Raw genomic sequence first — 144179 nt, 5'->3', positions numbered from 1 at the left:
GCCTGGGTGCTGTCCCTCAGCTCTTCAGCTCAAGACTAGCAACTCTACCACTTGAGCCACACAACCACTTCCTGCTTTTTCTGCTTATGTGGTGTTGAGGAATGGAACCCAGGGCCTCAGGCATGCAAGGCAAACACTCTACCACTGAGCCACCTTCTAGCCCCTGAAGCTACCTCTTAAGCAGATTCAAGTGAGATTCTTATCCCCAATTAATCAGTAAAAAGCCAGAAGTGGAGGTATGGATAAAAGTGGTAGAGCACTAGCCTTGAATGAAAAAGCCACGTAAGAATGTGAGGCCCCAAGTTCAAGTCCAGTACCAGCACAAAGAAAGACAAAGAAAGAAATCTGATAGCAACACACTCAGAATACAGAAAACTTTGGTTCCAGGAGGCCTGGGTTTGCCTAACTTGTTCAGGAGGCCGTTCTGGATATCCACACTGTCCACTGCTAGAAACCTATATGGACTAGCTGAGCCTGTGTCCTATGGAAATATGTTCCCCTTCACACATGGAAATGTCAAATAGAGTCATAAAAATGATCTGACCTACGGCTAGAAATATATTTTAAGTTTTTTCTTCTTACTTCCAGTTTATTTCACAAAAGCCTAGAACCAAGCAAATTAGAACTTCTCAGCTCTTGACCCAAACAAAGATTTGGGCTGTTTCTAGGGGAAACAATTTGTGTAGAACAAACTCTTTTGTGTAGAACAAACTCTTTCTCCTCCTCTACCCTCAGAGCACTTTCTGCTATTCATTCTTTGCTGGTCCATGCCTAGGGACTTCTATCCAATCAGAAAGGACCAGTCCTCCACATCATCATGTGTCACTGGTCCCTGCACATTTTCACACACATTCCAGCCCAAACTGACTTTCTAACTTCACAACCCCAGAGAGAGTTCATACCCACCTGGTCTCATTAAGACAGCACATACTTGTACAGCTGCTCACTGTGGGACCAATTAACCACTTCCACATCAAGCACCAATATAACCTTCCCATATATACCCATTTTATTTTTGTTAAGTATTTAAAATCAATCTTGTCGCAAACACTTGAAACTAGAGCTGTCGTCTTACTATGGGCAGTGATTTGGAGCAACAGAACCATTCCTCCACCCACTGTCTCTATCCTTTATCTGTAGTTTGAACACCAGCATTTAAACCACTTACATATAGCTAGCTCTCTACTTGATCATTTTATGTTTTTAAGTGACAGTCCTGGGGCTTGAACTCAGAACCTGGGTGCTGTTCCTAAGCTTCTTTTTGCTCAAGGCTAGAACTCTAACACAAAAGCCACAGCTCCACTTCTATTTTTTGCTTGTTTTCTTGGTTTTGGTAGTTTATTGGAGAGAAGAGTCTCACAGACTTTCCTGCCTGGGCTGGCTTTGAACCACGATCATCAGATCTCAGTCTCCTGGGTAGCTAGAATTATAGGTAATTGCCTGTAATCTTGGCAAATGAAATTTGGAAAGTTATCTAGTCAAAGGTGGCTCAGTGGTAGAGTGCTTGCCTTGTATGCATGAGGCCCTGGATTTAATTCCTCCACACCACATAAGCAGAAAAAGCCGGAAGTGGCGCTGTGGCTCAAGAGGTAGCCTTTAGCTGAAGAGCTGAGGGAGTGCCCAGGCCCAGAGTTCAGGTCTGATGACCAACAAAAAAAATGTGATCTAGTCAAATATGCTGGAGCACATATTGGCATCTGAAAGAAAGTATTCCCAATTTAAAGGGCAACATATTGGTAGCTCACAGCTAGCTTCTTACATCCCAACACAAATTCCTTTCCCCAACCTGCCATCACCACCACCACAAGGAAGACAATACCAACTGCCCCTAATTCCAACCAGTAATGACAACTAAAAAAAATCACAGAAATCTAGTCCTACCATGAATTCTTTACTGACCAATACACTCAATGCCTCATGCAAGTTTTGAGTTATTTTCTTTAGAATAAGCAGCATGTCTTCATAGATCACTATTGAATAAAGACTTGACAACACCAATTTCCCAACAATGAGGACATCAGATTCTAAAGAACTAGACAGGAGCAGGTTGAGTCCCTTTTGTGGAAGACTATAATGAAATAGAAAAAGTGCTTATAGGCCTATAGTATCGCAGACATGGTTAAGCTCAAAGGAATATGTTTTTGTTGTTGTTGTTGTTTGTTTTTGTTTTTCCCCCCACCAATCCAGGAGCTTGAACTTCTTTTACTCAAGGCTAATACTCTACCACTTGAGCCACAGAGCCACTTTTGGCTTTTTCTGTGTATGTGTTACGAAGAATCAAACCCAGGGCTTCAAGCATGCTAGGCAAGCACTCTATCACTAAGCCACATTGCCAGCCCCCAAAGGAATGGTTTTGAGTTATACAAATTCCAAATCCTGTCTCCAAAACCAGGAGCATGAATCCTGGAGTTGGCTTTCATCTTGTACTTTTCTTTTCTCTTAGCTTCTTCCTTTCCTGCCTTTCTACCAAGAAAAGACTGCCTGTTAAAATAGGATTCAAACCCTTAGGCCACCCTAGGCCAGCCTGACATCTACAATCCAAAGTCAGCCTTGGAGAAGCCACCCTGAGAACACATCAGGCTGTGGAGGGAGAGAAGGGCCTGGTGCTATGTGTGAGGGAAACATACAAAGCTGACTTCAGCCCTGGTTTTCTCATCAGAGCAGGGAAACATACAAAGCTGACTTCAGCCCTGGTTTTCTCATCAGAGCTGGGATGTCCCAACATGACCTGTGGACAAGGAGAAAAGAAAATCTTTCCTTTGACCCAAAAGGATCCATAAGATCTACAAGCTGAGAACTATGGGCCCCCATTAACTATTATTATACCTAAACTTGCTCTGTAGACAAAAGGAGAGTAATGACCAAGTCCTTATTGGAAAAGAGGTTTGAATGAGGATGAGGTTTGAACACAGGGCCTGGGCCCTGTCCCTTAGCTTTTTCACTCCAGGCTGGTGCTCCACCACATGATCTATAGTACATCTCAACTTCTAGCTTTTTGTTTGTCACTTGAAATTATGAGTTTCATGGACTTTTCTGCCTGGGCTAGTTTCAAACCTCCATACTCAGATCTCAGCCTCTTGAGTAGCTAGAATTACAGGTGTGAATCACCAGTATCAGGTTCTTACTGCTTTTTTTGTTTAGTGCCATTTTCCTCAGCTGGATTTAGGCCCCACCACAATAATTCTCTGCTTCGTCCAGCTCAGCATATGTCCCCAAGTTTAGTACCAGTCTTTATGAATGGCTATATATATATTTGGGTCCAGTGGGCCTGAAGTCTGGACCTGAGCGCTGTCCCTCAGCTCTTCAGCTCAAGGCTAGCGCTCTACCACTTGAGCCACAGCGCCACTTCCGGATTTTTTTTTCTGCTTTTGTGATGCTGAGGAATCGAACCTAGGGCCTCATGCATGCAAGGCAAGTGCTCTACCACTGAGCCACCTTCCCAGCCCTGGCTATATACTTTTAAGGACAACTTTTTTTTATTTATTAATAAGGTTGTTTTATTGTGAAAATACCATACAGAAGGGTTACAATTACATGAGCAAGGTAATGAGTACATTTCTTTTTTTTTTTTTTGTGGCGGGGTGGGGGTGGGGGAGGGGGGTCCAGTCATGGGGCCTGAACTCTGGGCCTGGGCTCTGTCCCTCAGCTCTTCAGCTCAAGGCTAGCGCTCTACCACTTGAGACACAGCGCCACTTCCGGCTTTTTTTCTTTTTTGCTTATGTGATGCTGAGGAATCGAACCCAGGGCCTCATGCATGCAAGGCAAGCGCTCTACCACTGAGCCACCTTCCCAGCCCCCATTGAGCCACCTTCCAAGCCCTGAGTACATTTCTTATCAAGCATTGTTGCCTACTCCTTTGTTTTTTCCCTACCATCCCTGCCCTCCCATCTCCATGACTACACTCCCCCATCCTCCCTGCCAAAGTTGTAACGTTTGTTTTTTGACCTAGCATCTCGTACATTTCATTGTTGCAATGGGTCCACCTGTAGCCCTATTTAAACAATTTGTTTTCTTCCCCTCTCCAAATTATACCAACATCAAATACGGTTATGAGGGGGAGGGAAGAGGGACATACAAAGCAACAAAAAGTCACCTTATGAATATGTTAGCAGCAATAGCAAGAAAGAAAAAACCTAAGTCCTTATCTTGGGGTTTATCAACTTATCTGACCTTTTCTGTTTGTCTCAGACATACACTAGTTATTGCAAATAAGGGAAACCATGGGACCTATGTATCTTTGGGCCTGGCATACTTCACTTAATATAATTTTCCAAGTTTTTTCATTTCCTAACAAGTGTGTCAATGTCATTCTTTCTGATAGAGGCATAGAATTCCATTGTGTATATATACCACATTTTCTTGATCCATTCATCTTCTGAGGAGCATCTGGGTTAGTTCCATATCTTAGCTATGGTAAATAATGCTGCAATAAACATAGTTGTGCTGGTAGCTTTAGTATGGTCTTGTCTGTGATCATTTGGGTAAATGCCCAAAAGTGGGATTGCTGGGTTATAGGGGAGCTCTATGTGGAGTCTTTTGAGGAGCCTCCATACTGCTTTCCAAAGTGGTTGAACAAGTTTACACTCCCACCAACAATGCAGTAAGGTTCCCTTCTGGCACATCCCCTCCAGCATCTATTGTTAGTAGAGTTCTTGCTTATAGCCATTCTAACTGGAGTAAGGTGGTATCACAGTGTTGTTTTGATTTACATTTCTTCTATGGCTAGAGAGGTTGAGCATTTCTTCATGTGTCGATTGGCCATCCTTCTTTCCTCGTCAGAGAAGTTTCTCTGTAAGTCTTTAGCCCACTTATTTATTGGGCAGTTGTTTCTTTGAGGATTTATTGTTGGGGAATTTGATTTTTTCAGTTCCAGATATGTTTTAGATATGAGACCCTTGTCTGTTGTATGGCTAGTGAAGATCCTCTCCCAATCCATGGGTTTTCTATTGATCTTGCTAACTATGTCTTAAGGACAACTTTCAATGAATTGTGCTTCTATTTTGAAGGAATGAGGGCTTTTGTTATGTAAGATCAGCCCAAGGGGGGGGGGGGGGAAGGAGCAAAAGCTCTTGCTATCAAATATTTATCTCCCAAAGTGGAGTCACTATCACTGCCTTTCAAAGCACAGGGCTGAACTGCTTGTCACTGGCATAGGCAGGAATGTTCTCATGATAGCTTCTGTAGTTGCTTCTGTGTTGTGTGCTCTCTTCAGAAAGCACGATCTTTCTCACAAGGTTTATCCTGGCTGCAGGAGTATGCCTGTAGCCTCGGATACCCACCACGGTGAAACAAAGTTCCAGTTATCTGATCAACAAGTGCTGGTGGCTCATGTCTGTAATCCTAGCTACTCAAGAGGCTGAGATCTGAGGATCACAGTTTGAACCTAGCCTGGGCAGAAAATTCCATGAGACTATTACCACTAAAATGTCAAAAGTGGTATTATGGCTCAAGTGGCAGAACCCAAGCCTTGAGCACAAAAGGCTTAGAGACAGTGCTCAGTCCCAGAGGTCAAGCTCCAGGACCGACAGTCTAAATAAATAAATAGGCAGCTGCCCAGACAAGAAATGCACACTTGCTTCCCACCTACTCCCCCACCAACAAAACTTTCAGTGGGGTATGCCTGACTTGGTAGGAAAGGAACAGAGGTCATTACCCTGCATTCTCTGTCTGTAAAATCATACAGACAGGAGGTAGAGGGTAACAAACTCTCTGCAAGCCAGGCCAGGGAAGCCTACAGGGAGTGTCTGAGAATATGCTCCCCAGCTTCAGGGTGTCATGGGGACTTCTGAGCTCAATGCTGAGTGAAGAGTGAAGGCTGCCTCTGGGTGATAAATTCCTTCCTGCCCTAAAGTAGCAGGAAGACCAAGAGGCAGAAGGAGTTTTATCTTTGAGCTGTGGAAGGAGCCCTCCTGGTTGTGAGAAGCTGATTGATTCTAGAATGTAAGAGGGTTGCTTGCTTCTGATCTCCATTTGACCCACCTAAAGCAGGAATGTTCTTGGTTCTATCAGAGGACCCACCAACAGCTCCCTTGCCCAATGGGAAGCCCTGATCCTTGCTCCTCTCTTGCAAAGGGTATTGACTGACATGCAGGAGTCCAGCAGTGCTAATACTGGAAGAGTCCAATAACTTCTGAAGGGTGATTGCACCCATCACTGCTGGCTTAGGCTGATACACTGAGAAGTGGGGGGGGGAGTCTGGGGGGGCGTGCACATGGTGAGACATGCTGCTGCTCGGAGATGCCGGGCACTCCTCTGCTTCGACAGATATTATCTGCGTAAAATACAGTAAATGAAATTCTAAACCTCTTGGGGATGTCCCAAATGGTTCTCCAGCCCCAGTTCCGTTCAAATCTCAATCGAAATCTCTGCATGTGACAAGCAGAGAGGGAGGGCCTGCAGGAAGGCGAGGGAAACACCCTCCCCAGAACTGAAACCAAGATTTGCTCAGTGCAACAATGAGAACCTGCTGGGGGCCAGGCTAGCTGCACCAACGAATGCAGGCTTTGCTGTGAGGATTGCCAGTGTGTCTGGAAGACACTGAACAGTGGAGCCTGGAGTCCTGAGCTTTGGCAAACCCAGGGGTTTTGAGGTGGAAAGCTAGAAAAGGGAAACTGAAGAAAGAGAAAGTGATTGATTCAAAGGCAGACCAAACATTGGAAGCTGCTTTTTCAACCTCAGAAATACTTTCTCCTCATTGGGTGATCTTCTTGGTCATTGGACCACACTAGAAAATGCCACAATAATAATGCAATTAAAATCTGGTAGAGCTGACAAAAAAAAAAAAAGAAATGTTAAAAATTGGCAGCATTCCAGAGAACCTACCAGGCTGCAAACTGCCCAGGACTCAAAATTGCTAATTCCAAAGAAAGTTAATTAGCATCTTATTAATAAAGGAGCAGTTTTGAAAGCTTGCGGAATGGCTTTTGTGACTCATTCATTAAAATTTAGAATAGCTTGCCAGATATCCTGGTGGCTCTGTGACTTTATATTTGCACCAAATCATTGGATTTTTTTTCTCCCAGGGGTTGTTTTCAGTCCCCCTAGCCTTCTTCTCACCTGTCTGTCTTTGCAAGCAACAAACACATAAAGGGGGAGGGGGTAAATCTCAAATTAGGCTTTGGAGAGATGGCAGGATTAAGAAATAAGATACCCAAAGAAGTATGCTTTAAAAGTGCTCTTAGAAATGTGCAAGTAGCATGAAGCTTTGTGTGCTAACTCTAAAGGGGACAGCTTTCCCAAATGGCATCTTTGAAACATTACGCCAGACTTTACAGTCCTTGGTGATTAAACTGGAAGAGGTCTTTCCTTGTCTTTCCAGCCCTATCCACAAATACAATAAGTGAGGCAGGTGGAAGAATGAAGCAGGAGATGCTTAGAATTCTAATACCCCAACCAGACCAGACGATGTGTGGAATGCCTGGAGGGAGAGCAGAGCTCCACTACCTGGTGCCACTCTAGTCCCTTGTGAAGCAGAGGATTCCAGGAGCACTAACTTAGGGAAGGAAAACAAATGTCCCAAGGAGCTGTAACAAAGCAACCCCAAGAGCAAGCACTGAGCATAGATAGTTATCTCCTCTGCCCAGACCAAATGTGCTCAAGCACAATTCACAGGGATGCACGGATGTGTGTGTGTGTGTGTGTGTGTGTGTGTGAGTGTCCCTGCAAAATTGTAAACAGATCTGCAGAACAACTCTATAATTTTAAAAAAACAACAACAAAAATCAAGCCAAAAACCCTCTAGATGTGAACTTTGCATGTAAAGATTATTCCTCTCTGAATATTCCTTCTTGTCTTGCCTGGACCTTGTTAAAGTTAAGTGTTGGAAAGCCAACATTTGAGTTTTAAATTAAACTAAGTAAGTAAACAAAAAACAAATGTCAATATATTATGAAAAGTTTAAAACAATCTGATCATGAGTTGCCCATCATTTAGACTTTTAAAAAAAATTTAAACTTCTGTCTCCGTGCATGAATTCTTTTCAGAAGAGAACGTTAATGAACATTTTGAAAGCCACTATTAGTGTTGGGATTTTCACGATGATAGTTTGGGGGTGGGGTGTCCTGGGTGGATTTGGCTTGATGGCCGGAAGCTGATCCACTACAACTGTGGGACCCGCTTACCCACCCAGAACCAGAAAGTGAAAGTGTGGCTGGTTTCACTTGCTGAAAACACACCACGCCAGACAGGCAGACAGACCTGCTAGGAAGCCAAACTCATTCCTCTGTTGGTTTCTTCCTACTACCTACTGCTCATTGACTCCTTCCTTTCTTTTTTCTTTTGAAGTAAAGGAAACGTGATTTAGGTGGCCTCGGGGCAACAGTTGAACATTTTAAGCATAAAAGAACTGGGCTCTTGTGGGACCTGTATTTTCTTTTCTAATTGCACAAGTCAGCCTGACTGATGTATGTATTTATCAAACCATCGCAGAGTTCCTCCTCATGCGTGATTTGAGGAGCTAAAGGAAACATTCTTGTTTAAAAAAACTATGTCCCGAATATGTTTAAAAACTTTACGTTAGTCTCTGAACAATGTCCCTGAATAAAAGACCGACTTAAATTTTGACAATACTCAGGACTGTTTTTCTAGGTAATCATCACCCAGCTGCTGTTATTCAAATATTCCTTGGTGTTTTCAAAGGATTTTTAATAAAACCACACACACACAAAAAGTGTTCCACACAATACTACACCTTCTAGATAATTTACTTTATCGTGCTATGAATTCCTTTATTCTTATTTCTATATTTCATGCTTTATTCTAGATTTTTTTTGTTATTTTTTATAGTCTGAGAAAAAAAGCAGCTAGGTCCTTCACTCTTCAAAATTTGTTCCTCAAAACACAAAGGTGTAATGCCTCCGTGCATCTAATCATACAAAAAAATAGTTATTGAAACGAGCTCCAGGAAATGGAAACAAGAGGGTTTTTCTGTGTTGCTGTTTTTGTTTTCTTTCCTTTTGTCTTGTTTGTTCATTTATCTGTCTTTGAGCGTGTAAGGGAAAGCACAGAAATGGAGGGACTAAGGGTGAACAATGTGATATTCGCTAGACACTATGTTGAAAATGTACTATTCAACTTGTGGGTAGGGATGAGAGGATAAAACTAGGAGAGAGGGAAGGAAGGAGTGATTGTCCAAAAAGAAATGTATTCATTACCTGACTTATGTAACTGTAACCCCTTTGTACATCACTTTTATAATAACAATAATTTTTTATTTTGTTCCTCAAATAGAAAAGAATGAAAAAACAGAGCCCACAACAACCATCTCAGATTGCACAGTGAGATCAGCTAACAAGCCTCATTCCCCAAAAGCCACTGATCAACGACTGTCACAGAAACAACACGACAAGCCACCTCTCATGTACTGTCACAGAGAGTGGAACAAACTTTGCCTTTAGCTCATCAAGGAGGGGTAAAAGGACTTACTGCTGCAGCCTACGTGCCCTCACCAACCTGTCCTGACCCAGCAACAAGGGATCTAGAGATACTTCAAGCTTCAGAAGAGCATGCAGGAACTAGTTCAGATCACACGGTGCACTATCTAGGAAGAGGTGACTTTGAATTTGAACTTGGCAAAACTGCTCCAGATACTCCATAGCCACAGTGTTCCATTCACCTCCCCGCAAAACTAATGAATACCAATAACTACAATAGTATCCTTATCTAGAACAGATGAATTAGGAGAAAACCAATACAAATACATATGAACTATAACATCTAGAGTATTCAAAATTCAACTTAAGAAACAACACTGACATTCATAACGCACTTATTTTAGTAATCAAATTTTAAGTAAATATTTTATCCCAGATAAATAATATTTTTAAATTAAAAAAAAAAACAAAGCAGAAGGTGGTAAGTGAAAGTAGCTAGTTATCTAACCTAATATTTGGATTTTTTAAAAGCTCTTTTTACATATTTTTAACATATTATCTTCTTTTTACAGGTTTTTAAAGAATAGTAAGTGTGTATATATGCAAAATGGATAAGCTGTACTGTTCAATACTATATCTCCCTTTCAGATCTAGCTAAGAAATCAAAGATTGCATTTTTCATTAGAGGAACTGAAGTTTCCCTGCTGGGTTCAGGGGTTTTAGTACAGGAGACTCATACATTGCCAGGGCGGTAGGCATGCAACCCAGAAAAACTAAAGCAGGTAATCTGACAGCCAGAAGAGAAGTACCCATGTCACACACACCCTCCAGCTGTGCATCTCCCTTACCTACAGCTCGTTCATACAGCCCTGATCAGGGTGTTGACCAGACCAGGAGAGGGTTGAAGACAGATGACTTTCAGCACATGTGAGCCGAGTATTGCAAAAGCTATCTTCCACCCTTGTGCTAGTAGCTCACAGTTAGTCTCCGGCAGCCCTGCTCTCTGGCTGAAAACATCTCATTAGACTAATGCATTCAGCACAGGCAGAACACTCGATTTACCATAGCTACAGCAATGAATTTCCATTACGATGACAGCCTCAACCACATCATGTCCGGAAAACCAGCCAACCACTGGCTTTTAAAGAACACACACATTTCACATGCAGAAAACGAGGCCTCTGTGTGTGTGTGTGTGTGTGTGTGTGTGTTTTTTGTGTGTGTGTGTGTGTGTGTGTGTGTGTTGTTTCCTTCCTCTTAGCTGACCGACTAAGAGAAATGTGCAGTGTAGCTTTTTGTCGACATGAGCTGCAAGGTAATGACACTTGTGCTCTTTTGGTAGTTAGTCCTTGTAATAACCTGAATTATGTCACAATTGTCAGAATGGGTGTTTCCAACATTTCAGTTTGCATTACTCCTCCTCTGTTGCCATAGAAACCAGACTGTAACATCATCTCTTTGTCCCAGTCCTGCAGCAGTGAGGGCCAACACCAGACTTAGAAGACAGTGGTGATCTGACAAAGCAAATCATTCACTCTGGACAAAAAAAGGAAAAAGAAAGAGAGAAAGAGGCAGAGAGAGTTGGGGCGGGGGGGGGACAATGTTCCTGCAGCATCTTTGTTCAGGTTGCTGTTTATTGACCAAAGGACTGTGCCTATGTAAACAAGCATGCATAGTTGTACCTATTACTGCAACTACCGACACCCACAGGTAGGGCCATGAACACTGCTCCCTGCCTTTGGTTCAGGTCTGTGTGTGTTTCTACCCATCCAAATGCATTTGAGACCTGTGGGGGCTGGGATGGTCCTTAGGCAGGAAAATGGCAACTATCTGCTCTTTATGGCAAATTAGTTCCCACTGGTAAGGGACCTTTCACTCCTTCTTTCCTGTAAAGTAGAGCAAGGCTCCCCAGTGCCCGTTTCATTGACTCCATGATATTGGAGTGTTCCTTTTTATTCCAGGCAGGCTCCGGGATGGGCAGCACGCATCTTTGGACAGAACCAAGCATCAACTAGGGCAAATAAAGACCTGGACCACAACTTGGCCAGCTACTGAGAATAAAAAAAGCTAGCCAGCTATTTGACTTCACATTTGGATTTTTAAAAAAAAACTGTTTTAATTTGGTCATTCAAAAATTGATTTCATTGCAGTAGAGAGAGGAGGAGGGAAGGAGGAGAAAAGATATACTTGAAACCACAAGCATTTTCCTTCTCACATGTACACACAGTTCTGAAGGCTGGAAGGACATGGTCAAGGTGGTTGCTAAATTTTTCAGGTTACAAAATAATATATAGAATAAGATCTTATTTTAAAAAAAACAATGATTTGCAAACTATGGGAGCTATGTTAATAGCAACAATTCTTGGCAGGTAGAATTAGAGTATTTTTCCTTGTTATCAACAACAAAAATTGTTGATTCTACTTATAAACCTGAAGTCTCTGAAAGGAAAATAAAATATCTGTCTAGTGGGGGTAGCTTATATCCTAATTGTGTTAGACAGACTTCTGATTTGAAGACGGTCTGCCACACATTTGTGTCACCCATGATCCTCCACTTTGTGCTCCACCATCAGGATTATTTTGGGGTCTATGCAGGGTACAGAACAGTGATCACATACTCAGGGGTGGGCTTCCTGTCCTTCCCCACCCAGACACCCCCAGGAGAATAGGGTTAACAACTCAGGGATAACTCCAGTTTTATATAGGGAGTTGGTGAGGGAATAAAATGAAAGTCACTCCCATCAAAGAAAAGATGACTTGTCCAAATGCTCCTGGCCCCAAAGTACCATCTCTTCCAGACAGGATCTTTATGGCTGTGGATCTGTGAGCCTGGCTGATAGTTAGGGATCACTTTCCTAGAGATGTTTGTCTCAAGGGAAGGCAGTTTTGGTGGCAGGTCAGCTCACTCCAGGGGGAGTGACTGGTAGCCAAGCAGTATAAGGAAAAGATGGCAATTCCAGCCCTTGCCCTATAAACTCCAAGACCAAACAGATTTTTGTTCTTCAGTGTATCTCCAGGAGGTAGTGCAGTGACTCTTCTGTGGTAGAGTCAATGAATAATTTATTACCAAATACAGTTTGAAAAGCAAAAACAGAGTTTATAGTGGGTTTTTCTGTTTTGTTTTGTTTTGTGGTTTCTTTTTCTTTTTTCGTCAGTTGTAAGACTTGAACACTGGGCCTGGAATCTGTCCTTGAGCTTTTCTGTTCAAAGCTAGCACTCTACCACTGAGCCACAGCTCCACTTCCAGTTTTCTGGTAGTAAACTGGAGATAATAATTTTATGGCATTTCTTGCCTGGGCTGGCTTTGAACCACAATTCTTAGATCTCAACCTCCTGAGCAGCTAGGATTATAGGTATGAGCCACCAGTGCCCAGCTGGGTATGCTGATCTTAACCAATGTCAGCCAAGACTTTTAGATTTGATATCACACACACAAAGAAAGAAAAAAATTAGACATTGAAAGTTAGACATCTATCAAGAAAAAAGAAAAAGAAAATCTTTTGTGAGTTCGTTTTTTGAAATAAAGGCTTGCTGCTATGTAACCCAAGCAGACCTTGAACTTGTATCTTCCTGCCTCAGCCTCTCTAATACTGTGATTAGAGGTGTGTACCACCACACCCAGACACTACCATTATTCGTTACATTCTCTTTACTATTGTTCTCTTTTCCTGCTAAAACATTACAAACATTCCCAGGATCCCTTCTGCTTTGTTTCTCCACTGTGTGTGTGTTCTTTCTTCTGCTTTGTGTTTCTCTAAAGATTCGTATAGATGATCTCCAAGCACTTTGGGTTATTTGCTAGGTTTCCCTCTAAGATGTTTCCCCATATTAGATATGAGAAACAAACCTTGAAGTGCTAAGACACTTCTAGAACTGAAAAATGCTAAGATTCAGCCTAACTCCTATGAGTGCTCTCAGGAGCCAAAAACAAAGATATCAAATAAAATAACAAGTGAATGCAATTTCAGAGGATTATATATATGGATATATACGTATATGAGTATATGTATATAATATATACATATTTACATATATACATATACATACATAATATATACATATGTATACATACATATATACATATGTAAATATATGTATGTTACATATATATGTGTGTGTGTATATATATATATATATATACTGTGCAGGTGCTGGTGGCTCACGCCTGTAATCCTAGCTACTCAGGAGGCTGAGATCTCAGAATCATGGTTTAAAAGCCAGCCCAGGCCTGAAAGACTGTGAGACTCATACCTCCAATTAACCACCAGGAAACCACAAGTGTCATTATGGCTCAAAGTGGTAAAGTGCTAGCTTTGAGCAAAAGAGTTTGGGGACATAGCCGGGAGCTGGTGGCTCATGCCTGTAATCCTAGCTACTCAGGAGGCTGAAATCTGAGGATCATGGTTCAAAGCCAGCCTGGCAGGAAAGTCCATGAGACTCTTATCTCCAATAAGCCACTAGAAAATCCGAAGTGGCGCTGTGACTCAAGTGGTAGGGTGCTAGCCTTGAGCTGAAGAGCTGAGGGACAGCACCCAGGCCCAGAGTTCAAGCCCCATGACCAACAACAACAACAAAAAAGAGTTTGGGGACAGTGCCCAGGCCCTGAATTCAGACCCCACAACCAACAACTACAACAAAAATACTGCTTCTGGGCTGCTATGGAAAGCTCTGTGTGTGTGTGTGTGTGTGTGTGTGTGTGTGTGTGTGTGTGTGTGTGTGTGTAATAGAAAGAGAAAGAGACAGACACAAAGGGAGGGAAGGAGGGAAGGAGGGAGGAAGGGAGGGAGAGAGAGATGGAGGAGGAGAGGAAGGAGAAAAAGAGGAAGGAGGGAGAAACAATAGACGTTAAAAGAGACTACATTCTTTAAAATCTCATTTTAAAAAATAGCTTTTTGAGAGGTGCTACCATTTCTAGAATAAATCCATTGAACACCTGAGGCTCCATTTCCCTTTGTTTGAGGAAACATTCCCAAGACCACATCCCTTAGTTATCAAAGCAAGCCTACCACCCTTATCCTTGGAGCAAAACCTGAATCTGAATGCAGATGGTGCAGTCTGAAAATTTTTGTTCTGTTTAATAAAACACAGCTGTGAGGTGAATGAAAAGCAACTGGTTCATAAATTCTTCTCACACACAACCAACTTAAATGTGGGCCATGTCTTTAATAAGCCCCTGGGTGGTATCTGACCCCAGAGATGAGGTCTTGGGGAAAAAGATAAAAGGAAAGAAACAATAAAAAACATCTAACTTGTCTTAAAAGTAAGCAGCATTCACTGTTCTAGAGAGAGTCTAGAGAGTATTAGGCAATGCTGATGCTGCCAAAGATCTGATCTAAAAGCCTGGTTTCCCTCATGGTTACAGTATGGCTACCAGCTGTTCCCCTATTCCCATCCAGACAAGGGATGTGTAGAAGCTTCTTTGCACAGCCTCCAAAGAGTATCAAGGAACTCTTGTTCCTAGACCACCAGCTGACATCTCTTTTCTCTCATTGGTTGGAATTGGGCCACGCCCCATCCTTGAACCAACGACTGCCATCCAGGTTATGCTGATTGGCTTCAGTACGTTTTTTTTTAATCTGGAGAGAGTGCTTGCGCCCTCTGCTTCCCGAAGCAATGGAGCTGCCTGGGAGGGAGGCACACTGGAGAAAGCATCTTGGTGCTCCTACTAGGAAGAGGAAGAGTTTAGAGTGTCAAGGAGCCAAAACCAGCCAGAGATAACTAAAAGAAGATGGGGCTGCATAGGCCTGGAAGAAAAGAGCATGAACAAGAGTTGGGGCTGGATGCTCCCACCCTGGCCACTCTCTCGGACATAAACTTTCAGGAAAGACCACAGAAATTATGAAATGCTTAGTGTGATTGAATGTCTTGCAGAATCTGGTGAAGAGATTCAGTTTTGTATCCTGCATGGATGCAGGTGAATCCCAGAGAGAGAGAACACACAAAAGCAGGCAAAAGACTTGGGAAACTGGGTCTTGGGAAGTAGGCTGCATAGCTGGGAGAGTGCTGGGCTTCCCCGGGAAGGGAAAGCCAAGATTCTAGGCAGAAAGGCGATCCTGTAGGCAGGGAATGAGGCCCTGCATTGGCAAGATGTCTAGCAGAACCTCAGCTTGGACAGCAAGATGGTATTCGGGAAGGAAGGCATGGCTTTTGGTGCTCTCAGGGTAACTTGGCTGCGTTGACTGGCTGACACTTGCCAAAATGTGTTTGATCCTGGGATTGCCTGGTCTGGCAGTGCCTGGCACTGTTCAGGTTGGTGTGTGTTGGAGGACCTGAACTGTAAATACCAGGCCTCATCTGAAAAGAATCCATGCAAGTTCTGTCACTTGAACCTGGTGGAAGCACAGATACATCTTGAGAAAATTTGTGAGAATGTTGAAAGGGGCAACATTGATCAAGAAACATTGTATTCATAAACTGCATTGTTGAATGGCCAGTCCTTTATACAATTACTTAAGGACAATTTTTTTTAATGACAGAAAATGGCAAGGGAGGAGCTGATGGAGTCGATGAGGGGCTCCTTCCAGTTTGGGGGCTCAGAGGAGTCCATGGGCTACAGCTGGATTGTTTGTTTTGAGCAGTTTGATCATGGCAGTATCTGAGAGTAGAGGACCAACAATAACCCAGAACTTTGCGGGGAACAAATCCTCTCAAATTCTCACAAATTCTAATTTATAAAAAAGGATTCAATCTACACTTACACTCCTCTGAACACTGAAAAATGTGAATATCAAAACCTGAAAAGTAAAAGAATTTAACCAGAAATGTACACATCTTATGGGACAGTGATCCTCCTATCTCTCCCTCCTGCATAGCTGGGATTACAGAAATTTTAAACCGCACAAATAAGAAGGCAGGAAGAAGGAGGAAAATGGATAAAAGCAAAGCAGATGGGCAAAAGGTGAGCCTGAGAAATGTGGCCTTTGATTCTGAAGGGGAGTGGGGTTGCAGGAAGCTGACAGGGAGGCCAGACAGGCTTTGAAAGCAGGGGGTCTCAGCATCCAAAAGTGAAGGTGAGAGGCCAGAACTAAGTAGGATATCCTTCTGGCTCTGTGCAGCTTGCCTGTGTGATGGCTCCTCAGCCCCATGGAGCTGGCTTACTCTGTCTCCAGGATCATGCACAGCCAAAGAAGAAGGTGCTAGACTGAAAATGGGATTCAGAGAAACTTTATACCCTTCGCAGAAGTCCCACAACACCCACCCTTCTAAGCTGCCAGCCTGCTTGCAGGAGGGACTCTAGAGGATTCTTTTGGGGACCCATGACCAGTCATGAGAAGTACCTACACTGACAGTTGGGACACATATGACAGGTAAGAGACACAGTGAGATGGTTCAGTGGCCACTAATGACCATGTCAGAGAGCTTCTAGTCACAACCTCAGTGCTTCACCACAGCGGAGCCTCTGGCCTGAAATCAACAGAGAAAAAGAATCTGGAGAATTACAGACAAACATGAGAGAGGGAACATTCTGAAAAGTTATGACAAATATCCTGGGATTCATAATATTATATGCTACATTAATAGCGTGAGAAATGGGTTGCTACATTTAAAGGGACATTGAAATATAAACCAGAATTTTTGGAACTGAAAAATAAGAGAACAGAAGTGTAAAATTTAGTAGAAGGATCAGAAGATCGTGATGAGGAAAAGTCCAATGGGGTGGGGGAAGTTAAAGAGAAAATAATTAGAAGACTCTAGATCAGTGCAGGTGGCCAAAGGCAAGGCAGAACACCCCCAAGAAGTCCACAGAGGTAAGACGCTTGCTTCTCCTGCCAAGGCATGCTTGCCTTTTGATGGCTCCTTGCAGGGAACAAGGGCTTCAAGAACCCCAGTCTGCCATTTTGCCACGTGTATGAATTGGATTGTGTTGCTGTCATCTGAAGAGCTAGAGGAGGGAGGCGCTCTGAAGACATGGACAGACTTAGGGACTAGCATGGGGATGCCATGCAGCTCAGAAAGATGCGAAATCTCCACCTTCCCACAGTGAACTTTATCTCTCACCAATACAGAAGCTATTCCTGCGCTCTTAACTGATAAAACTACACCTTAGCTACCACAACATCCAGACCTTCCATTTCATTTCCAGATACTGCATCTCTAACCACATCTCAAGACCCACGAGCTTTCCAGCCCAGGACAACCAATCCGGCAGCCAACCTCCCAGTCCTGGCTCCTCAGGTGGAGATTGGACAGCTCTCTACTGTATTTTTTTTCTTTTTAATGGTCTTATAAAGGTGATGTACAGAGGGGTTACAGTTACATAAGTCAGGTATTGAGTCCATTTCTTTTTGGACAATGTCACCCCTTCCCTCGCTCTCTCCCCATTTTTCCCTCTCGTCTCCACCCACAAATTGTATAGTTCATTGTCAACATAGTGTCTAGTGAGTATCACTGCTATATTTGTTCACTCTTTGTCCTCCATTTCTGTGTCCCCTTTACTCACTCAAAGATGGATAAACAAGAGAAAAACAGAAAAGAAAATTTAAAAAGCAACAAAGAAAAAAATCTCATTTCCTTTCCCTGGAATCCATTGCAATAAATATTATTTTATATGACCGCCTGCGCATAAGCATTGCACCTTTGTGAACTTTTTTTTCCAGTCTTATGGCTTGAACTCAGGGCCTGGGAGCTGTTCCTAAGCTTCTTTCACTCAAGGCTAGCGCTCTACCACTTGAGCCACAGCTCCACTCCTGGGTGTTTTTTTTTTTTTTTATAGTTTAGTAGAGCTAAGATTCTGACAGACTTTTCAGGCTGGCTTCAAACTGCGATCCTCAGATCTCCACCTCCTGAGTAGCTGGGATTACAGATGTGCAACATTGGCACCTGGATTCTCTACTAGTAACTTTTTTTTTTGTCCTGTCATGAGGCTTGAACTCTGGGCCTGGGTGCTGTCCCTAAACTCCTTTAGCTTAAGGAGAGTGCTTTGAGCCACAGCACCACTTTCGATTTTCTGGTAGTTAATAGGAGATAAGAGTCTCACAGACTTTCCTGCTCAGACTGGCTCGGAACCACAATCCTCAGATCTCAGCCTCTTGAGTAGCTAGGATTACAGGTGTGAGCCACCGGTGCCCACCTTTACTAGTAACTTTTGACTTCCCACACAGATGTGGGTACTTCTCCAACAGATGAAGACATCCATCAATCCATACTTTAATTTCCTTAAAACATAATAAAATTTAATCATGAATTCAAATAAAAAATAAGCACATTTTAAAATATTTAAACCTAACTTCACTGTTGTTTTTACTCCTAATTAAAAAAATTTCCATGACATTGCATATTTGTTATAAAAACAATTTTTTTTAGTTTCTTTTTTTTAATTGTGAAAATACTGTACAGAGGGGTTACAATTACATGGGCAAGATAATGAGTACATTTCTTATCAAGCATTGTTGCCTCCTCCTTTGTTTCCCCTTTCCATCCCTTCCCATGCTCCCCCTGTTCCCCCACCCAATCCTCCTCCCCACCCCACCAAAGTTGTAAAGTTCTTTTTTCCACATAATGACTTGTACATCTCATTGTTGCAATGGATCCACCTGTATCCCTATTTAAATGATTTGTTTTTTCCCTTCCCCTCCACAAATTATACCAACCTCAAATACAGTGAAAGCAGGGGTTATAAAATAATTCTTCTTTAGCTGGATATTGGACTTTTTTTCTTGACCTAATGAATAGTGTAGTATCGATCAGTACCTGTTATATACAAGGTGCTCAATAAATGTTTGTGACATGAGAAACAAATGAAAAACACTAATTCATTAAAATACTTGGAGGCGGGGCTGGGAAGGTGGCTCAGTGGTAGAGTGCTTGCCTTGCATGCCTGAGGCCCTGGGTTCAATTCCCAGCACCACATAAGCAAAAAAGAAAAAAGCCAGAAGTGGCGCTGTGGCTCAAGTGGTAGAGCACTAGCCTTGAGCTGAAAAGCTGAGGGACAGCGCCCAGGCCCAGAGTTCAGGCCCCATGACCAGACCCCCCCCCAAAAAAATAAAATACTTGTAGGCATCCAATATTCTAGATTCAGAATGTTCTAACTCCATAGGTGAGAGTTCCTTGAAGTTATTACTGGGTTCTGATCTGAGATTTAAAAAAAAAAAATGACCAGGGGAACAGCAGTTACACACAGATTCCATGATAACGAAAGCCCTTTTTAGCCATCTGGCATACTTGATGCTCACTGATCCTGAGAACCAGACATGCATTTTACCTATGCTGGCAAAAACTGCACATCTTTATCAGCTATTTACTCAACTAACAGGCAATGAATGCCCCATGAGAGCCAGCCACTGGCTTAGGCTTGGCTTACCAAACAGACCAACCATCACAGAGCTTTCTTTCTACTGCAGAAAGACAGAAAGTAAGAAAGGTAAATCAATGAAATGGGTATATGGTGATGAGTGCCAAGGAGGAAAAGTCAATAGGGAAGAGGGGCGGAGAGTGAAGGAGTGTGGTTGGGCTGCGATGTAGCTCAGTGGAAAAGTGCTTGCCTAGCAAGTGCAACATCCTGGGTTCAATCCTTAGTACCAAAAAAAAAAAGACAAAAAATAAATAAACATACAACAGCGGGACCCACCAGCTGCACTGATCATTGATCAAAACGAACTAAGCAACTCAGTGGCAGGGATGGGAGGGAGGGAATGAGTGGGAAAGAGGAAACAGCTGACACTAAGCAAAGGGAAAGAAATGTACATATCACCCGATGTGGAAGAAATAACTGTATTGTCAAAGCTCATAGAACTCATAAACTTTCTAGAACACGATAAAGACAATTTGCCCCATGAAAGGTAGAAAGTGTTTGTGACTTTAACTATCACTATCCCACAATACTGTGAAATTTGTGAAATTTATGTAATCAATCACAATAAAAATTGCTATAAAAATGGAGATTTGATGAAGAAGAATGATTCATTGAAGTCAATGAAGTGAATTATATTATTGTATTATCACCATGAAATTCCCCTGTGCAACTGAAATATATTAATAAAAATACTTGTTTTCAAAAAAAAAAAGAAAAGACAAAAAAGAAAGTTAAAACTAGTGTGGTTAAGCAAGGATGTTGCATACCTGTAATCCAACACCCAGGAGGAGAATCATGAGTTCAAGGCCACCTGAGGCTATATGTCAAGTTCTAAGCCAGCTTGGACTACATATGTGGTTGTCTCAAAAAACTAAATAAATAAAATGAAGAGCTAGTGTATGGCTCAAGTTATAGAATGCCTGCCCAGCAAGCACAATACCCTGAGTCAAAGCCCAGTCCTGGAAAAGAAACCCAATTTTTTAAAGTACATTAGTTGTACAAGTTAAATAAATGAATATATTTGAAATGCTTAGACAAGACCTGACGTGCCAGAAGCACCCAATAAATGTCCACTTAAAAAATGATACAGCCAGTTACTGGTGGTTCACACCTGTAGTCCTAGCTATTCAAGAGGCTGAGATCTGAGTCTTGAGGTAAGAAGCTAGCATAGGCAGGAAAGTATACGAGACTCTTTTCTTTTTTGTTGGTTGTGGGGCTTGAACTTAGGGTCTGGTGCTTCCCTGAGTCTCTTTGTGCTCAAGGCTAACATTCTACTACTTGAGCCACAGCACCACTCCTGGTTTTTGAGTGGTTAATTGGAGACAAGAATCTCACAGGGATTTTTCTTCCCTAGCTGTCTTTGAATCACAATCCTGAGTAGCTAGGATTACAGGTGTGAGCCACCAGTGCCAGGATATATGAGATTGTTATTTCAAATTAACTACCATAGAAAAGCTGAAGTGGGGCCGGGCGCTGGTGGCTCACACCTGTAATCCTAGCTACTCAGGAGGCTGAGATCTGAGGATTGCAGTTCAAAGCCAGCCCGGGCAGGAGAGACCGTGAGACTCCTATCTCCAATAAACCACCAGAAAACCGGAAGTGGCACTGTAGCCTAAGTGGTAGAGCGCTCGCCTTGAGCTGAAGAGCTGAGGGACAGCACCCAGGCCCAGAGTTCAAGCCCCACAGCCAAACAAAAAAAAAAAAAGAAAAGAAAAGCTGAAGTGGGGTTGTAACTCAAGTGGTAGAACACTAGCCTTGAGCAAAAACAGCTAAGAGACAGTGCTCTGGCCAAGTTCAAGCCCTAGGACCAGCACACACACACAAAAAGAAAAGAAGAGAAGAGAAAAGAAAAGAAGAAAAAAGAAAAGAAAAGAAGAAAAGAAAAGAATGATAACCTTTAAGGAACTCCAGGAACTTCACACTCAGTCAGACTAAAGGAGGATACCCATAGGGGAAGAACATAAAGGTGTAACTTCTCTGAACATTTAAAAAACTATTTATGGAAACACACTTCAGGAAATGGAAACATGTTTTTTGGTGGTGGTGGTGGTGGTGGTGGTGGTGGTGGTGGTGGTGGTGGTAGTGGTGTTTGTTTTTGCTTTTTTTTCCCCCTGCCCTCTGGGGCAGTAAAGGGGAGGGTACAGAAAGCAGGGAAGGAAGGGCAAACAAGTGCAATCATGCTATTCAGTAAACACTATGTGGGAAATGACCTGTCCAACTTGTGGGCAGGGATGGGAGGAGGAACCCAGGGGAAGTAAAGATGGGTGACATTATCCTCCTCAAAAAAAATACATATATTCATTACCTGACTTATAAAATGGTAGCCCCTCTGTACAACACCTTACTTATAACAATATTATCTTCAAATGATATAAACAGTGTATGACATTCTTAAAACATGTATGTCATAGCATCTAGTTTTCACAGAGTTTAACAAGTATGTGTCTACCTTTTTAAAAAAGCTAAATGTGGGCTGGGAAGGTGGCTCATTGGTACAGTGCTTGCCTCGCATGTATGAGGCCCTGGGTTCAATTCCTCAGCACCACATAAAGCAGAAAAAAAGCCAAAAGTGGTGCTGTGGCTCAAGTGGTAGCCTTAAGCTGAAGAGAGGGACAGCGCCCAGGCCCAGAGTTCAGCCCCCAGGACTGACAAAAAAAAAAAAAGCTAAATGTAAGATAGTAAATAGAAAATAAATAGTAATAAATAAGATAGCAATAAATAGTGATAGAAAGATAAATAGTAATAAATAGAAAAGCATTTAAAATGAAACGTAAACCACAATAGAAATAAATGAAATGATGGGAAACAGACATGAATGAATGTAAAGGAGAGGAAAAGAAACAGACCAACAGAAAGGAAGTGGGATAGAAAGAAGGGATGTATGACTTAGAGGGAGAAGTCTCAGGAAGGAAGGAAGGAAGGAAGGAAAGAAGGAAGGAAGGAAAGGAGGGAGGGAGGGAGGGAGGGAGGGACAGGCACTCACTTTCACTCCTATGTGAGGCAGTGATAAAAACAATCTATCCCAAACTCTTTTACCTTAAACACAAAGAGAAATTGCTAATGTGCTCCCAGCTGATCAAGGAGCTGGTGGTGACCATGTAGCTTGCAAAGATTATTAACAGCCAGGGCCTTAAAGCACAGGGAAAGGATTCCTCAGCTGCTCCTCTGACCCCTGGCTGGATTAAGGCTTCCTCACCTGGCCAAGTGACTTTAGTCTGAAGGGCGGATTCAATTCCTTTCCTAAACATTCACCTCTGGAGCCCCAAGTTGCGGTTACATGGGTGTGTGTGGTGTCTCTTACTGCAGTCACTTCTCCATCTCATTTGTCCATGTGGCAACTTTTATAGTTCTCATTACATATTGTAAGGAGACTGAAAAATTGTATTACCAACATAAGGTCACAAAGGATCTCCCTATGGCAAAATAAAGAGGGTCGTGTGAAGTTAAACTTAGAGTTCCGAAGGTCTGTCCTGATGCGACAACACTAGGTTGGAGATGCTCCAGGGACTGGCAGTGGGAGGAGATGGCTTGTTCTGCCCTGGCCATGGTCCTGGCCACTATGGAAAGGTGGTGGTTCACTGGAGATTACAGAGCGATTGACAGGGTTCCTTAGTCTCTGTGAAACTAATGGAGAAACTGGGGTTCTCTTGCTTATTTGCATAATGCTCTGCTACTAGCAGAATATTAAAATACATGGCTGATGAGGTGAATTTTAATGTCCTTAATAGAAATAAACCAGTGTATTCTTTGAGTCCTCAGTTTTCACTTGTGTGTGACAGACATAGTGACAGACAAAGCATTACAGCTTTATCATCTGAGAAAATAATACAAAGTGAGAAGACAGTTTTGCGAGTCCCACACTATTATATACACATCAGCCACTGGTTATGAAATCCTCCAAATGTCTGACTCTGTGTATCTTTTCTGGGCCAGTGCCTGGCTTCCCATTCATATGTGTTGGGTGAATCTGGGGAGAATGTCCTATTGAATGTCATACTGAATGTCTTCTCCAGTAGGAGAAGACAAGTGGGCTTCTGCTTTGGGGACCTTCTCTTCAGGACAGGAAGGCCCAATATGGAGGGAAAAGCCCTCTCCTGCCCCATCTCATTAGGCCTTAGTGCTCATTCCCTAAATTCAAGCCCCAGGACTGGGCGAGAGGGAGGAAAGAGAAAGCAGCAGCAGAAAGAGGCTAGTCATACCTCCTAAAGCAAGATAACGCAGCTGAGTTGCCCTCGACATCTGGTCGCCCAGTAGTTCTGGAGGCAAAATGGAGCCTGAGGCTGGATGTCCTGAAGGGGGATCCTGACCACCTAGTAGAGCACCTTTGCTCACTGGCTCCTATGGGTAACCAGCATTAGATAGCTTAGTCCTAGCCCCTTTGTGATGTGGAAAGTTCATCTTTTCAAATATAAAATTTGTTAAGAAAGATGTATGCAAATTGCTGCACTAAAGCAAACCTCTTCCTCATTCCAGGAAATTAGCGTTCTTGGGCTTTGCTTGCTAAGGTGAGATGCAAGTGCTGGGTTTGTGCATCATTCCCGTGGCGATTTCCCCTCAGCCTCCTGCGCTTCCCCACGGTACAGGCAGATGTTCTCAAGACAACCCAGAGGGGGGCGCTCTGAGTGCAAACCAAAGGCAAGAGTTGGTCTAATCCTCCACCAGCCCCTGCTTACTCCTCCACCCTAGGTATGTTAGGGCAGAGATCATCCACGTCAGCTTTGTGTTCACAGTGGCTGATTTGTCAACTTAGCTAAGCTAAGGTCTCTAGATTGTTGGTCAAATACTGATCAAAATGTTACTGAAAGGGAATAAACAGAATAGACACTGAATAATGCACATCCTCCTCCATAATGGGTCTCCTCCAATCAAGAGGATCTGTAGGTCTCCTCCAATCTGGTGAAGACCTTGAATGGAAAAAGATTGACCTCTCCTGAGGACGAGAGAATCCTGCCTCCTGAGGCCTGAGACTGAAGGTCACTTCTTCCCTGGGCTCCAGCATGCCAGTTTTCCCTGGAGACTCCAGGCTGGCCACTAGTCCACAGTCTGGTAAGCCAGTGTCTTGGAATACCCCCCATGCATGCACAGATATACAGAGATAGGTAGATATATGGATTTTTATGGAGATATGCATGTACATATACACAGAGACACATTTTTTATAGAATGATGCATGTATTCATATACTATGTAAAAGGAGAGAGAAAAATACGTTCAGTAGGAAACATATACACATTATATATACACACATGTTCTCTTGTGTGTACTATAGATAAATGGGCAGATAGATAAAAACAGATATAAGTAAATCTTTCATTTGGTTCTTTTTCCTTTTCTTTCTTCTCTTTCTTTCTTTTTCCTTCCTTCTCTTCTTTCTTTTAAAAGTAATAGTCTCACTGTGTAGCTCAGATTAGTGTCAAATCTGTAATCCTCTACCTCCTGAGTGCTGGGATTACAGGCGTGTGGTCTAGTGGTTCTGTTTCTGGAGAGCCCTTAGTAAAGGTGTACCCGGGGCCTGGTGTCTCTCTACCTCACCACTCCAGCAATTCGCTTCTGTCTTACAAAGTTTATCTTTTCTTTCTCTTTTTTCCTCTCCAGTGAGTAATCTCCTTCTATATGAAACACATTGGTGTTTCTCTCATCCTAAATCAAAGAAACAAACACAACACAAAACACTTGATTCCATTGCTTTCCAGCTTCTACTCGAATTCTGTTCCTTTTTGCAGTACACTTCCTCTAAAGAGTTGTCTGCTCTCATTCTCTTCTTGCTTAGGTGGGAGAAGGGATCAAACTAAAAATCTATAGCTTAATGAGATGCCTCCAAAACAAATACTCTTGCTCCTAAGCAACCAGAGCAGGAAATTGCCCATTGGCCAGTCAAGAGCCTTCCCCAAGACCCCCTCCTCCCACACTCACCTCCAACTCAGACAATAACCTGGCTTTCATGGTGATCACTTCCCAGACTTTTAAATTTTACCCTCTAGTTATGCGTCCCAAGCACTGAACCTTAGATTGACCTGTTTTGTTTTTGGTTTAACTTTACCTAGTAAAACAATACAATTGTGTGGTTTCTTGCACAAGTGTTGTTGGTTGACAGTTATAGCCTCATTGCATTTACTATCCTTATTTATGGAGTTCCCTGCAACAATGATCATCTATTGCTATATAATAAATTACCCCCAAAACTGAGCTGTTTAAAACTAGCATTTATAAGCGGGCTGCTGGTGGCTCACATCTGTAATCCTAGCTACTTAGGAGGCTGAGATCTGAGGATTGCAGTTCAAAGCCAGCCCAGGCAGGAAAGTCTATGAGACTCTTATCTCCAATTAACCACCAGAACACTGGAAGAGGTGCTGTGCTCCAAGTAGGAAAGCACTAGCCTTGAGCAAAAGAGCTCAGGGACAGTGTCCAGTCCCTGAATTCAAACCCCACAACTGATAAAACAAAAACCCTAGCACACCCACATGCTTTGAGTCTCGGATCTGGAGAGGCTTAGCTATACATATGGTTTTGGGTCCCTAGAGTTGTTGAGTCAAACTGTGCCCTGGGCTATGGTCTCTGAGGATCTAACTAGGGCTGGAACAGCCACTTGAAAATTCAGCCCATGGCTGGTCCCTGGAGACTTTAATTGCTTCCATGTGCCTCCCCAGGGGACTGCTTGTGACAGCCCCCCCCTTCCCCAACAAGACCAGAGTCAGCCTATGGGAGAGTGACGCTCAAAGGTGGATAGTGGCAGTGTCACTTACAGCCAAATCCTGGATGTAGCACCCCATTGCTGCCCATGTGCTACCTATCACCCAATTCAGAGTGCGGAGGGGAGCTGGCTGCAAGAGGATGTGAGCACCAGGACAGAGCTCACAGGTGACCAGCTCAGAGCCTGCCTGCCACAACCTTTCTGCAAACGCAAAACATGGTGTTGATCCATTCTATTTCGCTTCATGGGAGAGGAGGGTTGTTTTGAGGTTGGTTTGTTTGAGATAGGGACTTGCTATGTGGCCCAGGCTGGCCTCAAACTCTTAATCTTCATGTTACCACAAGGAAAGACACTTCCACCTGGTCCTTAATTATAGAGTTCATGGTGTTGGTGCAATTTTAGGACACATCAAGGTAAGGACCAAGAAAATGTATTAATAAAGCAAAGCAAAGCAAAGAGAGGTAGTATATAACCAGACCTGGGGGTGGGTACATCTGATAACAGGTGCAATGAGTGCTTTAACATTAGAGGTATTTATGGTGCAAAGGTAGGCTGGGGTTTGGCTCAAATTCATCTTTAGGTAAGTGTTTCCCCTTTGATCCTACACCTGGCGTGTTTAATCTTTCTTGCTGTTACCCTGTCTTATCAGTTGTGCCCAGAGATTTCAAAGTTGGTCTGCTCATTAACTTTGGGTCATTGTGACATAGTATTATGAATATCCCTTCAAACAAAGCATGGGTTCTGTGCATGCTCCTTTCAGGAAAGGTATCCATCTTGGAGATAAGGATTTTTCTTTGTCCAGAGGAGTCATTTCCCCAAAGAGTCCCCCTCTCACCCTCCAGAATAAGTGTTTTTCTTTAAGAAACTCTTGCTTAGTTCCGAAAAGCACACCAATTATAATTATTTGGCAAGCAGAAGGAAAGAGCTGTTCCATTTCCTTGTATTTTTTTGTAACTAAATGTTGCAGCTTATGAGGGAGTGTACAACTTAGAAAAATAATGCCTGTGTATGGGGCTGGCTCAGTGGTAGAGTACTTGCATGCATGAGGCCCTGGGTTCAATTCCTCAGCACCACATAAGCAGAAAAAAGCTGGAAGTGGCGCTGTAGCTCAAGTGGTAGAGCACTAGCTTTGAGCTGAAGAGCTCAGGGACAGTGCCAAGGCCCAAAGTTCAGGCCCCACAACAAACAATAATAACAAAATAGTGCCTTTGTGCTTGTAATCAAGCTAGTCATTAAAATAATGTCTGAACTCCAGGCTTCTGTTTTCCATGCATTATTTTTCCTGATCTATCTTGCTCTTCTCCTGCCTCTACCTCCAAAATGCCAGCTAGCTTACAAACATGCTCCACCACACCTGCTTTTCTTTCTATTGTTGATGGACATCAGACTTATTTCTAGTTTGCATCTGTGAACCTTCTTAGGCGTGCAGTGGGGGGCAGGGATGCTGTGTGCATACAGCATGTCTGTTGCATAACCAAGCCTATAATGACCAACACAAGCTTTACAGAGGGACCTACCTGTTTCTACTTCCACCAGGAGAGAGAGAGAGAGAGAGAGAGAGAGAGAGAGAGAGAGAGAGAGAGAGAGAGAGAGAGAGAGAGGAGAGGAGAGAGAGAGAATTTCTGCTTGCTTCAAGGCCTGGAATCTCTGTATTCCAGGTCAGTGTCTTTGAGATGGTTGTTTGGTCATAGTGACGTCTGCTTACTCTGTATTCCAGGTCAGTGTCTTTGAGATGGTTGTATGGTCATAGTGACGTCTGCTTACTCTTCCCTAAAGGATGTGAACTTGATGAGCCTTGCTGGTATCTGTTGGCCATTCACAAGCATAGGAAGGCACTCAGATCTCCCTTCAAGAAATGGGGTCGGAACAGCTGGCCGGGGGTCCCCCACAGTCTACCTCAATGCACACAACCATTTTGCCCAAGGTCATCTCTTCCTGGGGACCCAGGTTTGTCTGCATGAAAGAGGTAAAGCCACGCCCACCTGCTATGGGAATCACAGACCATATTCACTCTTGCATATCCCGTGGAGGCGCCAGGCTGGGGTCCAAGGCCTTTCTCTCCTTTCCTTCATAACAAGCATCTCTATTCATTATAAGCATCCTCACCACACATTCCTCAGGATCTACTTCTGGAGAAAACAGCCCTCAGTGTGAAGTGAGCAAGCAATCCCTCTTAAGCCCATTTAATGCCTACTGACCATTTCCTGTTGAGTATTTCTCCTCCTCCTCTTCTTCCTCATTCTACTTCTTCCTCTTCTTTCTCCTCTCCTCCCCCTCCTCCTCTTCCTGCTCTTCCTCCCTCTTCATCTCCTTCTTCTTCCTCTCCTCCTCTTCTTCTTCTATCTCTCTTCTCTCTTTCTCTTCCTTCTCCTCCTTCTCTTTCTCTTCCTCCTTCTCCTCTGTCTCTCTGTCTCTCTGTCTGTCTCTCTGTCTCTGTCTCTGTCTCTGTCTCTGTCTCTCTCTCTCTCTCTCTCTTCCTCTTCCTCTTTCTATTTTGTGCCACTTCTGGGGCTTGAACCCAGAGCTTCATACTCTGACTTGGCCTTTTGGCACCATGCTGGAGCTCTACCAACTGAGTCACACCTCTACTTGGGGCTTTTTGCTGGTTCATTAGAGATAAGAGTCTCGTGGATTTTTCTGCCCAGGCTGGCTTTGTTTAAACTGTGATCCTCAGATCTCAGCTTCTTGAGTAACTAGGATTAAAGGTGTGAGTTACCAGTGTCTGATCATCTTTTTTTTTCTTCCCAATTCGTAGGGTTTCTGTTTAATGTGCAGGCAGGTTCTTTGTCAGTTATGTGTGTGGCAATATTTTCCCACTCTGTAGCTGGCCTCATATTTCTTTTTTGTGTGTTTGAAGAACAGAAGACATTCATTTGGACATAATTCAATTTGTCATTTTTTTTCCTTTTGGGAAATGCTCTTTGCATTCCATTTTAAAATATTTTCCTTGCCTAAGGTCAAGAATATATTTTCCTATTTCGTATTCTATATTATATTCTTAAGGCTTTTATTGTTTTGCCTTCCAAATTGAAATTTAGAAGGCACCTGGAGTAAATTGTAGAAAGCATGTTAGAAGAGCCGTCTAGCCTTTTTTTCTCCAAATGGCTATACCACTATCCCTGCACTGTATTTGCTCAAGGCTAGTGCTCTACCCCAGTGCCACTTCTGGTTTTCTGGTGATTAATTGGAGCTTAGAGTCTCACAGACTTTCCTGCCTGGGCTGGCCTTAAACTTTGATCCGCAGATCTCAGCCTCCTGAGTAGCTAGGATTACAGGCCTGAGTGGGCCTGAATAGATCTCTTATTAGATACATGATGTGCAAATATTTTCATATTTTCTTCCACATTGTGGGATTTCTTTTTACTCTGTTGATAGCATCTTTTTTAAAAAATTTTTTTAGCCAAGTTCTCCGTGTATCCTAAACTAGCTTCAAGGCTATAGGAGCCTTGGCTCCCAGATGCTGGGATTATAATTATATAGATTTGTGCCACCATGCCTGGCTCAAAAGCATTTGTAGTATACAAAAGGTTGTTTATGAAGTCTGAACCTTGGATGTCTTATCCAAGAAATAACTGAAAAATCCAGTGTATGAAACTTTTACCTTATGTTTTCTTCTAACCCTTTTTGTAGTCTTATATTTTAAGTCTTTAATACTTTGGGGTTCGCATTTGTATTTCACATTAAGGAAGGGCCCAACTTCATTCTTTTGTCTGTGAATATCCAGTTTTCCTAGCACTAATTTGCTGGAAATACTTCATTAATTCTTTTCCCTCCATTGATATTCTTGATATCCTTGTTGAAAACCATTTGAGGGTGACATTACCCAAAAAAGAAATGTACTCATAACCTGACTTATGAAACAGTTAACCTTAATAATAAATTTTAAAAAATCATTTGACCATATATGCAAGGACTTATTTCTGGACTCTCCATTCTGTTTCTTTAGTCTATATATCTGTCTTTATGCTAGTATCACAGTTTTGATTACTCTTGCTTTGTAGGAAGTTTTGAAACTGGAACATGTGGAGCCTTCAGCTTTGCTCCTTTTCAAGACTGTTTTGGCTGTTAGGAGGTCCTTTGAAATTCCATGTGAATTTTAAGATTTTTTTCTTCTATTTCTGCAAAAAATAGAGATATTTTTAAAGGTTGTTAAAAAGGATAGCATTAAATCTGTAAATCACTTTGAGAAGCACTGACATGATGAACTTTATATTTCTTTTTAGTAATGCTTTGTAGTCCTCATACTGTAAGTCTTTTATCTCCTTGGTTAATTCCTATTTCCATTCTTTTCTGATGATTTTATAAATGGAATTGCTTTTGTAATTTCCTGTTACTACTATATGTAACTGCAACTCTCCGTGTGTGTGTGTGTGTGTGTGTGTGTGTGTGTGTGTGTGTGTGTGTGTGTGTGTGTACTTGAACTCGGGGCTTGCATGCTATCTTTGAGCTTATTTGCTCAGGCTGGTGCTTCACTTTCAGATTTTGATGATTAGTTGGAGATAAGAGTTAAATGAAATGAACCCCAAGATAGGGACACAACTGTTTTTTCTTGCTTGCTATTGTTTTTAACATATTTAAAATGTACTATGTGATTTTTTTTGCTTCTTTTGTATGTGCTTCCCCTATGGTATAACCCCTGTTTTCACTGTATTTGATGTCAGTGCCCTGCATCTTATATATACACTTTTCTAATTTGGGGAGGGGAAAGGAAATAACAAAATGCTGGCATAAGGAAACAGATTTACCCATTGTAACAATGAGATATACAAGACAGTATGTTGAAAGCGAACTCTACAACCTGGGGGGGGAGAGGAAGGAGTTGGGGAGGTGGGGAGGTGGGGAGGAAAGGGATGGTAGGGGATAAACAAAGGAGGAGGTAACAACGCTGGATAGGAAATGTACTCATTACCTTACTCATGTAACTGTAACCCCTCTGTACAGTATTTTTATAATAAAATTTTTTTTAAAGAGTCTCATGGATTGTTCTTGCCCTGGCTGGCTTCAAACTGTGATCCTTGGATCTCAGCCTCCCGAGTAGCTAGAATCACAAGGATGAGCCAAGGATGAGTACCTATCTATAGCTGATTGTTTAAAAATTTTTTTACTGCTATCTTTAGTTGAACAAAACAGTTTCAGTTCAACAAGATAGTTATGAGCACAGTGCATTTCGAACAATGGCGCCTCTTCCATGGTTCTCTCCATCTTTCCCCCCCTGCAACTGGTTTTTGTATGATTCTTTGTTCTGAGTTTACCTGCACCACAGGCTCTTCCATCTCTGCACCCTGCTGGCTCCCAGGGAAGGGACTCTGAGGTGCTGGGTGACTTGAACTCAGCAGGCTGGAGAGCTGCAATGAAGACGGTGGTCACATGGCTACACAGCTTTCCCGCAACAGCAAGGAACAGGCTGCCCTCCAGATCACAGGGCTGCCTTCCCCTTAGGTCCTCCGCTCCTTGTAAGCTTCTCTCTCCAGAGGTGAAATCCAGGTAGTTGTGAGGAGGTCCTTCTCCACCAGCTCTTCCCCAGTGGATGCATGTTTATTAAATGCTCAAACTGAATAGGAGAGGTTTCTTGGCAGCAAGGGGAGGAATCTAACCTTCAAATATTTATTCTGACAGTTCAGAACCCCTGCTCAAATTTCAGTTCAATAAAATGTGCCATACAGTGAGTTAGACTTCAGCTACATTCAGTCTCCTGCTGCAATTACTATGGAAGAAACTCAAATAGCTGGTGACTAGTGTTCAAGAGAGATCCAAAATGTTTGCATCTTATTCGGTGAGGATATATTGCTGAGGTACATCTTCCTAAGTGGGTGATGGCAAAATGGACCTATAAGAAGGAATTTTAGTGTGATTGAATTGAAGCCAATGATCATTTTCAAACACTACTTTTTCCACCCTCACTCAGTTCCCTCAGGTCAGCCTTGAGCCCGGATGTAGAAAGTATTCGTTAAGTGCAAAGAAGTTCACTAAGAAACAAATACTTGGCCTGGTAAGAGGGATGCTAAAGTTTAGTAACAGAACTTGGAGCAGATCCTTTAGACGAGTCTGGGTTAAGAAGTGAGAATGAGGGCTGGGATGGTGGCTCAGTGGTAGAGTGCTTGCCTTGCATGCATGAGGCCCTGGATTTAATTCCTCCATACCACATAAGCAGAAAAGTCAGAAGTGGTGCTGTGGCTCAAGTGGGTAGTGCACTAGCCTTGAGTTCAGCTGAGGAACAGCACCCAGGCCCAGAGTTCAGGCCCCATGACTGGCCAAAAAAAAAAAAAAAAGAAGTGAGAATGAAGGTTACTGGCCCTCTCGGAGAGGTCAGCCTGGGCTGTCTGTTCACCTGTCTATGCCATATCTTGGGCTGCTAAAAGCAAAGTAATCACATTCCAGACTGAGGGAGACTTTGTTTCTTCTCTCAAGATAGGTATCTACCATGGCAGTATTTGCATCTTCCCATGGGGAGCCTTCATGCGTTCGGATTCACCGAACATGGAATCTCACACATCTGGGTAAAATAGGATCTCATGCTAACACAGCATGGGAGCTCTGAGATACACTCAAGTACAAACCCAACCTGCCATCCCAGAACATAAATTCTTGGCTGTGGTAGGGTACAGTTTGCAGTGATGTTAGACTTGACCCAGTGTGTGTGTGTGTGTGTGTGTGTGTGTGTGTGTGTGTGTGTGTGTGTGTGTGTGTGTGTGTGTGTGTGTGTGTGTGTGTGTGTGTGTGTGTGTGTAATAGATGGAGGGATGCCTGGGTCCCAGCTACATCTGGCCAGCTATGACAAGTCCTTTGTTTCCATAACCTTCTCTCCCATGAATTTGTGTCCTCTGTGCTCAAAGGGAGTGCAATTGGCTCTAAAGCAGAGCTCAGAAGAAGCCCCACAGCACTCATCTCTTTTAACTCTCTCACTCTCTCTTTCTCTTTCACTAACTTCACTGCTGTGGCTCTCCATTGCACTCAGTGATTTTGTTTGCATCCCTACATTACAGCCCTGCTCCTGTTAGGTTGTAGAGATGCTTGGGAGAGGGATAGCTCAATCCGATTGTAAGTACTTTATCCCACATGCAAAGAAAACTGCAAATATCATACTAAGGTAGAAGAAGCTTTTCTAAGGTTTTATTTCCACTAAAAATTATTCCTTCTAACGCGCTGAATCATTAAAAATTCTACTCAAAACTCAGTATTGCCAAACTTAAACGGCATGTGAAGTGTGCTGCGCCGGAGGTGTCAGTGGTGACATTTAGTGAGATACCCTGTCATTAAGTAGGCAGACTTGAAAGATGTGGAGGCTCCTGGTGTATGAAAACATAATGCTGTGATCATACCACCACAGTTCATCCCCCATTCTCAAAAGCACTTTGCTGATAATCACATTAATCCGTATGATTTCCATGACAATGGACCCAGACTGGGAAGTGGGGGCAGAGAGAGGGGTGAGTAGGGGTGAGTAGGTGGGGCATGCTCTCCTGAGGATTGTGGGAAAACTAACACCAAGTTCTAAAGCAGGCTGATGTGAGCCCCTTGAAGGGGTGGCCTTGCCTCATTTCAATATGGGGGCACCTCTCTTGGCTCATTCTCTTCTTATTTTTTATTTTTGCTAGTCCTGGAGCTTGAATTCAGGGTCTGGGCACTATCCATGAGCTTCTGCTCAAAGCTAGCACTCTACCTGAGCCACTGTGCCACTTCCCGCCTTTTCTGTATATGTGGCACTGAGGAATTGAACCCAGGGCTTCATGCATGCTAGGCAAGCACTCTACCACTAAGTCACATTCCCAGCCTTTCTTCTCTGTTTAATATGTGTGGTCATGTCAAGAGGAACAATAAGCTTTTGGAGCTACAGAGCATAGCCAGTGACTGGAGAAGGATGTAATTATCAAGAAAAATGTTTTAGCAAAGGTCGGGGCACAGACTCGCACTGTGTCTCTTTGGGAATCTTCAGACTGGCTTCAAAGATCACAAATTTTATTATAGTCTCTCACTGAATTTTAGATTCATCAAATGCTTTATCATCATCTTTATATGTTTTTTTTCTCAAACTGCCTGTCAGCAAATTTGCCATTCCCATTCATCTAAATGACCTTTCTGTAGTTGAAACAAAACAAAATCTTGCCTTTTAGAATTTCAACTAGGTGCCATCTCTGAAGTTCTCCATTATTTCAACCAAAGAAGGTCTAATGGCTCCCTGAGCTTATTTGGGCAGTATATTTGGAAAAGAGGCATCACTAAAAGAATCTCAACTGTTCTGTAAGGAACCAGTTCACTGGATGGAAGCACAGGTTCAGGCACAGGTATGGGTTTTGTTTGCTGGAAATGGAGAGGTAGCAGTTGGATCAGGAAGGGCACAAGAGCAATTACCAAAATCTTGTATGGTTACAACATACACTAAACAGTACTCTTTCTTTTTAGACACTCCATTTTCTATTATACAACTGACTAGATTCAACTTGGAAAATTCTAGATTTTTTTTTTTTTGTGTATAGGTTAAGTGAGCTAAATTCAGTTGTAACATAAAATTATCTTTTGACAATAAGACGGTTTCCAGAGGCTTAAATGTGCTTTGTCATATGCAGTTTCACTGGTCCTAACTTTCACTAAGTAGAACTCACTCCTTACAAAGTAAGAGTTCAATTCCTCTTTGTAAGTAAAGATCACCTTTTATGGGTTTCTCACCTTTCTGCATGTTTGTGAGTAAAGGCTCAGGGGCTTTTGTTCCACAGTCTTCTTAGAGATGTTTATTTAGCAAACAACCTTGGCAGGCAGAGGGCGTTTGCTCACTGTGAGGATGAGGTGGGCAGGCCAGCTCACATGGCTCTAGGTTAGGTTCCTAAGCCATAAGAACCCACTGCCTGCACAGTACCTACCTAGCACCACCACCTCCACCCATATAGAACTTGGGTAACAGGATGAGCAGATGGGGACGGAAAGCTCACACAATCTGCTGTGACTCTGACCTTCTAGCCATCACCCTAGCAGGTTACCTTGCAGAGTAAAAAAATGCAGACCCTTCATAGACCTCAATCATGCAAAAAATATAAATTGTGTAAAGGAATTTATGTCTAGACTGCTCACTTCTCTCCAACAACGTATAATACCTTTGTGTGTGTGTGTGTGTGTGTACGCTAGTCCTGGGGCTTGAGCTTAGGGCCTGGGTGCTTTCCCAGCTCAAGGCTAGTGTTCTATCCTTTGAGCCACAACTCCACTTCCAGCTTTTTTTTTTTTTTTTTTTTGTAGTTAATTGGAGATAAAAGTCTCACAAACTTTCCTATTCAGGCTGGTTTTGAACCTCAATCCTCAGAACTCAGCAAGGATTACAGGTGTGAGCCACCAGCACCTGGCCTACTATTCATTCTACCATAATGGGCACACACAGAATGTCTGTAGGAGTCTGCTGCAAAGGGACTTAGTTCCCAACCAGAAGTAAATTTAGTGAATTAAAGAACACATAATACAAAAGATATAGGTTAGAGGAAAATTCAGAAGATTAAAGAGGAAGGTAATTCTAGAAGGTGCAAATAGAAAGAATAAGCATTTCTCAGCTGGGTATGGTGGTACATGGCTATTGTCCCAACTACTTAGAAGGCTGGGGCAGGAAGATGGTGAGTCCAGGAGTTTGAGCCCAGCTATACAAACCCTGTGAGACCCTAAATTTTAATTTAAAAAAAATTGGTTTAGTTCCACCACTCTTTGCTGAAGAAAATTATAGCCATATCGCCCTCTACTGGAACCAGGTTGGAAATGACAGGGCAATTACTTGGTTACTGCACACAAAGTGGTGTCCATTGCTGCCACCATCCAGGCTTTCAGCTCCTTTTTGTACCCAGGCTCAATTTCAAGCTGAACAATGCAGTGTGGAATGAGCAGACAGCCCTTCCCACACTCACCTTTTTATCAGCAGCAGTTACTAACTGCCTGGCTGTCCTGTCTACTAACAGCTATAGCCTTTGCTCAGAGATCCTAGTTTTGTCCCTTTTCACACCTAACCCACTTCCATTCCACACGCAACAGCCCCACAGATCCCTCCCATGGACTACAAGCCCCACCACCAAGCTACTCAGCTCCACAGGGAAAAAAGAAAGCAGCAGAACTAGACACAGCAACTTCATCTCTATCAGACGATGCCACTTTATGCTCTCAAATGGCTGAGCATCAGAAGGTCCAAACAATGCACCCAATCAAACCACAAAGCAGTAGTGTCCAAACGTTTTGATCATACACTCAAATCAGAATAAATATGTATATATTGCACCAGTAAATGTATCATTTATTTATAAACTGTAGAAGTGTACAATTGTACAGTAGATTATGTACATTATAAAACACACAAAAATAGAAATTTAAGAGGATGAGATTAAATACAAATAACCATTTGAACATATTCTCGATGGATTGATCACCTGCATACCCCTGGGATGTACATACCCCCATCCAAAACCACAGCCCTAAAGCCAGCCAATGATTGCTGTTACTTGGGGTTTTTAGCTCATTTACAGGAAAATGTACAAGATCACATCTGTTTTAATTTTTGCAAAATAGCCCTAGCATCAAGTTTAAATGTGTGAAGATGCTTGTTGCTTCTTGAGACATATTTGGTCTAATCACTACCCAACTGGTAAAATGTCACATTACAGTCCACTTACAGTTGTTTTTACTTTAAGGCAGACAGACTAAACAGAGGATTTCATAGATTTGGTCAGAATGGGGGGGGGAGGGGAGAGGACAGGGGGACTTTAAAGAAACATTTCATTTAAAAAACAAAGTTGAGGCTTGCCTGTCACAAAGGAAAAAGTCAACTTAGCTAGTCCTAAGAAGAAAATTCCCCTGCTCACAGTAGAAGGACAATAGGGGATGGGAAGACAGAAGAAACAGTCACTAGCCAAGGCAAATGGATTCCAATGACTGCCACACACAAACTATATCCAATCACATAATGAGGATGTAGAAACTCAGTAACATGACCATGAACAATCCCACAAAACTGCCTAAGTATAAAGTACATCTGAAATATGGATTGCTACTAAACTAAACTTGGATTGGCTGAAGCAAGTAAGTGAATAGACATTGTGGTCAAAAGTAACACAGAACCTTGTCCCATTCCTCAACACCCTGCTCCACATTTCACATTGGGTATTAGCATCCACACCCTCTTGCTTCCACACAACTCCTCCTCCACCGCTCAGTGCAAGCTGAGAGTATAGAGCAGAGCACAAGGTACTAGTCTGGGTGCACAGTCTCACTCAATGTGCTCAATTCCTTACAATATTCATAAAGATGTTAAACAGGACACAAACAGTTAACTAATTTGGAGATCTTTACCAGGCAAACATAGAGGCCTCAGTCTCATGAGAAACTGCCATCCTTTCAATGATGGTGACTAAATTTCCTATGGATGCTTGCATTATAAGGGGTTTAAAAGAAAAAAATGTTAATTTCATAAAAAGCCAATTTCACTTCATGTATACATATTTTATGTTTTCATCTAAATATTCATTTAGTCTACTGACCAACTGTCATTATTTCTGATAGGGAAATTAAATGAAAACCAAGATGAGTCAATCCCATGCCAGACAAAGAAAGAAGGGATGTGGTGTCTGGCCAGTTATTGGAGAGCCTAAGGCTCAGTTCTCACTCCTATAATTTGGAAAGAGGTTGCCTATGGTACTTATTAGAAGAACACCAATTGTTTTGGTTGGGAAAGTAAAACAGATGAATGGAATTTCCTCATGTGGAAGTGCTGATTTTCAAAGCACTGTGGCAAGTTAATAGGTTAAGTCCTTTCCACAGTTTCAAAAGCAGAGAAGTCACTTGTGTGAATCAACTTTGCACAGCCTCTCTTAGGGGAAAAGGCCACGAGTAACATTTTTCTTGAGAGGTAAGCTTTAAGAAAACTAGGAATTACGAATACTGTTGTCATGTTTGCTCCCTTTCCTTGGTCTGCTGCCACACATTTTCTGACCTCTCATTCCTTCCATTGGATGCAATCCCTTGCATAACTATCAACAAGAGCTCACAGCAAAACAAGTTTGAAAACTAAACTGACCCTCTAATAACAGAATCAACTAAAACAAATCCTCAACGTACAGATTTTTGCCATGGAAGGGATGTACCAAACTGGTGATCAATGTTCCAATTAAAAGACTACTTTTAGGGCTTCAGGTTGTGGCTCAAGTGGTAGAGGTCTTGCCTACCAAGCACCAGGCCCTGAGTTCAAATCCCAGTAATGTGAAAAGAAAACAAAAAAATCATTTGTGTTTTTGGTAATCTTCAAATTTTATTTCCAACTACTATAGTAACAAAATACCAGTAGTAATTCTGCATGAAGAGTAGCGACCTTAAATAAGCAAGGTCACGAGTTAGTAGTGCAACAGTGCTTTGGCCTATGGAGATTTTGAGGACTATTACAGTCAGTTTTTCAATATTATATCCTTGGGGTTCCTCCATATCTAGCACTAAAATATGCTTCTTATCTCAGTGATTCATCATATGAATATTTCTACTCTATATTAAAAGGACTGCTAGAAGCCAAGCGCTGGTGCTCACACCTGTAATCCTAGCTACACAGGAGGCTGAGATCTGAGGATCGTGGTTTGAAACTAGCCCTAGTAGGAAAGTCTATGAGACTCTTAGCTCCAATTAACCAGAAAAAAGCCAGAAGTGGAGCCGTGGCTCAAGTTGTAGAGCAAAAAAATCCCAGGGCCAGCACTCAGGCCCTGAGTGCAAGCCCCAGGGCCAGCACAAGGAAAAAAAAAAAAAGGACTGTTCTTCCGGTTCGATTTTCCTATAGTTTACAAAGACAGCAGCAATGACATAAAGTATTACTAAAATTTTAGTTGAATTGCCCTGTTTATGCACTTTGAGAGTAAAAAGACAAAACACAATTACAAACATAAAATGAGTCAAACTTTCGTTTTATTGACTGGAGTCTAAAATGAATACAAAAAAAATTGCCTCTTTTGCACGTTGTTTTCCTTAAAAGGCTTCTGATATAATCAGGTAGATTAAAAGCCAAGAATGTAGTTCAGCTTTTCTAGTGAACCTTTTAAAAAAGGTTTTGATTACATCAACCACCAATAGCAGAGAATGTATGGTCCCACAATTACTTTTAGATCTAGAGCTTTATCAAAAGAATTAGATCCTGCAATGATCTGCTAAGAAAGAGGCTTAAAGATTTTGTAAGCCATTAAAAACCATTCATATTGAGATAACTTGGGCAATTAAGAAAGAAAATCTCAAAATGTAGCCCTCTGCATTATGTGGAATGTGAGAGAATGCCAACTCATGATCAAATAGGTAAAAATTAACTCATGTATTGAACTGTTATAGTCTCATCACTTGCAAAATATCAATAAATGAATAACAGAGCTTATCATGAGATTGGACACTTGAACAGATGTTATTTAAATCATATTTGTGATGGTTATCATAGTGTTTACTAAAACTAAAAGTGAACAAAGAAAAGTTGTTCATTTATACATTGCTTTTCAAGTACCTTGACTTTGACTGAGACCTTAAATTGATCAGATAATACATAGCCCACACTGCTGGACAGTTAGAATAACAAAGGATTTATTATCATTTGCAGATGAAATAAATGCACCAACTCATATTCGAAAGGCTTTAAATCAGCCTTTTTCAGATTGTACCAAGGCACTGCCAACTGCCTAATTATCTGATGAACCCATTTCTAATGAAGAAGCCAACACTTCCCTCAACTTTAGTTCTGCACTGCTTCTGGTTTATTATACATGTATAAAACAGCAAAAGTTTGCACATATGTGCAAAGGCTGTGGTCCACCCATAGTACTGGTTAGTCATCATCTTCGTCCTCCTCCTCTTCTTCCTCAAAGCTATCTTCAAAGCCCTCGCTGTCTTCCTGGTCTTCATCTCCCTCTATTGCTGTATCCCATTGTGGATGATTTTCTGGCACAGGTTTAGCCTCATGAACCTCCAACTATAAAGACAAATTAAGTGTGAGCATCAGAAAATTTGAAAGGAACAATGGAATATCTGATAAAGATTTCCTATGAGCACAGTAATTATAAAGAAACAGACATCTATAGATACAACTCAAAATTCAACACTTCATTCAAAATAGGTACTTTATGCTAGAAAATTTTAAAAAGTAAATTTACTAATACATAAATGAAACTAAATTTCTAATAGTTTGATATTTTGGCTTTCTATTATAGTATTCAGGAACATATGTCTGTGCCAGTCCTGGGGCTTGAACTCAGGGCCTAGGCATCATCTCTGAGTTTTGTGCTCAAGACTAGCGCTCTACCACTTGAGCCACAACTCCACTTTAGACTTTTTGTTGGTAATTGGAGATAGAGTCTCACAGCCTTTCCTGCCTGGGCTGGCTTTGAACCACAATTTTCAATCTTAGCCTCCTGAGTGAGGTACCAGCATCTGCAAGAGTAGTAATTCTTAAGCAATGATACCTACTGGTATTTTAAACAGAATTTTTCTGCTAAAGGAAGAAAAAGCAAATATGACTTTCAAAGAGATATAGAGCAACTGGACTTGTAAAATTCTATGTATGGGGCTGGGAAGGTGGCTCAGTGGTAGAGCGCTTGCCTTGCATGCCTGAGGCCCTGGGTTTGATTCCTCAGCACCACATAAGCAAAAAGAAAAAACCCGGAAGTGGCGCTGTGGCTCAAGTGGTAGAGTGCTAGCCTTGAGCTGAAGAGCTGAAGGACAGCACCCAGGCCCAGAGTTCAGGCACCACGACCGGACCAAAAAAAAATTAAAAAAAAAAAAAAAAAAAAATTCTATGTATGGCAGATGCAAAAAATATCTAACTCTAATGGAGAAAAATTACTCACATTGGTTCCCTTTACTCTTTTTGTTTGTTTGTTTTGTTAATCATGGGGCTTGAACTCTGGGCCTGGGTGCTGTCCCTCAGCTCTTCAGCTCAAGGCTAGCGCTCTACCTCTTGAGCCACAGGGCCACTTCTGGTTTTCTAGTGGTTTTATTGTATATAAGAATCTCACAGACTTTCCTGCCCGGGCTGGCTTTGAACTGAGATCCTCAGATCTCAGCCTCCTGAGTAGCTAGGATTACAGGCATGAGCCACCGGCGCAGGACCTACTCTTTGCAGGCCCCTTTACTCTTTACAGTATAACATACTTTAAAAGCATGATCTCTAATGATATAGAATGCCTGTATAAAAACCTGAAGTGAGCCTGGTCAATTGCTCAAACCTATAATCCTAGCTAATCAAGAGATTATGATCTAAGAGCTATAGGTTCAATGCCAGCCAGGGAAGAAAGGTCCCAGAAACTTTACTTCCAATTAGCTAGCAAAAAATTTGGACTGGAGGTGTGGCTTAAGCGGTAGAACAATAGCGAGGAGCAGCAAAGGAGTTTGAGACCCTGAGTTCAAGCCCCAGTACTGGCACGCACATAAAAGCAGCTCAGGAAAGCTATACTCTATGATGACAAAACAAGTAGAAATGAATAAACTATTCCAATAAAATCTGTGGTAAAAAATGTGTTTTTTTTAAAAAATAGAAGGGTGCCTCTGCCATATCAGCTTTATAATATAAAAAAATTTTTTTAATAAAAGTTAAAAAAACCCACCACCATCTGACCCCAAGAGTTACAACTTTTACAGAATATTAAATGTATCACTATGGGCTGAGAATGTAGCTTAATAGTACAATGTTTGCCCAGCATGCATGAAGCCCTGGGTTCAATTCCTCAGTACCACATGAACAGAAAAAGCCAAAAGTGGCACTGTGGCTCAAGTGGTAAAGTGCTAGCCTTGAACAAACGAAGCTTAGGGACAGTGTCCAGGCCCTGAGTTCAAGCTCCAGGACTGGAGAAAAGAAAGAAAGAAAGAAAGAAAGAAAGAAAGAAAGAAAGGAAAGAAAGAAAGAAAGAAAGAAAGAAAGAAAGAAAGAAAGAAAGAAAGAAAGAAAGAAAGAAAGAAAGAAAGAAAGAAAGAAAGGAAAGAAAAGAAAGAAAAGAAAGAAAGAAAGAAAGAAAGAAAGAAAGAAAGAAAGAAAGAAAGAAAGAAAGAAAGAAAGAAAGAAAAGAAAGAAGGAAGGAAGGAAGGAAGGAAGGAAGGAAGGAAGGAAGGAAGGAAGGAAGGAAGGAAGGAAGGAAAGAAAGAAAGAAAGAAAGAAAGAAAGAAAGAAAGAAAGAAAGAAAAGAAAGAAAGAAAGAAAAGAAAGAAAGAAAGAAAGAAAGAAGAAAGAAAGAAATTTATAGTCAGGTCCTAAAACATTACATTCCTTATTTATTATTGAAAGAATATGAGATGGTCTCTTTTTCCTTGTGTTATTCTACATTTCAAAACTAGAACTGCTTCTCTTAGGTTTAGTTGCTCAAACAGGCTAATTCACTTCACCATTATTCTTACCTTTAATGGTTTAATCTGATCCAAACCCATATAGGAGTCAGATCTCAGAAACACTGTATACTGATAATTTCCAGGCTTGCCTGGTGCAGGAAACTTCAGTTCTACCTAAAAGATAAAACCAGCATTTAAAACCTGTATTTTAATGGATGGATATACAACAAATCAATTCAAATGAGGTAAACCAAGCTCAGAGAGACAAATGGCTCGTTTTCTTTCATATGCAGAAGCCAGATGTAAAATACTGTGACATGATTAATTATACAGGACTCTAGGCATTCACACACAGTGAGACCAAAGGAGGATATTCTTAGGGGAGGAACACAAAGGACCAATGCCCATGTGCATCTGCTCATATAAAGTAATATCTATGGAAATGAACTCCAGGAAATGGAAACAAGTTTTTTACTTTGTTGCTTTTTTTGTTTTCTTCATGTCATTTGTTCATTCATCTGTCTTTGGGAGGAAGAGGGGGGGGGGCACAGAAATGGAAGGACAAAGGATGAACAAATGCAGCAATGGTATGAACTGTACAACTGGTGGGTGGGATGGAAGGGAAAAACTGAGAGAGCAAGGGACACATTGTCCAAAAAGAAATGTACGTTTTACCTGACTTATGTAACTGTAACCACTCTGTAACATCACCTTTCTAATCACAAAAAAATTAATTTAAAAAAACTTTAGGGGCTGGGAAGGTAGCTCAGTGTTAGAGCGCTTGCCTTGCATGCATGAGGCCCTGGGTTCGATTCCTCAGCACCACATAAGCAAAAAGAAAAAAGCTGGAAGTGGCGCTGTGGCTCAAGTGGTAGAGCGCTAGCCTTGAGCTGAAGAGCTGAGGGACAGCGCCCAGGCCAAGAGTTCAGGCCCCATGACCGGACTCCCCCCCCCAAAAAAAAAATTAAAATTAAAACAAATTCTAGGATAAATGCCAATGCCTTAACAGTCCAAGAAAATATTTTATTTCTCATCAAATCATAAACCTTTGTACAAATAGGTACAAAGCCTTAGAGGTTCTAATTCCACTATGGCAAAGAAAAAATACATTGTTTAAAATGACATTTGAGTGTTCTGCTTCCAATCTCCAAAATTTCGTAGTCAAGATTATACAACAAGTTAAGCTATCAAGAATTAAAATTTAAAAAGCCAGAAGTGGAGCTGTGACTCAAGTGGTAGAACTCTAGCCTTGAGTAAAAATGCTCAGAGACAGAGCCCAGCCCTGAGTTCAAGTTCGAGGACCAGCAAAAATAAATAAATAAATAAATAAATAACTAGGCCACGTACAGTGGCTCACACATATAATCCCAGCTACTTGTAAGGAAGGGGATCACAGTCCAAGGTCAGCTCCTGCAAGGTAAAAATGCAAGATCATATCAGAAAAATAGCTAAAGCAAAAAAGGGACCAGGCGTGTGTCTCGAGTGGTTAGTGTACCTGTCTAGCATGTTTGAGACTCAAACTAGTACCAACAAGAAAAGAAAATCATGGGAGAATTTTTAACAACAAAACCTCCCAAATGTTCCTAACTAACAAAACTTACTTGGAAGGCTGAGATCTGAGGATTGCAGTTCGAAGCCAGCCAGGGCAGAAAATTATGTAAGACTTTTATCTTTAATAAACTACTCAGAAAAAGCCAGAAGTGGGGCTGTGGCTCAATTGGTAGAGCACTACCCTTGAGCACAAAGAGACATAGGGATAGCTTCCAGGCCCCAAGCTCAAGCCCCCAGGATGAGGGGTTGTCCACAACAACAACAAAAAATAACTAAGAAAATGGGTAAATTTATACTTCTTATACTTGCCTAGCATGCTCAAGGGCCTGGGTATGATCTCCAACATTATAAAAAACCAATCACACTAGAGAAACAAACTGGGGAAAAATATTTCCAATACATATCACAATAGGGATACAGGTAGACCCATTGCAACAATGAGATGTACAAGACATTATGTCAAAAAATGAACTGTACAACTTTGGAGTGGGGGGTTCGGAGGGCAGGGATAGTAAGGGGAAACAAAGGAGGAGGCAACAATGCTTGATAAGAAATGTACTCATTTCCTTGCTCATGTAATTGTAACCCCTCTGTATAGTATTTTCACTTTATTAATAAAAAACTTTATTAATAAAAAATACATATTACAAAGGTCTGATTTCCTCAAATTAATAAAAAACAATCCCAAACTCAATTTACGAGAGCCAATATAAATGAAGAACAGTCACAGACACAGATTTATGACATGAATATAATGAAGGCATTCGATTTTAATCTTAGAAGAAATAGAAAAGCTGGGCGCAGGTGGCTCACACCTGCAATCCTAGATAATCAGGAAGCTGAGATCCAAGGATCTCAGCCAGCTGGGCAGGAAAGTCCATGAGATTTATCTCCAATAAACTACTCAGAAAAAGCTGCAGTGGTGCTGTGGCTCAATTGGTAGAACACTAGCCTTGAGCAAAAGGAGCTCAGGGACAACAGCCAGGCCCAGAGTTCAAGCATTAGGCCTGGCCAAAAAAAAAAAAAAAATCAGTGTTACATAAAAGCTGATTTATGTAAGAATCATACATACATACATACTAAACTAGGTAAAAAACTGTATGAGAACAGGGTAGACCTATATGGCCAAAAATATCACCCCATGGATAAGGAGAAATACTTGTACAATATAGAGAAAAATGTAAATAAGCAACCCTGGTATTACCAAAGTGGGACAAACCAATATAATATTACACTTATGTAATATATTAAGTACATCGTCAATATAGCACGTTTGTCAAAGTATGTAAGACAAATATAATGAGTAACCAATGATACAAATTCACAGATATTCTACAAAACATTTTTTTTAAGACTTTTGAAAATGTCAATAGTATGAAAAAAAAAAACCACGGGGGGGGGGGGGGCTTAGGATGGACTTCTGCTAGAATACTGTTTAGCTTGCACAAGGAAGTTAGGCCTTAGCATCTTCCCAACCCCTCAACATTACATAAGAAAGTGTCCCAGACTATGGCGATATGGTAACTAAATGCAAAGTTTGTTCTTCGGATTCTGAACTTACAATGATATGAATTATGTATTAGATGATAATGTTAAATTCCTTGAATACTGTGCTCCTGAAGGAAAAGGCCAATTCTTAAGAAACACATATACAAGCTATACATATCCAAGTATATCATTATATTACATCCAAGTAATACATATCCAACAGAGAGAGATGTAAAACATAATGTATGCCACTTTTTGTGTAAAATTTGATTGGGGGGGGGATTCTAGGAGGGCGATTATTTGCTTAAGATTTGCAAACAATATCACATGAAGGCTATATAAAAATTTAGTAACATCAATTGATTTTCTAAAGTGGAAGAGTGAAATGCAGAAGGCAAGGTTGTTTGATTTTATATCTTCTGAAATATTTAAAACCAATAAAATTTAAACTAAAACCAAAAAATTGCTGTAAAAAAAAATCCCTAAGTTGGCTCTACCTTTTAATGCCAAATGAGCAATATTAAATGATTCCACACATTTACCACTTGTTTATGAAGATTAAAAAAGAAAAAAAAAGTTTATAGCAGGACTCATTCATGTAATCTAGCTATACTCAGGAGGCTGAGATTTGAGGATCATGGTTCAAAGCCAGTCCAGGTAGACAAATATGAGAGACTTAGCTTCAGTTAACTAGCAAAAAGCCAAAATGGAGCTGTGGTTCAAGTGGTAGAGTGCCAGCCTTGAGCAAAAATGCAAAGGGACAGTGCCTAAGTCCTGAGTTCAAGCCTCAACACTGGCACACAATACAAAAAAAAAGTTTATAATAAAATTCAACATCTAGAATTATCTTGAAATTCAAAAGTTTTATGTCCACCAAGATCACTAAATCAAGGCTGACAGAAGCTCCTTCCTTGAAAAGATAACAGAAAAATAAATTATTAAAATATACTGTGATAGAGAGTCTTAAAGATTCATACATTTAATCCTAGCTACTCAGAAGGCTGAGAATAGAGGATCATGTTTCTAAGACCATGCAGGAAATTTCTCAAGGCATCTTCAGTTAACCATCAAAATTCTGGGGACTGGGAAGATGGCTCAGTGGTAGAGCGCTTGCCTTGCATGCCTGAGGCCCTGGGTTCAACTCCTCAGCACCATATAAGCAAAAACAAAAAACAAAAAACCATCAAAATTCTGGAGGATGGCACAAGTGGTAGAGCCATGAGAAAAAGAGCCAAGCAAGAGGTGCTGGGAAGGTGGCTCAGTGGTAGAGTGCTTGCCTTGCATGCATGAGGCCCTGGGGTTCGATTCCTCAACACCACATAAGCAGAAAAAGCCGGAAGTGGGGCTGAGGCTCAAGTGGTAGAGCGCTGGTCTACAGCTGAAGAGCTGGGGGACAGCTCCAGGCCAAGAGTTCACGCTCCACAACCAACAGAAAAAAAAGAAAAGAAAAGAAAAAAAGAGCCAAGGAAGAATGAGAAGTCCTGAGTTCAAGTTCCAGTACTGGCATCCCCTACCTTCTTGTCCTAAAAATCAAGTACACAGAACTTCATGCCCATTGGTAAATATGCTCATCACAATCTTCCTTTTGTGTTATCACTTTAATGACTAATCTTGATTTTCATTTCCTAATCATTTCTTAAGATGAATGAGAAATGACTAAATCAATGAAAAATATATGTCTGGGTGTGTCTGGAAAGGTGTTCCCAGAAATAGTATGTCATGAGGGCTTTAACCTAATCAGTGATTCCTCCTCTGATGGAGTCATAATTTGATAGCATTATTGTTGGGGTGTGTGATGGATTCTTGAGGCAGAGCTTAGGGGAAGACGTGGGTTGCTTGGATGTGCCCTTGAAAGGCGCATCTCATCTGATAGCTTTCCTTGAACTCCCTGGCTGCCGTGAGGCAAGCTTTCTTCTGCCATATCCTTCCTTCATGATAGTTCTTAGACCTAAAAGCAATGCAGCCAACAGACCATGGAATAATATTTCTGAAACTAGAAGCCTAAGTAAGTATCCTTTTTCCTTTCGTTTCTCTGATATGTCAGTGACAAAAAACAAACAAAACCTAACACAGACATTAACAGCGGACAGTGACATACAAATCAAACTTCCATTCTAAAACCTAATCATTAGCTCTTAGGGCTTTTTGTTTTGTTTTTGCAGCATTTGGATTTTGAAATCAGGATCTTGTGCTTGCTAAAGAGGTGCTCAACCACTGAAGCCATGTTTTTTCCCAGGGTTTCTTTTTAGTACTAAGCATATAATACTTAGTAAAAATCCAACAAGAACAAAACCTTATGCATTTTTATAAAACATTAAATTCTGGGGGAGAGAAAAAACTGTAAGCTTATAGACAGTAATGGTAAAAACTAATAAAAATATCTTGCTTTTTAAAGACTAACCAGCAGGGCGCTGGTGGCTCACTCCTGTAATCCTAGCTACTCAGGAGGTTGAGATCTGAGGATCATGGTTCAAAGCCAGCCCAGGCAGGAAAGTCCATGAGACTCTTACGTCCAATTAACCACCAGAAAACCAGAAGTGGCGTTGTGGCTCAAATGGTAGAGCACTCGCCTTGAGCTGAAGAGCTGAAGGACAGACAGCACCCAGGCCCAAAGTTCAAGCTCCACAACAAACAACAACAAAAAAAAGATAATAAAAAGAAAGACTAACCAAACTGCCTACCTTTAACAATACTTTATACATTTCAAATAAGCTTATCTCCCAAAACACTACAGAATGATTATAACATGTGTTATAATGGAATGCAATAAGCTAACTGTGGAAAAAAAATATGAAACACTATGAAGGAGATATGCTACATTGTTAAAAATGGAAATATTGTTGCATAATTACCTCTTCTGTATCTTTTAGTGTACACACATGATATGGCATTGATATTAATGTCTGTTCTTTCCTATCTGCAATATAAAGCCACCACCATTCTTGTTTTTCCTGGAAAGAAAAAAAGGAAGTACAAATAATCAAAATTAGAGGAACAGAATTTAGTCTTATTTTAGACATATTACATTTATTTAGTTCATTGCTACACCGTTAGCATTGACACAGTATCTGGTTCAATAAGTATTTACTGAATGAATAAACGGTTCTTAACCATTTATAGATCTACTTATTGTTCTCCTAAATAATTCTATATGCAATTTTGAGGGTTTTAATGATTTCTTGAAGTCTATTGATGGGTCTGGGTCTCCATATTAAAAAATTCCCAATTTACCTTAAATGGGAAAAGAGATTCTAAAGAAATACATTATTATGGGGCTGGGAAGATGACTCAGTAGTAGAGTGCTTGCCTTGCATGCATGAGGCCCTGGGTTCGATTCCTCAGCACCACATAAGCAGAAAAGGCCGGAAGTGGCGCTGTGGCTCTAGTGGTAGAGTGCTAGCTTTGAGCTGAAGAGCTGAGGGACAGCACCCAGGCTCAGAGTTCAGGCCCATGACCGACAAAAAAAAAAAAAACAACATTATTATAATACCATATGGCAAGTCATCTTAGCAATTTTACTTCTTAATAAATAAAAGCCATAATGTAGATGTGGAGGGACTTGGACAAGCCAAGTTAAAGATAAATACATTAAAATATTTTATACTCTTTCATAAGAGAGCTTCTTAGATTCTAAGAGCCTGTGTATACCTTTCTTTGCGTATCATCAATAGTAGCCACAGCAGCACTAAGATCTGAATTTAGGGCTTCATGCTCTGCTAGACAGACACTCTACTGTTGAGCCATATTTCAGTCCCAATGCATATTATTTTAATAAGCCTGGCATTTCTAGTTGAACTTTAAAACATCAGGAACCAATGTTCAACACCAGAGAGAATAACAGAACAGAGGTACAAAACTAGTTTCTAAAACCACTAAGGAGACTAAACAGTTTGAAACACCAAACCTATGAATGTCTAGCAACCATGGCTATATTACGGTTCCCCTCAGTAACCATATTATTATCTGCTTAATATCATTTGTATAAAAAACTGGGTAGGGAAGATATCTTTTAAAGAAAATCTAAAGATACGTTTTAAAGAAATGTTTCAAAAATAAAATTCTAGGATGTTCTAAATATTCATTTAATCAAAACAACACTACATTTAACTTTCAATTTTCAAAATTAACTGTAAAAATCATGCGGGGGGGGGGGAGTCCTAGGTTGTTTTGTTTCCTACTTTTTTCATTTTGTGACTTTAACCCAAAATTGCAAAATTTTCTATTTCAGCCTTTAACATGGGGTTTAATATTTTTTAAATAATGCTACACTAGGTTCAACTAAAAACTCTTCTGTTAAATACCTTTGGCTACAAAGCACTGCAGCATTAATATGTCGAACAAGTCACAAAATGTATAATGATATAAACAAGCATCTAATAAAAAAATTTCAACTCTGCTTAACCTGAGGGTTAGAAAAACCTCAGTAGAGAAACATATGTATGCTTGTATATGTGAGTTTTACGTTCACAAACTATATAAAAAACATAGTGGTCTCAAAATGAAGTATGAATACCTAGACCTTATTTAGAGTCACAAAGCCTCTCTCTCTTTCTTTTTTTTTTTTTTTTTTTGGCCAGTCCTGGAGCTTCAACTCAGGGACTGGGCATTGTCCTTGAGCCTCTCTGTACTTAAGGCTAGCACTCTACCACTTGAGCCACAGTACCACTTCTGGTTTTTCTGTTTATGTGGTACTGAGGAATCGAACCCAGGGCTTCATGCATACTAGGCAAGCACTCTACCACTAAGCCACCTTCCCAGCCCCACAAAGTCTCTCTACTCAAATCTACTGGTACAATATGAAAAGAATAACTGGGGCTGTGCTCTTTCTCTTTTCCAGAAGGCACCAGATTTGGAATTTCAAGGTCTCATGCTTGCTAGGCAGGCACTTACCACTTACACCACCCCACCCCACACCTTAGCTAAAATGATGCTACAGTCTAATAAAAATTTGTTTACAAATAAGGCCTAGGGAGCTAGAATTGGCCTGCTGCAGGCTGTATTTGCCAATACTTGCTTTAAAAATCACAAAGACCTGGGCTGGTTGGTCTCTCTAAATCTAGCTTTCCTTTCTTTTAAATGGAAAGTGCCCACCATTGATTATGTGGGAAGATGGAGATAACATAAGTCAAACACTTGTTAGAATTTTAGCATACAAAGTATACTGACAACCATAATTACTAGTGAAATGAAGTACAATAATAACATACACCACTTTTAAGTATGTGGTTCTGACATTTGTGGTAGTACCACAGTTTATATATAGTATAAGAAATATAAGGAAATGTTCTAGAACATGTATTGCTTTTTAATTTACCTCTCAACTTGGAAAATGCCTCTCTCTCACTCTCCTTGTGTGTTTAATTACAATGACCTTTATTCAAAAATATTTTTACCTATGGACATTTTTGACTGATCTAGACTTTAACATTTTATGATACTACAGTTAGTATTTGTACATTATAATTTAATTAAAAATAAAAACAATCCTAATTAGTACATAATTTCAAATAAAGAAATGAGATCATGTTAGACTTATAAATGCATAAAAATACATGCTTTAAATATATCCCACTTTCAATAGTGTTCGGTTACTATTTTTATTCAATAATAGGTCATAGAAGTTATGGTATTATAGTGAAGATAGTATTTTGAGTTATTTAAAAATCCTGTTTCTGATTAAGAAAATAAACAATTTGAGATGACTATAATTCAACTCACAGAAAGTACTAAAAAAAACCTCAATGCATTTTTTCTTCCTGAGTTTAAAATTTTTAAGAAAATAATATTAAAAAATTCATTAAAAACTAGTAATCTGAAAAGGTAACCTGAAGCTACCTAGGAGGCTGAGATCTGAGGATCACAGCTCAAAGTCAGCTCTAACAGAAATGTCTGTAAGACTCTTTTTTCCAATTAACCAGCAAAACAAGTCAGAAGTGGAGGTGTGGTTCCAGTGACAGGGTACTAGCCTTGAACAGAAAAAAGCCAAGTGAGAGCATGAAGCCCTTAGTTCAAGCACTAAAAGACAAAAACAAAAAAATGCTGGTGTGTCCCAGAGAGAGAAAACAAAATGGATCAGAAGGAAATAGTTGAAAACCAAGCAAAAATGTCAGTTAATTTTAACTAAAGAAATACTAAACATTGGTGTGTTAGTGCATATTAATCAGTAATACTACGCCTATGACTGACTTATTAATGTACATGTTTAAAAAGTGAAACAGATGTTCTAGCCGTTAGTCAATAATTACAAAGTAGGTACACACACAAAAAGGTAGAGAATTAAATGTCAAGAAGATTCTAGATAAATAGGTGTGGGGGGTGGGGGGGAGATGTCAGTTGTGCACTTGAACTCTGGGCCTGGGCGCTGGCCCTGAGCTCTTCAATTCAAGGTAAGAACTCTACCACTTGAGCCACAGAGCCACTTCCAGTTTTCTGGATGTTAACTGGAGATAAGAGTCTCACGGACTTCCTGCCTGGGCTGGCTCTGAACCACAATCCTCAAATCTCAGCCTCCTGAGTAGCTAGGATTCCAGGCATGAGCCACTGGTGCCCAGCTTGATAAATGGTACTTTTCAGATATTTGCCATACAGATGTAGATTATACTAGAAAACAGTCTTTCACTTAAGGGAATAAATGAAGTATTTCAATTATCAACTAAGCAAGGTCCAAAATGAACTAGTTACATGGATACCAATTATGTAGTTTTCAGCATCCTACAATACGAAACCAATCCATGGACAGGACCAATGCTTGATTTTGAGATGCCTGATGCTGACAAACTACTGCAATGAGCAAAATGCACTTAATAGATATGCTAAAACTCAGGACATACCAAAAGATCAGTATGTACATTAAGACAGAATCCTGAGCCGACTTCTTACTAAGTCAAAACAACAGCCTGTGTAAAGCCACTCATTTATCTAGGAGAGTCAAACTACTTAGGAATTTTCCTTAAGCAGCCTTCAGCATCTCTAGATTAGCATTCTCAAACAGAAAGGAGATTAATATAGGAAACCACTAGCCAAACATGAGTAGTATGTGGCAAAGCTGTGAGGCATCCTGTGTAATAGTTTTCCTCAAATGGGAGAACAAGTTGTTGACCTCTGCTCCACAGGGTATGGTGGGAGATTTATAACAGTCAAGTGAAAAGCAAAATATATATTTGTCTGAAGTTTTGCACTACCAATGACAAATAAACTGTAAGCACAACACTGAGTAATGTGCGCACAAAAAATACAAAAGAACAGAAACCCTGGAAATGCTTAAATCGTTAACAATCCCCTTTTAAAGAACATTTTCATTAAAAGTAATTCATCTTGTAATAAATTCTTCAAAAAGATGACCTATCAAGAGAAGACCACACTCAGTATGCTAAACATAGAACAATAAAAGTCAAATGAGACATATTTGAGAAAATGAACAGAATAAGGAAAACCCAAGAATTGAGTGAAACTTACTTCAGGAAAGTAAAGACTGTATACAGGATGTGTTATTTTTGATTTAGTTTCCAGTAGCGCTCTCTCCTTTCGTTGTATACTTTGTTGTAATTCTTGCCACTCCTAGAAAAAATAAAAATACTTGAAATATGACACATTTTTTGACCATTTTAAGGATTTTGTAACTGTTTTTTTCCTGACAGTGTTAATTAACTACTGAAGTTTAGTAAAATCTATTCATCCTCTGGCTCAAACTTACTATTCCTGTAACCCCTGTAAGCATGAACAACATGGTGTTCCTGATCTGACATAGATTTCTGCTCCACCCTCCTGCCATTACTGCTTTCCTGCTTGTTTTTTTATTCTCATCATTTTAAAACTACCTACACTTCTCGGAAAGTTACCAAATGACTTCACTCCATTTAAATACCATCTGGAATTTTATTCTTCCCTTTCTGTCTTGTAAAAGCTTACTCAATCTTCTTTTAGGACCATTAAAACCTAAGGTATCAAGTCTACCACAAATGTTCCTCTGACTGAGAACTCAGCTGATCACTCCTTTCTTTGTGCTATCACTACACCTTGTATGGGCTCAAATGTTTATTTATAAGTCTATTGACCCTACCAATCCATGTATCACATCTGGCTTACATTCTTTGTCATTCAAACAGTGCTTGCAATGGGATAGATCCTGAGTAATTATTTGTTGGTTGCAATGAATGTATTTTTGGTCTTCTGAAGAAACAAGTCTGTCAAAACCTTAAGACGCATTTCTAGTAACACTAAAATACTAAAAAATGAATATTCTTAAAATGAAGCTAAGGAGAAATTAACCTCTCTTATAGATTTTGATTACCTAACAATCACTTTAATTCTCAAAATATAAAAACAGTGAAGGCAACAACTAATAAAAATCATAACCTACATTTACTTCCCATTATGCCCAAGGATGAGTTCATTATCTCTTCACACTTTTACCTTCTGCCTCTACCTCTACATCCTCCTCTTTCTGGCCTTTCCTTCTTTTTCAGAGGTTACTCAAAGGATCCCTTTTTCTCTTCTAAACTTCCAGGGGATCTTTTAGACCGATAGCTCAGTCATAAACATACTAACAAACACAATGAGAATAGCAAATCAGGTTATACTTGACTTGCGTTAATTTCCACTGTTTGTCCACCAAATATATTCTTCTCTATACCATGTGTTTCTTTACAACTTAATACACATATACTATAAATTCGTTCTCTCACCATATTCTGTATGAAGCTTTCCCTTAACTAACTTCTTAGAATCTCTGGTAAAAGCCTTCTAAATAACAGCTACAATTTCACCACCCATCTTTGCTCATTCATTCCATTTTTTAAAAAATGCCCTTAAGAAGCCAAACTGATGTACTTAGCAAACTACTTTTTTTTTAAGTAAACTTAAGAAAACTAGGGACGGGTACTGGTATCTCACGCCTGTAATCCTAGCTACTCAGGAGGCTGAGATCTGAGAATCACCGTTCAAAGCCAGCCAGGGAAGAAAGTCTGTGAGACTCATCTCCAACAAACCACCAGAAAACTGGAAGTGGCTCTGTGGCTCAAGTGGTAGAGCTCTTAGCCTTCAGCTGAAGAGCTGAGGGACAGTGCCCAGGCCCAGTGTTCAAGCCCCACAATTAAAAAAAAAAAAAAAGAAGAAAAAAGAAAGAAAAAAGAAAACTAGGATTTCAGCCTTTGTCTGATACAATTTTGGCATATAAAAAGCAAAATACACTAGTAATAAAGTTGTAAAAATATATGGGTATTAGACAAGTAAACAGACAAGCAAACAAAGAATAACAAAATCCATGAGAAATATAATCCCAATTCTTTAGAACCGTAAGACTTACTGCTTCATCATCTTTGTTTTGTTTTTCATCTTGCTCTCTATCAGATTCTCTGTCGCTACCATCATCTTTTTCGCTCTGGGAATCTCTATTGGTTTCTTCTTCTTCAGAATCACTGCCTTTGTCAGATAGTTCTTCTTCATCCTCCTTTATTGTAGCTTCCTACAAGGAAAAGGCAAGTATGAAAGTTCTGAATATCTCACTGAGTCTATCGTTCTGAATCCTTGACATTTCTTCTTAGCATCACTAAATACAGCATACAGAATTATTTACCATATGTAGAGAATCTTATAAAAATATGAACATTATACTAAGAGACAGAAAACATCCCATTTCTATTTGTAAAATATACTACCACAATGGCTAAAACTCAGCCTTCAAAAACATAACATATAAAATACTTCAGTTGATGAGAGGAAATAGGCTATTTGTAGAAGAGTACCACTTTGGGAGTTTAAGATCATTTTCTGTAACTGCCAGAGAATAATTTAGAAAGAAAGATAACACTCCAGGTAAAGTATCTACTAGCTCACTTCAAGAAGAAAAACAACAGTAATGAAATGCCAAGAAAGTAAAATGACTAGAAATCAGGAAAACAAAAAGTTGATACACAAAAGAGAAACTCAAAACCAACAGTTTTCTGAAGATTAAAAAAAGTAATAAGCCCATTAACAAGAATGCTAAAGAAAAAGAGAAAGAAATCAAATTATACTATAAGAAATAGTACTATATCTGCATTAAAAAATAAAAGGATAGTATGAATTGTCATCCCAATAAACACAACTTAAAAGAAAAAGACAAATCCCTTGAAAAAACTTACAAAAGCAGAATGTTAAAGAAAAAGACTCTACAATTAAAGTGCTCTTAAAAATTCCAGACTCAGTTTATCTAGAAAATAGCTTCCAAATAAAATGAAACATGAACTTACACAAACTCCCTAAAAAGGGAAAGAATATTCCCTCACATGTGAGTATAACCTGGTAAGAATATTACAAGAAAGGTGAATAACAAAGCAGTATTCTCCTATAAATATAGATGTAAGAGGGCTGGAAAGGTGGCTCAGCGGTAGAGTGCTTGCCTTGCCTGCATGAGGCCCTGGGTTTGATTTCTCAGCATCACAGAAGCAAAAAAAGCCAGAAGTGGTGCTGTGGTTCAAGTGGTAGAGCACTAGCCTTGAGCTGAAGAGCTAGCTGAGGAACAGTGCCCAGGCCCAGAGCTCAGGCCCCCACAACCAGAAAAAAAAAGTAAATAAATAGATGTAAGAATTCAAACAGTATATTATCAAGTCTAAGGGACCACTATTTTTTTTAAATGATCCTATGTTATCACCAAATGAAATCTGACTCAGGAACACAAGGATGTTTTAAGACTTTTTTTAAAAATTCATCAATTCAGCATATTAACAAAAGGGAAAAATGAAATTTTATCAACTGACTGAATTCAGACAAAGCATGCAAAATACCCAAAAGAAAATAAAAGAATAGACGGAAATACTTCTTATTCTAAGTAAAGAATATGTACAAAAGCCTACAGCTAAAAACACAGTGGTGAAAGTGTTTGCTTTCTTCCTAAGATCAAAAGACAAGTCAAGGGTGTTTACTTTTATCACTTTTAATCAGTATTACACTGAAAATTATAGCTATCAGAGAAAGACAAAAAGGAGGACATAAAGCTTAGAAATAGTAGTCTGCATTTATATGAAGAATGTCTGGACTAAAATATCTGCAAAATTATCCAGGCATTTTTATTTAGTAGGCTGAAAGTCAAAGGATCATAGACCAAAGCCAGACTTGGTAGAAAAGTCCTATGAGAGTCTGTCTTCAAAATAACCAGCAAAAATACCAGGTTGAAGACATGATTCAAATGGTAGCGTAAACTACATAAGTAAACCTCATGGAAGTTCAAACCCCAGTACTGTCAAATACACACACACACACACACACACACACACACACACACACACACACACACACACACACACACACACACACACACACACACACACACACACACACACACCCAGTACTGCCAAATACACACCCACACCCACACCCACACCCACACCCACCCACACACACACACACACACACACCCCAGTACTGCCAAATACACACACACACACACACACCCCAGTACTGCCAAATACACACACACACACACACACACACACACACACACACACACACACACGGAGCTATGCTAAACCATACTCATCACAATCATCACAATCAGAATGAAAGGACAGGTCATTGACCGAGATGAAACACTAGGAAGCTCTAGGGTGCTAAGAATTTTAAAATCTGGATTTGAGTTTCATGGGTAAATATACATACATACATATATATATATATATATATATATATATATATATATATATATATATATATATATACACACACACACACACACACAAGGAGCTATATACGTAAGATATGTATGTGTGTAACTATGTACCATAACAACACCATCAATAATAAACTTACATTCCCAACAACTCCATTAGCCTGCTTTTGTCTCTGTTGCTTTGACTGTGATAATGGCACAGATGCAGGCTTTTTTTTCAAAGGTTTCTTTTTTTTTGACTTAGCTGTTTTCTTGGGTCCTTTGCTCTTCTGCTGCCATCCTCCTTTTACCTTGTTCTTATTAGCATCATTCTGCTGTAAGTCACAACACATAGCACATTCAGTAATAGGATCATTTGGAAGTCACAGTAATTCTTACATGAGATTGGCTCAAATAAATGTTTCCTAAGTTCTTCTTCCACAGTAACCTAAATTAATCAGAGAAATAAAACATTTCTTTCACCAGAAAGGACAGGTTAAGAAAAGTCAATTTTTTACCCCATCTTCTGCAGGCTGTTCCTCAGCAGCACAGATGGATTGTTCCTTTTCAAACACTTCCTAGAGATTGCAAAAGAAAAACATAAAACGTTAGCCTATATTTATCTTCCAGATGAACAAAGACAGCTTCCAAAATGTCTATTAGTTTAGCCCTTTTGAGGCTGGCTATAACTTGAGGGGAAGGGAGGAGATTTAGCAATTACTAATGTATATATATTCAGGTAGGTATCTTTTTCTATGTATGTGTGCCAGTCTTGGGCCTAGAATTTTGCTCAAGGCTAGCATTCTACCACTTAAGCCTTAGCTCTACTTTCAACTTTTTGTAATTTATTGGAGGTAAGGGTCTCAGACTTTCCTGCCCAGGCTAGCCTTAAACCATAATCCTCAGATCCCAGCCTCCTGAGTAGCTAGGATAGCAGGATGAGTCACAAGCATCCAGCTAGTAACTACTTTTTGAAGTATACTATCTTGAATATATTTTGAAAAGTATAGTGTACTTAAATTCAGTAACTTAATATATAAATTATAAAATAAAAAAATTTCAGTTAAAAATTTCACCCTACTTTAACAGCAACCAAATGAATATTTAAAATTTTTGAATGTAAGCTGGGCACCGGTGGCTCACACCTGTAATCCTAGCTACTCAGGAGGCTGAGATCTGAGGATCACGGTTCAAAGCCAGCTCGGCAGAAAAGTCTGAGACTCTTATCTCCAATAAACCACTAGAAAACCGGAAGTGGTGGTGTGGCTCAATCGATAGAGCGCTCACCTTGAGCTGAAGAGCGCAGGGATAGCGCCCAAGCCCAGAGTTCAAGCCCCACAATCGAAAAAAAAATTTTTTTTGAATGTATCACATTATTTTCTAACATTAAAAGTTTAATGAGACTACTATTAATTTAGTTTATCTTTTTTTTTTTTTTTTTTTTGCCAGTTTTGGGCCTTGAACTTAGAGCTTGGGCACTGTCCCTGAGCTTTTTTTGCTCAAGACTAGCACTCTACCACTTGAGCCACAGCACCACTTCCAGCTTCTTCTGTTTATGTGGTGCTGAGGAACCGAACTCAGGGCTTCATGTATGCCCGGCATGCATTCTACCACTAAGCCACATTCCCAGCCCTATTAGTTTATTTTTTATTGCCAGTGATACTGCTCATTGGATCTGTGCTTAAGGAGATCAGTAAGAAAATCAACATATCCTAAAACAATAATTACAACCACTACAAAAGCTGTGAATTTAAGATCTAAATCTCACTAAAAACCTGACCAGAATCTATAGTAGAAGATGGAAAGTAATATGGTTATGCTTAATATACTTCATGGAAGTAATAAACAAGTAAAAACAATTTTAATTAGTAAGCACTTAAACAACAGAGATGGTCTAAACAGAGGTTAAATTGAACTATGGCATACCACCAGCTTTTCTTGCTTGCTTTGGAAGCAGGGTCTTGTGATGTACTGGAACTCTGTATTTTTTATTTATTTTTTTTTTTAGGTAGTACTGGGTTTTAATTCAGGGCTGTGTACATAGCAGGTTGGTAATAATACTAGCTGCTGAGCCATGTCTCCAGGCTTTTTGGTCCAGAACTTGTGATCCTCCTGCTTTAGCCTTCCAAAACTAAATGTTTGGATTTCAGATATACCCTACACCAAACTAGGGCCCATCAGAGTTTTTGTTGGTTTTTGGTATTCTGCTTTATGTTACTGGGATAGAACCTATCGTGCTAGGTAAGTGTCTTGCCACTAGTCATATCCTGGGCTCACCACAGCTTTGGAAACAATGCTTTATAGAAACCTAAGTGAGTTCAGCAGATGTTCCAAACATCTGTAAGACCTGTGAAAACTAAAATATTTACTATCACTTTCTCATTTCTTCTCTTATTATCTAGGTTCAACTATGACATATGTCATAGTCGAAGTCTTAATTTACTGCTTGTGTCACATAGTTCAGAGCAGAGCATGTGAGGGTTAAGTTTTAGGTTCTAAATCTGATTTTGACAACAGGTTAATTTCCCCTTCTCCTAGGAAGCACATTTCATCCAGAATCCAAGTGACACAAATGTTTCCTGACCACTTGCTATCACAAAAATTAACATTTTATTTAGTATCACCAAATAAATACCCATTAGGGTATTTAAAACAATCAGTTTCAAAATATATCATTCAAAGCAGTGAGACTTTGGGTGATTGTTTATTAATCCATTGTGTTAATTTTTAATTCTAAAAAGTATATATTAAGCTATTATATCTATTAACCTAGTATATGAAACTATGACTCATAAAATAAAATTCCAAAACAGCTAACCTGTTAATAAGAGTAGTTCTGACTTTAAGACAGCACTTAAGGTGAGGAAAGTAGGGGCTGGGAAGGTGGCTCAGTGGTAGAGCACTTGCCTTGCATGCTCGAGGCCCTGGGTTCGATTCCTCAGCACCACATAAGAAAAAAGCCGGAAGTGGTGCTGTGGCTCAAGTGGTAGAGTGCTAGCCTTGAGCTGAAGAGCTGAGGGACAGCGCCCAGGCCCAGAGTTCAGGCCCCACGACCGGACCCAAAAAAAAAAAAAAAAAAAGGTGAGGAAAGTAAGCATAAAAATCTTGCCAGGAGTGGTGGCTCAAGGCTGTAATTCTAGCTATTTGGGAGACAGAAATCAGGGGATGGTGGTTTGAGGTCAGCCCAGGCACAAAGAAGTTGGCAAAACTTCATCTTACTCAATGGACAGGCACAGTGCCATGTGCCTGTTATCTCAGCTCTGGGAAAAGCACAAGTAGAAGGACCCTAGCCCAGAACAGTCCAGGTATAGAAGAGTGACCCTACCTAGAAAATAACCAACATAAACAGGGGCTATCGCTGAAGTGGTAGGGCATCTATCTGCTTAGCAAGTTAAAAGCCCTGAGTTCAATCCCAGTACTGCCAAATAAAACAAAAAACAACAACAAAAAAACTTTGAAACTACAAATGGATTACTTACTGCCATTGTCTGTCTTGTCAATTTAACCAACACTGTAACCAGGGAACCTACTGTGATGTTGTTACTATCTTCATCATCCAATACTATAAAATCAAAGAAAATAAAAATTTTAAAAACTGTTATAAGGTAATATAAACAATAATTATTAAACTTACAAAAATCAATTTGATACTTCAGTACTCCGAGCATATTATGTTATACTAAAAAATCATTTATTGCTACTCTGTAGATGCTTTAAAACGACTGATTCCTTTAATCCTTACAACAGCTCTACAAAATATAATTTTCACTTTTAAAGAAGAAACCCAACTCCCAAACTGAAGTAAAATGTCCCATAACACGAAAGCTGGCATTGGTACTGCCAAGTTTCAAACCCAAGTCTTTAAAACCAATGCTAATGTGAGGACTAACAACACAGCTCTGTCACTCTATTATGAAATTAGCAAAGCTTAAAATTCACAAGATTTTACTCATCTACTTAGTGCTTGAATACAAGATTAAAATAATGAAAACTAATACTCTAAAACATCTTAAAGAGATATCTTTTTTTTTTCTTTTGTGGGTCATGGGGCTTGAACTCTGGGCCTTGGTGCTGTCCCTCAGCTCTTCAACTCAAGGCAAGCACTCTACCAATTGAGCCACAGCACCACTTCTGGTTTTCTGGTGGTTTACTGGAGATTGAGTCTCAAGGATTTTCCTGCTGGGGCTGGCTTTGAACCGAGATCCTCATATCTAAGCCTCCTGAGTAGCCAGGATTACAGCCATGAGCCATTGGTGCCTGGCTTAAAGAGATATCTTTTAAAGGAAGAACATCAGTATCTTTTCTTTTCACAAAGAAAAGAGTTGTAAGCACTCAATTTGGCAGCACATATGCTACAATTAGAATGACCCTTGTGCAAGGATGACATGCAAATTTATGAAGTGTTCCATGGTTTTTTTAAAATAATGTTACTAATAGTCCAAGCTTTATAATAGGTATTAATTAACTAATAGGTATTAAATTAAATTACACACAATGTGACTGAAGGAAAAGGGAACCAGAACTCTATGCTATTATTGCAACTTTTTCTCTTAAGTCTAAAATTATTTCAAAATATAAAGTTTAAACAATAGGATTATTACTTGTTAACCTACCATTTAGGAGAGTGAGATAGGAAAATACAGTTTCAGGCCAGCCTAGACTACACAGTGTGACCATGTCTCAAAACAGAAAAACAAAACAAAACAAAAAAAACAACCAAAAACCCACATATATTTCTTATTAGCAATGCACAGTGGTTCCTAGCTGTTTGCAAGGTGAAACCAGGGGACTGTAGACTAAGGCCAGACTGGGCAAAAAAAGTTTAAAATACTCCTTGACTAATGGCTGGACAAGGTAGTACAAATCTGTCATCCCATTAACACAAGGAAGCATATAAAGGAAGATCACAGTCCAAGACAGCCCCAGATATAGAATAATACCTTAAAAATAATCAACCTAGGTGGGCACTGGTGGCTCACACCTGTAATCTTAGTTTTTCAGGAGACTGAGATCTGAGGACTGTAGTTCAAGGCCAGCCCGGGGCAAGAAAATCCCTAAAACTCTTATCTCCAATTGACCACCAGAAAACTGAAGTGGAAGCACTTAATCTCAATTAAAAAAAAAAGAAAAAAGAAAAAGAAAAAGAAACAATACTGAAGTTGAGCTGTGGCTCAAAGTGGTAGAGCAATACCCTTGACAAATGTGCTCAGGAACAGTGCCCAGGCCCAAAGTTTAAGCTTTACAACCAACCAACCAAAAAAAAAAAAAAAAATTTATCCTAAAGAACTCCAGGGAAGGTGGCTCAGTGGTAGAGCGCTTGCCTTGCATGTTTGACGCCCTGGGTTCGATTCCTCAGCACCACATAAGCAGAAAAAAAAAGCCGGAAGTGGCACTGTGGCTCAAGTGGTAGAGCACTAAGCCTTGAGCTGAAGAGCTGAGGGACAGCACCCAGGCCCAGAGTTCAGGCAGACCCCAAAAAAGAAAGAAAGAAAGAAAGAAAGAACTCCAAAGCCAAGGATAAGATACTGAGTTTAAACTCCACTATGCCAAAATGTTTTTTAATTTAAAGAACTGCAGCCAGATGCGCAGAAAAGTTCGAGAGACTCATCTCTAATAAAATACTCAGAAAAACCTTGAAGTAGTGCTGTAGCTCAAGTGAAGAACACCATCCTTGAGCAAAAGCAGCTCAGGAATAGCATCTAGGCTCTGAGTTCAAGCACCAGGATTGGTACCAAAAAACAGAATTATAATAAATAGTGCTAAATATAATAAATGTTCAGGTATTTAATTTTTAAAAACTGTATTTCTCATGTCTTTCCAAGGATAAGGGAAGGGCACAGAAATGGAGACAAAGGGTGAACAATGCAACAGTGGTATTCACTAGACACTGTTGAAAATGAACTGTACAACTTGGGGCTGGGGGAGGATGGGAAGGGGGAGTAAAAGAGAACAAAGAAGGAAGTGACACTGTCCAAAAAGAAATGTACTCCTTACCTGACTTTATAACTGTAACCCTTCTATACACCACCTTTTTAATGAAAATAATTTAGAAAAAAAAACCATACTTGTTAACTGTATGCCATAGTGGCTTATGCCTGTAATCCTAGCTACTAAGGAGACTGAGATCTGAGGATTGAGTTTGAAGTCAGACAAGGCACAAGTCCATGAGACTCTCATCTCCAACTAACCACCAAAAAGCTAGAAGTAGAGCTGTAGCGTAAGTGGTAACACCCTATCCTTGAGCAAAACATCTCAGGGATTGGAAATAGTGCTGTAGCTAAAAAGTGGTAGAACACTAGGCCTTGAGCAAAGGAGCTCACAGACAGTGTGCCCAAGCCCTGAGGTCAAGCCCCAGCATAGAAAGGAGGAATGAAGGAAGAAGGAAGAGAGAGAGGGAGGGGGGAAGGAGGAAAAAGGAGAGGGAGGAGGGAAGGAAGGAAGGAGGGAAGAAAAGTACTGGTCCATACATGCCCAAAAACTCTATAATTAAACTGAAGTTAAAATTAGGGAAACTTATCAAACAGACTTTCCATTCAATCAATCTATTCTTTTTAGTGTTATATTTTTCCTATAAGAGATTTCTTTACTATTTGGTCAATTGTTTTGTTTGTTGTTTTGGTGCCAATACTGGGGCCTGAACTTAGAGCCACACTTCCATTTCTGGTTTTTTTGCTCATTAATTGGAGATAAGAGTCTCTTGGATCTGCCTGCCTTGGCTGGCTTTGAACTACAATCCTCAGATCTCATCCTCTAGAGTAGCTAGGATTACAGACATAAGCCACCGCACACAGCAATGTCCAGTTTTTTTAAGTTTGTTATGACTGTTGTACAGATTTAATGTAGCATATAGTTCTGGTCTTTTTTTGGGGGGAGGGGGGTCCGGTTGTGGGGCCTAAACTCTGGGCCTGGGCGCTGTCCCTCAGCTCTTCAGCTCAAGGCTAACGCTCTACCACTTCAGCCACAGCGCCACTTCTGGCTTTTTTTCTTTTTGCTTATGTGGTGCTGAAGAATTGACCCAGGGCCTCATGCATGCAAGGCAAGCACTCTACCACTGAGCCACCCTCCCAGCCCCTGGTTCTGGTCTTTATCAAACACCAACAACTGTAAATTAATGGTTCTAATAACTTATAACTGTTAACTCTACTACCAACTTCCAGGTATAACATCTGTGCATCAACCAAGTATACAGTATTTTTTCTTTAATCTGGTCCATGTGCCTATCTTTATTTTTCATTTTGCAAAGTTGTATATATATGAGAAAAACATTTGATATAGCTGCCTTTTTTTTTTTTTCCTTTCTTTTTTTGTTGGTCGTGGGACTTGAATTCTGGGCATGGGTGCTGTCTGGTCTTTTTTTTGGGGGGGGGGGGGGGGGTGTCTGGTAGTAGGGTCTGAATTTTGGGCCTGGGCGCTGTCCCTCAGCTCAAGGCGAGCACTCTACCACTTGAACCATAGCACCACTTCCAGTTTTCTGGTAGTTAATTGGAGATAAGAGTCTCATGGACCTTTCTGCCCCGGCTGGCTTTGAACTGTGATCCTCAGATCTCAGCCTCCTCAGTAGCTAGGATTACAGGTGTGAGCCACCAACAACCGGCAAAAATAGCTGCTTTATTGATGCTGACATGCTAATATGTTGCTTTAGTGAAGAAAAAGCCCACAGAGAGATTCTATACACCCCTGGTGATAAGGGGAACAAGAGGCTCAACATCTCTACACTCTACTATGATGCACCTTTGTTTCTATAATTCTTCTCTTGTTTCCAACTACAACACTCACATTACAGTTTGATAACACTATAAAAATATAAACTGTCTATAGGAAGTGGTATACACTAGGACACATTGGTTTTATGGTTGAGAATGAATATTCTTTCCTTGATCCTTAAAGGATAATTTCTTGTAACATATGTTCTTCTAAGAAGCAAATGCTTTTTATAATTCTTAATTATATGAAAGTTTATCACTAAATCCTAAACTAGATTTTGAATCTTCATTTAAATTTCCTTTTTGGTTAAATCACTGTAACCCTTTAAGTGCAGCCTTTATATTAGTATTTATAAAGTCTAAAAACTCATGGACAACAAAAAGAAACCACAAATCAGACAGTGGCTCACACCAGTAATCCTAGCAGTTCAAGTCCAGTCTGAGCAAAAAAAAAAAAAAAGGTAGCAAAACCCCAACTCAACAAATAAGCTGGGTATGTTGGCTTATTAGGGTAGTCCTGTAGGATTATTGGAGTCAGCCTTCAGTGCCCAGCCTCACTTGGTTTTAATCCTCTCATCTAGCTAAATGATAAAGACAGAACTATTTCTAAGATGTCCCTATATTTCTGATGCCTATAGGAATGTTCTTACAACAATATCTCAAATGTTAAGCTCAGAACTATACCACTAAAAAGGAACAGATAATCTCCAATTCTATAAGTGTTCAATATGTTACTCAGCTATTAAATGGTCATGGAGCAATTATGTAGATAGAAAAATAATCATTTGCACTTAAAATAGACTAAAAGGTAGAGATACTGTTAAATATGGCAGGAAGCATGATACGTTCAAGATAATATAAATATTAATTTGGGATTTTAAAAATTAATGGTTATTTCTTTCACAGATATTTAACAATATATTTGAAATATCTCATTCTTTATTATACCTAGAAATCTCCCAGGTATTCCTTAAAGCTAAGTTACAAAATAGAATTCTCACAGTTAATATTACTATAACAAAAATAAAAGCAAAGTTGTTTGTGTTTTCCTAAAAACCAAGTAGACATCATTTTTCATAACAGAAGTCTGATAGTAAACTACCAATTTGTAAAGTCTACTTGCAAGCACTGTTATTAAATGTTTTGAGAATCCTGAGTCAAATAAATGAGAAGCAATCAACAGGGGAGCTTTACACCTACCCTGGGATTTTATATCCATGGTCACATATGGAAAACTCCCAAGGACAGCCATAACTTCTTCATATTTTTCATCTTCAAGGAAGTGTAGTAGACTGTGACGATCTGATTCTTTTAAACTCACCAAATCCTGGATAGTTTTAATTTTGTACTATTGAATAAAGAAAGAAAACAAATACAACTTTTCAGAAAAAGAAAACTCTTGACATGTCATCTGCAGGAAAATAGAGCAAGATAAGTAAAGCTCAAAAAGTTAAAAAGCACATGTTTTTGCTCATATCTAGACCTAAAATAGTGTTGTAGTAGTGGCAGTAGTAGTTGTATTGTAGTAGTAGTAGCAGCAGCAGCAGCAATAGGACATGAGTGTTAAAATGGAACTGTCTGGTGGTTAGAAGCTGTGGAAGAGAGAAGGTACTGGATAGTGAATATGACCAAAACACAGTATGTATGTACATGAAATATATACAATGAAACCTACTAAATACTGTTTGTTCATTGTTTTTGTCAGTTATAGGGCTTGAACTCAGAGCCTGGGTATTGTTCCTGAGCTCTTTGGCACAAGGCTAGTGCTCTACCACTTTAAGCCACAGCTCCACTTCTAGTTTTTGAGTAGTTAACTGGAGTTAAGATTATCATGGGGACTTTTCTGCCCACACTGGCTTTGAACCACGATCCTCAAATCTCAGCCTCCTGAATACCTAGGATTACAGGCCTGATAATCCTTTTATATCAATTTACACTTATTAAAAAAAATCTATTGGTATGCTGGTCACAATAATACCCAGCAACTTTTAGAAAAATGTTAAGATTACAGGCTTTCAAAGCAGGAAGAAATAAAAACTACAATAACAAAAAACAAATACAAAAAAGCTACTATACATCTACCTTTTAATTAGAGGAAATAAAGTTAGGGAAAAAAAATATTCATGTAGAACCTTGACCAAATTAAAAACTGTTGTCCTTTAACTTATATTTCCAACTTTAAGAATAAAAATCTTTAATAATTAACCAACAAATAAAAATAAAATTCCCAAGTATAGTTGTACCCTTAGGATTTTACTATATAATACTTCAATTTATTTAATTCTTAATATACTGCAATATATTTTACCATACTAGAGTAATACCAACCTTAGATAAATAGTTACTATGAGTGTTTTTTATTTCTAGGTGTCTAGTATTAATTATTTAATGTTATATTTTTCAAAGATTAGACCACAAGGCAGGTGAAATTTCTGTTTTGAGGTTTTAAATTATGACTCAACATTTTCATTAAATTTCTAAGAGCAAATCTGATACTAATGTTCTAAAATTGATTCTACCAAAAACATCAATGCCAATGCCTATCTTATGCTTACTTTATCTACTATATTAAGTAACATAGGAAATCTCCTACAGAATTAGCAGTTTCTTACATTTTCTCAACCTTTTCATTTATGTATTTTTGTAACTCCTTATGATTCAATATAAAGGCATGGTAATGTCTTTATTTAGATATATTGTCATTACTTGATCTACTTATTTTTGAAAGCTTAATCTATTCATTCTCAACCAATAAAGCACTGTCCAAAAAAAAAAAAAAAAAAAACCAGGGCTGGGAAGGTGGCTCAGTGGTAGAGCGCTTGCCTTGCATGCCTAAGGTCCTGGGTTTGATTCCTCAGCACCACATAAGCAAAAAGAAAAAAGACGGAAGTAATGTTGTGGCTCAAGTGGTAGAGCACTAGCCTTGAGCTGAAGAGCTGAGGGACAGCGCTCAGGCCCAGAGTTCAGACCCCACAACTGGACCCAAAAAAAACAAAAAAAAAAAAAAAAACATTGTCCAGCTTCTTTTAAGCCAAGAACTAAATGACTAAAATGTAGAAAATTAATTTTTGACCTACTAAATCTATTTCTGGTAATTCAAATGAGCAACATATTAACTGCTAAAATACATTTCCCCCAAAAACATTAACATTAAACTAGCAGAATTTTGTAAGACAGATACTAACAAAGAAAATATTACCAGAACCACTTGATAGTTTTAGAATCTTGGAAATTCATAACAATCTTTGAAAGCTTTGTATTCTTACTACCTTTAAACTGTACAATAAATTGCTAAAAAAATTATCTTTGAAGCAGCAAAGAGTTACCTTTTTATGATTAGAAACTCTTCTAAGATTGTCCTCTTCAATGTGAGGAAGCTGCAGAAGGGGAGACTTAAACTGCTGAAGGCCTTGAACAGCCATTTGGGAAAGCTTCATGCAGTTTTCTAAGGATGCCAAAGTTGGAGCACGAAACTCCCTTTCTTAGAAAGAAGAGCAAAAAAAGAAACAACAGAGCTGGACTTATTACAAGTTTAGGAATATATACTTCATCATAAAAACAAAAATCACATGGTTACTAGAGAAAATATTAAAAATATAAAAACTTGGTCAAATGCACATGACCTAGGAATGATCACTGATTTATGTGTATGTGTGTGTGTGTGTGTGTGTGTGTGTGTGTGTGTGCGTACACGCGCGTGCGTGTGTGCATGTTTCAGTCCTGAGGCTTGACTTCAGGGGCTAGGCCCTGTCCCTGAGATTTTTTTTTTTCTTTTTTGCTCAATGCTAGTGTTCTACCACTTGAGCCACAGTGCCATTTCTGGCTTTTTTATGGTTAATTGGAGATTAAGAGTCTCAAAACTCAGTTTCCTGACTGGCTTCAAACCTTAATCCTCAGATCTCAGCCTCCAGAGTAACTAGGATTATAGGTGTGAACTTCCATAGCCTGGATTTGTTGACAAAATTTTTAAAAATTCTTTGTTCCAATTCCAGTAACAGTATACTGCAACCATGCCCAAAACTAACATCACCAATAACAAATGACAGTCTTGTTTTTAAAAAGTTTTCTTCTCCTTAATGACAAAATAAGAAAAAGAAAAAAAAAAACAATTATTTTCCTTCAAAAAAAAAGTTACATATCAGATAAGTCATCATTACAACAGCTAGATATAGATTATACAGAATTAGCTGGGAGTCAGTGGCTCCCAGCTACTCAGGACACAGATCTGAGGATCTTGGTTCAAAAGAAAGCTGTGAGACTCTTATCTCCAATAAACCACCAAAAATCCAGAAGTGGCCCTGTGGCTCAAGCAGTACAACACTAGCCTTGAGCTGATGAGGGACCAGTGCCCAGGTCCAGAGTTCAAGCCCCATGACACACACACACACACACACACACACACACACACACACACACACACACACACACACACACACACACACACACACACACACACACACACACACACACACACACACACACACACACACACACACACACACACACACACACACACACACACTTAACCAGCTCCAAAAATATCCAGAAGGAAAAGGAAACTTTAAATTGTTGCAAAATAAACAATAAAGTGGTAAGAAAAAGCATGAGAAAATCTAAAAAAACTGATTGAACTGGTAGAATTATAATAAGCACTGATAAATCCTAAAGCTATCAAGTATAATCTGCATGTGATTGCAAGAAAAAGTAAAATATAATTAATTACATTTTTCCTCCTCACCTTCACGGCTCCGGGCCATTATTATTAGTTGGCAGATTACATTAACCATTTCTTGAAGTAGTGCAGGGCATTTTTTCAGCATAAACTGCTGATCTGCAAAACCAATCAAAAACCCAAGACAAATCATTCTAATTTTATTATTAAAATATATTTAGCACTCAAAACCTAAGGCTAGTAATAAATTTGTCTTACATATATTTCATATGGCCTCAGAACATGGGGGATTAAAGGGAAGTTCCTCTTCAAATACTGTCAAAAATTAGAAACCTTCACTCTCAAATGTAGCAAGGGCAACATTTTTAGTATTACAATGTTAAAGCTCAGTAAGTCAATTCGCTATTTTCTTTAAAACATCCCTAATCAGCCGGGCGCAGTGGCGTGCACCTGTAATCCCAGCTACTCGGAAGGCTGAGCCCGGAGGATCGCTTGAGTCCAGGAGTTCTGGGCTGCAGTGCACTATGCCGATCGGGTGTCCACACTAAGTTTGGCATCAATATGGTGACTTCCCGGGAGCTGGGGAACACCAGGTTGCCTAAGGAGGGGCGAACTGGCCCAGGTTGGAAACGGAGCACGTCAAAACATCCCTAAGCATAAATTTTATTTTATCATAATATATTAAAAACTAAGAGTTTTCTTCTTGGGCACTTAGTTCCTATAGGTTTAATTATGAGTAAGAACAAAGACTTCAAAAGAATATGTATCAACTACAGAAAGAAATGAGGACGAAGGCAACACAGACAGATTTATACTGCATATACTACTGGCCTAAAGACATAGCTGAAAGCTGGGCACTGGTGGTTCACACCTATAATCCTAGATACTCAGGAGGCTTAGATCTGAGGATCAAGGTTCAAAGCCAGCCCAGGCAGGTAATCTGTGAGACTCTTATCTCCAATAAACTACTAGAAAACAGGAAGTGGCACTGTGGCTCAAGTGGTAGAGTGCTCGCCTTGGGCTGAAGAATGCAGGGACTGCGCCCAAGCCCAGAGTTCAAGCCCCATGACCGACCAAAAAAAAAAAAAGACATAGCTGAGTGGTAGAGCACTCACCTAGCATGTGTGAGTTCTGAAATTCAATCCCCAGTACCACAAAAAAACAAAAACCCATGGTAACTATTAAGACTATCCATTGGGTCTAGAACTCAACTTTTTAAAAATGACTATTTGAAAATAGTAATAATGATAAAAATTATGGGGAAAATAAAAATAGCAATTAGCAACAGAATTACTTATTAGTATTTTAAAGGAACTCCTGTGACAATGACTTAACAATGCTCTTTCATTCCACCAAAAGCATCTTTCTGCCAGGCACCAGTGGCTCATGCCTGTAATCTTAGCTTCTCAGGAAACTGAGATCTGAGGATCGAAGTTTAAAGCCAACCCAGGCAGGAAAGTCTGTGAGACTATTATCTCCAATAAATCACCAGAAAACTGAAAGTGGTGCTATGGCTCATGTGGTAGAGTACACGCCGTAAGCTAAAGAGCTCAGGGACAGTGCCCAGAGTTCAAACCGCAAGACCACCACCCACCACTACCAACAACAAAAAGCATCCTTCCTATTACCAATTAGTAGGTGCATCAAAGGTTAAGATGATTTCATTCAAAAAAAAAAAAAAAAAAAAAACACCTGTTTTCTAGGGTAACAAACTTCTTTTAAAGCTTCAACTGAAATAATACAAGTGAAATAGAGAGGGCACTCCAATTATGACATCCCTGAAAACACTGTTGTTTTAATCAACTGTTTCTATTTTAAAGAGAGATGGTTTCAGTAATTATGAAGCTTTAAATAAATATCCAATAGATATAACCACTATCTAAAAGGGCTGATGGAAGGAGGAGTGTGGTTAACAGACACATTTGCTATGAAATCCATTTATATCCCTCTAAAAAGCTTATAAGTTCTTTTATAAATGTCATTAGGAACTAATTCTTGGCTAGAGGCATTTTTTTTGGTTGGGGGAGGGGGGAATTGTAGGGCCTGAACTCTGGGCCTGGGTGCTGTCCCTCAGCTCTTCAGCTCAAGGCTAGCGCTCTACCACTTGAGCCACAATGCCACTTCTGGCTTTTTCTGCTTCTGTGGTGCTGAGGAATCGAACCCAGGACCTCATGCAAAGCAAGCACTCTACCACTGAGCTACCTTCCCAGCCCATTAGGAACTAATTCTATAATCTACAATTAAACATTTCTCACATTTTCATCATTTGCCAAAACAACTGACTTAGACCATCAAATTATTTTGTAAAGTAATTATGAAATATGTAGAATTTTTGGAGTTTTGTGAGTGTGGGTGTGCATGTGCACATATGCACGTGCACACACACACTAGTGCTGGGGTTTGAACTCAGAGCCTAAACTTTTCTGTCCTTGAGTTTTCTGCTCAAAGCTCTACCACTTGAACCACAACTCCACTTTCAACTTTTTTTTATGGTTAATTGGAAAAATGAGTCTCACAGACTTTATTGCTAAGGCTGGCTTTGGACCATGATCCTAAGATCTCAACCTCCTGAGTAACTAGGATTAGTCATGAGCCACTGGTGCCTGACCTTAGTTTTTTTGTTTGTTTGTTGTTTTAAATCCCTTTGAACAATTAATTATCTGATTGAGCACAAAGGAACACCAATAAAGCTGTGTATCACAAGGTCAAATTATAAGCTGTTGCTTTGGTTCCACTAAAATTATGTAGATATTAGAATCACAAGTACCTTCTTCAAGGGTCTCAGGAATTTTCATTCTAGCAAGATGACAAAGTAAAAGAACTCTGGCTTTCAGGCTATATGGGCAGGTAAGTGGAGGCTCATTCTTCTTTAAGTTAATGCTGCCAATTTCTCTGATTAGCTAAAGTAAATAAAATAATTAGTCAAAACTATATACTTAAAAAAGGATTCATTTTAGTAGTAACTAACTGCTCATCAAGGAGTTGGGAGATTAGCCTAACCTGTGGTATAAGAATATTATCTGTTGGTCTGCTTGTGGCATCTTTATTATACTGAGGATCAAATTCAGAAGCACCAGCTAAAACCATAATAAGACCTATGGAAACAAAAGGAATATAAAAGTAAATAAATAAATCTTCTTACCTATTTCTCTTCCTGAGATATTTCCTTAATCTTAGAGTGAGAAACTTTTTTTAAAATCAGGTACAATGCTAAATGTTATCTGAACTCCACTACAGACAAGTATTAATTTCTCTCATAAAAGAAGAAATATCTCACCTTTTAAAATGGACATAGTATTACCTAACCTCTGTTGTATACTGTGTATCATTGGGCAGGATAACTTTTCTGCACTACCAATCATAGTACAAAGAAGAAATGTTACCTGATAATATTATAAAATTTGCACGTAAGCATTTCTAGATTTCTGACAAGACACATAACTGAATAAATGGTAATAATGGAAATGGAAATCAAGAAAAATGATAACAGGTGTTAACATCTCCCTCTAGTTTTAGCTATATAACTGATTATCTATAAAACTATCAAATGGAATCTCTCCACTATGGAGTTAAAAATATATCAATCACACATAAATGACTCAGATAATAATACCAAAGTTACTTAAGTTTACTTACGTTTCATATCCATATTTCGGGTTTTATAAACAAAGTATGTATAAATCTGTGTTGTCCGTATTAGAATCTGATCTCCACTATAGCGTATTGAACGATACCACCAAGAGCCCTAAAACACAAAATTTAACAAGTAGTAACACATAAATACTAAGTTTGATGCAGAACATACTTAGGTCAAACTTTCAAAATATTTATAAAACAATAAAAGTACAAGCTTTAAACAAATGACTGTTATATATTTCAAACAAGTATACTGCCTAAAGCCTAAACACCAACAAGTTACTACATATCTATGATTAAATAGTTCTAGGTTTCAAGTTAAAACTATTTAAAGATAAAATAGGAGGTAAAGGGGCTGGGAATGTGGCTTAGTGGTAGAGTGCTTGCCTAGCATGCATGAAGCCCTGGGTTAGATTCTTCAGCACCACATACACAGAAAAAGCCAGAAGTGGCACTGTGGCTCAAGTGGTAGAGTGCTATCCTTGAGCAAAAAAAGCTCAGGGACAATGCCCAGACCCTGAGTTCAAGCCACAGGACTGGCAAAAATAAATAAATAGGAGTAAAATTATTTTAAAAAAATTAGCTGGTTGCTAAAATGTATCATGTCACTGATTAATATGTGATAAATATAAGAGTGATTTTACAATTACTATATTTTCACATAACTATCTCACAAAACAAATCTTTTTATTTTATTGTTACTCTAGAGGTGATATACAGAGGGATTACAATTACGTGAGTCAGGGAATGAGTACATTTCCTTCCATACAGTGTCTTCTGTTTCCTCACCCTCTCCCAGTCCCTTCCTCCCATTCCCACCTATGTATAGTTGACTTTCATCCATGTCAGTGAGTTCCACTGCTGCACTTTTCACCTTTTTCCCTTGAGTTCTGTGCCCTTCCCCTCATCCTCCCAAAGATATACAAAACTAACAACAACAACAAAAATTTTGTTTCGTATGTTGGAGTTCATTTCAATATGTATATTATTTTATATAAATATGAAGAGACACTTAGGTATTGTGCCTTACAAAACAATCCTATGAAAAAATTAAGACAGACTCATTACTATCCTCCCTACAGGACCCAGATACTCAATCATCAGAAAGCATACATGTCACAAAAGTAACAAGTGATTAAAATCACAAACTATACGATAGCTGCACACTATAACAGTATGCAGCTGTTTTGAAAACTGAGGCTGCTGTAAATATTGTGCTTCTAATATGTTAATTTAAAAATTACAACATAAAGAATCATACAGAAGTTTTAGAGTATCTATCTATCTATCTATAAATACTTAGAAAAAATTACAGTAAAGAACCAATGAGAGAAAAGGAGTACAAGATAATGAGAAGACTTCCATTTTAAATTCAAATTTATCTAAATTATCTTAGCTTTGTGCAAATTTTAGATTGAACCAATTATGCCCTTTAGATATTTAAATGTTATCATTTTTGGAAAATCTTTAAGTACAGTTGACTAGGAGTCTCTTAAATTCAAAGATCAATGGATGGGGCTGGGAAGGTAGCTCAGCGGTAGAGTGCTTGCCTTGCAAGCATGAGGCCCTGGGTTCGATTCCTCAGCACCACATAAACAGAAAAAGCCGGAAGTGGCACTGTGACTCCAGTGGTAGAGCACTAGCCTTGAGCTGAAGAGCTGAGGGACAGCGCCCAGACCCAGAGTTCAGGCCCCATGACCGGCAAAAAAAAAAAAAAAAAAAAAGATCAATGGATTGCCTTGCCATAGCGCCACTTCCAGTTTTCTACTGGTTTACTTAAAGAGTCTCACGGACTTTCCTTGCCCGGGCTGGCTTTGAACCATGATCCTCAGATCTCAGCTTCCTGAGTAGCTAGGATTACAGGCATGAGCCACTGGCACAATTGAAATCTTATAGGGAATCCCAAAACATGTCTTAACCCTCCCAAACAAAATAAATAAATAAAAAGTTAGACATTACCACAACAACTGGAAGGATAACCATAAATGCCAATCCATACACAAGTAAAACCTAGAATTGAAGACAAAAATGTTATGGCCTTCATTAAATTATAGCATTCGTACTTATTTTCAAGCTTTACAAAGGGGAAGTAATGTTAAAAGTACTCCAAATGTATTATTTTACTTACATCTTATTATCAAACTCTATATAGAAAGGTACCATTATAGTCTTTCTTTTGTGAATAAGGTACCTCAAAAGGTTACATAGTTTGTGCATGCTGGTAATAATACTCCTAGAGATGAAGTCTAGGATGTATACTTTTATCCATTATAAGAAGTCACCTTTCAATTTTCTACTGAGACAATATAATTAACAAAACAGTTTCATGAATTATGTCCCCCATTCCAGTCAAGTGCTTCCTATATCCACACCTTGAAAACAGTGCCCTGAAAATAAATCATGTAAGATGCTCTTGGACAAACTGGCTCCTTTGCCTAAATATCAAGATGCAATCTCATTAAATTTTTGCTAGTAATTTTTAGCTACTGATTTTTTTCCTTCCTACTGCTTGATCCTAAAACTATCTATCCCTTCTTCATTATGCCCACAGAGTAACCCTAAGAATGATAAATGCACCAACTATAGACACTTGAAGATGACCAATTTTACTGTCATGTAATAGCTTTTTTCAATGAAAAAATTACAACAGACTGTGTGGATTTTGCTTCTGCTATTTCAAAAATAGTTCCTAGACAATTATACTAAAGAAATTTCAAGTTAGGAATCATCTATTCCTGAACAGTAAGTTAAGGTAAAACCAGTACTTCCCTAAACCAAACAATAGTAGGGCCTGATCTAGAAAGACTTCAAAAAGTAAACAAGAAAAATGAAACTTTCAAAACTACATTTAGCAGGGCACTGGTGGCTCACACCTGTAATTGTAGCTACTCAGAAGGCTGAGATCTGAGGATCGAAGTTGGAAGCCAGCCCAGGCAAAGAAGTCTGTTAGACTCTTATCTCCAATAAACTACTCAGAAAATGCTGGAAGTGGCTCTGTGGCTCAAGTGATAGAGTGCTAGCCTTGAGCCAAAGAAGCTCAGAGATAATGCACTGGCCCACTTCAGAGTTCAAGCCCAGGACTGGCAAAAAAATAAAATTAAAAAAAAAATTTTTGTTTACCAATTACGTAAAAACAACTTTCACAACATAGTTATTTTAAAACAGTAAACTAGTACTTTGTTTTTTTTATTCAAAAGTACTTGTTTTTATTTTTTTATTTTTTTTGTCGGTCGTGGGACTTGAACTCTGGGCTTGGGTTCTGTCCCTGCGCTCTTCAGCTCAAGGCGAGCACCCTACCACTTGATCCAAAGCACCACTCCTGGTTTTCTGGTGGTTTATTGGAGATAAGAGTTTCACAGACTTTCCTGTCTGGGCTGGCTTGTTTTTATTTTTAATTTTAAATTATATTTTATTATCTTTAAGTAGTTATACAAAAGGGGTTATGATTCAACATGACAATTTATGAGTACAAAATGCATCTTGATCAATATCACCCCTTTTGCCATTCTCCCCCAGCCCTCCCAACCCACCTGTCTTCTCAATTTTCCTAGTTTCGTACAATATGCAATGGATATTATGATTGCATTCTAGTACTTTCTTTGTTAAACTAAGAGACAAACTACATAACAAAATTTATGTCAAACATATTACAATGTGTCTCATTTAAATGCACTCACCAAAATTGAATTTTTTTGGTCAACTATCCAGGCTGGCAAGGCAATTCCAAAGCTTGTAGCTAAAATACAAAGAATACCATAGTTTCCAAAGAGTCTCTATTTCTAGTTTTATTTATATCTCAAAATTCTGCTTTTTCACCCTTTCCCAAAAAACTTTAATATCATATTATATTGATCCCTATTAAATGAAGGAATAAAAGTACCTGAAATTTCCCATTTCCAAAGAGAGAAAAAAAAACTAAGTATACAAATTTCTTTCTAGAAAATATAAATTATTGTCAGTAAAGCAATATAGATATACCTAATTTTTACCTCCTAACTGGCAATGATGATAGTAAGTATTCTTCTCTCTAAATCAATCTGTTTTATATTTCAAACCAGTCTTCAGAAGGAAATTAAGTAAAAATTATACAGGAGCTCTGTATAATTCCTGATTGAAATTTTCCCATCCATAAACTAAGAAAGTCAAAATATTCCTTCTAATATCGTTAACATTTTCATAATATGTACAATATTACCAATATCTTATAATCATCCTTTACCACACCTTGTGGCCCATCTGGATTTCCAAATTCTTCCCAATTTTTCCGGGACTCTTCATCTGTTAAACTGGCAGGAAAACATCAACTTAGCAAAATTAGAAAGCCACATCTGAAAAATAATAATCTTAGAAACAAACCAAATCAACAAAATAAACAAATCTTAGAAGATATAATTCAGAGTCAAGAATTAAGTCTCTCATAAATTCTGAGGGGAATACAGAGGAGTAGCACAAGATCTATATTCTGAACTTTGATAAAAATTGCTGACTGACCCTTGAGTTTTCAAGTTCAGCTAGTAAATTTTAAAAGCCATCAAATTTTCTGATATGGTAAGAAAGATTAAGAAATTTTACTTTTCCTCTTATATTCTATTTCTCAAAATGTCTTCAGTGAGTAGATTTATACTTCACACTGAAAAAAAAACAAATGAACACCATCTTGGAAAACTACTGCTGTGGCAAAGGTCACATGCATTATGTAAGATCAGATGTTTTTCCTAAGCTAAGTACCAGAAAACCTAGGAATACCCTGAAACAAGAGTTTGCCAGGACAGGCAAGATAAAAAGCAACAAAATAATTTAAAACACCTAAATACAATATTATCCACAACTTGCACAATGGCTTCAGGCAGAATCAAACAGTATTTTCAACTGGGCCAATAGTGACTCAAGCCTGTTACCCTAACTACTCAGGAGGCTGAGATCAAGGCTTGCCTTTTGAAGCCAACCTGTACAGGAAAGTCCTGAGACTCTTATTTTCAATTAACCACCAAAAAGCTGGAAATGGAACTATGGCTCAAGTTGTAGAACACCAGCCTTGAGCAAAAAAAGTTACGGATACCTCCCAGGCCTGAGTTCATGCCGTAGTACTAACATTAAAAATGAGGGGGTGGGGGTGGGGAGGAGGAAGAGGGAGGAGGAAGGAGGAGGAAGGAGGAGGAAGGAGGAGGAAGGAGGAAGAGGAGGGAGGAGGAGGGAGGAGGAGGGAGGAGGAGGAGGGAGAGGGAGGAAGAGGGAGGAAGAGGGAGGAAGAGGAGGAAGAGGGAGGAGGAGGGAGGAAGGAGAAAGGAGGAGGGAGGAGGAAGAGGAAGAGGAGGAGGAGGGAGGAAGAGGGAGGAGGATGGGGGAGGGGGAGGGGGGAGGAAGAGGAAGAGGAGGAAAAGAAAAGAAATTTTTCCAGATTGCAATGCAGATATTAAAAGCACTAAAAGAAATTTTCAGCCAGGCATCCATGACTCATGCCTGTAATCCTAGCTACTCAGGAGGCTGAAATCTGAGGATCACGATTCAAAGCCAGCCCAGGCAGGAAAAGTCTTATCTCCTCAGATAAACCACCAGAAAGCAGGAAATAGCGCTGTGGCACAAGTGGTAGAGCGCTTGCCTTGAGCCGAAGAGCTCAGGGACAGCACCTCAGGCCCAGAGTTCAAGCCCCACGACTGACCAAAAAAAAAAAAATTAAAGAAAAAAGAAAATTCCAATTTCTTAAAAAACCTTGCAATGCAGATAAGGAAGACAAGAAAAATCCATTAAAAAAAATGACCACTATCAAAGACAGCATTCCAGCATTCTCTTTCTTTTTTTCTGTTTTCTTTTTGAAACAGAATCTTTGTATGGTAGCCTAGGCTAGCCTCAAACTGGTAATCCTCCTGCCTCTGCCTCCAAGATGACAGAGGTGCATCAATCACATGCCTAACAAGGAAGATATTCTTGTAGACCAACTGGTAAAAATTCCACTCATGAATAATCCTACTTGTAACCACATTTCTTTTTCCAAGAACTTAAGCAGCAATGCAGTTTTAACTCTACAAAGCTCCAATTGAAAGTGGCAATGAAGAAATTTTTATAAAATAGCAAAAAGTACACTTATTAATTAGCCAGGTACCAATGGCTCCCAGCAATTCAGGAGGCTGATATCTAAGGATTACAGTTTGAAGCCAGCATGCGCAGGAAAATCTGTTAAATACTGATCTCCAAATTACTACCATATAAACAGAAATAGCGCTATGGCTCAAAGTAGTAGAATGCTGGCCTTGAGAGAAAAAGCTCAGGAACAGTGGCCCAGGTCCTGAGTTCAAGTTCCAGAACCAACAACAACAAAAAAGTTAATCATTTGAAAACAATTTTAAGCTCATCAATTTTTTTTAAACAACTGCTTTGAAATCTGTGGGTTTTTATTTAACTATAACTTCACTTATACTATTTGACCCAAGGCCATAGTAAACTAGAAAAGCCAATGAAAGCATTTGGTTTCAGATTAATAGTGGTGCCAATTTGTTTTCTGCTGGGGGATATTCCTCAAAATATTTTACACTGATTTCCCTGTACAGTTATCTACCATACATAAAACTTTAGCTGTGTTCTTTTCAATATTAAGTCTTCTAATAGACTCTTCCCTCAAAATAATTATTTCTGTCTCTTCTGCCTTCCTTTTTGATGATGGTGGCAAGAAACTTCTTTGCTCTCTATATGTTACAAACTACAGTTCTTGATTTTACAACCTGTACATGCATACTTGATGATGACACTAGCTCATCCATTAAACTGATTCATATAACTGCTGTGGCAGGCACCAATCAACCAGAAGGAATCACCAATTCTTTTTTTTTTCTATTGAGATAAGACTCTTCCAATTTATCTCATGTTGGCTTTGAACTCACCCTCAGCCTACCAGGTAATGAGATTAATGGCATGTACCACCATACCTGTTTGAGCCCTTTTTTTTTTTTTCTCAGTCGTGAGGCCTGAACTCTGGGCCTGGGTGCTGTCCATCAGCTCTTCAGCTCAAGGCTAGCACTCTACCACTTGAGCCTCAGCCCCCCTTCCGGCTTTTTCTGCTTATATGGTGCTGAGGAATCGAACCCAGGGCCTCATGCATGCAAGGCTAGCACTCTACCACTAAGCCACTTTCCCAGCCCTGTTTTAGCACTTTTTAAAAACTCAGTTTAAAAAAGTAATTTTTTTACTTATGAGTATTTCTGTACATTATTCCTAAAAGTTAATATAACTTTGCCATCTTTCTACACCACTGTGAACATCCTGGTAAATGAGAATATGGTTAAAGAATTTTATTTGGGAAGTGGCGCTGTAGCTCAAGTGGTAGAGCGCTCGCCTTGAGTTAAAGAGCTGAGGGACAACGCCCAGGCCCAGAGTTCAAGCCCCACGACCGACAAAAAAAAAAAAAAGAATTTTATTTGCATGTATCAAAGCAGAACCATGAAATATTTGTATAATTAATGAATGCCAATCCAAAAAATACTGAAAATATGACATCAACATTTAATCAAAGTATATGACACACAATTACCTTGTTTATTAAAAACAAAACTACCCCTTCTTTACAATGTACACTTGGACCTATGGTACTCACGCTGCATAAGCCTTTGCTATCCTCATAAACATAACTTCATCACCTCCTTTGTCTGGATGGTATTTAAGTGACAGCAAGCGATACTGTTTTTTAATTTCTGCTACAGTTGCTCCCTAAAAAAGAAAAGCTTTGTGTAAATAAAAGTAAGCAAAATGTTGTCAATAAACAATTCATCCTATTTTGAACTTGAAATACAAACTGCTTAGTATTCTGACAAAAGAAAATATTTTATCCTCCTTTTTTAAGGGCAGGGTGCTGGTACTGGGGCTTGAACTCAAGGCCTTGAACTCTCACTTAACTTTTTCCACTCAAGTCTTGTGCTCTACCACTTGAGCCACAGCTCAACTTTTGCCTTTTTGCTGATTAACTGGAAATAAGGGTCCCACAAATTTGTCTGTCTGAGTTGGCTTTAAATGGAGATTCTCAGATCTCAGTCTCTTGGGTAGCTAGGATTACAGGAGTGAACCATCAATTCCTTGCCATCCTATGTACTTCATCACATAAATTTTTTAAACAAAAAACAAAAAAAACCCTTATCTTGTCCAATATAGTGTGATTTCTCTTCCATTAATTTCATTCTAATGTTTTAATGATAATTCCAAAAGACTAACGTTCTATGGAAGCTCATTCATCAAGTTCAATCTTTAGATATAGATGTCTTTTAAACACTTGTTTATTGCCTTCTCATTTTCAAATATTCTTACATGTCAGCAATTATAAACCAATCCTTACTTAATAGTATGGCAATCAAAAGCTGGAAGCTTTAAAAAATACATATTCCAAATGATAATAAATGAGATAACCTTTTTCTTTTTTACAGTATAATGAGGATCGCATCCACAGCCTCATATATGTACTCTAAGACTAGAGCCATGTTCCAGGCTTTATGTTTCCATTTGCTTTTGAGATAAGGTTTTACCAATTTTACCCAGTCTCACTAACTTTACTACCTTTAGCCTCAAACTTGTGATCTTGGCTTTGCTCCTCAAGTAGCTGGAATTACAGATATGTACTGCCACACTCACCTACATATTTTATTTTAATAAAAAAGACTTTAATTATTGAATGTTGGTAGCTCATGACTGTACCCCTTGCTACTCAAAACGCTGAGTCCTGAAGATCACAGTTCAAAGACATCCTGGGCAGGCAAGTTCATGAGACTTGACCACCAAAAAGCCAGAAGTGGCGTTGTGGCTCAAGTGGTAGAGTACTAGCCTTGAGCAAAAAAGCTCAGGAACAGAGCCCAGGATCTCAGTTCAAACCCAGGTCCCAGACAAACCCAAAACAAACAAATAAAAAAACTTAACTGATCAAAGCTGGACTTATTTAGGTAATGACTCAATTTCTTTTTAAGATGTGGTCCTATAGAATTTTCACAAGATCTTTAAAATAATGTTCACTGTATAAAAACATTACTTACAGGATCCAAATTTAATACTTCATAAGGATTGTATTCTTGATATTCTCGGTCTGTTTTGGAAACTTTGTACGCAAGGAATAAGAACAATGCCCACCCTGCAAGCAGAACTATTTTCCTGTTTAGGAAAAAGATAAATGAAGTAAATATGAATACATATGAATTCATATGAATTTGAATTCATATGAATATGAATAAATATGAATTTAAGAATCTAATTTGTGGAACAATCAAGGCATAAAAAAATCTAAAGTAGTTCTATATCATGATACTGATTCAATTTCTATACATGCTAACTTGCAAAGCTTGTATACAGCAAGGATAATGTCTTTTTCACCTCTGAATTGTCTAAAAATCTATGCAGTGTCTCCCATGTAAGATTTCCTCAGCTACTCTTTGCATAATTTCAAGTACAGAAGGTCACAATGGACTCATTAAATAGGTTGAAATATATAAGAAATATTCAGTAATCTAGTTAATGTAAAAAAAAAAGAATTGTTCAAACTAAGAAAAATAACTGGTCAATCTGTGCAAAGATTAATAAATAGAAATATTTGGAAACAAGCTAATGTCCATTTGTAATAAATTAAAGATTTGTAAGGGACTAATAACCAATGGTGAAGCCATATAATAAGTTAAAACATAAAGATATGAATTTGTTTAAAATGAATTTAACATTTTGAGGCAGAATTTATTCTCGCTCTAATGTGTTAGATTTAGTAATAATATTTAAAAAACTGGTACTGCCATCTAAAGAAAAAAATTCTTCCATATTCTAACCTGATGAATATCTGATAATAAAGTACTAAACGCCTTAAAGAGTGCCAGCCAGGTACAGGTAGCTCACACCTGTGATTCTAGCTACTCAGAAGTCGAGAATCTCGGTTCAAAGTCAGCCCGGGCAGGAAAGTCCATGAGACTCATCTCCAATTAACCACTAGAAAACTGGAAGTAGAACTGTAGCTACCAACACCCGAGTTCAATCTCTACAACTGACCAAAAAAACAACGTTAAAGAACTAGGTGCCAGGGCTGGGAAGGTAGCTCAGCGGTAGAGTGCATGCCTTGCAAGCATGAGGCCCTGGGTTCGATTCCTTAGCACCACATAAGCAAAAAGAAAAAAGCCGGAAGTGGCACTATGGCTCAAGTGGTAGAGTGCTAGCCTTGAGCTGAAGAGCTGAGGGACAGCGCTCAGGCTGAGTTCAGGCCCCATGACCGGCAAAAAAAAAAAAAAAAAGAACTAGGTGCCAGTAGCTCACAACTGTAATCCTAACTACTCAAAAAGGCTGAGATCTGAGGGTCAAGGTTGTAATGCAGCCTGGACCACAAAGTCCATGAGACTCTTATCTCCAATTAACCACTCTAAACGCTGGCAGAAGATCACTCTGGTTCAAGTGGTAGAGCACTAGCCATAAGCAAATAGGCTCAGGGACAGCACCTAGATTCAAGCTCCAAGACCAGGGGAAAAACAAAACAAAACAAAACATAAAGTCTTAAAAAAATATATACATCCCAGCCGGGTGCTGGTGGCACACGCCTGTAATCCTAGCTACTCAGGAGGCTGAGATCTGAGGATCGCGGTTCAAAGACAGCAGGAAAGTCTGTGAAACTCTTATCTCCAATAAACCACCAGAAAACCGGAAGTGGTGCTGTAGCTCAAGTGGTAGAGCGCTCGCCTTGAGCTGAAGAGCTGAGGGACAGCGCTCAGGCCCAGAGTTCAAGGCCTACGACCAACAAAAAAAACACATCCCCATTTTAAGCTATACATTCATTACTTCAAGAAGTTAGTAGGGGGGCTGGGAAGGTGGCTCAGTAGTAGAGCGCTTGCCTTGCATGCATGAGACCCTGGGTTCGATTCCTCAGCACCACATAAGCAAAAAAAAAAAAAAAAAAAAAGCCGGAAGTGGCGCTGTGGCTCAAGTGGTAGAGCATTAGCCTTGAGCTGAAGAGCTGAGGGACAGCGCCCAGGCCCAGAGTTCAGGCCCCATGACCGGACCCCAAAAAAAAAAAAAAATTTAGTAGGAAATAAACTAGAATTCAATGTACAATAAAAGGAGTAGTTACATATATTATAGGAAAAAATCCTAAACATCTGAAATGTCCATCAATAGATTACTAGACAAATAAGTTAGTGAAACAACCACACAATGAAATACTTTCTACCCACTAAAACAGTTCACTCTGAAAGTCTGCCTACCTTACATTGCTGTATTTGAGAAAACAACTTTTATACCATGTAAAACATTATCCATTTCTAAACCAAAAAAGTATACCAGAAATAAATACATGCTGTAATCATACTGCTGGCTACCTTTAAGTGATGAAATTGAATGACTAATTTGTTTACCGCTTGTGTGACAATTTGTTACAATGAACAAAATTTGTAAAACAAAAATATAAAATGAATCATAAGGTCAAATCAAAATCGAAGTGATTTGTTTTTAAAACTGGGAAGAAAAACCTTTATTACTTGGCATGAACCCCACCATTTGGAATGATTCAGTTCATCTACCTGCTTACCTTTAGTACCCCAATTTTTCATATAAAACAAAATCCCCTGTCCACAGCTTTTCCCACCATTGTACATTGCTTTTTTGATATGTCTGCAAAAAATTCCAATGTTTCATTATTACTTACCCAAAACTCTATATTCATCCTTCAAGAGCTAACTCAAATAATTCATCCTCTAAGAAGTACTCCTTAATCTTGGGAGAGATCATTAATGGGAGATCATAGTTACAACCACAAAGAAGAGCAACCATGAATGACTCTTCTCTGAGCCATTTCAATTTCAAGTTCTTTGGGTAGCTGGGGCAGGTCTTACTCAGTTTATTTTATGTGTGTGTGTTTTTGTTTTTGTTTTGCTGGTCCTGGGGCTTGAACTCACGGCCTGGGCATTGTCCACAGCGTCTCTGTGCTCAAGGCTAGTGCTCCACCACTTGAGCTACAGTGCCACTTCCAGATTTTTTTAGTTTTTTTTTTTTTTTTTTTTAAATAAGAATTTCATGGAGACTTTTCAGCCCAGGCTGGCTTCAAACCACGATCTTCAGAATCTCAGCCTCCTAAGCAGCTAGGATTACAGGCGTGATCTTATTCAATTTTGACTAATCGCAAAAAAGCTTAAACAAAACTAGCACTCAGATTCAAATTTCTATCCATTTGGCCAAATTAAATATTATAAAATTAATTAAGGGCATATAATTTCAAACTGCTTTCCATACTTCAGATGCCCATCTATGCCTAAAAAGGACAGGAAGCCAATGTGGAAAGCTTTCCCACTTTTACCTGGTTATTTATTTATTTAAGCCAATTACTGGGGTTTGAACTCAGGATGAGAATACTTTTTCTCTTAGCTTTTTCATTAAAGGCTGGTGCTTTGCCCACTTAAATCACAGTTCCATATTTAGCTGTTTGCTAGTTAACTGAAGAAAGGAGTCTCATAGACATTTTTGCCTAAGCTGGCTTTTGTTGTTGTTTTTTGTCAGTTGTGGGGCTTGAACTCTGGGCCTGGGTGCTGTCCCTCAGCTCTTCAGTTCAAGGCTAGCATTCTACCACTTGAGCCACAGCACTACTTCCAGCCTTTTCTGTTTAATTTGGTGCTGAGGAAATCGAACCCAGGGCCTCATGCATGCAAGGCAAGCACTCTATCACTGAGCTACCTTCCCAGCCCTGAGCTGGCTTTGAACTATGAACGTCAGAGCTCAGCCTCCTAAGTAGGTAGAATTATGGGCAGGAGCCACTGGCACCTAGCAGTTTCCAACTTCCAAGGTAAATTTGAGAATTAAATAAAATGTGGTATGCTAAATACTTAGAAGGTACTTGTATATTAGCTACAGCCTGTTATTAATAACTGTTAGCCAAATCTCAGCTATTACTATCAGCTTAGATCTCACTCAAGAAAGCATTTCTGTCTTAGGCCAAAGTTAGGAGCTCTTCTGTATCTTCATGGTACTCTCCCTACCCTCCAAGCCCATAGGTATAGGGAGAGGACCAAGAAGGACCACTGATCTGAATAAGATTATCCTCCAAGGGTACTAAGTAAAAGCTTAATCTCTACTGTGGCAGCATAAAGAGGTGGTAGAACCTTTCTTTAAGAGGTAAGGCTGAGCAGAAAATCTCTTATCATGTCTAGCCACAGCATACCCAACATCTAATACACCTGATACTTAGTTGGCATACTAAGTAATTATAAATGAATGAGGATAAATTTGAAATAGATAATTTTAAATTCAAAGCCAACATTTGCTTGTATCTTCAAAATGCTAACACTCGAGAAATACATTATTCTCACATCTTATACCCATTCAATAATGCTTACCAAACAAATCATTCCATGTTTTATTGTGTCTACTATCTCAAAGACTATAAAACCTCAAAAGATAAAAGTGAAAATGAAAACCTGCAGAAAGCAGAGCAAACATGGGAAAGGGAACAAAATGCCTCATGTGCTATGCTGTATGTTAAATGCTAATTCTCAGAGCCAGTAGAAAAAGGAGGAGTCTCTTTTTTTTTTTTTTGGGGGGGGGGGTCCAGTCATGGGGCCTGAACTCTGGGCCTGGGCGCAGTCCCTCAGCTCTTCAGCTCAAGGCTAATGCTCTACCACTTGAGCCACAGCGCCACTTCCGGCTTCTTTCTTTTTGCTTATGTGGTGCTGAGGAATCGAACCCAGGGCCTCAGGCATGCAAGGCAAGCACTCTACCACTGAGCCACCTTCCCAGCCCAGGAGGAGTCTCTTGATAGACTCTCCCATGTGGATCAAAATTACCACAGCCAACAAAAACATGCTATAATTTCCTAAGCACCAAAGCAAAAGTAGAAAACATATTACATCATACTGTGTTTTGTTTTGTTTTATTTTTTAAGAATTTGGTTCTTATTAGAGGCTCACACATAATCCTAGCTAGTTAGAAGGCTGAGATCTGAGGATCCCAGTTTGAAGCCAGCCCAGGCAAAAAAGTCCATGAGACTCTAAAAAACCACTCAGAAAAATCTGGAAGTAGTGCTGTGGCTCAAGTGGTAGTGGGTTAGCCTTGAGCACAAAGAGGCTCAGGGACAGTGCCCAGGCCAAGTTCAAAACTTAGGACCAGCCAAAAAACACAAAAACAGAATTTGGTTCTTCAATGAAGATAAGCTTCTTCCCTGAATGTATAGTTTCAGAAAATACTTGTGACATCTTGTATTTTTCTTTCAAGCATATTTTTAATGTTATTTTGGAAGCAACTTCCAAAAATTACAAACTTGGTTACAGCTATATTGTCAGAAAAGAAACACAATATCTGCTTAATTTTGAGAGTATGCTTATGTAGCAAAAAGATTTCATAGTTTATAACCTTACCTACACTGTTACTAGTGTCTACTTAGATGGCTCTTAATCAGTACTTCAAATACATCAGTTTACTAACCACTAGAAAGAACTTGAGGAGTTTTTTTCTTGATTACTCAGGTTCAGATGCTCTCAAAATATCTAACAAAATCAGAAAAGTTTGGGGATAGGAAAAATGGGGAGAATGAAGAAAAAAAGGGTGACAGTGACCAAGATACAGTATACTCATAAACTGACATGTTGAATTGAAACCCTTTTATACAACTACTTAAGTATAATAAAAATAAATAAATAAATAAATAAATAAATGTTGGGCTGGGTATGTGGTTTAGCCGTAGAGTGCTTGTCTAGCATGCATGAAGCCCTGAGTTCAATTCCTCAGTACCACATAAACAGAAAAAGCCAGAAGTAGCGCTGTGGTGTAAGCGGTAGAGTGCTAGTCTTGAGCACATAGAGGCTCAGGAACAGTGTAGAGGCCCTGAGTATAAGCCCCAGGACTCACAAAAATAAAGAAATAACACAACATTTTAAAACATGGAAAGTAATATGCTACACTACAAATGTTTACTTTAAATGAGAATGAACAGCAAAGAACAAAAGAAATGCACAGAAATCTACTGTGATAAAGACTAACTTTGTCTTAGTTTCACATCATTGAATAATGCTTACCACTAAAGCTAAGGTTTTTCTTATTTTTGTAGGATATCTAAGCAAAGTCAAACCTACCATAAAAAAAAAGTCATGAGGAACATGACGACATGGAAAATTATCCTTACTTAAACAAAATTTTAGTTATACATGGGTAATTCACAAGATGGAATCCTGCAACAACACCAACTCCTTCACTTTTTGCAGTAGTTTCATGATTTCAGGTAAAAGGAGGTGTAAAGCACATCTCACAGCCTCATGGAATCAAATAGATCTGTGCTAATTAAACATGCCAGTAATCTATTTAAGCAGCTGGGCCTGCCAAAATCATTAAGGTGCCTTGGCACCTGTTTCATCCACTACTTTAGCCTATTTGAAAAAAAGCAAAAAACTTTTACCTTGAAATTTAAATGAGATATTATATAAAGCACTTGATATACAGTATGTGCTCAATGACTTCAATCATTATGAAATACTAATGTGACTGTGTCACTTCTGTAAGATATCTATATTTTATCTAAAATACACTGGGACATGATAAATTATAAAGGACTCTCAGCATCCACATACAATGACACCAAAGGAGGATACTCAGGTGACGAACACAAAGGTACAATGCCAATGTGCACCTGATCATGTAAAATAGTATTTACTGAAATGAATTCCAAGAAATGGAAACAAAGTTTTTTCTTTGTTGCTATTTTTTGTTTTCTTTTCCTTTTGTCTTGTTTTTATATGTCTTAGGGAAGCAGCAAGGAAATGGAGGGACAAAGGCTAACAAATGGAGCGCTAGTACACAAGGTTGAAAATGAACTATACAACTTGTGGATGTGAATGTGAGGGGAAAACTGAGTGAGAGTTGAGTACTCTTTACCCAACTTATGTAACTGTAACCCCTCTACTGTGGCTCAAGTGGTAGAGTGCTAGCCTTGAGCAAAAGAGCTCAGGGACAGCACCCAGTCCTTGAGTTCAAGCACCACAACAGACCAAAAAATATATATATATATTTTAAGCCAGGCACCAGGGGCTCACACCTCTAATCCTAGCTACTCAAAAGGCTAAGATCTGACCATAGTGTTTACAAGCCAGCCTGGGCAGGAAAGTCCTTGAGAGACTCTAACTCCAATTAACTACCAGAAAAACCAGAACTGGAGTTGTGCTCAAAGTGGCATAGAGTTAGCTTTGAGCAAAAGAGCACGGGGACAGCGCCCAGATCCCATGTACAAGTCTGACAATCATATATATATATTTTTTTAAAGATGCTGCTACAGTCTTTAATGTAAAACTCAAATCATAGCACACAGTACATAAGGTCTTCACAATTTGATGCTCTCTTTCCTACTTTAGACTTCAAAAACTACTCTTTTCATACAGTTCTTAAACTTACTAATAAGCATGTATTACCTCTACACAGGTTATAATTTCTTTACAGACATGTATTTGTCACCACTAAACCCCTACTTTGTATGATAACTAGCAAAAAGTAAGCACTAAAAACATTTCTTAGCTAAATTCACCACTTACTTTACTGTAGGAATAATATTTGGCTGGGGTTTCAATAACCGTAAGCGATACCACATACATCTTCCATATACTTTTCTGATGTTCTTTAGTCGGATTTGCTCTGTTAATAAAGAAAAATTACATGAATTAAGTCATTTCTCACAGTTAAAGCAAAACCATACTAACCTTCATTGCCATCCTAATATGTGTGTGTGCACACGTGCACATGCGACTGCCAGCTCTGGGCTTGAGCTCGGGCCTAGGCACTGTGCCTGAGAGCTTTTTTGCTCAAAACTAGTACTCTACCACTTGAACCACAGCTCCACGTTCCATTTTTCAGTCATTAATTGAACCACAGCTCCATGTTCCATTTTTCAGTCATTAATTCGAGACTTTCTTGCCTGGGCTGGCTTTGAACACACTGATCCTCAGATATCAGCCTCCAAGTAGCTAGGATTACAGGCATGAGCCACTTGGCATGCAGCACATCCTGATATTTTATTGGAGCATGAAAGTGCTTTCTATTCAAATAATCTTTATAAAATTCTTAAGGTAGGTTAATTTTCTGTTATTTAGAACAAATGCTCTATCTGGAAAACTATCAACCAACTACTTTTCGTATGAGACTATTTCTTGTTGAAAAGTTAAAAACAGACTTGAATCCAAAATATTAAGTCACAGAATCAATATATCTGAGAAATTTCTCTATTCTCTTCTCCTACTCAAGAAATAAAAAGTAAGGGTAGAGATGTGGCTCAGGAAAAGAGTACCTGCCTCACAGCATGAGGAGGTCCTGAGTTCAAAACCTAATACTGTAAAAACAAGAAAAATATGTTTTGTTAAGGAAGCTAAGGAGAAATGGTATTTTCAAACATTGAAAATGCTTACCAAAATACATTCTAATCAATGAAGTTTAGAATGATACCTATTTAAGATGTAAAACTAATAGAATTTGGAAGTTCTGACATAAACTCCAAAATCAGCTTCCAGCTGAGGCAATAGTAGAGAAAAATTCAGTATAATTTCTAAGGTATTAGAAAAGCTGTCCAGGGCTGCGAAGGTGGCTCATTGGTAGAGTGCTTGCCTTGCATGCATGAGGTCCTGGGTTCGATTTCTCAGCACCACATAAGCAGAAAAAAAAAAAAAAAGCTGGAAGTGGCCTTGGGCTGAAGAGCTGAGGGACAGCACACAGGCCCAGAGTTCAGGCCCCACAACCAGACCCAAAAAAAAAAAAAAAAAAAAAAAAAGCTGCCCAAACCCCTAACTAAAGACTTTAGATTGGTTTATACAAAAGTTGTGTCAAGGAAGTGGCGCTGTAGCTCAAGTGGTAGAGCACTAGCCTTGAGCTGAAGAGCTGAGGGACAGTGCCCAGGCCCAGACAGAGTTCAAGCCCCACAACCGACCAAAAAAAAAAAAAGAAAAGAAAAAGAAACCTGCCAGCAAAAGTTGTGTCAAACTGGCACCAATGTTTCACACCTGTAATTCTACTTACTCAGGAGGCTGAGATCTGAGGATGAAGGTTTAAAGCCAGCCCAGACAAAAAGTACCCCTGAGACTCTTATCTCTAATTAACCACCTAAAAATCAGAAGCTAAACTGTGGCTCAAAGTGGTAGAGCATTAGCCTTGGGCAAAAGAACTCAAGTTCAAGCCCTGAAGCCAACAACAACAAAAAAGTCCTGACAAAATTTTGTTGTGTCACAATGAAAAAAAAATTGCAATTCAGTCAAAAGTTAAACCAATGCTAAAATATATATTACCTTAATAAAAACATGCTTTGAATAACCCTCCCAAGACTTAAAAAAAGTTTCACTTGGGAGAGCAAAGGAAGGGACAACGTTGTCCAAGAACTGCACTCAGTACCTGACCCATGAAATTGAAACCCCTCTGTACAACTCCTTGATAACAATAAAATACTGAAAAATTAAGTTTCAAAATGAACATGTATTTTCATAAAGCTGATACAGAAAGCAGAAAAAAACCCCTGACAATTCCAAAACTAATCTCAAAGCAAAACCTGTAAAGGCCAGAAAGGCAGTACTCAAAGGCATACACAAACTGCCACCACCGCCACCATCCATACACACACAAAAGAGCTACATGACACTCACGTTGCAGTAGCCAAGTACACTACAGATTTGAAAGTATCTCAGGCATCCTCACAAGAGTACCCTCACAAGCAACAAGCTTGACCATCATGCCAATCAAGTTCTCCTGACCAATGAGTAAATCATGAAAACAGAAGGCAGCCACCCACTTGTGTTCATTGTATATACCAAAATCAAATGAGCTGTGAAGAAGCTCCATGACATTAACAGGCTAAGGTAAACACACTGATTAGGCTTGATAAAGAAAAGTGACTACTGACCATGAAGTATGGATCCATGGGTGGATGGATGGGTGTATATACTGACATTTGCACTCAGGACTTCACATTTGCTAGGCAGGTACTTTACCACTTGAGCGGTGCCCCCAGCACCAATGTTTTAAATACAGCCAACAAGGTTGGGGACCATGTGAACTGAGTTTAATGAATTCAGAATATATCAATTTTTCAACATCTTAAAAAAAATTGTGGCTCAAACCTGTAAGTGTAGTTACCGGGGAGGTAGAGATTTGGTGATGTGGTTAGAGACAGACCAGGCAAAAAATAAGTTTGAAAGATTCCACCTTAACTAATGGCTAGAAACAGTGACAAGTGCTTGTTATCCCAGCTACATGTATGAAAAGCTAAATGGCTGAATACACTGGCATATGCCTCTCATCCCCAGGTAACAGGTAAATACAAGTAGGTTGATTATAGCCCAGACCCATCCAGGCATAAATCCTTATCCTACCTTGAAAATAACTTAGGGTACTGAGTGCTGTGGCTCATGCCTGTAAGTCTAGCTACTAAGTAGGCTAAGATCTAAGTTACCAACCCAGACAAATCTTCAAACTGTTATGTCCAATTAACCAGCAAAGAACTGAAACTGAAGACAGGACTCAGTGGTAAAACACCAGCTGTGAGCAAAAAATTTGAGCAAGGAGGCCGAGTTGAAGCCATAAATTAAAACTCATAAATTATATAAATAAGTAAGAAAAGGGGTTGCAGGTGCCGTTGCTCATGTTGTAATGCTCTTGCCTAGCAATCACAATGTTTGAGCTCAGTCTTCAGTACTACCACCACTATCCCTCCACCAAAAAAACATAAAAGATGACAGGTAGGGAAAAAAATGGTATTCTGAATGAACCAAAGCAATTTTAATGTGTAATAAGTTCAACTACCCTAATACTACATGTTGAGGAAGGCATCCACATGGGAGGGATATTCCTAGAAGTATCCGAAGAGGCTGAAGAAGGATACATAGGAGAAGAGTTGGTGACAGAAAAGGGGACTTGTATATATGCAGTAAAATTGAGAAATAAGTTAATATATTGAAAAAAACTGAAATACATTTTTCCTGTCAAAAAAGACAGTAATATGAGAATATAAACAAATAAATTTGGTATTACATTGATCAGTATGAATTAATACCTTAATACAGAAAAAGACACAGCTGTATAGACATACATACATACTCCCTAGCTCTTTTAAGAAGGACTAGGGCCAACAAAACAAGAGTAGTATTATTGTACCCAGCTTCTGGCTTCTGAACACCATTTTCCACAACAGAAATCCAGGATTCCAAAACCTTCCCTCAAAATATTATTTGCCAATGGGGAAAAGAATGAATTCACAATAAGGAAGTATTCCCCTCAGGAGGTCCATATCTTAGCCAGGCACCACTGGCTCACATCTGTAATCCTAGCTACTCAGGAGACTGAGATCTGATCAAAATCAGTCCAGGCAGAAAAGTCTATGAGACTCTTTATTTAGCAGAAAGAAGCAGGAGTATGGCTCAACTAGAAGAACTACAAGTGTATACCAACCTTGTCTTGCTGTTTGACTTTTTCTTTCGTGTGTGTGTGTGTGTGTGTGTGTGTGTGTGTGTGTGTGTGTGTGTGTGTGTGTGTGTGTGTGTGTGTGTGTGTGTGTGTGTGTGTGTGTGTGTGTGTGTGTGTGTGTGTGTGTGTGTGTGTGTGTGTGTGTTACTGGGGGAGGGAAGAGCAGGGCAGGCAAAAAACTCAGCCTTAAGGTTTTCTAATATTGAAGCCTTCACTATTCAACTATATTCAGCTAGCTCATGAAACAGTACCTATATATCCACGGCCAACTTTTTACATGAATATAAAGCCATGCAATGAGAACAGAACAGTCACTTCAATAATACTGCTGAAACAAATGGATTTCCTCATTAAAAAGAATGAAGCTGGACCCTCAAAAGAATAAAAAGGCATTAAATGTTGCCTCTAAGCAGTATGGAGGTTCCTCAAAAGACTCCACTCCACATAGAGCTCCCCTATGACCTAGCAATCCCACTTTTGGGTATTTACCCAAATGTTCACAAACAAGACCACACTAAAGCTACTAGCAAGACTATGTTTATTGCAGCGTTATTTACCATACCTAAGATACGGAACCAACCCAGATGCCCCTCAGTAGATGAATGGATCAAGAAAATGTGGTATATATACACAATGGAATTCTATGCCTCCATCAGAAAGAATGACCTTGCCTCATTTGTTAGGAAATGGAAAGACTTGGAAAAAATTATATTAAGTGAAGTAAGCTAGGCCCAAAAAAACACAGGTCCCATGATTTCCCTTATTTGCAATAACTAGTATATGTCTGAGTCAAGCAGAAAAGGTCAGATAAGTTGATATTAGGGAAATGAACCCTAAGATATGTATTCAAGTATTTTTTTCTTTCATGCAATTGTTTCTAACACATTTATAAGATTATTTCTTTGTTGCTTTGTATGTCCTTCCCCCACAGTATAACCCCTGCTTTCACTGTATTTGATGTCGGTATAATTTGTGGAGGGGAAGGGAAAAAACAAATTGTTTAAATAGGGATACAGGTCAACCCATTGCAACATTGAGATGTACAAGTCGTTATGTCGAAAACGAACTTTACAACTTTGGTGGAGTGGGGGAGGATTGGGTGTAGGGGGTGGAGGGAAGATGGGAAGAGATGGGAAGGGGAAACAAAGGAGGAGGCTACAATGCTTGATAAGAAATGTACTCATTATCTTGCCCATGTAATTGTAACCCCTCTGTACAGTATTTTCACAATTAAAAAAAAAAAAGTTGCCTCTAAAGCTATGCACCAGTGGCTCATGCCTATAATCCTACCTACTCAGGAAGCTGAGATCTGAGGATGGGGGTCCAAAGCTAGCTGGGGCAGGAAAGTCCATCACTCTTATCTCCAATTAACTACCAGAAAACGGGAAGTAGTGCTGTGACTCAATTGGCAGAGGACTCGCCTTGAGCTGAAGAGCACAGGGACAGCGCCCTGTCCCAGAGTTCAAGCCCCACGACTGACACACACACACACAGAAAAGCTTCTAAATGGTTCAGATATTGAAAGACTTAAAACCATAAATCTCTTAGAAGAAATCACAAGTACGTTTTCATAACCTTTGATTTGGGAGTGGTTTCCTAGATAGGGCCTCAAAAGCATAAACAAGAGACAAAATAAAATATAATAAAATAAACTGGACTTCACCAAAATAAATGAAAAATAGCTTCTGATTCACCAGAGGACATTACTAAGAAAGTGAAAAATAGGGCTGGGAAGGTGGCTCAGTGGTAGAGCGCTTGCTTTGCAGGCCTGAGGCCCTGAGTTCGATTCCTCAGCACCACATAAGCAAAAAGAAAAAAGCCGGAAGTGGCGCTGTGGCTCAAGTGGTAGAGTGCTAGCCTTGAGCTGAAGAGCTGAGGGACAGCGCCCAGGCCCAGAGTTCAGGCCCCACGACTGGACCCAAAAAAAAAAAAAAAAAAAAAGAAAGTGAAAAATAATGTACAGTATGAAAAAAAGTATCTATAGAGTCAAATCCAGAATACATAAAGAACTCCTACAGATGAACAAAGAACTCAATACAAGAAAAGAGTGGGGCAAAGGATTTAGATAAACATTTCTCCAAAGACGTGCAAATAACATATAAAAGATGCTTAGAATCATTAGGCAATTAAAAAAATATCAAGGGCTGGGAAGGTGGCTCAGTGGTAGAGCGCTTGCCTTGCATGCCTGAGGCCCTGGGGTTCGATTCCTCAGCACCACATAAGCAAAAAGAAAAAAGCTGGAAGAGGCGCTGTGGCTCAAGTGGTAGAGCGCTAGCCTTGAGCTGAAGAGCTGAGGGACAGCGCCCAGGCCCAGATTTCAGGCCCCACGACCGGACCCAAAAAAAAAAATAAATATCAAGACTATAATGATACCACTTGAAACCTATTAGAATAATTATAAAAGAAGATATACAGAGAAGATATACAGAAAATGGAGCCCCTGTACATGACTGATTATGGAAAATAGTTCGGCAGATTCTTAAAAAGCTAAACGCAGAAAGAGTACTATATGATCTAGCTGTTCTACTCTTCAGGAATATGCTCTAAAGAACTGACAGGGGACTACAAATGTGGCTAAATGGTAGAGTGCTTGCCTAGCATGCATGAAGCCCTAGGTTTGATTCCTCAGTACCACATAAACAGATAAAGCCGGAAGTGGTGCTGTGGCTCAAGTGATAGAGTGCTACCCTTGAGCAAAAGCAGCTCAGGGACGGTGCCCAGGCCCTGAATGCAAGCCCCAGGACTGGCAAAAAAAAACCTGACAGGAAGGATTCAAATAGATATACTTCAACACCACTGTTCACTGAGCATTATTCACAATTACCTAAGTGTGGACTGTTTTCTCAGAGACATAATACATGAATTTAGTTCAAAATATTAGTAGTGGGCACTCCCTAGTTAGAAGTTATTAAGCTTTCAATAAACATCAGATATACCTGAGAAGCTACCAGAAAGAGGTTATGCAACTCACAGTGGATGGAGGGGGAATTCTTCCCCCCATAAAATGGATTATGTCAAAAGTCATCCCTGTAAGAATTTTGTGTAGCCAGGCACTGATGGCTCATGCCTATAATCCTAGGATCAAGGTTCAAAGCCAGCCCAGGTAGAAGAGTCCCCATGAGACTCTTACATCCAATTAACCCTCAAAAGCCAGAAGTAGAGCTGTGACTCAGAGTGGTAGAGCACTATCCTTGAGCACAACGCAGGGAAAGCGCCCAGCCCCTGAATTCACACCCCACAGCCAACAACAAAAATAACAACAAAAGTAGAGCTGAAGTTGTGGGTCAAGTGATTGAGCACTGACGTAGCAAGCAAATTGAGTAAGTGTAGAGCTCTCAGAATCAGGGGGGAATAGGGGAGAGAGAAGGGTCTTAAGGCAGAAAAAAAGTGATTTCTTACGTATAGGGAACTCCAATAAGGTTATCATCCAATTTTTCATCACACTCTTGGAAAACAAAAGACAGAGAGACAATATAGTCAAAGTATTAAAAGAAAGAAATTATCAACCAAGAAATGGACCTCACAAAGGTTTGTTTCAAAAGTGAATTAGAAAATGAGACATTCTTAAATATTCAAAAGCTGAGATATTTCAAACATTGTGTCTATGTATGAAGATAGCATAAGGAAACTCAGTTAAGTCTACTGCAAAATAAGGAGGAAAGGGACTGCCGGGGAAAATGGTAAAGAGAGAACAATGGATGAGATTTATCTGACTAAATTTTATATATAGATATAGATATGTATGCATGCAAAATACTATGATGAAAACCCTCTGAATAATTAATATATGCTAAAACACATTGTTTTATTTTTTGCCAGGGCCTGGGCACTGTTCCTGAGCTTCTTTTGCTCAAGACTAGTGCTCTACTACTTGAACCACAGTGCTGCTTCTAGCTTTTTTTGGGGGGGGGGGGGAATAATCGTGGGGCCTGAACTCTGGGCCTGGACACTGTCCCTCAGCTCTTCAGCTCAAGGCTAGTGCTCTACCACTTGAGCCAAAGCACCACTTCTGGCTTTGTTCTTATGTGGTGCTGAGGAATCGAACCCAGGGCCTCAGGCATGCAAGGCAAGCGCTCTACCACTGAGCTACCTTCCCATCCCCACTTCTAGCTTTTTCTGAGTAGTTTATTGGAGATGAGTCTCATAAGCTGGGTGCTGGGGGCTCACGCCTGTCATCCTAGCTACTCAGAAGGCTGAGTTCTGAGGATCGTGGTTCAAAGCCAGCCCAGGCAGGAAAGTCCCTGACTCTTATCTCCAATTAACTTCCAGAAAACCAGAAGTGGTGCTGTGGCTCAAGTGGTAGAACACTTGCATTGAACTTAAGAGCTCAGGGACAGAGGGCCCAGGCAGAGTTCAAACCTCACGACTGACAAAAAAAAGTCTCGTGGCCTTTCCTACCTAGGCTGACTTCAAACTGCAATCCTCAAATCTCAGCCTTCTGAATAGCTAGGATTATAGGTGAGAGACACCTGCTATCCTTTTAGCACCTGGCTAAAAGTTTTCATTTAAAAAAAAAATTAAAGATGGGGCTGGGAAGGTAGCTCAGTGGTAGAGCGCTTGCCTTGCATGCCTGAGGCCCTGGGTTTGATTCCTCAGCACCACATAAGAAAAAAAAAGCCGGCAGTGGCGCTGTGGCTCAAGTGGTAGAGCACTAGCCTTGAGCTGAAGAGCTAAGGGACAGCGCCCAGGTCCAGAGTTCAGGCCCCACGACCGGACCCAAAAAACAACAACAACAACAACAACAACAACAAAAATTAAAGAATTGTCAGGCACTGGGCTCAGGCCTGTAATCCTAGCTACTCAGGAGGTTGAGATCAGAGAATTGCAGTTCAAAGTCAGCCCAGGTAAAGGAAAATCTAAGAGAATCTTATCTCCAATAAACCATGGGGGAACACCACAGGAAAGTAAAACAGGCTACTGTGGGGAAAGGTAGTAGGGAGAAGGGGACTGGGCCAATGAAGAGAATAAATGTGGGTAAATAAATGGTCAACATCCTTTATGTATAGCAGGATAATGAGGAGCAGGGAAATTTAAAATATATTGAAAATATTAGATTCAGAAATCAAACCAGGGGGGCTGGGAAGGTGGCTCAGTGGTAAAGCGCTTGCCTTGCATGCCTGAGGCCCTGGGTTCGATTCCCCAGCACCACATAAGAAAAAAAGCCAGAAGTGGCGCTGTGGCTCAAGTGGTAGAGCACCAGCCTTGAGCTGAAGAGCTGAGGGACAGTGCCCAGGCCCAGAGTTCAGGCCCCACGACTGGACCCAAAAAAAAAAAAAAAAAAAAAGAAAAGAAAGAAATCAAACCAGGAAGGAAAAAAAAAAAACAAAACACACACCTGAAATACTGAAACAACTGGTCTTCCCTAACACTATTGCTAGTTTTTGAATAGGAGACATAGGGACTATGTGCATGGCTTCTAAGAGATGTTCAAAGGTATAAACTCTTGACAATGAGTCAAAACACAAAGAACCGGAAGGCATGTCTGGCAAAGGGAAGCTATAAAATCGCCTACTATCTCTGTATTTTGGGTAGGTTTAGTTCACATCTCCACTAGTGTTACCTACCCAAAAACACTGTCCAAGACTCAGGATGTATTCTCACAGCTTAGAAGTATAAAGGTTATAGTTAGGAACCCATTGTAAATCTGTAATTCCATTTTCTTTTTCCCATTTGTTATACAAAAATAAATCCTTGCTAAAACTTAGTTCCGTTTAAATGTTTTTCATATGTGGATCTCAAGGACCTTTCTTTTTTTTTTTCCTGTGGAAACTAAGATCCCAAGGGAACCCCTCATCCATCATCCATGACACATGAACGAAAACAGAACAAGGAAGTTGGGTGTCTATAAGCCTAGCTATTCAGGAGGCTGAGATTTGAGCAACTTGACTCAAAAGCCAGCTCAAGCACACAAATTGGAGATACTTCTCTCCAATTAAGGGACATAAAGCAGGAACTGGAGGTATGTCTCAAGAAATAGAATTCCAGCCATGAGTGAAAAAGCCAAATAAGTCCCCTAGTTCAAGCCCTTAGTACCAGTACAGAAAGAAAAAAGGAGTTTGAAGCCAGCCCAGGCAGGTAAGTCCATGAGATTTTTACTTCTCATCAACCACCAGAAAACCTGAAGTAAAGCTCTGGCTCAAGTGGTAGAGTACTAGACTTGAGCACAAAAGCTCAGGGACAGAGCCTAGGCCCTCAGTTCATGTCTTGTCACCCCTCTCCCCCCAAAAAAAAAGAAAAGAGAGGGGAGGGGAGGGAAAGAGGGAAAGAAGAAGAAAAAAGAGGGGCTGGGAAGGTGGCTCAGTTGGTAGAGTGCTTGCCTTGCATGCATGAGGCTCTGGGTTCGATTCCTCAGCACCACATAAGCAGAAAAAGCTGGAAGTGGCACTGTGGCTCAAGTGGTAGAGCGCTAACCTTGAGCTGAAGAGCTGAGGGACAGCACCCAGACCTAGAGTTCAAGCCCCACAACCGACAAAAGAAAAAAAAAATGAAGAGAAAATACAAGAAAATCTGGTGACATTTTTGAAGAAATGGGGAAGTTGGATAAGAGTGAGTGATAGAGGGGATTAATGTGGTGATGGGGGTACGCTGTATATATTATATTGTTAGAATGAACCTCCCTGCACAACTAACATATGCTAATAAAAATAATCTTTAAAAAGGCCTTTGTAAGCTGGGTGCCTGGGTGTGGGTGGCTCATTCTTGAAATCCTAGCTACTCAGGAGGCTGAGAGCTGAGAATTACAGTTCCAAGCCAGACTGGACAGGAATGTCTATGAAACTTATCTCCAATTAACTACCAAAAATATTGGAAGAAGACCTGTAGCTCAAGAAGTAGAGTACTAAGCTTTGAGCAAAACAGTTCAGGGATAGTACCCAGGCTCTGAGTTCGAACCTCAGGATCAGCACCAAAACAAAAATCTAAAGAAAGAAAAAAAGCTTCATAGTTAAAAAGAAGACATGGCTTTGAACACTTAAAAGCAGGTCATTCACATGTTTGAGATGATCCACTTTCACTCTAAAATATATTCTTTTTCTAATAAACATTTTTATAGGAAAGAAAGAGGAAAGGGGGCAGCTAGGCTTAATAAAGTCCTGCCTGGTGAAAGAGAAGACCACTAGACAGTACCTCAGAATCATATGAGTAAATAAAGATCTCAATAAAAGTAAATGTATGGATTATTATAAAAAGCTAATGTTACTGTAACAATGTTTTGTTACTGTAACAATGGTTTGTAACTTTCTTTTCTAAGTTAAGAGTCTAATGCATTTAAACGTAGTATTAGCAGGACATGGGCTCACACTGATCTGAGGATCGAGGCTCAAAGCCAGCCCCGGCAGAAAAGCCAATGAGATTCTTATCTCCAACTAAGTAACAAAAACCTGGAAATAGAGGTATGGCTCAAGTACTAGAGCACCAGCCTTGGGCTAAAAAACCAAGTCTGAGTATGGAGAAGCCCTGAGTTCAATCCTCAGTACTGACATATAAAAAAGTAAAGTAAGGCTGGGAAAGTAGCTCAGCGGTAGAGTGCATGCCTTGCAAGCATGAGGCCCTGGGTTCAATTCCTCAGCACCACATAAACAGAAAAAGCCAGAAGTGGCGCTGTGGCTCCAGTGGTAGAGCACTAGCCTTGAGCTGAAGAGCTGAGGGACAGGGCCCAGACCCAGAGTTCAGGCCCCATGACCGGCAAAAAAAAAAAAAAAGTAAAGTAATAAAGTATAAAATTAATAAAATATAAAAGAAGCATTAGTTTAGGTTTGAGGATACACAATGATTAAATATGTAATTTTGCCACATCAAGAGCTTTAAGTATAAAGATGGAGCTACAAAAGAGCAGAGTTTTTGAATGTTCCTGACGTTAAATGGAATAAGTTCAAATTAGCGTTATAACTTTAGGATGTTTAATATAATCTCCACAGTAACCACAAGGAAAGTAACTAGAGATACAAAGAGATTACAAAGAGAAATGAGAAGAAACTTGAACATTTCACTACCAAAAAAAAAAAAACTGAACACAAAATGACAGTAATGCAGGAAATGAATTAAGTATTCCAACAACAAAAAAAAAAAAAACAGAAATTGATAGGCTAAAACATGATCCAACAATAGGCGAGTTAAAACAGACTCATTTTAGACCCTGAGACAAAAGGTTGACAGTAAAAAGACGGGAAACAATACTGCAGGGGTGGCTATATTAACATCAGAAAAAACAGACTTCAAACCAAAAGAGGTTATAAAAAATCTGGTGCAGCTAGGCACCGGTGGTTCATGCTTGTAATCCTAGCTACTCAGGAAGCTGAGATCTAAGGATCACTGTTCAAAGCCAGCCAGCCCGGGGCAGGTGAAACTCTTATCTGCAATAAACCTGCTCAACTGGCAGCCTTGAGCTGAAGAGCTGAGGGACAGTGCCCAGGCCCAGAATTCAAGCCCCAGGACCAACAAAAAAAAAAAAAAAAAAAGCTAATACAGTGATAGCTCACCCATATAATTCTAGCTGCTCAGGAGGCTGAGATCTGAGGATTAAGGTTCAAAGTCGGCCCAGGCAGACAAATGTGGGAAACTCTTAGCTCCAATTAACCAGTAAAAAAGCTGGAACTTGAGGCATAGCTCAAGTCATAGGTCTCCTACCTTGAACAAAAAAGTCAAAAGACAAAGAAAGATATTTTGTATTAGGGGCTGGGAAGGTGGCTCAGTGGTAGAGTGTGGCCTCACATGCATGAGGCCCTGGGTTCCATTCCTCAGCACCACATAAGCAGAAAAAGCCGGAAGTGGCACTGTGGCTCAAGTGGTAGAGCTCTATCCTTGAGCTGAAGAGCTGAGGGACAGTGCCCAGACCCAGAGTTCAAGAAGCCCCACGTCTTACCAAAAAAAAAAAAAAAAAAAAAAAGACTGATAACTAGCTGTTTAATCCTTTTATTTGATTGCTTTTTTATTAATAGGTTTTTTTATTGTGAAAATACTGTACAGAGGGGTTACAATTCCATGAGCAAGGTAATGAGTACATTTCTTATCAAGCATTGTTGCCTCCTCCTTTGTTTTCCCTTACTATCCCTGCCCTCCCATTGTAAAGTTTGTTTTTCGACATAAATCTTGTGTATCTCATTGTTGCAATGGGTCCACCTGTATCCCTATTTAAACAATTTGTTTTTTCCCTGCCCCTCCCCAAACCATACCAACATCAAATATAGTGAAAACAGGAGTTATAACGTGGGGGAGGGACATACAAAGCAACAAAGAAATCATCTTATAAATATGTTATTTGATTGCTTTTGAGCCACAGCGCCACTTTCAGTTTTCTAGTGGTTAATTGGAGATAAGAGTCTCATGGAGTTTCCTGCCCAGACTGGCTAGGAACCTCGATCCTTAGATCTCAACCTCTTGAGTAGCTAGGATGGTGGCTCCAGTGCCTGGCTACAGAAACACTTCATAACAAGAACATCTATCTACATTCTTCTTCAAGTGCACATGTGACATTTTCTAGGAAGTTCGCTGTGTAACACAAATTAAGTCTCAAAAGGATTTAGATACCTGGGGCTGGGAAGGTGGCTCAGTGGTAGAGTGCTTGCCTTGCATGCATGAGGCCCTAGGTTCGATTCCTCAGCACCACGTAAGCAGAAAAAGCCGGAAGTGGTGCTATGGCTCAAAGTGGTAGAGTGCTAGCCTTGAGCTGAAGAGCTGAGGGACAGCACCCAGGCCCAGAGTTCAGGCCCCATGACCAACAAAAAAAAAAAAAAAAAGAATTTAGATACCATAAAAAGTATCGTTTTTTCCAACTTTAATGGGATGACACTGGAAATTAATAACAGGTGAAACACAAAATTGTGGATATTAACATCATGAACAGAAGAAATAGAAAGTTTTTAGAGATTAAGGAAAATAAAAACACACAATATACCAAAACTTACGGCGTGTGCGTGCATGCACACGTGTGCATGTGCGCGCGCGCGCGCGCGCGCACACACACACACACACACACACACTGCTGAGGGGAAAAGTTTCATATACAGTAAACTCATCACTATAGGAAGATAAGTGAAGCACATACATTGAAATGTTTAATGGCCCTTCAGTAATATTGGTAATGGAATTACAGCAACTTTTGTTCATTTCTTTGTGCTTTTCTGCATTGGGTATTTACAGCTTTGAAAAAAAAAAGTTACATATACTTAAAAATCTGATCCAAGGTCTGGGAATTGGTGTAGTGGTAGAGTGCTTGCCTAGTATGCATTAAGCCCTGGACTCAATTCCTCAGTACCACATATACAGAAAAAGCCAGAAGTGGTACTGTAGTTCAAGTGGTAGAGTGCTTAGCCTGAGCAAAAGAAACTCAGGGACAGTGACCAGGCCCTGAGTTCAAGCCCCAGCACTGGCAAAATATATATATATATATGATCCAACGTACCTGTGGTTCCCACCTATAATACTAGCTACTCAGGAGGCTGGGATCTGGGGATTGCAGTTTGAAGTTAGCTTGAGCAGGAAAGTCCATGAGACTTAATAAACTACCAAAAAGCTGGAAGTTGGAGCTCTGGCTCAAATGGTAGAGTGCTAGTTTTGAGCAAGTCAGGGACAGTGTTGGAGCCCCAAGACTGGCTCACAAACTTGCACACATGCATACACACACACACACACACACACACACACACACACACACACACACACACACACACACACACACACACACACACACACACACAAAATCTGATCCATAACCTAGAAGCAACATCCAGCAAAAAGATGAAGCTCTAGGAATTTCTGCAGTGTATGTACTTTTCCAAGCATATTTATATGCACTTCACACACACACACACACACACACACACACACACACACACACACACACACAAAATCTGATCCATAACCTAGAAGCAACATCCAGCAAAAAGATGAAGCTCTAGGAATTTCTGCAGTGTATGTACTTTTCCAAGCATATTTATATGCACTTCTTTCTTTGCTACTTACAACTATTGCTTGGTTACTTAAAACAGATTATTATTACTACCCCTAGAAAAAGAGGCTCAAAGTTCAGAGTAACTAAATAAGGACTAGGCTGGAGGCCAGGCGCTGATTGTTCATGCCTGTAATCCTACCTACTCAGGAGGCTGAGATCTAAGGATCACGGTTCAAAGCCAGCCGGGGCAGGAAAGTCCGTGAGACTCATCTCCAATAAACCACCAGAAAACCGGAAGTGGCCCTGTGGCTCAAGTGATGAGGGCTAGCTTTGAGCTGAAGAGCTGAGGGACAGTGCCCAGGCCCAGAGTTCAAGACCCACGACCGACCACCCCCTCCCAAATAAAAGGACTAGGCTAGAACTTAGAACATTTTCATAGGATTTTCTTACATTGTATATGCACGCACATGCGTGTGTTCTTTATGGTTATTTTTTCTTGAGCTTTTTTTCCCTTTGGTTTATTCCCTGTGGTCTCTGTTTTTTATTTTGGTACCGTCTGTCTTGTATATAATAAGTTTATCTGATTTGGGGAAGGAAAGGGGAATCACAGAAAGGGACAAAGGGTGAACCAAAGGTAACAGCTCACTAGACACTATATTGAAAATGAACTTTACAACTCAGGGTGAGGGAGATGGGAGAGAGGGAAAGCAGGAGAAAATGAGAGGTAACACTGTTCAAAAAGAAATGTGTTGGGGGGAGGCTGGGAAGGGATGTGAAGGGTAAACAAAGGAGGAGGCTGCAATGCTTGATAAGAAATGTACTCATTATCTTGCCCATGTAATTGTAACCCCTCTGTACAGTATGTTCACAATAAAAAATAAAAATTTAAAAAAAAGAAATGTGTTCATTGCCTTACTTATGTAACTGTAATCCCTTTGTATATCACCTTTACGATTAAAAAATAAAAATAAAGTGAATGCCTACTCACGTCTGTCATGTAGAATAAATAGAATTTAAGTTTCATAATCCTTTCAAACAATTAAAAATCAAATCTCTCAGTTAAGTACTAAATCAAAACAGTAGGAGCTAACCATATCTCTATGGGCCAACACTGTGCTGAACACCTCACATGTATCTCACTGTTGAAACCTCAAACTTCGTAACACTGTGTCTAATTTGTAGAGTCCTATACTGAAACATAAAGACATTAAAATAACTTGCATAAAAACACAGTAAACTACAAAGCCAGGCTTCAAAAACGGGCAGTTTCAAAAAAATAATAATAAGGTTAAGATCAAACAATAAACAAGGACTGAAAATATAATGGTTTATTAATCTTAATTCAAAAGATTATAATCATTAAGCTATGGAAAAAAGAAAATCATGCTTCTTTTGATTATTTGATATTTATAAGTAATTTGTTTATTTTTCTTACTAATATGAATCTAGTATAAGCAATGAGAACAATTTGAAATAACTCCTCCATTGAAAAATCAAAGTAACAATAAACAAACATACATTTACAAGTAACCTTCAGATTGAAATTATTGTAATTATTAAGAAAAAGTTCATTTTAAAAGTACTAGACAAGGGGCTGGGAAGGTGGCTCAGTGGTAGAGTGCTTGCCTTGCATGCATGAGGCCCTGGGTTCGATTCTTCAATACCCCATAAGAAAAAAAAAAAAAGATGGAAGTGGCGCTGTGGCTCAAGTGGTAGAGAGCTAGCCTAGAGCTGAAGAGCTGAGGGACAGTGCCCAAGCCCAGAGTTTAGGCTCCACAACCGGACCAAAAAAAAAAAAAAAGTACTAGACAAGCCAGGTGCCAGTGGCTCACGCCTGTAACCCTAGCTACTTGGGAGGCTGAGATCTGAGGATCTTGGTTCTAGGCCAGCCAGGACAGATAAATCTCGATGAGACTCTTATCTCCAATAAACCACTCAAAAAAGACAGAAGAATGCTGTGGCTCAAGTGGTAGAGTGCTAGCCTTGAGCAGAGTGCTAGCCTTGAGCATAAAGAAGCTCAGGGACAGCACCCAAACCCTGAGGACCAGCAAAAAAAAAAAAAGTACTAAACAAATATTGACAGTTGTCAGCAAGAAAGAATGAGTGGGCAGTCCACACAAAAGGTCCCAATGTAATATTGTAGACAGCATCAAAGCTGGGAGCTGGTTAAGGTCACTACAATTATTTCAAAATATATCTAAGAGTAGATAAATACATAAAGTTCCAATCACAGAACAGTAAATACTTTGAAAGCTATTGATAGATGACTATCATAATCTGGCTAAATCTATATTACTAAAGTTTGCTTTGACAAAAATATTTCACCTTCAACTATCAGAACTTTACATAATTGTTTTGCAGTAATAATCATTTTGTAAATCAAAAAGGCTAAGAATTAGTTTGGGTGTTTTGGTTTGGTTTTGCATTACCAAAGGGTACATACCAAAACAAATATAATACCACCCAAAATGACAAATCCAGCAAAAAGACTACTCAAGAAGTTCTCTTCCAAGTAAGATTTCTCTGTTGAGAACCACCTTTTAAAATACCAATATAAAGCTGGGCACCAGTGACTTATGCCCATAATCCCAGCTCCTAAGGAGGCTGAGATCTGAGGATTGCAGTTCAAAAAGAGTCCAGGCAAGAAAGTCTGTGAGACTTCTAGCTCCAATAAATTACTCAAAAAATCTGGAAGTGTCACTGTGGCTCAAGTGGTACAGCACTACCTGTGAGCAAAAGCAGCTCAGGGACAGTGCCCAGGCCCAGAGTTCAAGCCCTAGAATGGGAAAAACAAAAACAAAAACAGAAAATCAAAAAACAACAATACAAGCAGGTACAGGTGGTTCATACTTGTAATCCTATTAATGATTTGAGGTCAGCTTGGGAAGAACAGTCTACAAGACTGCTACCAAATTACCCAACAAGGGGCTGGGAAGGTGGCTCAGTGGTAGAGCGCTTGCCTTGCATGCTCGAGGCCCTGGGTTCGATTCCTCAGCACCACATAAGCAAAAACAAAAAAGCCGGAAGTGGCGCTGTGGCTCAAGTGGTAGAGCGCTAGCCTTGAGCTGAAGAGCTGAGGGACAGCGCCCAGGCCCAGAGTTCAGGCCCCATGACCGGACCCAAAAAAAAAAAAAAAAAAATTACCCAACAAAAATGCTGGATTGGAAGCACAGCTAAAGTACCAGTGCATCAGCCATAAGCAAGAAAATCATAAGCAAGAAAATCAGCAAAAACATTGAATCCCTGAGTTAAGTCCCATACCAGTACAAAAATGTGTGTGTATCAATTCACAACACCCATAGCAGAACAATTAGATCAGAATATCTGCAGATGGAATGAATAAGCATGTTTAAAAGCTCCCAAGTGGTTTGAGGATGTAGCTCAGTGATAGAACAGTATCATGTATAAAGTCCTGGGTTAATCCTTAGTCTGATTATTTGATTGATTAATTAAATTCCCAAACCATCTTAATGTGTCACCACAAGTAAGAATCACTGTGATAAGGAAATTTAAGCCTGCCATGTTTTGAGTTCTTAATACAGACCTTTTGTCCATAATTGAAAAGGTATTCAGTTAATTTGTAAGCAATCCTGAGAGTAAGACAAATAAGACTCTTCACTAATAAAATGAGTGTGAATTGTGGTAAGTATAACATACTAGTTTAACATAGTATAACATACTAGACAAAGTAAGTATAACATACTAGACAAAAATTAAAGCAAAAGAAGCCCATAACAGTATTTTAGATACCAGGGTAAAGTAAATAAACACATCAAACATGCCAATGACCAAGCTACTCCTATTTTTTAAGCCCTAAATTTTACAACCTGTAAATGGAACTAATGTACTCAAGAACCCAATAATTAAAAAAAAAAAACCAAACAAACAAAACCAAGGGTCCCAAACATTTCCTTTAACTAATACTTTTTAAAGCTAAATAAAATTACTTAAGTACAAGTGGAAGAATGTATAATTGTTAACAAAGCAAATCTTTTCATGATTTCACACAGAAGATATACCTGAAAAGTGAAGTCTGTCAGAAAAATCTGAAACTCATACCTACATTATTTTTTTTTTGGGGGGGGGTCCAGTTGGGGGGCCTGACCTCTGGGCCTGGGCACTGTCCCTCAGCTCTTCAGCTCAAGGCTAGCGCTCTACCACTTGAGCCACAGCACCACTTCCGGCTTTTTTCTTTTTGCTTATGTGGTGCTGAGGAATCGAACCCAAGGCCTCAGTCATGCAAGGCAAGCGCTCTACCACTGAGCCACCTTCCCAGCCCATCATACCTACATTATTGTATCTGGCTACTTAATAGTTTTGCAGAAAAATTTATCTTCAAGAAGAAGTATTAAAATGTGTTGTTGAGTTATTCAAAAACAGTACTATAGGTCTACATTCTTTACTTTTAGAACCTCTATGGCTGATGTATTTCACAGTTTTTTAGATTTTACAAAGATAATGTAGTGTTTATTCCTAACATGCCACAGAAAGTCTAAAACATGTCCAATTGCCAATAAATTACTATCCCAAAAGCAGAACTTCACAATTTTCTAAGTGAGATAAATAAAAATTACTAGTATCCTGAGAGTATAAATCATCAACTTATTTTGCTATAGATGTTGTGAAAAACTTTTTCAGAGCTTTGGAAAACTTGTGATTGAAGATTTCTCTTTTGATATTCAAGACCTTACAATTGGGTTGGGATGGGGAGATTCACTATTATGAAAATATCCATGGTAATTCTAAAGAACAACTTGTGGTAAGCAACCCCCCCCCAAAAAAAAACCAGTAGTGTCCAACAATTTTCATAATGATTAGAAAAGAAAAACATTTAAATGTCCATCTTAATTTCCTTAATGGAATTTTGAACAACACCAAACAAATACATCTAGTTGTGGCAAGGTGAAACAGAGAACTAGATGCCCAGAAGGGGTAAAGCTATACCATAGCTCACCTAACTTTCTAGCATGATGGAAAAACAAGCTTTGATGCTAAGTAGACCAATGTTCTAATCAGGACTCTACCATACAAGAAAGTTACACCCTGCAAACCTCCCGTTTCTTCATTTGAACAACAGGATAGTGGCAGGTGCCAGTGGCTCACACCTGTTTTTCTAGCTACTCAGTAGGCTGAAATCTGAGGACAGCAGTTCAAAGCCAGCCCAGGCAAGAAAGTCCATGAAACTCTTACCTCCAATAACCACTAGAAAACCGGAAGTGGCGCTGTGGCTCAAATGGTGAGCGCTAGCTTTGAGCTGTAGAGCTGAGGGACAGTGCCCAGGCCCAGAGTTCAAACCCCACAATAAAAGAAAAAAGAAAAACAAGGCAGTAACTACCCACCTCACTTCATTTGCAAGAGAATGAAATAAAGTAACATTGGAAGTCCATGACTTGCAAGTAGTGAATATTAATTTCTTCAACATAAACTACTAGCATTTCTTCGTGTCTATTTACAGGAAAGCAGCATAAGTATGCCTTTCCTATATGTTACCAAACAAATTTTTGTAACATAAAATCCACCATGAAAAATGACTTTCATTTTTCAAAAAGCAAGTAAAAGTGATGGCAAGTTTTTTAAATCAAAGCAGCTTCTCAAATCAAAGCAGATTCCAATCAAATCTATCTACTTTCCAAATACTCTTTTGTTTTCTACATAACCAACCACACACACACACACACACACACACACACACATGAATGGGTGATAAACATATTCCGCAATAATGAAACCTGGACTCTTTACCTTGAGATACTAAAAGGCCTACATTTGTTGAGAAACCATTTCGGAATTAAGCATCTACACACAACCACTGTCCAAGAACCCACTCAAATTTAAATGTACTTAGAAAAATAAAGCACAATAGTCCAAAATTCCAAATCCAGAAACTAGCCACTAATTAAGACTGATAGCTTTGGGTAGATTTTTGCATTCAAAGAATATTTAGACATTTATATTCGCTTATTGTGAAGTGTACAGAAAAGGTGGAATTCTTTGTTGCTCTTTATCTTACATTTATTTTAATGCCATTATATAACTCAAGAATTTTACAAGACACTGAATTGTCTCAAAGCATAACAAGTTCTAAGTTGACTCAACGCTTCACGGTTAACTAGTTCTCCAAAATTCAGCACATAACTTAAACAACCTGGATCACCACCACACCCAATTTAAGCTGGTTAGGCAACTAGGCAGCTCTCTTGTGCAATAGAAAGCTTTTCCTAAATGTTGTTATACTAAAAACCAACTAGTTATTGTTAAGACTATCATAAAAAAAATTCCTTTAGGCACTTGCAGTTCTGCCTCAGCTTCAAAAACATCACTCACCATATGTCTTTGTCGACTGCAACAAATGGGATCTAACATCATCCAAACACAAAATATCTTGAAAAAGAATATATTAGTCTGTGTTCTAATTCGATGTTTAACGCGAAAAATAATCAGAACTCCATTCAAATGGACCAGCTACCTCACAACTACCTTCAAGATGAATGAGACAAGAGTTGAGCCCTGGATGCTTGTACTTTTTCCGTCATACACAGGAAACTCCAAAGGAAAGGAAGACAGAAATGCCTATTTCTGCGAAGAGGGATAACGGCACTGCTTCCAACCCCCACAGCGAGAGTGAACAAATGAAAAACGCGAGAGAGGAAGTGACGGGGGCTGGGGGGCGGCTGGTGAGCTCCCTGGAGAGTCCTAACCATGCCCCCCGGCTCCAGGGTGCCCCCAAACCGCGGTCACAGCAGCTACCCACAGGGAAACCGGGCTGTGACAGACGGAGAGGGGTCGCGGCGGGATGGGGGGGGGGGGGGGGGTTAAGAGTTGTGTCTGCCCGTTCGGTTTCTTCCTTGGCCAACTCTTCCCTCACGTCCCAGTTCCCACCCTCCCCACCCCATCCCACCCCATCCCACCCCATCCCGCTCCCTCCTGCAAGAACACCCCAGAAAGCCAAGGCAGACCAGACAAAGGGGCAGCGGGAGGCTGCGAGGGGCGGCCAGAACAATGCGAGGCTGCCAAGCCAAAGCCCCCGCCGAGGACAAGGCAAGGAGAAGGGGCGGTGCGGCGGGACCCGCTGCCCAGCCCGGGCCCCGCCGGCGGCGGACGCCGGGACGGACGCGAGGCCCGACCGCGCGGGCGGTGTCACCCGGGACGCCGCCGGCAGGGCCGGGCCGGCGGGGCAGGCGGCAGCGGCGGGGCCCGGGGGGGCTTCCGCGGCCTGCGCCGGCCCCCAGGCGGCCGGCGGCCGCACTCACCGGCATTCTGGTCTCGGGGCCAGAGGTAGTAAGTAGCTGGAATCACGATGAGCCCCACGAAGGAGGTGAGGAAGTAGAAGAAGGTGTTCCCGCTGTCATCGTACTGGAACTGCTGCCCCGCCATGGCTCCCCCTCCTCCTCCTTCTCCTCGCTCCCCTCGCCGCCGCCGCCGCCGCCGCCGCCGCCGCCGCCGCCGCCACGACCCCGCTCCACGCTCCGGCTCCCAGCGCCCCGGCCCCGTATGGCGTAGCTCGGACGCCGCCGCTCCTCTCCTCCCCGCCCCCACGCTACTCTCACAGACACGCCGCCGTTGCCGTCGCCAGCTCTCGCGAGAGGAGGTAGTGCCCGCCCCCTCTCGGTTCTTCCCGCCCCCGTCGGTACCCTACACGCTCTCTGAGGAAGACGTGGCGCGTGCTGCGAACGAAGTCAGCGAGGTCCCGCCTCCGAGCTCCGCCCCGTGCTACAGCCCCGCCCCCTACCCCAATTGGGCTCTTCCACAGACCACGCCCCTACGTCGGAGTCCCTCCCCCTTCCGCCCCTACTTCCTTCTCCCACCACCCTTTTTGGCGCTGGGTGGGATGATCGGTGAGCCTAGCTGTGGGAAGGCTTTCCGACGTGTGTGTGGGCACGAGCTGTTCGCTAGGTACAACGGGTGTCCAAGCTCTTCGGAATGGAACGAGGATTCTCTCCAATCTCTACACTTCTTAGTTGTCCCACGTTCGGAGACAAGTGTCATTTATATTTGGGGGGGCGGGGAGGGGGCGAGAAGATAGTTTTGTTTGCAAAAGTAACGTTTGGTGTTTAAACGCTGCAATCCGAGTGGCCAGGCCCTGAGTTCAAGCCCCGTGACTAACAAAAAAGACAAGAGGAGAGAAAAAATGTAAGCCGGGCCACCCGAGACTCAGGCCTGTAATCCTAGCTACTCAGGAGGCTGAGATCTGAGGATCACGGTTCAAAGCCACCCCAGGCAGGGAAGTTCGTAAGACTGTTAATTCCAATAAACTACCCAAAAAAGCCAGAAGCTCAAGTGGTAGCCTCCAGCAAAAGGAGCTCAGGGACAAGGCCCAGGGCCCCAGGACCAGCAAACTACCACCACAACCACAACAAAACAACAACAACAACAAAAATCCACAGGGAAAATACAATAACACTGCAATCCAATCTGCGTGCACCCATTTTGCAGATGATTCCCCAAACCTACGTGGTTCTGTGCCAATTTACCGATGGTATAAACTACCCAACAATAAGCTAAGACCTTAATTGCTTTGTGTCGCTTAATTGTCGCTAAAAAAATAAACAAAAAAACATGAAGTAACGCTATGCCCTCTTTGTAGATGAGGAAATTGCGCCTCAGAAAGATTACCCAAAGTCGTGCACACTGGAGAGGCCCTAGGGACTCAAACCCAAATCTCTCTGATGCCACAAAGCCAGTGCCCTTGACTATTATATCACATTTCCCAGAATGTGGTTGGCATCCCCTTGCAGGCTCTGGGCTGGATTCTTCCCTTTGGAGGAGCAGTGGCTGGGGGAACCTTCTCTCCCCTCTCCCCAGACTGGTACCCACTGAGCTGCAGCTGGGCACAGTCCTGTGCCAGCCTCTGCTGGATGTGTCCCAGTATCACCCCTCTGTGGTGAGGGGTGTTTCAAAGGAAACATCAAGTATTATGTGAATATTTCAACTGTATTTCACTATATTTTAAAGATTCACATTAAAATTTTATATTCTGTTCCCTAAATGGCTTTCAAGATAACTCCTTGTTGGAGAAGAAATCCTCTTTTACTTCATGTCTTCAAAATAAGTATTTATTGGGCTGGGAATGTGGCTTAGTGGTATAGTGCTTGCCTAGCATGCATGAAAAAGCCGAAAGTGGAACTGTAGCTCAAGTAGTAGAGTGCTAGCCTTGAACAAAAGAAGCTCAGGGACAGTGAGTGCCCTGGCCCTGAGTTCAAGGCCAGGGCACTCACTGTCCCTGAGTTCAAGCCCCAGGACTGGCCAAAAAGAAAAAAAAGGAAAAAAGAAAGAAAAACAAAATAAACATTAATCATAATTTGTTATGCTTTCCTTCATGATAGATTATGGTCACATGTGTTCTCTCTTCCCTTTTCAAATCTCCTATCTACCCACTTTGAAAGGAAATTTCTGAAAATCATTTCCTCTGCATTTTCCCCTTCACTTTTACCTGCATAAAGTTTCCAAGGACTGTTTATTATAAGGAAACAAGTAACACAGAAGTAGGAAGAGCCAGGCTCCAGTGGCTCACACCATGAATCTTAGCTACTCAAGAGGCTGAGATTTGAGAATCACAATTCAAAACCAGCCTGGTCAGGAAGTCCATAAGACTTTTAGCTACTAAAAAGCCAGAAATGGAACTGTGGTTCAAATGGTACAGCATTATCCTTGAGCACAAAAGCTCAGGAACAATGCCCAGGCCCTGAGTTCAAGCTCCAGGATTGACACCAAAAAAAAATTTTTTTAAGTAGAAAGGAAGATTGGTATAAGTGGACACAGTATTGTGATCATCTAATGTTGGCATGCCTAGAATGAACAATTTGCCTTGGTCCAAACACAAAGTGGGCTCGACTGAAGTGGAGAGGACTCTTGTAAGTTCCTTTTACTTAGGTTGAATCTGTTAAGTCTTCCCAGGTTTTTAACAATGTTTAACTGGATTTTTCTATTTTTTTCTGTTTTTTCCAATTATGTTTTACTCAGCATTTTTGTGAAGATAATACATTAGTTTCCTAATATTAGGGCAATTAAGTAATTGATCTTAAATATTCTAACTTTCTTCAAGAATTATCTCTTTGTAAATATGTATTTTAATGTTTTCGTTTCTTTCATGCATGTGTTTCTAACGCATTTATAAGATTATTTCTTTGTTGCTTTGTATGTCCCTCCCCCACAGTGTAACCCCCGCTTTCACTATATTTGATGTCCGTATAACATGTGGAGGAGATGGGGACAAACAAGTCGTTTAAGGATTCAGGTGGACCTGTTGCAACAATGAGAAGTACAAAATGTCATGTCAAAACCAGCTTTACAATGTCGGTGTGGGGGGGGAGGGGGGTATAATTGGGTGGGGGGAGGGGAGTAAAATTGGGTGGGGGGAGGGGGGAGGCGGGGAAGGGAAGTGAAGGGTAAACAAAGGAGGAGGCTGCAATGCTTGGTAAGAAATGTATGCATTATCCTGCCCATGTAATTGTAGCCCCTCTGTACAGTATGTTCTCAAATAAAATAAAATACAATTAAAAAAAAAAAAAGAATTATCTCTTTGTGCAGATTTGGGTTTTTGTTTTTGTTTTTTTTTTTTTGGGGGGGGGGTCCAGTCGTGGGGCTTGAACTCTGGGCCTGGGCGCTGTCCCTCAGCTCTTCAGCTCAAGCATAGCGCTCTACCACTTGAACCACAGCGCCACTTCCGGCTTTTTTTTTCTTTTTGCTTATATGGTGCTGAGGAATCGAACCCAGGGCCTCAGGCATACAAGGCAAGCGCTCTACCACTGAACCACCTTCCCAGCCCTATCTTCGTGCAGATTTGGGATCATGCATAAGAATGACTTGAACCAATTTAACCATGAAATAACAATATGAACAAGCTACATTAATTTGTCAATCATAAGACAAATCCAAAATATTAATATTTTAACCAAGGACCATGAAAATTTGAAAACATATCATATTTTTTAAAGTATAAATACAAAGCCGGGCACTGGTGGCTCACACCTTTAATCCTAGCCACTCAGGAGGCTGAGATCTGAGAATCCCAATTCACAGTCTGTGAGTAAAACCCAGAAGTGGAGCTGTGGCTCAAGTGGTAGAGCACTAGCCTTGAGCTTAAAAGTTCAAGGACATTGCCCAGGCCCTGAGTTCAAGCCCCAGGACCACCACCAAAAAAAAAAAAGTATAAATACATTTTATCTTAGAACTTAACACAGACACAGAATATTCTCCAAATACTCTCCAAATACATAACAAATTGGAATCATAATTCCAATTAATTTCACTCAATTTCTGATTCATAGTGGTATTTTAATACCTATTTTAAGAGATCATTTTAGTGAAATAATGATAGCAAATGAACACAGAAGATGCAAAGCTACAAGCACATCTGTGTCCAATAGCACTAAAATCTATTTTAGTATTGTCTCTAAATGTGTCTGTAATGGAATATATATATATATAGATAGATAGATACATATATATGCACTAGGGGATTTATTTTTTTTAAGTCACAAGCACCTTTTAATCACAATGATAGCCATCATTATCTTAATCTACATTGCTTATGAACTCTATGATGTAAGGGAATAAATTAACCATCCTTATATAATTGCTAGGCAGATTACTTCCTCTCAGGCATAGAAAGCCGATTTTTAGGTTCCTTTCAATATTTGCTTTTTCTTTAGAGTAAATCTTGAGTGTAAGTCATTCTAGTATTAATGGTACAGACAAATTTATAAATGCAAAGAACTTTTGTGCAGTTTCAATCAGCATCATTCGGTTTTCTGTTTAATGGAATTAGCTGCAGACTGGAAAGAATCACATTATTAAGTAGGTATATGCAATTATTTCTACTCTCTCTTCCTATTTCCTCACACCTCAATGCAATACCCACCCCATTTCAATGGGTCTGCAAATGATTCCAAGCCCCCTAGTGGATGCCTGAAAGCACAGGTAGTACCAACCCTATGTATACTGTTTTTTCCCTTACAAACACATGCACAAATGTAATGCCTTTTCCAGCTTAGCTAAGTGCTTATACTTTGTTGCCACAGCACAGTGAATACAAATTTCTTTTCCTTTATTCACAATTCCATGGATGGAAGATTCTTGGTTTTTTGTTTTGTTTTGCTTTTGTTTTGGTGCCAGTACTGGGGCTTAAACATAACTAGGGCCTTGGTGCCATCCCTGAGATGCTTTTGCTCAAGGATAGTGTTCTACTACTTAAGCCACAGCTCTACCTTCAGCTTTTTAGTATTTTATTTTATTTTTATTTTTGCCAGTCCTGGGGCTTGAACTCTGAGCCTAGGCACTGTCCCTGAGCTTCTTTTGCTCAAGGGTAGCACTGTACCATTTGAGCCACAGCGCCACTTCCAGCTTTTTCTATCTATGTGGTACTGAGGAATCAAACCCAGGGCTTTGTGCATGTGAGGCAAGCACAATTCCACTAAGCCACATTACCAGCCCTTAGTACTTTATTAGAGATAAGAATCTTTGTGATTTTCTGCCTGGGATGTCTTCAAACCATGATCCTTAGATCTCAGCCTCCTAAGTAGCTAAGACTATAGCTATAAGCCATAGGTACCAGTTTAGAAGATTCTATCTTATCAATCTCTTTCTATATTAAGTTGAGAATTTTCACCTTTTCATTTAAAAGAAGCACTTTATAAATTGGGCATCGGGTACATGTCTGTAATTTCCGCACTTTGGAGACTGAAACAGGAAGATCTCCAGTTTGAGACCAGCCTGGACTACATAGCAAGGATTTATCTAAAAAATAAACTAGCTGGCACCAGTGGATAATGCTTGTAATCTTAGCTACTGAGGAGGTTTAACATCTGAAGATAGCCCTGGAAGATAGAGATACTTATCGCCAATTAAACAACAAAAAGACAGATACAGAAGTGTGGCTCAAGTGGTAGAATGCCAACCCTGAGCAGAAAAACGAAGCAAGAAAGTGAGGCTCTGAATTCAAGCCCGAGTACTGACATTAAATAAATTATAAGCTGGGTGCTGGTGGCTCATGCCTGTAATCCTACCTACTCAGGAGGCTGAGATCTGAGGATCATGATTCAAAGCCAGTCTAGGCAGGAAAGTCCATTATCTCCAATTAACCACCAGAAAATTGAAAGTATAGCTGTGGCTCAAAGTGGTAGAACTCTAGCCTTAAACAAAAAAGCTTAGGAACAGTGCCCAGGCCCTGAGTTTAAGCCCCATGACTAACCAAAATTTAATTAAGAATGAATTAATATAATTTAATTATGTATATGGCAAATTGAGCACATTCCAACAAGAGGGATTTTCCTTCTTAACAAAGAAATCCAAATCTTGTGCATATATTTTTTGTATTTGATAAGTAGAAATTTCCATAAAGGCTGGGCACTGGTGGCTCATGCCTGTAATCCTAGCTACTCAGGAGGCTAAGATCTGAGGATCATGGTCCAAAGCCAGCCCGGGCAGGAAAGTCTGTGAGACTGTTATCTCCAATTAACTGCTAGAAAACCAGAAGTGGCACTGTGGTTCCAGTGGTAGAGCACTAACCTTGAGCTGAAGAGCTGATGAACAGAGCCCAGGCCCATAGTTCAAGCCCCATGACCCACCAAAAAAAAAATCCATAGAATTATTGTAATTCGTAAGTAGAATTTTCCATAGAGGGCTGGGAGTGTGGCTTAGTGGTAAAGTGCTTGCCTAGCATACATGAAGCCCTGAGTTCAATTCCTCAGTATCACATAAACAGAGAAAGCCAGAAGTGGCACTGTGGCTCAAATGGTAGAATGCTAGCCTTGAGCAAAAGAAGCTCAGCAACAGTGCCCAGGCCTTGAGTTCAATCCCCAGGACCAGCAAAAAAATTCCATAGAATACTTTCTGATTCCATACATTTCGAATAATGTTTCTCTTACAGTAGCCCCATACTTTATGAGGTGTATTCATATTGTAAATCAAAGTATATCACTCTTTCATATTATAAGGCTCTGCCCCTTGGTTAGAGGAAACATTCCTGGAAGTGGAAACAACTACACATAAAACTAAGTGCATCTAACACCTCTAAGGAGTGAGTAGCTATAGCCACTGCAGCATTCCTCACTTTTACAGCTAACATCACATTAGCAAGGACTTCAGTACCTACCCCAGACCTATTTATTATCCAGCCAAGAAGTTTCAGCATCAGCAGTAATTTCCAGCCTACCAAAAGCCAATTGGTATGGCCTAACAGGTAAGGTAAGAGAACTTAGACCTACAGTTAGATTCATTTCAGCCTAGCCCTCAATTTCTGATTCACTGGACAATTTGGCAAGAGACCATATGTGTTAAAGATGTGAATAAATTTGCCCTTTGGGTGAAGTTATTGCCTTACTTTGATAAGTAGACAATGGCCACACCTATAAAACAGCTCTGACCCACAACCCTTCCAGCAACCAGAGCAGGAAGCCAAACCTCTGTCACAACTTGCTACAGAGAAGGAGAACCTCCAGCCCACTGTCCTTACAAAACATGTAATACCTGGAGGAACAGATACCTATGCTTCTTATATGCCTCCCGTTCACAGCCTGTGACCATCTGCCTGTATTGATAATTCTGTATGGCCCTCAAATAATGCTATATCCAAATGGCCCCTGGCAACAAACACTCCACCACTCCTGGAACATTAAGACTTGGTCAAGGACTATCAGCCCTCCCTCCACCCCCATTTCTAAATCAAGATCAACCAGTCACATGTGCTCCCTAAACCAATTACAGAGCATGTCCCACTTTAGGTTAGCCTGCCTCCAACTTCTCCATGCCAACAACCTACATTTAGAGCATACCTAAAGCCCTCTCTCTTTCCTCTACTTTACTGTCTGGCTTTACATCTCTGTGAAATACAAGTGAATCCTTTGGTACAGAAAGCTCCAAATCAGTAGCATATGGTTGTTCCTATTTGGGTGGTCATCATTTATGTCTTGGATAAGAAGATGCTATACAGCTCAGGCTAAGCTTTAACTCACAATGCCTCAACCTCCCAACTGTTGGCTAGGATTGAAGTATAAACCACTACACCTGGCTCTATGAATTGCTCTTAACAATTACTAAGTATTGTATAGTATAGAGTATATACACAATCTATTAGATGGTATGACAGTGTCTACATTTCTTCTCATCAAAACCTGAGGCATTTAGGGGAACAAAACAGATAACTAACCTGAGACTGCTCCATAGAATTAAAAAAAAATTCAGAATCTAAGAAATGTTCTTGGGCTGGGAAAGTGGCTCAGTGGTAGAGCGCTTGCCTTGCATGCCTGAGGCCCTGGGTTTGATTCCTCAGCACCACATAATGCAAAAAGAAAAAAGCCGGAAGTAGCACTGTGGCTCAAGGGGTAGAGCGCTATCCTTGAGCTGAAGAGCTGAGGGACAGTAACCAGGCCCAGAGTTCAGGCCCCATGACCAGACTCTCCCCCCCAAAAAAAGAAATGTCCTTCCTTAGCAAAGATTACTAACTATATCCTTAAAACTAACCTTCTGTATTTCTATTTATATGGCATGCCCTGTTCACATGGGTGAGAAATAACTACCAAATCTCATGTCCCATACAGCTATACTTTTCAAAAGTTCTCCTTTTTTGCCATGATTCATAACAAATTTATATTGTGGCTTAGTATATTACTGAAAAAAGTGTGATTTTAAAAATACTTCACCTTCACCTAGGAGATATGCATAGTGATACATTATTATTTTATTCCACATATTTATATTAAATATAATATTAATATATGATACTGATATGAATGCATTAGTAATATGAATTGTTGGTAGTTAATTATTGATTATAGTAATATATTAAGTATAATACACATGTTTATATACAAGATAATAAGTACTTCACTGTTGTCTGGAAGCTTTCTGAAGGTCCATGGAGTATTCCATCATAAGAATCATCTTAGTATCTTCTCAAACATTCTTTGTATTATAAGGTGAAAAGCTTCTAACATAGTTCTCAAGCTCTAGTTGCATGAAAATCAACTGATAGCCCTGTTAAAAACATAGCTTGTGTCAGATCCACTGGTTAAGTCTATAATCTTAGCTACATGGGATGCAGTTTGATACCAGCCCAGTCCAGTAGAGTATGAGACCCACTGTTAGCCCAAATCTGGATGCAGTGGCATGTGCCTGTCATCCTAGCCTCATGGTAGGCTGAGATTTGGAAGATCAAAGTTCCAGGCTAGAAAAGGCAGCAAGGTCTGAGAGACTTCTCAACAGAAGAAACTAGATGTGGTAGTGTACTTGTTATCAGAGCAATGAAGCAACACTGTGTCTCAAAAATAGCCAAAAAAAAAAAAAAAAAAAAAAAAAAAAAAACCAGGGCTGGAGACATGGCTTAGGGACAGAGCACTTGCCTAGCAAGCAGTGGCCCTGAGTTCAGGTGCCCTTCTAAGAAAACAATGACATTACACACACATACACACACACACACACACACACACACACACACACACACACACACACACAGAGATTACAGTCAGACATAGTACAGATTGTGGTCTAGGCCAGCCCAGGCCAAAGGTAAGACCCTATTAGAATGGCTCAAATAGCCCAGGCCCAGAGTTCAAGCTCCATGACCGACCAAAAAAAGAAAAAGAAAAAGAATGGCTCAAATGGAAGAGTGCAAGTGTAAGGTCCTGATTTCAAGCCTTAGTTTCTACTTTCCAGCCCCCCTTCCCAAATCACTTGGGTAACTGAAAATAATTTTTTTCAATGCAGAAACCACCCTGTATACCAATTACATCAGAACTGATATAGTAATTATGTCAGAATTGATATGATTGGTATAGAGAGTGATTTAGTAGCCAAGTTTTAGAACCAGAACAATCACTTACATAAGTTAAGCTCCTTTTCATGTTGAAGCACTTTTCAGTTTCATCTTCTTATAACCAATTCCCATTACCATGACAACCTATATCCTGCTTGGGGAGGGTTGGGGACTTAAGTGTTGGGGAGATACAAGTTTTATCAAGTCATTCCCAGGGCTTTGAATCTACTCCAACAGGAGCTAATGAGCTTTTAAAGACTGTAAGAGATCAGGAAATCCCCCCTAATAATTTGAAGTTTGGTGACTTCAGGGAGTCTGTTCAAAGCTATAGACAGCATTTCTCAATTTTTGATATGTGTTTATGAATCCCCCGAGGGCTTAATTAAAATAGGTTCTGATTCAGATCAGAACATCAATCTGGGATGGGATTCTGTGATTTTTGCATTTAAAACAAGCTCTAGGTGATGGTTAGGCTGTTCTTTAGAGTAGCAAAGCTGTGGTCTCTATCTCTCCAAAATTCAGCATTGATGAATAAGAGCAGCAAATGTATGCTTCCAGGAAAGCTAAAGGGGATAAGATAAGGGACTAATGAGTGACATGTAGTCGGGATGCTCTAATATTGCTAAACAGTGTAGAAGATACTACTTGGAAAAGCAAGAGTAGAAAGAATTATAAATCATATGGATAAAACAGACTTGTGATAGTCAAGGTTAAACTCTAGAGTGTGTAATGACAATAAGGAAAGATCTAAGTAGGTGAGTAGGAGGAAAATAGTATAGTACAAAGAAAAGAGATTGAGCTTCCAAAACACGTTAAAATTTCAAAGTAAAGGGATAAGAGGGAAGAGAATGCAGTTAAGAATTCATTGTAGGGCTGGGAAGGTGGCTCAGTGGTAGAGCTCTTGCCTTGCATGCCTGAGGCCCTGGGTTCGATTCCTCAGCACCATATAAGCAAAAAGAAAAAAGCCGGAAGTGGCTCTGTGGCTCAAGTGGTAGAGCGCTAGCCTTGAGCTGAAGAGCTGAGGGACAGCGCTCAGGCCCAGAGTTCAGGCCCCACGACCGGACCCAAAAAAAAAAAAAAAGAATTCATTGTATAGGGCTGGGAAGGTGGCTCAGTGGTAGAGCGCTTGCCTTGCATGCTTGAGGCCCTGGTTTCAATTCCTCAGCACCACATAAGCAAAAAGAAAAAAGCCGGAAGTGGTGCTGTGGCTCAAGTGGTTGAGTGCTAGCCTTGAGCTGAAGACCTGAGGGACAGCGCCCAGGCCCAGAGTTCAGGCCCCACGACCGGACCCAAAAAAAAAAAAAAAAAAGAATTCATAGTATAAACAACAAAATTAAGAAAAACAGAAGGGGTGGGCCAAAGGGGATGAAAAGTGATAACACAGATCAAGATGTACATATAATGCTTAGCTAACTAGCTAAAATAATTCAATATATATCCTATAAAATTAAGAAAAGTGAGGGAAGAGGTGGGTTGGGAGGGCAGGGTGAGAATGTTGAAAGGGGTGACATTGATCAAGGTGCACTCGTTTCACAGACTGCTTTGTTGAGTGGTAACTCCTCTGTATAACTACTTAAAGATAATAAAAATATATTTTTATTTTTTATTGTTACTATAAAGGTGATTACAGAGCAGTTACAGTTTCATAAGTCAGGTAAAGAATACATTTCTTTTGGACAATGAATAAAAATATTTTTAGCTGGGCGTCGGTGGCTCATGCATGTAATCCTAGCTACTCAGGAGGCTGAGATCAAAGCTAGCCGGGGCAGGAAAGTCCATGAGACTCTTATCTCCAATAAAATACTAGAAAACCAGAAGTGGCGCTGTGGCTCAAGTGGTAAAGTGCTAGCCTTGGGCTGAAGAGCTGAGGGACAGCGCCCAAGCCCAGAGTTCAGGCCCCAGGACCGACAAAAAAAAAAAAAAATATATATATATATATATATATAAATTCAAACTTCAGCCAGATGCCAGTGGCTCATGCCTGTAATCCTAGATACTCAGTAGGATGAGACCTGAGGATCATGGTTCAAAGCCAGCCTGGGCAGGAAAGTCCGTGAGACTCTTATCTCCAATAAACCATCAGAAAACCAGAAGTGGCATTGTGGCTTAAATGGTAGAGTGCTGGCCTTGAGCTGAAGGCCTCAGGGACAGTGTCCAGGCCTGGAGTTCAAGCCCTACAACTGACCCCCCCCCCCAAAAAAAAAATCAGGGCTGGGAAGGTGGCTCAGTGGTAAAGCACTTGCCTTGCATGCCTGAGATCCTGGGTTTGATTCCTCAGCACCACATAAGCAAAAAAGAAAAAAGCCGGAAATGGAGCTGTGGCTCAACTGGTAGAGTGCTAGCCTTGAGCTGAAGAGCTGAGGGACAGCGCCCAGGCCCAGAGTTCAGGCCCCACGACTGGACCAAAAAAAAAAAAAAAAAAATCAAACTTGGCTCTTACTACCTATGTGACCTGGGCTAAATGACTTAATTTGATCTGAAAGATGAGAATACCTTTTCCTGCTTCATAAATTTTTGTTCCTTGATAAATGAGTTAACATATGAAAGTTCTCAATAAAATACTTCTAACAGTATTTAAATATAGCCCGGTGTATAGGGCTTCACAGATGTATTTTCATTCATCCAATATCATGTGTTGTTATTGAAGTTTCTTATTGTTTTCTGCCATGGCTGTGATAGGGTTTGAATTTAGAATGTCTCTTAAAGGTCCATATGTTGAAGAATTAGGTTTGGGGGAATTGAATGGATCATGATGATTCTGATCTTACCAATTGATTAGTCCACTGATAGGTTCATAACTGAATGGACTATTGGGAGGTGGTAGAAAACTATAGGGGGTAAGGTCTAGTTGGAGGAAGTAAGTCACTGAAGTCCATGACCTTGAAAGGTATATCTTGTTTCAGCTCTCTCCTCTCTTCCTCCCCCCCCCCCCCCCCCCCCGCCTCAATCTCTTCCTCCCTTCCGTGGTCAACTACTTTGCTCTACCACATGCTTTTCTGCCATGATGTTACCACAGGCCTAGAAGCCAAAGACTAAGATGGAAATCTCTGAAACCAAGATAAGTCTTTCCTCTTTTAAGTTGTTTTTCTTAGGAATTTTGTCACAGCAACGGAAAGTTGACAATATTGGCTGGTTCTGTTATATTTGTTTGGTTTGGTTTGGTTTTGCCAGTCCTAGGGCTTGAACTCAGGGCCTGGGCACTGTCCCTGAGAGTTTTTTTTTTTTTGCTCAAGGCTAGCACTCTACCACTCGAGCCACAGAGCCACTTCTGGCCTTTTCTGTTTATATGGTACTGAGGAATCAAACCCAGGGCTTCATGCATGCTAGGCAAGCACTCTTCTCTACCACTAAGCCACATTCCCAGCCTGGCTTCAGGGTTTAACAGAATCAGCCTAAAAAGTATGTAAAAGGACCATTGCTTGTGCCCTCACAATCATTGCCACTACCTAAATGCTGAAGCCTTTGCATCTTGACTGCTGAAATGCATGTCCTCACTCTATAGCAACAACAATAACAATAACAAAAACAACAATATAGTTGAGAACTACCTATATTGTTAGTTTAGAAGTTGGTGATAAGCCAGCGCCGGTGGCTCATGTTTGTAATCCTAGCTACTCAAGAGGTTGAGATCTGAGGATCATGGTTCAAAGCCAGGCTGGGCAAGAAAGTCTCTTATTGCCAATAAACCACCAGAAAACCAGAAGTGGAGCTGTGGCTCAAGTGGTAGAGTGCTAGCCTTTTTTTTTCCTCATTTTTATAATATATATATATTTTTTATTGTAAAGATACTGTACAGAGGGGTTACAGTTACATGAGCAAGTTAATGAGTATATTTCCTATCGAGCATTGTTACCCTCCTTTGTTTTTCCCCTACCATCCTAGAGTGCTAGCCTTGAGCTGAAGAGTTCAGGGACAGTGCCCAGGCCTAGAGTTCAAGCCCCATATCTGACAAAAGAAGTTGGTAATGACAGTATGGTGTTCTCAGAAGTTGGGGTGGGGACAGAGGAGCCAATAAAAAAGTTCATAGAAAATATTCTTCGCTAGGAATGTGGCTTAGAGGTAGAGTGCTTGCCTAACATGCACAAGGTCCAGGTTTGATCCCAAACACCAAAAACAGAACAAAAATCTTGAGTATCATCTGGTAGCAGCACATTCAGCTCACACACATAGGCATTTTCTCCCCAGGGTCAATTTTCTCCCTACCCAGAACTGCTCACCACCTCCTACTGAAACAAAAACCATGCTGTTAGTGACACAAACACTTGCCATGCTGTAAACACACCAGCCCACCTCATGCCATCCTCAAATAGCCCTGTGAACTAGGAACTCTAACCACACCCAGTTTCCACATGACGAAGGCTTAGAGAGATCAAGAAATATGCCCTTGCTTCTCTTACAAAGGTGCCATGAAGGTCAAAGTAGATTACACTGAAATTAAAAATTACAATAAAATTTAAATGAAAGGGCTTGGAATGTGGCTTAGTGGTAGATTACTTGCCTAGCATGCGTGAGTTTGATTCCTCAGTACCACATAAAAAGAAAATTCCAGAGGTGGTACTGTGGCTCAAGTGGTAAAGTGCTAGCTTTGAGCAAAAAGAAACTCAGGGACATACTTAGCTGGCAGGGGAGATACCATGATCACAAAGGTGGTTTTCCCAGAGCGAGGTGCTGACCCCTGGGATTTCCCCAAATGCAGGAAACTCAGCTGCATAATTTGTGGTAGTAGGGGACTGCGTTTGCACTCTCCCCTGAAAAAAAAAAAAAAAGAAAAGAAAGAAAGAAACTCAGGGACAGTGCCCAGGCCCTCAAGTTCAAACCCCAGAACTAGCAAAAAATTAATAAATAAATAAAAATCAGATTACATTAAAATATCTATAATTTAATCAATTATTTATTTGCATCCACAAAGCATCATTTAAAAGCATTTCTATGTTGGACGCCAATGACTCATGCCCGTAATCTTAGCTACTCAGGAGGCGGATATCTGAGGATTGCAATTCAAATCCAGCCCAGGAACATACGTGAGACTTATCTCCAATTAACCACCAGAAAACCAGAAGTGGCACTGTGGCTCAAGTGGTAGAGTGATAGCCTTGAGCTGAAGAGCTCAGGGACAGCACCCAGGCCCGGTGTTCAAGACCCACAACCAACAAAAAACAAACAAACAAAAAATGTCTACATATATTATTCCATTTGCACAAAAGAGCTTTAAAAAGTTATAAAGTGGCCTTTGGATACCAGCTCCATTTCTCTCTGCTTCTGAATGCTCATTAGTAAAATGAAGTGGATTTCCATCACCTATTTCATAGGTGTTGAAAGGATTATACAAGACTGAGCAGAAAGATTTATGCCCGTAATCCCAGTACTCAAAAGGCATTGTAAGGAAAATTGACTGGCAAAAACAAGAGGCACTATCCAAAAAGAAAAAAGGATTGAGGATGTAGTTCAGGGTAGAAATGCTTGCCTAGCAAGCATAATGCCTTGCATTCAAATCCTGTACAAAAGTTTACATATGCTGTGTGAAAGTTGTTTGCTCAGTGTCTACATGGAGAAATGTGTCAGCAAAATTCAACTTGTTCAGACCTATATGAGAGGTTATCTCTCAAAAATAACACTCTCCCTCGCCTGTCACTTTTCCTTCCTGCTTTATTTTGCTGGTATCACGTACCACTTTCTGAGATCATGTTAACTTATTTGCTTCCTGCCTACTGCATTCAAATCAAATATTTGTGAAGACAGATTTTGTCTGACCTGGTTATCACTGTATCCCTAGAACCTAGACCACAGTAAATGCTCAACAAATATTTGTTGAATGAATGGATTTATCTGTTAGAATAGCTGTTATCATTACCTAAGGTTCTTTTTTTTTTTTTTTTTTGTCGGTCGTGAGGCCTGAACTCTGGGCCTGGGCACTGTCCCTCAGCTCTTCAGCTCAACGCTAGTGCTTTACCACTAGAACCACAGAGCCACTTTTGGCTTTTTCTGCTTATCTGGTACCAAGGAAAGAACCCAGGGCCTCATGCATGCGAGGCAAGCACTCCTAGCCCCTACCTAAGGTTCTATACACACAGTGCCTTTTACTCTCTTACATCACCATGGGCGTTAAAATATTCTTATCCAGGCAAGGCAAAACACATGTACAGTCCCTCAGGAAGCTGAGGCAAGAGTATCCTTTGAACTCAAGAGTTTGGGGCCAGCCTGGGTAAGAAGAGAAGGCAAAGTAAAGAAGAATGAAGGAGGAAGGAAGGGGAGGGAGAGAGAGAAAAGAGAAGTGAAGGAAGGAAGGAAGGAAGGAAGGAAGGAAGGAAGGAAGGAAGGAAGGAAGGAAGGAAGGGAAGGAGGGAGGGAGGGAGGGAGGAAGGGAGGATGGAAGGGAGGAAGGAAGGGAGGGAGAGAGAAAGAGGAGAAAAGGAAAGGAAAAGGAAAAAAGGAAAGAAAAGTTGAGTGGTAAATTCTAGAGTTGCAAGAAGTACTTAAATCAAGTCGGGCACTGGTGGCTCATGCCTGTAATCCTAGCTACTCAGGAGGCTGAGATCTGAGGATCACAGTTCAAAGCCAGCCCGGGCAGGAGAGACCGTGAGACTCCTATGTCCAATAAACCACCAGGAAACCAGAAGTGGCGCTGTAGCTCAAGTGGTAGAATGCTCGCCTTGAGCTGAAGAGCTGAGGGATAGTGCCCAGGCCCAGAGTTCAAGCCCCACAACCAAAAAAAAAAAAAGTACTTAAATCAAGTTATCCCAATCTTCTGGGGAATTTATCTGTAAGATGAGAATACCTCTTCCTATTTCATGAAGATTTGCTCCTTGATAAATGAGATAACATAGGAAAGTTCTAAGTATTCAATAAAAAAGACTGCTCTAGTATTTAAATATAGTCTCTAATATGGAGGTCCACCAGCAGATGGCAATCAAAGAATACAAAACTGGAGCTTACATTTTCCTAGATTTTGGTAAATAGATGTATGCCTAAAGTGGTAAATTTAAGGGAGGCAGACCACTGTATCACACACAAAACTGTGGTTATTATTTTAATGATACAGACAAACATGTATTTTTCTACAGAGCCCTGCTCTTGCCTGAATCCTAGTTACAGGGAATCCTGGAAAGCTTGAGATCAGAAGGATGTGGCTCAAGGCCAGGCTGAGTATACACATGAAACTCTCTCTCAACAAATAGCTGGGTGTGGTGGTGCATGCCAGAGAGGTGTAGTCCAGGCAGTGAGAACTTATCTCAAAAATTAACCAGGAGCCTAGCGATGTTGGCTCACACCAGTTATCCTAGCTACTTAGGAGGCTGAGATCTGAGGATCAAGCTTTAAAGCCAGCCAAGACAGGAAAATTCCTAAGACTCTTATCTCTGATTAATCACTGAGAAAACCAGAAGTGGTGTAGTGGCTCAAGTAGTGGAGTGCTAGCCTTGAGCTGAAGAGCTGAGGGACATCATTCAGGCCCAAGTTCAAGCCCTATGACCAACAAAAACAAACCAGGAAGCTGAGTGCTGGTGGCTCACACCTGTAATCCTAGCTACCCAGAAGGCTGAGATCTGAGGATCCTGGTTCAAAGACACCCGGGCAGGAAAGTCCTTGAAACTCTAATCTCCAATTAACCACCAGAAAACCGGAAGTGTGGCTGTAGCTCAAGCGGTAGAGTACTTGCCTTGAGCTGTAGAGACCCAGCATTTAAGCCTCATGACCGACCTACAGAGGGGGTGGGGAGACACAAAACAAAACAGGAAATGTACAAAAAAGGGCAAGAGTCCCTGATAAGTGGATGCTAAATCCAAAATGTTACGTGATACGACAAAACTAACAGGACTTAAGAAACAAAGAACTCGGAAGTGGCGCTGTAGCTCAAGTGGTAGAGCGCTTGCCTTGAGCTGAAGAGCTGAGGGACAGCGCCCAGGCCCAGAGTTCAAGCCCCACGACGGACAAAAAAAAAAAAAAAAAAAAAAAAAAAACTATAAAAAAAAAAAAAAAAAAAAAAAGAAACAAAGAACTCCCACTCATCTGGTGGAACCACTACTAAATATCCCCATGCTGCTGATCACATGTATGGTGTATATGTGTACACCGTTATATGTTATAGACTGTGATAGACAATTTGCTCCAGGAAAGTTAGAATGAACTTGTGACTTTAAATGAGCATCATTATTCCACAATACTGTGAAATTTGGGAAATTATGTAATCACTTAATCACAATTTAAAAAAAAAAGAACCTCGGGGAAGGTAGGGAGGGAAGGGATGGTAGGGGGAAAATGATGGAGGGGGTAACAATGCGCAATAGGAAGTGTACTCATTACCTTACTCATGTAACTGTAACCCTCTGTATAGTATCTTTACAATAAAAATTTTTTTAAAAAGGGCAAGAGGCATGGCTCAGTGATAAAGCATCTACCCAGTGAGCACAAGTACTATCCCCACCACCACCAAAAAAAAAAAACCAATGCTGGTGATTCACACCTATAATCCTATTCAGAAGATCTGAGGATCACGGTTCAAAGCTACTTGGGCCAAGAAAGTCTATGAGACTCTTATGTCCAATAAACTACTCAGAAAAAGCCAGAAGTTGGGCTGGGAATGTGGCTTAGTGCTTGCCTAGCATGTATGAAGCCCTGGGTTCGATTCCTCAATACTAGATTAACAGAAAAAGCCAGACGTGGCACTGTGGCTCAAGTGGTAGAGCACCAGCCTTGAGCTGAAGAGCTGAGGGACTGTGCCCAGGTCCAGAGTTCAAACCCCATGACTAACAAAAAAGAAAGAAAGAAAGAAAGAAAGGAAGGAAGGAAGAAAGAAAGAAAAAAAGAAAGAAAGAAAGAAAGAAAGAAAGAAAGAAAGAAAGAAAGAAAGAAAGAAAGAAAGAAAAAGCCAGAAGTAGAACAATGACTCAAGTGGTAGAGGGCTAGCCTTGAATACAAAGAGGCTCAGGGATAGTGCTCAAACCCTGAATTCAAGCCCCAGGACTGGCAAAAAAACAAAAAATACTAACGTCAGATTCTTACATTGTTTAGTCAAATGAACGTTTTGCTTAGTCTATGTGAAAATAAATTAATAGTTGGTTGTTTTGAGATTAGATATTGTAAAAAATTAGCTGTTGTAAAAAATTCATTTTGCAATAATTGAGCTTCAAAATCAACAGAGGGAGGTGATTTGTTCAATGTAGTCCAGTGTGTATATGGTGTGTTTGTGTGCACGTGCAAGCACATATGTGTGAAGGAGAGAAAAGGGAGTTCATACCAAATATCAGATTTTATAACTTGTTTTCCAAAAACAAGAATTTCTACTTTTTTCCTTTTTTTATTGTCTGCTTCCTTAGACATACTAGCTAGTAGATTCTTAATTAAATCAATGCTCTCAGTAATGACTATTCAGATAAAGGACATCAGAAGAGTTATCCTTCCTGAGAAAACCATCCCATTACCAATGGGAAGGTTATATTGGGATTTTTGTCTTCCATTTGCCAGAATTGTGGTGTTCACAGAGATTTTCAGTGTGGCGCACATAAGCAGAAAATTAATATTTGCTCATATTTCTGAGTGCATGGCTCAAGCAGACTGTCCATTTAGCAAGCATGAGATCCTGAGTTCAAATTCCAGTACACACACACACACACACACACACACACACACACACACACACACACACACACACACCAGCTAGGATTGAAAAGTTTGGGGAAATAGTCAGTGTTTAATAGAAACTATGAATAGTAAATATCTTAGACTCTCTATGTATTGGGCAACATTTCCTAAACCAGTTAAATTATTTTGCCTCATATTTTCAGATGAGTGCCTATTGATCAGTGAGATTCATAAGTTGCTAAGGCGATTGAGCCAGAAAGTAGTTGAGCTGGAATTTTCACACAGGTCTACTGGGGGAAATGTAGGCATTCTTTATACCATAACTGTTGATTATTTTAAAGCAAATAATGTTAAGATTGCAAGATTTCTAGCTAATTCAGAAAATTTCACCAGATCATCTGGGAGAAATTGTTAAAAATACAGAGTTCCAGGCTGGGAATGTGGCTTAGTGGTAGAGTGCTTGCCTAGCACACATGAAGCCCTGGGTTTGAATCCTCAGTACCACATAAACAGGAAAAGCCAGAAGTGGCTCTATGGCTCAAGAGATAGAGTGCTGGCCTTAAGCAAAAGAAGCTCAGAGACAGTGACCAGGACCTGAGTTCAAACCCCAGGACTGGCAAAAACAAAAACAAAAACAGAAAGAGTCCCAGGCCATGTCTCTAGAGATCCCACTTGAAATCTTCTGTAGGGCCCAGGAATCTGAGTCTTACCCCACCCAACCACATTGTCAAAATGCAAGCCCAACCCAATGACCTTATTTAATCTTTCATAAGAACCTAATTAGAGGGCCTGGGAAGGTGGCTCGTGGTAGAGTGCTTGTCTCGCATGCATGAAGCTCTGGGTTTGATTCCTAGCTCTACATAAACAGAAAAAGCCAGAAGTGGTGTTGTGGCTCAAGTGGTGGAGTACTAGCCTTGAGCTGAAGTGCCCAGGCCCAGAGTACAAGACCCACAGCCAACAACAAAAAAAGAAAAAGAAAAAAAAAGAATCTAATTAGAGGGGCTGGGAAGTTGGCTCAGTGGTAGAGTGCTTGCCTCCAGGGTTTGATTCTTCAGCACCACATAAGCAGAAAAAGCCAGAAGTGGCGCTGTGGCTCCAGTGGTAGGGTGCTAACTTTGAACTGAAGAGCTAAGGGACAGTGCCCCAGGCCCAGAGTTTAGTCCCCACGATCAACCAAAAAAAAAAAAAAAAAAAAAGAACCTAATTAGACCACTTTCTCAGGGGGAAAAACAACAACAACAAAGAACACAAGCTACAACCCCCCAAGTATTGTAATTGTTATGGCAACAGAGCAGCAAAGATCAAGACCACTTCAGTGACCTGAATCAGGCTAGGGTCAGAAAGAAGTTTGGATGGCAAGGAAATTGAAACTCTGGGTTTTATACTAGCTGGTTATATACAAAAATAGGCATTAATCAGATATACAAAAGGCCCAGGCCCGGGGAGGGGGGGGGGAGGGAAAGGAGCTGAAGTCAACTTCTGATCAAGTAGTAAATTCCTTTTAGTTGTGCAGAAATCATGACATCATTATAGTGAAAAATGCCCAATGGGCTTCCCATTATGGATTCCTCTGATGGCCCCACTTAGTCTGCCCCCAACCCACATTCCAGCCACAGCCCCATCTGGCCACATTCCCAAAACTGGATGCTGGAAAGGCCAGGAGGGATGATTTTGTCTACTTCATAATCTTAGCGACTCAGCAAGTTGAGATCTGAGGAGCTCAGTTGGAAGCCAGCCTAGGCAGGAAAGTCCATGAGACTCTTTTCTCCAATTAACTGCCAGAAAACCTGAAGTAGAGCTGTGACTCAGTGGTAGAGCACTAGCCTTGAGCAAAAAAAGCTAAGGGACAGCACCCATGTCTTGAGTTCAGGCCCCAGTATCAGCACAAACTTGATTGTTAATTAAAATAAATCAAATTAAAAATAAAATCAGGGGGCTGGGAAAGTGGCTTAGTGGTAGAGTGCTTGCCTCACATACATGAGGCTCTGGGATCTGATTCCTCAGTACCACATAAGCAGAAAAAGCCAGAAGTGGTGCTCTGGCTCAAGTAGTATAGCGCTAGCCTTGAGCTGAAGAGCTGAGGGACTGTGCCCAGGTCCAGAATTCAAGCCCCACGACTGGCAAAAAATAAATAAATAAAAATAAAAATAAAATAAAACAATCCCCCGAAGTTTCATACAACTTTAGAAAGCTGATGAACACTTAAATGGGGTGCTTGGTATCTCCTGCCCCATTTAAAACCAGCCCCTTCCTTTCTCCACCAAGAGATGTCACTCTTTAACCTCAAAAGACCTCAAAATACCAGATTTTTTTTTCTTTCCTTTCTCAGCCACAAAGAGAAGAGTTTCCCAGGAAAATGTGCTTGAAATAGAATGCCACCTTTCGTTTTTTTTTTTTTTTTAGAATGCTACCTTTTTTGTAAATCAGACACTGGTGGCTCACACCAATAATCCTGGCTTACTTAGGAAACTGAGATCTGAAGACTATGGTTCAAAACCAGCTAGGAGAAAAAGTCCACAAGACTCCATCTCCAATTAACCAGCAATGTACCTGACTGGGACATGGCTTAAGTGATGAGTGCCAGCCAAGAGAAGAAAAAAACAAAAAAAGCTGAAAGTGAGTATTAGGCCCAAAGTTCAAATTCTGGCACCAACACACACACACACACACACACACACACACACACACACAAACACACACAAATTGCAACAGAATAACAGTTTTGTCTATAATCATCATGAAAGCTAATCTAGAAATAGAAATGTCGTGATTAAACGGTAGGGACCAGATAAAGAGATTAAGAGAGACAGAGGTACATTCTTGTTGGGGGGGGGGTGTTATTTTTGTTGTTGTTGTTTCCCATTTCACTCAGGATCTAGGCATAGTCCCTGAACTTTTTTGCTCAAGGCTAGGGCTCTACCACTTGAGCCACAGCTCCACTTGCAGGTTTCTGTGGTTAACATTCCTGCTCAGGCTGGCTTCAAACCACAATCCTCAGATCTCAGCCTTCTGAGTCGTTAGGATTACAGGTGTGAGCCACAGGTACCCACCTGTCATTCTTTTTGTGAAAGTCCTTTTTTCATGGCTGCTGCCAGGCGAGTGAAGCAAAGCTTGTAGCTAGACCTGAGCAGCCCAGGAGGAACCCAGGAGCCAGCTGCTGGGAGGCTTAAGATGGAAAAATCATAAGTCAGATTATACTATCAAGGAAAAATTAATTTGTTGTTGTTGTTGTTGGTTGTGGGGCCTGAACTCTGGGCCTGGGAGCTGTCTCTCAGCTCTTCAGCTCAAGGCTAGTGCTCTACCACTTCAGCCACAGCACTACTTCCGGCGTTATCTGTTTATATGGTGCTGAGGAATCAAACCCAGGGCCTCATGCATGCAAGGCAAGCACTCTACCACTGAGCCACCTTCCCAGCATGGAAAACTTTATCTTTTATATGAGAAACCAAAAAATTAATCAACTTCCCCAGGAAGACAGGAGTGTCCTTTAACATGGATCAGCATACCTCGGACTTAATGCTGCTCTCTGTGGCCTAATAGCTAACAGTCTTTTTCAAAGCATCTTGCACATGACACACATGAGGAAGGATCCAGTGGCATCTGGCTTACCAATGGCAGTGATCCCATTTTTGACAGCTAATGAGGTTTACCAAGGTTTTGTAAGTTTACCTTGGAGTACAGGTGATTTGAGTTGGGAAAGCTGCACTGTGACACTGATTGGTTTAATTTGGGGGTAGTCTGTACTCTATTATCTTGGCTATACCTGTAAATCGTGGTCTAGCAGCAAGATATGGATCAGCACTGCTACCGGACAAAGGAAGCAACTTACTGGATCAGGATTTCTTGCTTTTTGTTTTTGTTTCGACAGCTAGGGCTTGAACTCAGAGTCTGAGTGCTATCTCTGAGCTTGTTTTGTTCAAGACTGGCATTGTACCACTTGAGCCACAGCACCACTTCCAGCATTTTCTGTTTATGTAGTACTGAGGAATTGAACCCAGGGCTTCATGCATGCTATGCAAGTGCTCTACCCCTAAGCCACATTCCCAGCTGTGGATCAGGACTTAGAAAGATGCTATTTCCCACTTTACTTCAGACTGCATTTGCAGCATACCTTGGATCAAAACAATATAAACTACTCATAAAGACTCACTTCTCTATCCTCTATTCAATCCCTAGATTTTCTCTTGGGTCTCCACTTTTAGGGTTTACACCTTTAAAGAACCCAAGACTTGCCTGGACCATCATTCAAAGCATGCACATAAATATTACTGACACAGAGACCTCCTGAGAAAGGTTAGGAAAACACACTATGCTCTCAGAACCAGAGGTTCTAGACCTGGAGTTTCGAGGCACCTGTAATAGAAAGCTCCGTGATATTATAAACAAATTCCTCTACTTTAGGCTTCTCAGCCTTGCTGAGATTACACGTGTGTGCTACCATATCCAGTTTCTTTCCATACAGGCTGATTCACATAGTGTTTTCTGCCCAGGCTAGCCTGACACCTCAACCCCCCTGATTTTAGCCTTGTTTCTTGGGGTGGCAGAAGCACACCATTGTGCCTACCTATGGGTCCAGAAAGGGTCTCCCAATCTTATTTTCCAAGGATGGCCTTGAAATATGATCCTCCCATTCTTGGCCTTCCAAGTAACTAGGATTACACAGGCATGAGCCACTAGCATGTTGGTTGAGCAATATTTTTAAAGTAGGGGAAGAAAGAGGAGAGGAAAAGAATATGCTGAAAGCAAGCTAACAAAGGAAAGAGTGCTGTGGGAGGGTAAAGAGGGAAATGGACATAGGGCAGATTTGCAGGCCAGCAGGGAAGCCACACTTGAGGGCTTGTGAAAAGAGGATAGCAGTTAGGTGTGGGAGTAGGGAGGCAGCTAATTGGTGGAGATCCTTGAAGGCCATGATTAGTAGTTTTAATTTAATTCAAGAGGCAATTGGAGCTATTGTGGACTTGTAAGAAAGGGAGTGATATGATCAAGATGGTGCTTGAGGACAATGGTTCATGCCTCTGGAAGGGGGGATTAGATGAAGGAGCCCCTCAATCAGGATGCTAAACTGCACCTGTTTCCCCACCAGGTGTACGAGGGACATGGCATAGGACAGGACTGTGAGGCACGCAGAGCGGAGCTGGGAGACATTATAAAGGATAAAGCTTCATTCCTTCTTGTTCAAATCAGGCACTGGGTTAGGCAGCAGGCTGCCAAGAAGAACAGGCACAGAGGTTGGGACAAAAAGAGACAATCAAGCAATTCTAATACTGTGAGATAAGTGCTGTGACTATGAAATCAGAGAGATTTGAGAATGCTTGGCGGGAGCTGCACCTGTGGCTTGGGAAGGGACACAGGTGGTCAGGGAAGTTCCCCCCAGAGGATGGGGTTTCAAGCTTGGAAATTAGTGAGGGAACAGATAACGGTGAAATGAAAAGTCATTAGGAGCAATGTTACAAATTGGAAGGACAGGAATGGAGTCATGAGGGAGGAGAAGAATGCTTCCAGGCAGGATAGGTTCCCGGGGCCGGAAGAGCATGAAGGACCTCTCATCTGCAACAGGGACTTCATCCTAGGAGCAGCGAAAGACCAAAAGAGAGGCGTGATTTTAGTTTCATTGTAAAAAGAAAATATCCCTCTGGCTACGTTCATTACAGGTGGTGGGGATTAGAATGGGAATCTGGGAGTCTTCCCCATAGTTTAGGGGAGAGATGAAGACATGGGAATGTATTCAAAATATATTTAGGTTATAGAATTTACAGAACAAGAAAGAGATCGAAGCTGGGAGCTGGTGGCTCATGCCTGTAATCCTAGCTACTCAGGAGGCTGAGATTTGAGGATAATGGTTCAAGCCAGCTTGGGTAGGAAAGTCCCTGAGACTCTTATCTCCAATTAAACCACCAGAAAACTGGAAGTGGTGCTGTGGCTCAAGTGGTAGAGTACTAGCTTTGAGGTGAAGAGCTCAGAGACAGTGCCCAGAGTTCAAGCCCCAAGACCGAGAGAGAGAGAGAGAGAGAGAGAGAGAGAGAGAGAGAGAGAGAGAGAGAGAGAGAGAGAGAGAGAGAGAAGAAAAGGAGAAAGTCTAAAAGAGGATATCATATCAAGGGCTGGGAAGTGGCTTAGCAGTAGAGTGCTGGCCTCACATGCATGAGGCCCTGGATTTGATTCCTCAGCACCAAATAAACAGAAAAGGCACTGTGGCTCAACTGTTAGAGTGCTAGCTTTGAGCTGAAGAGCTCAGGGACAGCGTCCAGGCCTAGAGTTCAAGACCTACCACCGACCCAAAAAATAATAATAAATAAATAAATATAAATAAATAAGGGGCTGGGAAGGTGGCTCAGCGGTAGAGTGCTTGCCTTGCATGCATGAGGCCCTGGGTTCAATTCCTCATCACCACATAAGCAGAAGAAGCCAGAAGTGGTGCTGCAGCTCAAGTGGTAGAGCACTAGCCTTGAGCTGAAGAGCTCAGGGACATTTACCAGGCCCAGAGTTCAGGCCCCACAACTGACAAAAAAAAATCAGTAAGTAAATAAGTAAATAAATAAATGAAAGAGGATATCATCAGCCCAGGGACTACCAAACCTGTGGTAGTACCAATACTAGAAAATGAATTTCTACGTCTTTTTTTTTTTAAACTGTATATCTTGACCCAGGCACCAGTGGCTTACCCCTGTAATCCTAGTTGTTTAGGAGGCTGAATGCAGAATGATGGTTTAAGACTACCCCAGAGAGAGGGATGGTCATGAAACTCAATCTCAAAAATAACGAGCAAAAAAAAAAAAAAGAAAAGAAAAAAGCAACCCACCAATAAACAAAGCTGGAGGTGTGGCTCAAGTGGCAGAGCACCAGCTTAGGAAGTATGAGATCCTGAGCTCAACCACAGTACTCCCAACATCTTTTATTTCTCATAATGTCCTTTATTTGCTATAGCTTGGTCTTGAAATGTCCAAGGCTCACTGTTCAAGACCTCTTCACCAGCCTGTAGCACTGTTGGGAGGTGATGGAACTTTTAAGAGGTAGGACTGAGCCGGAAAACAAATGGCTCATGCTACTCAGGAGACTGAGATCTAAGGACCGAGGTTCAAAGCCAGCCTGGACAGGAAAGTCTGTAAGATCTCCAATTAATCACCAGAAAACTAGAAGTGGCACTGTGGCTCAACATGGTAGAGTACTAGCTTTGAGTAAAAAAAGCTCAGGGATAGTGCCTCACAATTGACCAAAAACAAACAAGCAAACAAACAAAAAAAAGGTAGGGCCCATCTGCAGGAAGTTAGGGCATTGGCTTATCCTCTTGAAAGGGATATTATAGGGCAGGGCATATGCTTGTAATCTCAGCATTCCAGAGGTGGAGGCAGGAGGATTGTGAGTTTGAAGCCAGCTGAGTAACATACTTAGTTCAAGGCCAGCTTAGGTCACTAGTGAGACCATGCCCAAAAACTGGGGAGGAGGGAATATTGGAACCTTTATCCCTCTCCACACTCTCTCTGTGCATATCAGCTGCCATGGAGGTAAGCAGCCCTCATTTCCCACATGCTCCACCATGGTGTACTATGCTGCGCAGGCCCAGTAAAATGAGGGTCAGAAAGCAGTCTGAAACATCTGTAACCCCAAGCCAAAATATTTTTTAAGTTAAAAATATTCACTGTTATTATGGAGCTGTACAGAGGGGTCACTGTCTCTTAAGTCAGGTAATGAATATATTTCATTATTTTTTTCTGTCAGTTGTGGGGCTTGAACTCTGGGACTAGGCGCTGTCCCAGCACTCATCAGCTCAAGGCCAGTGCTCTACCACTTGAGCCACTGCACCATTTCTGGTTTTCTGGTGGTTAAGTGGAGATTAAGAGTCTCACAAACTTTCCTGCCCAGGCTGGCTTTGAAACACAATCCTCAGATTTCAGCCTCCTGAGTAGCTAGGATTACAGGCGTGAGCGACTGTACTTGGCTGAGTATATTTCTTTTTTTTTTTTTTTTGGTCGGTTGTGGGGCTTGAACTCTGGGTCTGGGCGCTGTCCCTCAGCTCTTCAGTCAAGGCGAGCGCTCTGCCACTTGAGCTACAGCGCCACTTCCGGTTTCCTGGTGGTTTACTGGAGATAGGAGTCTCACGGTCTCTCCTGCCCGGGCTGGCTTTGAACCGAGATCCTCAGATCTCAGCCTCCTGAGTAGCTAGGATTACAGGCGTGAGCCACCAGCGCCCGGCTATAGATTTTGTTTGTTTGTTTTGTCGGTCGTGGGGCTTGAACTCTGGGCCTGGGCGTTGTCCCTCAGCTCTTCAACTCAAGGTGAGCGCTCTACCACTTGAGCTACAGCGCCACTCTGAGTATATTTCTTTTTGGACAATGTCACCCCTTCCTTTAAAAAATATTCTCATTAGGGGCTGGGAAGGTGGCTCAGTGGTAGAGCGCTTGCCTTGCATGCATGAGGCCCTGGGTGTGATTCCTCAGCACCACATAAGCAGAAAAAAAAAAAGCCGGAAGTGGTGCTGTGGCTCAAGTGGTAGAGCGCTAGCCTTGAGCTGAAGGGCTGAGGGACAGCGTCCAGGCCCAGAGTTCAGGCCCCACGATCGGACCAAAAAAAAAAAAAAAAAAATTCTCATTATCAGTAAGTAGTGGTACAAAGGAGATGCTATTCAGCAAAGCCATTTATGAGTACAACGCATCTTGATCAATGTTATCCTTTTCAACATTCTTACCCATCTCTCCCAACTCACCCCTTGATTTTTTTTTTTTATTTAACTGAATTCTCCCCTCCCCTTCTCTTAATTTTTTTTTTTTTTTTTTTTTTTTTTTACTGGGATACAGTTCTTTGCTTTTGCTGGTTATTTTAGATACAACTTTTCTGCCCAGGCTGACCTTTTAGCCTCCTCCCAAGTAGCTAAGATTACAGATGCTCAACCCTTTTTTCTTCTTTTTTTTTTGGGGGGGGGGTCCGGTCATGGGGCCTGAACTCTGGGCCTGGGTGCTGTCCCTCAGCTCTTCAGCTCAAGGCTAGCACTCTATCACTTGAGCCACAGCGCCACTTCCGGCTTTTTTCTTTTTGCTTATGTGGTGCTGAGGAATCGAACCCAGGGCCTCAGGCATGCAAGGCAAGCACTCTACCACTGAGCCACCTTCCCAGCCCACCCTTTTTTCTTCTTAAGTAGTCTTCTTTTTTCAGGTATTTGTCACAATGAAGAAAATATGACTAACACACTTCTTAAAAGCTATTTCAAAGAGTTATACTATATGTTTTAAATTCTTGTCTATGAATTCCATTATCTCTGTCATTTTTGGATCTGTTACTCATTGGTTTCTATGTCAACCCACAGGGCTCTGTATATGTGCTGCCTCGAAAAAGCAGATAAAAACCATGACTATTCAGCAGACTAGTTAGCAAGTGTTAGTTCTGTGCATGCATACAACCTGTGTCTTCCTAGGAACGGAAGCCTGGGGTAATTCTAGGCATTTTCTGCTTGCCTTATCCTACATGTCCAACCTCTTTTAATAAGAGTTGCTAATAATTTCAGAAATGGTTCTTTCTACTTCTTATAAAATAAAATAAGGGCTGGGAAGGTGGCTCAGTGGTAGAGTGCTTGCCTTGCATGCATGAGGCCCTGGGTTCAATTCCTCAGCACCACATAAGCAGAAAAAGCTAGGAGTGGTGCTGTGGCTCAAGTGGTAGAGCACTAGCCTTGAGGTGAAGAGCTGAGGGACAGTGCCCAGGCCTAGAGTTCAAGCCCCACGACTGACATAAATAAACACATAAATAAATAAATAAATAAATAATAAAAATTTGTATTTGTTACCTACTTAAAGATCATAAAAAATTATTTAGGGCTGGGAATGTGGCTCAGTGGTAGAATGCTTGCCTAGCAAGCATGAAGCCCTGGGTTCGATTCCTCAGTAGCACATACAAAAAAAAAAGCCAGAAGTGGTGCTGTGGCTCAAGTGGTAGAGTGCTAGCCTTGAGCAAAAGAAGTTCAGGGACAGCGCCCAGGCCCTGAGTTCAAGCCCTGGCAAAAATAAGTAAATAAATAAGAAAAGAAAAAAGAAATGAAGAATGAGAGAGAAAAGCAGATGAGTTAGGGTAATCTGCCACTGGAGGAATTTTATCCAGAACAAGTGAACCATGCCAATAAGATTTTCAGAAAACACAGGCATAAATCACTCCCTTGTTCAGATATGTCCCAAAGGGAACAACAATAAAAGTCCTCCAATCAAGTAAGTCCACTGACTCCTGGACTTTGACCTAGAAGAACGATTTTCTGCCAGAACGATATTGTTTTACAGGCAAGTTAAGAGTCTTGATAAGCAGGATTTCCACACAAAGACTGATAGTCATGCTGGCTTGCAGAACTTGCCTACATTTTTAATAAAACTGTCAGATTAAGCAATGCCTAGCTGCAGTATATTAATAATACAAATTCTTAACTGTCAATTAGTTAACAGGCTAGTAAAAAGAACCTGGCTTATAAGATTGTTGCTAATGAATATAATGCTTTGTGCTCCAGCAAAACATATGCTTAGGTTATGTAATTAGAGGTGTACCCCCTCCTTTTTTCCCCATAGGGAGAACATGTGCGACTGAATAAAGGAGCTTATTATACCTGTGTGGGGTCAAAGTCTGTGGATCTGTGGCTTATGGTATTATGACAGATTACAAAAATCGTTCTATTATGTTAGTCAATCTGTTTCCAAGCACCTAGCAGGGAACTAACTGAGCACTAGAAGCTCAGAAGCAGACTTCTCATTCTTTTTTTTTTTTTGTCTAAGGTCTCATGATAGGTCAGCTGTTGTTGATATCACTCTGCAGCTCTCACGTCAGTCAAACCTTTTTGTCTGACTTCTGCCTCTCTTGGGTCCTAGCTCTTCTCCGAGAGTCAGCCCAGCCTCATGCCACCCCAGTCCCTAAGAAGAAAGAATTTGAAATCCTTGGGAGGCCTACTATTGATACTAGAGAAAAGAAAAGAAAAAAGAAAGATGTAGAATATTTCAATCTCTGGGGCTGGGAAGGTGGCTCAGTGGTAGAGTGCTTGCCTTGTATGCATGAGGCCCTGGGTTCGATTCCTCAGCACCACATAACAGAAAAAGCTGAAGTGGCACTGTGGCTCAAGTGATAGAGCACTAGCCTTGAGCTGAAGAGCTGAGAGATAGCACCCAGACCCAGAGTTCAAGCCCAACCAAAAAAAGAAGAAGAAGAAAAGAAGAAGAAGATTTTAATCTCTTGCTCCTTATTTGCCCTCTCCTGATCTTCCCCAGCTCCTTGTATCCTTTTCCCTGTCCTTTTCACCCTGGGCATATGCCTTCTTCAGAAACACATTTAGAGAGGTGATCAGCTGGTAGAGATCCAGTTCCTCCAAAAGATTTGGTTTCAGTTAAGAGGCAGGATAGGTAGGACAGCTGATAGAGAAATGAGAAAACATCTGAAACTCAGCCAGAGTCAGGAACCAGAACTAAAAAAAAAAAAATCACTGGAAGATTTCAATACTTCATATATGAGTAAAATGTCATGTTTATAATAATGGCCATTCCCCTGGGTGATGTCCTTGTAAGAGTGACTTTTGCTTCCCCTTCCTATGCCCTACCTTCTAAATGCTAAAGAATCCATACCTTTTTCTTCCAGATGTTAAATGAGCCCCAATTTTATTAGCTGAGTTCAGATTCAGAAACCTCTAAAGATAATCTATACCCTTTTCTTCTGGCTGTTGAGTTCTAATTTTATTAGGTGAGTCCTGATTCAGAAATCCTTTGACCAGAAAGAAATGTCCAAGGTCACAAGAAACAGACACCCAAGTCAAAAGGTCCTTTGTTGGTAAAACCACCCTAAACCTATTATCTCCTTATGGGTTTGATGGCATCAAAACAGGAATTTAGCAAAATGGTTGAAAGTTGGCAGGTGATCTCTTATCTAGAGACAGAAATCTCTCCAGTTTAGGTGGTATAAACCTTCTCTTGGGATGAAGACTGCCCTCTGGAGCCCCTTCCTCTACCCTTGTTGTATCAAAGGTGTGTCACTCTTTTGCCTTTTATTTTATTTTTCTTGTTTCACCCTGTTTCTTAGTAAATCTTTGCTATCCTCATAGCTCTGAAACACCTTTTGTGAATCTCTTCAAAATATATTTTGTTGTTGAATTCAGGAGCCTAGGAGCCAGAGAGTAATTGGGAAGCTGAGTCAAGGATTTTCCCTCATACTGGATTTTGAACTTTGACTAGTCTGAACAGATTCTTACCTCCAATTAACCAGCAAGAAGCTGGAAGCAGTGCTCAAGTGGTAAAATGCCAGTCTGGAGCAAGAACTCAAGGCCCTAAGTTCAAGCCCCTATACCAGAATCAAAACCAAAATAGATTATCAAGCTTTTTCAGGTGCTAAGTTGCTGGGGATACTTCTTATGGGCAAGATGAGTAAATTCCTAAAGAACTTACCTTCTAGAGGGAGAAGACCAACACTGACCAGAAAAGTAAAAAGTCAACTCACTGGTTTCATTCCAGGTACTATGGGGGAGACAAATAGAATAAAGGGCTGGAGACTGAGGGGATGGAGGTAAAGAGCCTCAGAAAGCTTCCGTGGGAGGAGGCGCCAGCTCAAGGGAACAGGTGAGGGCAGGGGAAAGGCCTAGGGGCTGGGAGCAGCAGGTGGAATTTGAGGATGAGAATGAAGACAGCTGGGCGGAGCATAGTGACTGGGGGGAGCAGGAATCACATTAAGATGAGCATGGAGAAGAAAGCCCAGTCAGTTCATTTGGCCATGCAGGCTACACAGAGAGAGGGGTTCAGGCTGACCACAAGGTGCTTAGTATGCTCTGTCATAACATTATATGGATACTTTCCATTGTGTACACTCTGCCACCAGGTTTTTGTTTTGTTTTTGTCAGTCATGCGCCTTGAACTCAGGACCTAGGCACTGTCCCTGAGCTCTTTTGCTCAGGGCTGGTACTCTACCACTTTGAGCCATAGCACCATTTCCTGATTTATGTACACTCTGGTCATTCTGTAGGGTACCAGGAGGGTTATCAGATGGTGAGAAATGGAAACATGTTACTCAGCATCCTAAGTGATGGAAAATTATCACTCCATTGTACAAGTAAAACAAAAAATTCTAGGGAAGGAGGAAGGGTGAACAGATGCACTCATGCCATTCAGTAGACACTATGTGAAACATGACCTATGTAACTTGGGGGCAGGGATGGGAGGGAGAAACTGGAAAAAAAAAAAAAAGCAAAGGAAGGGGTGACATTGTCTGAAAAAAAAATGTATTCATTACTTGATTGAAGTGGTACCCCCTC

At 40.4% G+C, this 144179-nt stretch overlaps 2 protein-coding genes and 2 pseudogenes across 3 annotated transcripts in view; 2 read left to right on the top strand and 2 right to left on the bottom strand.

Moving 5' to 3' along the window:
- Scml4 (Scm polycomb group protein like 4) overlaps positions 1 to 10379 on the bottom strand; it is a 70096-nt gene extending 59717 nt beyond the window's left edge. For both annotated transcript variants that reach the window (XM_070010092.1, XM_070010093.1), the window contains exon 1: positions 10220 to 10379. The gene's annotated coding sequence lies outside the window, so the exon portion shown is untranslated. The remainder of the gene's footprint in view (positions 1 to 10219) is intronic.
- A 26204-nt stretch (positions 10380 to 36583) lies between these two features.
- On the bottom strand, positions 36584 to 112017 carry Sec63 (SEC63 homolog, protein translocation regulator). Its single transcript, XM_070010712.1, has 21 exons — positions 111852 to 112017; positions 89810 to 89909; positions 82319 to 82433; positions 80899 to 81011; positions 77538 to 77599; positions 76991 to 77049; positions 75273 to 75323; positions 73314 to 73422; positions 72678 to 72772; positions 72445 to 72577; positions 69744 to 69836; positions 68332 to 68486; positions 66206 to 66353; positions 60782 to 60864; positions 57821 to 57880; positions 57464 to 57637; positions 54984 to 55142; positions 53135 to 53236; positions 48532 to 48630; positions 42710 to 42814; positions 36584 to 40295 (listed from the first exon to the last, which is right to left on the bottom strand). Exons 1-21 carry the CDS (start codon positions 111973 to 111975, stop codon positions 40152 to 40154), a joined length of 2283 nt encoding a protein of 760 aa, XP_069866813.1. The 5' UTR covers positions 111976 to 112017; the 3' UTR covers positions 36584 to 40151.
- A 13943-nt stretch (positions 112018 to 125960) lies between these two features.
- LOC138819546 (U1 spliceosomal RNA) lies at positions 125961 to 126102 on the top strand (annotated as a pseudogene).
- Positions 126103 to 134343: 8241 nt separating this feature from the next.
- LOC138818986 (transmembrane protein 126A pseudogene) lies at positions 134344 to 135215 on the top strand (annotated as a pseudogene).
- The last annotated feature ends 8964 nt before the right edge of the window (positions 135216 to 144179 follow it).

Source organism: Dipodomys merriami, unplaced genomic scaffold (genome assembly GCF_024711535.1).
Source record: "Dipodomys merriami isolate MVZ:Mamm:240054 unplaced genomic scaffold, mDipMer1.0.p SCAF_8, whole genome shotgun sequence".
Lineage (NCBI taxonomy): Eukaryota > Metazoa > Chordata > Mammalia > Rodentia > Heteromyidae > Dipodomys > Dipodomys merriami.
The sequence above is the reverse complement of the archived record's forward strand: the minus strand, read 5'-3'. Positions and strand labels throughout refer to the sequence as shown.

Coding starts and splice junctions, on each gene's coding strand:
- Sec63 (XM_070010712.1), bottom strand. CDS start 111,975: ATGGCGGGGCAGCAGTTCCAGTACGATGACAGCGGGAACACCTTCTTC. Junction 72,773..73,313: donor CCGAAATATGGATATGAAAC/GTAAGTAAACTT, acceptor TTGTTTCCATAG/GTCTTATTATGGTTTTAGCT. Junction 53,237..54,983: donor AAAACAAAGATGATGAAGCA/GTAAGTCTTACG, acceptor TATTTTTTCTAG/GAGTGGCAAGAATTACAACA.